This window comes from Etheostoma cragini, chromosome 12, assembly GCF_013103735.1.
Source record: "Etheostoma cragini isolate CJK2018 chromosome 12, CSU_Ecrag_1.0, whole genome shotgun sequence".
Classification (NCBI taxonomy): domain Eukaryota; kingdom Metazoa; phylum Chordata; class Actinopteri; order Perciformes; family Percidae; genus Etheostoma; species Etheostoma cragini.
Genome location: NC_048418.1, coordinates 8,815,998 through 8,957,873, shown reverse-complemented (window position 1 = coordinate 8,957,873; position 141,876 = coordinate 8,815,998). Strand labels below are relative to the sequence as shown.

At 39.8% G+C, this 141,876-nt stretch overlaps 11 protein-coding genes, 1 long non-coding RNA gene, 3 other non-coding genes and 1 pseudogene across 26 annotated transcripts in view; 10 read left to right on the top strand and 6 right to left on the bottom strand.

The window, feature by feature from the left end:
- The window catches only part of LOC117954219 (Y+L amino acid transporter 2), a 7,101-nt gene extending 4,543 nt beyond the window's left edge, over window positions 1–2,558 (top strand). The window contains exons 9-11 of one of the 2 annotated variants that reach the window (XR_004658776.1): window positions 601–784; window positions 1,057–1,204; window positions 1,243–1,317. Coding sequence is in view for 1 of the 2 variants with exons in the window: in XM_034887825.1 (XP_034743716.1) it covers window positions 601–784; window positions 1,057–1,151 (279 nt within the window). In the remaining variant the exon portion in view is untranslated. Of the gene's footprint in view, window positions 1–600; window positions 785–1,056 lie in introns of both variants that reach the window. The other variant, XM_034887825.1, reaches the window with a different exon arrangement.
- Window positions 2,559–3,806: 1,248 nt separating this feature from the next.
- On the bottom strand, window positions 3,807–5,365 carry wu:fc46h12 (uncharacterized protein LOC568958 homolog). Its single transcript, XM_034887826.1, has 3 exons — window positions 5,047–5,365; window positions 4,481–4,589; window positions 3,807–4,026 (listed from the first exon to the last, which is right to left on the bottom strand). Exons 1-3 carry the CDS (start codon window positions 5,142–5,144, stop codon window positions 3,895–3,897), a joined length of 339 nt encoding a protein of 112 aa, XP_034743717.1. The 5' UTR covers window positions 5,145–5,365; the 3' UTR covers window positions 3,807–3,894.
- Window positions 5,366–12,158: 6,793 nt separating this feature from the next.
- Window positions 12,159–21,415, bottom strand: ccdc39 (coiled-coil domain containing 39). The gene is made up of 20 exons (XM_034888786.1): window positions 21,317–21,415; window positions 20,323–20,442; window positions 20,060–20,206; window positions 19,812–19,970; window positions 19,626–19,718; window positions 19,384–19,512; window positions 19,037–19,228; window positions 18,790–18,893; window positions 18,568–18,700; window positions 17,916–18,110; window positions 17,627–17,791; window positions 17,391–17,528; window positions 16,272–16,480; window positions 15,976–16,099; window positions 15,097–15,256; window positions 14,841–14,947; window positions 14,347–14,487; window positions 14,026–14,205; window positions 12,937–13,010; window positions 12,159–12,608 (listed from the first exon to the last, which is right to left on the bottom strand). The coding sequence occupies exons 1-20, from the start codon at window positions 21,413–21,415 to the stop codon at window positions 12,425–12,427; spliced, it is 2,853 nt and encodes a 950-aa protein (XP_034744677.1). The 3' UTR covers window positions 12,159–12,424.
- A 1,402-nt stretch (window positions 21,416–22,817) lies between these two features.
- Window positions 22,818–25,372, bottom strand: dcun1d1 (DCN1, defective in cullin neddylation 1, domain containing 1 (S. cerevisiae)). Its single transcript, XM_034888414.1, has 7 exons — window positions 25,160–25,372; window positions 24,330–24,543; window positions 23,963–24,131; window positions 23,527–23,657; window positions 23,354–23,436; window positions 23,162–23,258; window positions 22,818–22,931 (listed from the first exon to the last, which is right to left on the bottom strand). Exons 1-7 carry the CDS (start codon window positions 25,307–25,309, stop codon window positions 22,855–22,857), a joined length of 921 nt encoding a protein of 306 aa, XP_034744305.1. The 5' UTR covers window positions 25,310–25,372; the 3' UTR covers window positions 22,818–22,854.
- A 99-nt stretch (window positions 25,373–25,471) lies between these two features.
- On the top strand, window positions 25,472–26,524 carry setd9 (SET domain containing 9). The gene has a single exon (XM_034888416.1). It carries the CDS (start codon window positions 25,526–25,528, stop codon window positions 26,366–26,368), a length of 843 nt encoding a protein of 280 aa, XP_034744307.1. The 5' UTR covers window positions 25,472–25,525; the 3' UTR covers window positions 26,369–26,524.
- Window positions 26,525–29,209: 2,685 nt separating this feature from the next.
- eif4a2 (eukaryotic translation initiation factor 4A) lies at window positions 29,210–33,684 on the top strand. The gene is made up of 11 exons (XM_034888333.1): window positions 29,210–29,475; window positions 30,435–30,486; window positions 30,569–30,701; window positions 30,958–31,097; window positions 31,519–31,687; window positions 31,793–31,902; window positions 32,223–32,366; window positions 32,707–32,844; window positions 32,953–33,042; window positions 33,294–33,373; window positions 33,452–33,684. Exons 1-11 carry the CDS (start codon window positions 29,447–29,449, stop codon window positions 33,594–33,596), a joined length of 1,230 nt encoding a protein of 409 aa, XP_034744224.1. The 5' UTR covers window positions 29,210–29,446; the 3' UTR covers window positions 33,597–33,684.
- LOC117954911 lies at window positions 30,748–30,821 on the top strand. Its single transcript, XR_004658924.1, has one exon. It is a non-coding gene; the product is annotated as a small nucleolar RNA SNORD2 (small nucleolar RNA).
- LOC117954910 lies at window positions 31,340–31,414 on the top strand. The gene has a single exon (XR_004658923.1). It is a non-coding gene; the product is annotated as a small nucleolar RNA SNORD2 (small nucleolar RNA).
- Window positions 32,413–32,596, top strand: LOC117954909. The gene has a single exon (XR_004658922.1). It is a non-coding gene; the product is annotated as a small nucleolar RNA SNORA81 (small nucleolar RNA).
- A 7,176-nt stretch (window positions 33,685–40,860) lies between the features above and the next one.
- On the bottom strand, window positions 40,861–58,961 carry b3gnt5b (UDP-GlcNAc:betaGal beta-1,3-N-acetylglucosaminyltransferase 5b). Of its 5 annotated transcripts, none has more exons than XM_034887549.1 (4): window positions 58,713–58,961; window positions 47,975–48,227; window positions 41,371–43,007; window positions 40,861–41,337 (listed from the first exon to the last, which is right to left on the bottom strand). In XM_034887549.1, the coding sequence occupies exon 3, from the start codon at window positions 42,691–42,693 to the stop codon at window positions 41,530–41,532; it is 1,164 nt and encodes a 387-aa protein (XP_034743440.1). In that variant the 5' UTR covers window positions 42,694–43,007; window positions 47,975–48,227; window positions 58,713–58,961; the 3' UTR covers window positions 40,861–41,337; window positions 41,371–41,529. The 5 variants fall into 5 exon arrangements, with proteins under 5 accessions (XP_034743440.1, XP_034743443.1, XP_034743442.1 ...); XM_034887552.1 differs by having other exon boundaries at window positions 41,371–42,999; XM_034887551.1 differs by lacking the exon at window positions 58,713–58,961 and adding an exon at window positions 52,269–52,292.
- On the top strand, window positions 53,382–65,636 carry LOC117954073. Its single transcript, XR_004658730.1, has 3 exons — window positions 53,382–53,396; window positions 64,678–64,683; window positions 65,507–65,636. It is a non-coding gene; the product is annotated as an uncharacterized LOC117954073 (long non-coding RNA).
- Window positions 63,826–85,703, bottom strand: tbl1xr1b (tbl1x receptor 1b). 4 transcript variants are annotated; one of them, XM_034887546.1, is made up of 17 exons: window positions 85,019–85,232; window positions 84,134–84,143; window positions 83,216–83,272; window positions 80,453–80,556; window positions 80,156–80,301; window positions 79,785–79,998; window positions 77,285–77,417; window positions 72,193–72,334; window positions 71,728–71,791; window positions 71,543–71,640; window positions 69,346–69,406; window positions 68,851–68,972; window positions 68,422–68,496; window positions 68,140–68,267; window positions 66,963–67,128; window positions 66,715–66,816; window positions 63,826–64,228 (listed from the first exon to the last, which is right to left on the bottom strand). In XM_034887546.1, the coding sequence occupies exons 4-17, from the start codon at window positions 80,508–80,510 to the stop codon at window positions 64,202–64,204; spliced, it is 1,536 nt and encodes a 511-aa protein (XP_034743437.1). In that variant the 5' UTR covers window positions 80,511–80,556; window positions 83,216–83,272; window positions 84,134–84,143; window positions 85,019–85,232; the 3' UTR covers window positions 63,826–64,201. The 4 variants fall into 4 exon arrangements, with proteins under 4 accessions (XP_034743437.1, XP_034743436.1, XP_034743435.1 ...); XM_034887545.1 differs by lacking the exons at window positions 84,134–84,143; window positions 85,019–85,232 and adding an exon at window positions 85,458–85,703 and having other exon boundaries at window positions 83,216–83,276; XM_034887544.1 differs by lacking the exon at window positions 84,134–84,143 and having other exon boundaries at window positions 83,216–83,276; window positions 85,015–85,239.
- Window positions 85,704–92,299: 6,596 nt separating this feature from the next.
- LOC117954534 lies at window positions 92,300–94,396 on the top strand (annotated as a pseudogene).
- A 1,020-nt stretch (window positions 94,397–95,416) lies between these two features.
- On the top strand, window positions 95,417–112,686 carry LOC117954189 (phosphatidylinositol 4,5-bisphosphate 3-kinase catalytic subunit alpha isoform). 4 transcript variants are annotated; one of them, XM_034887765.1, is made up of 21 exons: window positions 95,417–95,812; window positions 96,890–97,305; window positions 97,571–97,780; window positions 97,889–98,139; window positions 98,502–98,747; window positions 98,978–99,063; window positions 99,168–99,273; window positions 100,192–100,344; window positions 100,828–100,962; window positions 101,190–101,314; window positions 101,483–101,564; window positions 103,120–103,284; window positions 103,440–103,543; window positions 103,805–103,976; window positions 105,009–105,115; window positions 105,856–105,977; window positions 106,585–106,663; window positions 106,844–107,014; window positions 107,821–107,938; window positions 108,014–108,165; window positions 109,741–110,011. In XM_034887765.1, the coding sequence occupies exons 2-21, from the start codon at window positions 96,954–96,956 to the stop codon at window positions 110,009–110,011; spliced, it is 3,207 nt and encodes a 1,068-aa protein (XP_034743656.1). In that variant the 5' UTR covers window positions 95,417–95,812; window positions 96,890–96,953. The 4 variants fall into 4 exon arrangements, with proteins under 4 accessions (XP_034743656.1, XP_034743655.1, XP_034743657.1 ...); XM_034887764.1 differs by having other exon boundaries at window positions 95,417–95,969; XM_034887766.1 differs by having other exon boundaries at window positions 95,418–95,658.
- A 2,256-nt stretch (window positions 112,687–114,942) lies between these two features.
- LOC117953983 (calcium-activated potassium channel subunit beta-3) lies at window positions 114,943–117,790 on the bottom strand. Its single transcript, XM_034887410.1, has 3 exons — window positions 117,576–117,790; window positions 116,418–116,592; window positions 114,943–115,465 (listed from the first exon to the last, which is right to left on the bottom strand). The coding sequence occupies exons 1-3, from the start codon at window positions 117,788–117,790 to the stop codon at window positions 115,097–115,099; spliced, it is 759 nt and encodes a 252-aa protein (XP_034743301.1). The 3' UTR covers window positions 114,943–115,096.
- A 4,580-nt stretch (window positions 117,791–122,370) lies between these two features.
- mfsd8l2 (major facilitator superfamily domain containing 8-like 2) lies at window positions 122,371–132,557 on the top strand. The gene is made up of 11 exons (XM_034887769.1): window positions 122,371–122,636; window positions 122,857–123,042; window positions 123,995–124,057; window positions 124,298–124,417; window positions 124,665–124,744; window positions 125,146–125,419; window positions 127,414–127,487; window positions 127,914–128,127; window positions 129,088–129,210; window positions 129,373–129,503; window positions 132,345–132,557. Exons 1-11 carry the CDS (start codon window positions 122,561–122,563, stop codon window positions 132,423–132,425), a joined length of 1,422 nt encoding a protein of 473 aa, XP_034743660.1. The 5' UTR covers window positions 122,371–122,560; the 3' UTR covers window positions 132,426–132,557.
- The last annotated feature ends 9,319 nt before the right edge of the window (window positions 132,558–141,876 follow it).

Below are 141,876 nucleotides of genomic sequence, written 5' to 3'. Positions count from 1 at the left end.
TGTTACGTGCTTATACACTGAAAAGCAGGGTGGTGTACTTTTAAGGCTACAGGGAATAATAATTAGAATTGGAGTTAAATTAAGAAATAGAAAAGGAAATATATACGTAGTATTAGTAGCCTATTAAGAAGTTAAAATGTATGTAGGTCCATTGTGTGGGTGGGCTTTACAATGTTTCAGTATGTAAAAATGTAAAAAGTAAGTGTAGTTGTATAACTTGACCCAAAACTGTGGCATACGTGCCACAGTTTTGGGTCAAGTTATACATTATACTTTTGTACGAACTTGATACAAATATGCAAACGTGCAGATTAGTGCAGATATACAGAGGAGAGATTTTAGCATGCTGATGGCCTTAAGCAAGGAAGCTTTTTCTTCATCTTCATCAAGTTACTTAGCTTGTTACAGCCCAAACTCAGTCATCTTTTTGTGTAAAATTAACAAAGAAATATGACTACGGCACTGAGGAGAAAGTTTAGTGGGTGTGTCATGTTGTGCCTAGTCTTATGGACAAAACATGAAGCACTGTCAATACAGTTTCCACAAGATTCTCTGATCAGTTTACAAACTAACCCAATTGGTGTCTTTTTCTCTCCACAGTTGAGCTTGTTCTTCCCCTTCATCTACTGTCTGTGTAGCCTGTTCTTAGTCATTGTCCCTCTGTACGGAGACACCATCAATTCTCTCATAGGAATTGGCATTGCACTGTCTGGTGTGCCGGTGTACTACGTAGCCATTTACCTGCCTGATGAGAGGAGGCCCAAATTCATACGCAAATTAAACAGTAAGTTTTAGGCTGAAATGTTCATTTGCTGTCCTGTGTTTGTTCACCCTTGTTAAAACATGTTAAGAGGAGGTGACAAAAGGAAGAGATTTCCTGTACGTGATACATACAATTATTATGTTTAATATTACACAATCATACACCCTTCTCCCAGTTTGTCAACTATCTGCAGCACATAATTGTATGGCACTGTTCTAAATTTGGATTATCAGAGTCAGCTATAACTGACCTCTCCTCCTCTTTTCCTCCTCTCACCTCTTTTTCTCCTCCAGACTTTGTCACCAAATACACCCAGATGCTGTTGTACTGCTGCCTGACTGAATTTGACACTGAGACAGAAGCACAAGCAGACGGTAAAACACAGTGAGCTGAAGACAATCTGTCACTCATCAGCTTTCTGCCTGAGGCCTCAGCCATGTCCATATGTCGACGTTCATTGCTCCCCAAACGCAGAAAAGCAAAGCCTTGCATTGACAGAGTGGCGAGGCGCAGACCCACAACATTTGTGAGGATTACTTTTTCAAGGTCAAGTTCGAAAAGGCCTGACATCCCAAATGACTCACTGCAAAGGAGCCGACACCTGAGAAACTGTTGCTTTCTTCTACAAATGGGGTGACCCTTTCTACAGAGATCAAGGAATATCTTTTATGAGGATTTCATAAAACTATGGAAGAAATATGGAGCTCTTTTAAAATTTTAATTTTTAGAATACAATTTTATTTTTTTAAAGTAGAAGATGTAACTTGCTTTCTGCCTGACATTGTTTGAAATACACATATCAAATTATTGTTATGTGGCTGGGATCCTATCAAGAATCAAATATTTTTAAAAATGTAATAAGGTATACATACGTTCAAATGTAAAACACCCACAACATTTCTTTTGGACAAATGTTCTGGGATTGGTTCCAGTGCAGCACGTTAAGTTAAGTGCCGTGTTTACGGGACATTATTATTTCAATTGAAACTTTCAATATTAGGTTTTATGAATACAACTTTATAGTCACCATTAAAGTATTTTTGGGTTTAGGTAGGAATTTATTCTGACCATTTTAATTAGGCTTTTGACAACACATGCCCAACAGACATGGGGTCAAACAAACTCAGAACTTCCATCCAGGAGCCCAATGTCTGTGTACCGTGTGAAAGCAAAAGTCAACATTGGCTTTTTTTTTTAAAACATTTTACGTATGCTACATAATTAGAGCTAAAGGCCAGAATTTGAAGTAGAGTGAGACTTCCTGCAGCTCTCCCTCTTCCTGCTCTGTCACAAAGGTCACAAAAAATGCATGCGCAAAACAGCCAATTGGAACACTTTCTCTTAAATGACCTGTGATTGGCTAAAGTCTCCCGTCACGGACTAGATTTTCTAAAGTCTCAAAAGTGAGCCAGGAGGAGATGCAGAAGTCATTTTCTCTCAGACCACTTGAATTACAAGATGCTTAAAATTATAATACATAAGTTATGTAACAAACTTATTTCATAATTCTTACTTTTTTAAATTTCAATCGCTTGTGTTGCTTAACGTTTGTGGCATAATGCACAGAAATTGTGCATAACTTTTTGTAAGATATCACACAAACCATTGTAAGAGGATACGTTGCAAATGATGACCAATGTGCATGGTACCATTTATTAGATGTAGCATGGTAGGTGTGGGACTTTATGCCTCACATTCATAAACAATCAGCCAGATAATCTTTAAAGAGAAGATTTTCCAGTTCAGTATAATCAGTTTTAAATCAGTTGGATTAAAACAAATGATTTATGTAGTTTCATTGTCATATGTAAGTGCTGATTGACCAAATTCAGTAATAAATAAACTTTGAACTTGAAACACTTTCAGAATCAAGAAGCTTTATTTTTCTTGCTCTGTTTTCCTTTTCTCTCAAAATCCTCCTTTCTCTCATTAAAACATCTCCCCTAGGTATCACATCACATTAATCATGCATTATTTTTAGAGTTTTGTACAAACAGTTTATTGCACTGCATTCTCTAGTTGTTCTGTTATGAACTGAAGACATAGTTTTAGATGTTTAGTTTGTTTTGAATGTATCTGTTTTAAATACACAGTTTTTTTATCAATTTGTCTTGTAATTAAACTGCATATGTTGTAATGCATCATGTTATTTAATTAATTAGTACCATTTTATAAAAGTCACTGTCCACTTAAAAAAATCCTAATTTCTTTACAGCTTTGCAATGAATACAAATGTATTGCTAGTTGACCAGACTGGAATACAAATGAAAGACGAGTTGTTAATTTTGCCAAAACTCTATATTAACTGGTACACCTCACACCACACACATATTAGTATTACCAGTACTTTTTCTTAAAACATCTCATTCATGCATTATTTTAACACTGTTCAGGGATATCAGCTGTTAAAACATCCTGCAGTTTCATATCATTGCATTCATGTCAAATAAAACAACTGGTTTCAGAGAAAATTGTAGGTTATATTTAAATCCTTTTAACTGCAATTAACTGGTTAAATTTTAGTTGTACAAGCTCTCAAATCCCATTCTACAAGTGATCACATCACATCAGATTTGTTTTACAAGCTCTTAAATCATATTCTACAAGTGCTCACATCGCATCCATGTGCTCTCACATTCGCACCATATTTACCTTCATATCAAAGCGACGCCAAAGTGAATGGCAGTCAATGACATGCTAAATGCAGGTAATGGCTTTGTTGCTTTAAAATGGCGCCGTAATGGCTTCGTAGCTTTAAAATGGCGCCATAAAATCTACGCTCAGAGAGGAGAGGCTTACCCCTTGGTGACAGCCTCCACTTTGTTGAATGTAAACAAAAAGCTGCTTGGTCGCTTCATTATCGTCCTTGTGCGTGTGTGCGCACCAGGTAGATAAGCCAGTTTGTGATGGTTCCCCGCAAATTTCTGAACAGAAGCCAAAGAATTAAACGTGCAGGTTTCCAGACGGAGCTACGAGGCTAAATCGCCGGCAGAGTGGGCGCCGTTTACCCAGTCTATCCTGGGGGGCCTTCTTGTAATGATTTGAAAGGTTTGAGCTGAGGAGGAGGAAGTGGCTTTGAAGTATAGACACAGTTTAGGTTTTGTATGAGCTGAATCAGTCTGTTGGCTCATTCAGAAAAAAAACACACTTACAGTCATTTTGCAAACAGTTGACTGCTCTAGAAGAAACTGGAGGTCGTTGACTTTTTTGGTTGTTGGAGACGTGTGTGTGGCTTTGATCACGTATGGAGCTGTCGACACAAGCTGCAGAGCATTTCAAAATCAGTCAAGTCAAGGATATTTTCTACACCATGCATCAACTGTTGATCATAATGCCTAGTATCCACTTGCCTGCACTAGGGCCAAGCAAATGCTACTTTTTGGCAAATGCATTAATAAACACATATCTTCTAACAACTACATTATACATTTTGTAAAAACTACTTATACAAGCTAAATAGTGGGGTTAACGTGGGGTATCACCCGGAAATGTATCAATATTTTTTGCTGTATCTGTTGCATGTTCACAAGATATAAAAGGATAAGTTTAAATTTGATACATTTTAGCTGTTACAGTTTTTTAATGTTTGCATCCATCTACTGGCTTCCTGCATCCTGTTTGTAAGTTAAATGAATGCTGAACATTTTAATTCCTTTCACAAGAATAACTTGTTTATTTGACTTCAAAAATAAAGGAGTTGACTGAGAAGTTGCTGACCTCGTACGAGCACCTCTCTCCTGCATACAAACACCTTTGCCCGATCTGCCAGGCTTTGATCTGGCTCACCAGCTTTCCAGTAAAAACTTCACATGATATTCCAAACAACCTGCGGAGCAGAGCAGTGAGCATTAGATCTGTTACCGTAACACCCAGGTAAAGGCTACTGTTCAAAAACACCAGAAAATCATCAATAAAAGATTTATTTTAAATGATGTTAGTTGCCACAACTTTGTATTTCTCTGCACAAACATGACTAATGGGAATCTTGTGAGTCCTTTAGCCTCCCCATATGTGTGAGAAATCAGGCTGCACAAAACTTTGAATTCATAAGCACCTTGTCTAACATGCATGTGATCCTTTTACACCAGGGATTTTTATGCTACCCAAATACCATCACAAAGTGTTATGTCTTGCTGGCCACATGATGCAGCATCTGCTCTGTGAACACTTAACAGCTGCAACATTGAAAGAGTCCCCGAAAGGCACCCACAGTACACTCCTACAGTTTAGATTCAACACAGGTTGTTTGATCTACAAATATTAGAAAATAAAATCAACATTACCATTTGACTTTGCACTGGGAGGCGCGGTCCGCCATCGAAATGGTGAGTGTGGCCCCCAGAAGGAGAGCTGAAGCTACACACAGGAATCTCAGGCCCATACTAAAGGTAAGTACTGCAGATGAGGCCTGAATCCAGTGTGTGGTCAAGTGTGTGGATGTCTTCACTGTGTTGCCTCGATCTGTCCAGAGGGCTTAAAAGAGCAGCACACGGGTCATGTGGTAAACTGGAAAAGTGTACAGTACAACATTGATTTAACACGGACCACAGCACAGGAGGGAAAGAAAGTGGAGAATACTGAACATTTCAATAACAGAAGTTACACACATGGAGTTATTTTATAAAGCAGATTTTTCAACTATGGATTGTGTAACCATTTAAAAAATGGGTGAATAAAATGATTTTTGAGGTTGATTTCATACCGCTTGCAGCCAATGCTTCCCAATAAAGTCCGTTTGAACTTACACAGAAGTGGAACTTGAGTAAAACACAGTATCATCACAATGAGTAAGTTACACATCTCACCTGCCTCTAGTGGTGGGTACATCAGGATCAGGGGTGTAGCACAAAATTCTGGGCCCTGTAGAAATTAATTATCTATGGGCCCCACCCCACCCCACCCCACATCCACAGCTATTCATTCTGGCATCTTTTTGGGCCCTTACCACATAAGGGCCTCAGTCCCCTTCACACCCCCAGTCCGACGCCCCTGGTGTACATGCAGACAGTTTTGGAATCATTTGCGCAGGTTTTGAGATATTGGTCTTCTTGTATGTGACTTCGCTAGCTCTTTAGTTGCTAAATGCTTTACCACGTTCACAAGCTCTTCGCTAACTTTTCCTGCTGTTGGGTGCCAGGTTGGTGGTCTGCAATGGTTTTTGAGTCTTTTTTTGTTGTTGCTGAAAACAGCTTCCTGCTGCGGCCAGAAACCACATGAGAGCGGGGAGAGTGAAGCAAACAGTTAAGGTGCAGCCATAACACCAAGACAATGAGCTGAAAGGTGCTAAATCGTTCCATATATGAGGGGAACTAAGTCAAGAGACATCAAGGGACACCTTTCTCACACACAAAAATTCTAGTGACACATATTTAATAACAAGTACGTGTTATGGCAGCTTCAGGTTTGCAGGGTAATAAATGATATTTAATTTTCTTTAAATCCTAAAGAAGCTCTTCGTGGTTGACAATGGCAAAAATAAATACTATAAAACAACTGCTTTGACAGAAGTCGTACCTAAGGCAATGTTTTGTTGTTTTTTCTGGTAGGGCCTCCCTAACAGAAACCTAGATTCATTTCAATTACAAACCTACCGGTAATTCAAGCACAGAAACATAAGTTCTATAATCAGTGACAAGAAACATAGAACTAGAAAGAGTCTTCACGATGTACAGAAGACATGGCCTCTCTCTTGTGGATATGTTCATGCAACTCCATTTCCACACTTTGCATGCATGACCGAGTTCTGATGCCTGGAGGGGGAACTGAAGAAGGTTTTCAACTGTGAGACAGATTTATGTGGCGCAAGAGGACCTTTCTGAGTTTGGAGACCACTTTTACAGTAAGAGAAAACCTGTGTTAAAAACAGAGTTACAAATCTGTTTGCATCATGGGAATCGTAGGATCCAGTGTTTTCTAAACCTGACGTACAGTATAGAGACTAAAAGTCAGGATTTCTACTGGAATGTCCCTTTTAACTCAGCCTTGAACACATTTCACATATTCACATTTATTGAACTCAAGTGTGTAGAACATTCTTATTAATTCATTTTGATGTTAAAATAATCTTTGTTTAACATTGTTTCAAGCGTTTAATGTAATTGGAGGTGTCTTTACCAAATGGTGACAGCAGCACTGACCTTTGGACTGGAGAGATTATTTGTTCTAACACTGACTACAGCCAGTTATTGTTGTTGTTTGAATACCATGACACAGATTCAGATCAACAGAAACTGGATTTGTCACGGAGCATGAAGCGCCACCGTGACTGTGCCCGTAGAAAAGATTCCTTGACCTTCTGAAGTGAACAGACACTGCTGAGTACTGAGAAGTGTAATGTTTACACGAAAGAAGAAGACAAAATTTTATAAACAAAATACTTTGTTTTAGGTATTGGGTTGTAAAAAGGTATAATGTGAGCGGGATGAGTAATTGTGTCAAAGCATTCATCTTCAGCCTGTGTTTCCCTCTACTGGCTGAAAGAGGAATTGCAGCAGGAACATTTCATCAGATATCAGCAAACCATTTAAAGGTTGTGTCGTTCCAAGTGTTTATTGAAACTCATGCTGGAGACGTTAAGTTTAGTTGAACCTTCACTGTAAACACAGATATTGTGGGGGCCATAAACACATACGCTTCCCTAAAACATAGTTGAGCCAATCTCTCTCTCTAAGAAGTATGCCAAGGTGTGGCAGGCACGTTTAGCCTCTTTCCACTGACCTTCAAAAGGAGACAGTCCTGAAACAAAACATTGCATGAAGCTGCTTAGATTCCCAAAATATGTAGAGACTCAAACATATTTATACATGAACAGGTGGGCGAATATTTTTCGTCCCCTGACCTATGGATGACCTGATGTTGTCTAAGCTTTCCCTTACCACAACATGGTGTTTCTGGAAATTTGTCTGTTTGACGACTGTGGTCCCGTCTGTTAAACAACCGTTGTGTAACTGTTGTACGCTTCCTGGTTCTGAATTTAAACTATCTAACTATTCGGATTTGAATGAGTGAAAGTGGCTTTTCAGTACGATGCACAATAAAATGCAATGTGAGTTTACAAGTGTACCTAAAAAAGTACAAGTGAAGCTAAAAAATGAGCACAAGATATCTTCTTTAATACTTAATAATGTTAGCCTGGGTTAACGTCTCTGGAGGGCTGCCCAAATTGTTCAGTGATTTAAGTAGTAGAAGTGAAGTGAAGCAAAATGACAATTTAGTCTGATTATGAGGTTACTGATTTATTCAAGGCACTTACATACTATTGAATTTTACAGCATCTAAGTGACCATGTGTCTTTGGCAATTGATATATATGATTTGATATACAGTATATTACTGGAAATATATTGTGTTTGTCTTTAAATATACACATTTAAATAGAAAAATGGATGCATCAAAACGGATGCATTTACATGGATGCATAACTTTTGTGTGTTTTCCAGCAGCTCCCTCCTGTACATCACAGGCTTAGGGGTTATTTCAATGATCATTAAGGAAATGTGTGAGTCTTGTTAAAAACATCCTAATTCAAATTATGATTGTATACATTTGTGACTTTCTCCCTTTTTACATACCTCTTAGTGATAGATCAAAGCAAATGCAGTAACTGTACTTTTATAATTTTAGTCCTAAAAAGACTTTGTTCAATTTAGTTTAGTCAATTAACCAAGACTCACATATTGTCCTCAGTAGTGGTACACATGTTGCATTTTCAGGGACATCTCCAAAAGTGAAATTAGAAACTGCATTGAAGATAATCCTAGAGGATATTATTATTTTATAATCACACTTTTTCAAGTCTTGCCAAACACAGTCCTTTGTTAGGTGAGGTTTTAGACTCTGGTGATGTTCTTCACTCTTACTTTGAAGTCCGCACCTGGTCGGAGCTGCCCAATAAGGGTGTACAGCTGAAAGACACAAATCTTTTTTAAATAATCATATTCAGGTCTGTCTCAACCACAAGTCACTTACTACCATGTGTTCAGATTGTGTACCGCAAGATTATATCAGATCAACATAATCAATATTAAACTAGTTTCATGAATGTTTTGTAATGAAAGACAGGATTGGATTTGAGATTTGTGAAGACAGGGAAAAAGTTCAGGTAGTTACCTGGAGCAGTGCTGGATCTATTGTTGTTTCATTTATCTCTTGACTGGACTTAACGGCTGCGTCGAGGAATACTACAACTGTGGGAAATTTAAAGGAAATTCATTAAAATCACGTTGGACTTCAAGTTGAAATATACTGTGCGAGCTTAAAATGCATTTACCATCTGCTTTTAAACCAGGTCCCACGCCTGTAGTTGCCTGAACTGACCCCGTAGAGCTAAAGGGACTAGATGGTGACGAGCTGGCTAGGAAAATATAAAAAAGAAAAAGAATTATAAGAACACATTTAAAATCTAGATGGTTGAACTTGTTATCACAACTTTAGCTTAATACATAGCCTATAGCCAACGTCCAGTCTACAAATTATTTTTTGTATTCATTAAAATATCCCAATTATTTCAGCCAGTGTACTTACTTGTCTGTGCGGCACATGTGGCCAAACATCCAACAAAAAGGATCAGCTGCAGCATGTTGAAGATTTATTCCAAAAAAGAGTGAAATTGTCAGTGGAAAAGTGTTCCGTCTGCTTTCACAGAGTCGCTGGTTACCTTTGTTACGTACGCTTTAAGGAAGCGACACCCTTATTATTTCTAGGGTGTGCCAACTTCGAGGAACAACCTTGTCAGCGGCTCAAGCAGACCACTAACGTCAAAACAAACAAGGCGTTTATTGCATCAAAGGACAAAAACTTTTTTCTTAATTGTACATTTTTGGATATACGGCATGTTTTTACATGGCATGTACTCATGTGGCATGTACTCACTGTTGCTCTGAATGTAAAGCTCTTTTTGTCTTTCATAGACATGTTTCCATTCAAAGTTCTGGGGCCTTAATACAAAATCTGTTACGCAAGAAAATGTTGCGTGAAGCAGAGTGAACTTTGCGGTTCCAACATGCCTCACAGAAGTCAGGATTTATAAAAGATTTCCATGCGTAAAAAGTGTGCCCAGTTTTCTGCAACCTTTCGATCCTGCGTGTCGGTGCGTAACGCTCCCAAGGCTTAGACTGCGTTTTAGAGACCTCCGAGGGTAAGACAAAACATCACATTGACAAAGGAGGCTACTCTGGATGCAGAGCGCACAGCCTGCATCCAGAACACCTGCGCCACATTTGTCTGGTGGTCATATTTTTGTTACACAGCCAATGAGATAACATTTATGAACAGATGACCATTTTCGTTTTTTGTGAAAAAATTAAAAAAAGGTGTTGTGTTATTTCTTAGAACTTAATCAGAACAGGTGAAAGTGCTTGAAATACATTAAGGCAGGTGCAGAAAGAACACATTCCCCGCACACAGACAACTACACTCAGACACGCACACATACTGTACAGATGCACAGACACAAAGAGACACACACACAGCAGGCCCAGTTAGGAGGAGGACACGGTTAAGTTTCATAGCACTTACAATTGTTATACTCGGGTCCAGTAGACCCAAACAACTCATATGTAACAGTAACTGTTGCCCCCCATAAGGTGTAGGTAGGGTGTAGCCTTCCATGTGCAGTCATTGAACATAAGTTAGTTTGTACATTCTTCACAGAAAATGAGCCAAGGCCAATGAGTTTGAGTTAGGAGAAATTATTAACAGCATCATTTTTTCTTTTAGCAAACATTAAAAACAGGTCCCACAGACCTGAACACCACACAAGGGTTGGTTAATAACCTAAATTAACCTATTGGGACAATAAATAAATAGCCAGTTTCCAATGGCCTAAACCAATCAACAGCATAACAGTTTTGGCATTGCTGGAAGGGTAACACTTTACAATAAGGTACATGAAAAGGGTAGTTACTGTTTTTGAAAGAGTAAGAAATGATTAGTTACCCTTTTTCAATAGGGTAGTTACTCTTTTTTAGACGGGTCATTAGTCTTTTTCAAAAGAATAGTTACTCTCTGTCAGAAGGATAGTTACTCTTTTTGAGTACCTTATTGTGAAGTGTTGTTAGCAAGAGCACTGCAATCTCACAATCACTGAATCGTGTTTTTCCCCCCACATTTTTCCGTTTAATGATTGGTCATCAAGGGCTTCTTTACAAGGCTGGAATATTCATTGATTGATTGACATGGATCTTATTAGGAAAACTATGGGATGGCCTTGGGAGGAGCGTGAGGCTCGTGCACAACCGCAGAAGGTAACGCACGTCTGTATTCATAACGACAAGCGTCTGTACAGGTGTGCGGCGTGTGGTGTTATAAATCAGAATGTTGTTTTTGCATATGTAAATTCTGACTCTTTGGTGAGCAAAATCTTTTTAAGAGTAGAATGCAGAGTTTTATAAATGAGGCCCCTAGAGTGATAGTAGCTGCTGAGAGGGGTTGAAATGTTTACTGGAAACACCAATGCAATGTTGAAACAGTAAATATTTATTTGGCAAAACATTACTGTTGTCACAGTAGCACAGTGTTGAATCCATAACATACAAGAAAACAAAACCATAAAAATTATGGACACCACCGTAAAGCAACTAAAGTTTGCTTGACTCTCAGTCCAGTTTTCTCTCCTTCCTTCTCTTCTTCGCTTGTCTTCTCTTGTTTCAACTCTTCCTACTAGGACTTGTCCTCGTCGTCCCCTGCCTCTCTCTCTTACTCCCTTCCCTCTCTGTCTATTGTTGGCATCCATTGTTCAAAAAAGGTAATCTGACCTTTGACCTATGAATAGGTGTATACTAAAGCAGTGATTGGTTAGTTATCAGTTGAGTAATTAGTGTTTGCACATGTATGGAGGGGTTGTGTGACCTGGTGAATAAGTGTAGCAGTTTGACTGGTTGTGTTTAGAAAAGGGAAGCAAGTCAATTCCTGTTATATTTTTGTGTCTTGGAGAACTGTCTTGGGTTTTTGCAATTGGAAACCCAGTCAAAGATCGTGAAACATGTAAAGATACTGTGTGAGCAGTCGTAAAATAAAATACCTGTGAGATTTCTTTATTTTGAATTGCAGGTTTACTTTGTTGCATGTTTAGTTAAGAGTGTAGACTATTAAAAAAAACTAATTCAAGTAATTAGCCTGTTAGGAAACTAGTCTCATTAGGTACTAATCTACCTGGCTAGCCCTACTAACTTGCTCATTATTTTATTATTGCTGTGAACACTTCATCCAAAGAGAATGTACCTCATTTACAGTCATTACATTAATGTGATGTGACATCTGACAGATATTCATCCATTTGGACTATTTGTTTTTTATTTCTGAAACTGTAACAACAAACTGTAACGTCACTGTTCCACTGTCCAATCTTCCAATTTGTGCAAAACAAACAACCAAAAATAGGAAACAAAAAATAAGGATCATGTTTTTTATTTTTTTATTAAAAGGACATATTAACTGATCATAGTTGAGCATTAGCTGCTTTGTAATATTTGATATGAGTTACTCATTAACTAATTGGCTCACTAGCAATTTGTCATTCCTCCTTTCCCTGTGACAACTCAAATTTTGGGTACCTTATTTGAAAGTGTTATTGAATAAAATCAAATTCACAATAACAGACTTTAATGCATTAAAATACAGTATGACATTACATCCGTAAATAAGAATAAGAATAAATCCATCATTATGGGTTCTTTAACTTTCTGCGGCTGCTGCTGCTGCTGCTGCTGCTCGCAGAGCTGGAACGTCCGGAGGTGGTGAGAGGAGGGGAGGCCATGGCCAGATCCAAGCCCAGTTGCACAGTCTTCAGCACGGGGGAGTGAAGTGCAGAGGCCCTGGGGCTGCTGCTGGCTGAGGATGCAGAAGACCTACAGTACAGAGAGAAAAAAAAAACATAAATATTCAGAGGAAGAGCAGCATAACAAACTGTCCAATCTTTTGAATGATAGAGGTACACAGGGTGACATGTGTAGTTTATTCATACAGATAAAGAAAAGTGAATATCTTTATTCTGAATATTTCTCCATCAGACTGCGGAGCAGCATACCAAGAGACAAGAGCAGTATTCAACTACTTTTATGATCAGTCCAACAGTTCAAGCTCAAAACCATCTGACAACAAGCCCGTGTTATTTCTGTAACCTCCACTATCACTTCTCTGGAGAAGAGGTTTTATTTAGAATTGATCAAGTCTGACCTGAGAGATGCAGAGCTTATGGCGCTCCGATGACTGGAAGGAGTAGAAGATGGAGATGGAAGAGACAAATGGGCCTGAGAGAGAAAAACACTCAGAGTTAAGGCATATCATATATACTTCTATCTCCTCCTGTGCACTGGCTTATCTCCTCAAAGACAAGGCCGACTGAACTGGGTTTTTAACAACATAGACAGTCACACAACTCATTATCTTACATACACACCATACACTCCCCCCCATCCCGCCCCGTGTCCGTCTGACTACCTCGGTTTTTGTGTTTTCTCTCACCCTTCCAAGCCACCTCAAAAGATTCCTTCATGTGACCACATGAACTGTGTGTTGTCTTGTGCATTATGTTGTTGTGTTGTTGTGTATTGTATATTATGTTGCTGTCTGCATTGTTTCTTTTCGAGAAAGCGTGTGGCGGCACTGTTCCATAGCGGCCGCCCGGAGGCTTGCTCCAACCTAAGTCAAATGCCTCGAATTTGTCATACCTGGCGAATAAAGCTGATTTTGAATCTGATTCTGATATAAGTTTTTGCAACTCCATAGATTGCTATAAACGACTACAACCTGTCATCATTTAAAGGTCCCATCTTGTAAAATGTGAGATTTTTTCTATTATAAAGCAGTTCTAAGTTTTCTATGAAGGTATTAAAACGCTCAATCTACAGAGAAATGCACTGTATTCAAACACGGTGCCTTTACACAAGCCATCACACCGTATGGTTGTGTTCTCACAGCTGGCGGTAGAAAGTACTGTTACAGTGCAGTTACAGTCATTGCCCGGCTGCAATGACAGTGAAGAGACGCAAGAGTGAAGATGTGGAAAACCTGTAAACACTGACCAATCAGAGTGAGCGCTGGGTTATTTTTGGTTGGGGGGCTTAAAACGATAGGCGCATAAACAGAGTGTTTTAGACAGAGGGTGAGTATATTCAGACTGACAGTATGAGAACAATAACGTTTTTGAACATGACTGGATGTAAACATGTTCTAGTAGAAACCCCCAAAACAAGGATGAACCTGAAAATGAGCACGATGGGACCTCCTCTGAAAATAAAAACAAGAGTGTCAACTGTTTTATACCTGCAGGAAGTATTTCTCCAGCACTGATCTGAGGTCAGGGTTTTCCTCCATGGCCACATTCAGCATCTTGTTGATACTCTTATTAAATTCTTTTAACTCCCTCAGCTTAATGTCCTTCTCCTCGAAAGTCTCAGTTTTGGTGTTACTTGCAGAGCGGATCTCTTTGGTAAGCTTAGAGCACTTACAGACAGACAGAGGACAACACACAATTAAAATGTGATTATGGTGAATGTTAATAAATGTTGGTAATCAAAGATACCTGTACTGTACATACACACACAACACTGCACCTTTAGAAAGTGGGACAGGGAGACGTCAAACCTGCTTTGTGGCTCTGACAACCTTCTCCTTCTGGGAAGCTATTTCTTTGTTCAGCTTACTGATGAGGGAATGTTTGTGCTCTATGTTATCTTTCTCCACCTGCTCTTCTTGCACCAGACTCTCCATTGTATTGTTCATGTCCTGGAAATGGAGAGCAACACAGACACACAGACACACACACACACACACACACACACACACACACACACACACAGTAGTTGTTGAGCTAGTTTATTCATGACCCAATCGTCTCACAGGGACGCACCTAAATAGTACAAAAGCTTTTTGCGTAATACTGACAAAAGAAAGGACAGGGAGGAAGAGATAAAGTGTTTATACAAAGAAGATCATCAAAAATGATAACAATGAAAAAATGCAGAAAGAGTATGTTGAAAGAACACAGGAAATGCTAAAGATTATTTCCTCACATATTTAACGTTAGGAAATAATTAGGAATAACATTATTTTATTTAACTGGCTATTTAAGGAATAACCTGCAAGTCCTGTTGAAGCTCTTGGACTTGTCTTTTCTTATACTTCAGCATCTCTTCAGCCACCCTCAACTGCTCTTCCAGCTTCAGTTTTTCCTGGTGCTCTGGACCTAAAAAAAAACAGACTAAATGACTTTGTAATCAGAGATCATTGGTCTGTTGGTTTTAACAGACAAAGGGAAATAAACCACATTAATACCATGACTTCCTACTGATGGTTCCTTGTTTAGTTTAATTCAGTCTACCTGGTCATACGTACTGGATTCATTTACTTTGTTGAGGGATTTGCGAAATGCTGAGTTACTGTTGTTGAACAACTGAATGGTGTTCTCCAGAGCTCTATTTTCCAGCTCCATCTTGCGGATGTTAGCATCCAGACCGTCACCCTTCCGCTTCAGCTCCTCTTTCTCTTGTGCAGCCTAATAAAAAGCACAAAGCCGTGATTCAAAGTGCTTGTGTGCGCTGAAGAAACACATCTAACTAGAGCCCGACTGATAAAGGATTTTTAAGGCCGATACGATACAAATAGTTGGTTATTTAAAAATCCGACATTACGACGTATCGGCAGATATTGGTTTTCTTTTTTAATCCAGAAACGCATAACAAAACGTAACATAGTTATTTGTAGTTGTTTATTAGTTCTCACTAAAATGATATGATAATTTATTTTATAGTCACAACAGAACAGATGAACATCAAAATATATAAAAGTTCTGATACATAAAATGTATAAAAATACAGACTTAGGATATGAAACTTAAATTCCTTTGAACAAAAACAAAAAAATAATCTGTGTTGCCAGCAGGGTGGTGGAAGAGAAGCGTCTGGTGGACAAACTATGCAACATCGACACTCAAAACATGGTAGACATGGTTGATTTTATTATTTAAATATTAATTTAACAGAATAATTTGTCATAATAAATAATTCTGATAAATTAATATTTAAAAAGTATATGTGTATATTTTATACATATATTATATTGGCCAGTATAAATGCCAATACCGATTTGGGAAATGCCTCAAATCGGCCAATAACATCGTCAACGCCAATATATAAGTCGGGCTCTGCATCTAACTCACTCCTCAACAGACTCTGTATGTAACACAGTGTTGTATTTAAAGACCTCCTACTGTACCTTTGTGATGTAGTAAGCCTGTGATTTCTCCTCTTCCCCCTCAGGAACCGCCATTGAAAGCGTCACGACCTCAAAGCGTTTCTTCATCATGTCAATCTTGGACAGTTTCTCATTCAGCTCAGCACTGACACAGAATCAATAGCCAAATAAAGTGATCTTTTTTTGTACAAATGTTCTCAAACTGATGCAATTATGACATGATTCATAACAGAGAGCAGCGTTTTATCTCTGACTGTACGGCTAGATGAGTAAAGGCTGCAGAAAAGTGAGATTTAGGGTCACAACTGGGTTTTTACCTGAGTCTCTGTCTCTCCTGCTCACTGATCTTGAGCTGCTGGCTGAGCATTTCTCTGTAGACCTTGACCTCTTCCTCCCTGTCCTTTATGGCTTTCTGCAGCTCCAGCTTCCTCTTCTCCAGGGACAGCACGCTGCCCGCCTTGTTGTACAGCAGATCCCTCATACGCTTGACCTCTATCTTCATGACGTTGTGCTCCACTATGTTGTCCTGATGAGGAACACATAAAGCCAACATAGTGCTTAGTGGTTGCTCATTTTTTTATAGAAACTGTTGATGATATTTTCAGTGTAAAAACATTGTTTGCTAATTGATAACGTCGGCTATTTACAGCTGATATCGGTTGTTGATTGCTGGTCAGCTTGCATTGATATTCAAATAGTGATAATTACAGCTGTAATTATTCTGATTGTCACATAATCTACTAATTATTTTGTCATTACTCATTTCATCTATAAAATGTCAATAAATAATAATGTGCTGAACTGAATAGCCCATTTATTGATTTGTCATTCAACAGAAGATTTACTGTCAACAAATTGGATAAAAGTATATTGTTTAAAGGATCCAACATTTTGGTTATAACACTTATTTGCTTTCTCATCGAGAGACAGATGAAAAGCTCAATATGACTCTTGTGTCAGTATACAGTATATAAAGTATATAGAATATTTAGCTGAAGCCAGCAGCCTGTTAGCTTAGCCTAGTCATTAGCTTATTCTGTACAATAACCAAAATGAAAAAATGAATATGCATGGGTGCAAATTACATGGATTTCTGTGCTGGACTAGTTCTTATCCGGCAGAAGTTACATCCTTTTCAGGCAACTGGTTAACTAATGGAATAAGTTTTAGTCTTGACCAAACTAGTGGCTGACATTGCAAATTTGTTTACAACTGGGTGGCTGTAACGAATTAATGTTTGGCAATTTTAGTTGATTAATAACTAGGCCTCAACTTTTTTTTCAATCAAATAATTTTGTTATACATAAAGAGAATGGCCTTTCAAAGGGAGTTATAACTTTGAATTCAATTTTGTCTCCTAAACTCAATTTAAACCCAGCAAGTCGACACGTCGGGGACTCAAGTGATTGCATGACACCTGCTGTGACATCAGTTACCTGTTTCCTGAGCCTGAGTCTCTTCAGCTCCTTTTCATTGGTGGTATGGAGTAGCAAAAGCTCCTCCACCTTGTTGGTCAGATCTCTCCTTTGAGCTTCTGACTTCTCCATCTCTTTCTTCAAATAGCGAATATCATTCTGTCAAGGACAAAGACACGTGTGTGATGGAATTATTTCACTGGTTCAGTCTGGAATATGCAGAGTAGTATGGTGAGGTGAAAAACAATCAGACTGACCTCAGACTCCTTGAGTGTGTTGGTAAGCGTGTTGGCCGTCTCCTTCTTTTCCTCTAGGGCTTTAGTAAGCTCAATGATCTTTGTGTCTAGCATTAGTTTATCATCCGAGTGAGCTTCACCTTGCAGCCGTGCCAATTTATTACCCAGGCTCACGATCTTGGAGTCCTATACACAATGCAGCAAAGTGAAAAGAAAATTTGAACACATGCATATTGCAGAGTCTAGCATCAAGCTAGGGATATCTGAGTAGTGGGATTGTAGAAAAGTGTGTGTTTTCTTGTAAGCGTGCCTGTTGACTTGTGATCAACTGCTGTCTTATTAATTCCTTCTCCAATTTTCTGAGCTGGCTGTCCAGGTTGGTGATGGTGGATTTACTCCTCAAAATCTGAGCAATAGAATTCTTCTCGTTGGTCTTGAGGGCCTGCAAACGCTCTTTATGACAAAAAAGCTCCTCCCTGCAGTCACGCAGCTGGACATCCAACTCCTATAGCAAAGAACAGACCAGAACAAGGTTACACAATAGTAGTACAGTCTTATATCATTTTGAGCACAATAAAAATGGCCTTGTTACATCTAGCGCAGATTCCAAGAACACATTTTCATTTCACATTTATTTTTAGTTTGTTTAGGTAATGTATTTGTATCTTCATAGCAGAGAGCATGGTTCTTTACTGTCTCATCTTTGATGGTCAATTCTTGTTTTAATAAGAGAATATTAGCTGTTATTCATAATGTACATTAAACATTTTTCAAGTAATGTATTGAGCTTTCAGTGCAGCTTTAAGTTAAATACATGGCTACGCCAACATAATACAGAAGTTGATATTTTGAAACCTTCAGCAAAAATGAGATGCAAAATGGTCCTGAGATGAAGAACTGAAAAAGTAAAAAGTTGTAACGTGTACAACAACAGTTCTCACAACAACTTTGAGGCTGCTTACTTTGATTGCATGTTCCTCATCCTTGAGAAGGTTGTCCATCTGTGCAGCTCTCTCCTCCTCACTAAGGGCGGTCTGAGTCACAACTTTCCGCTTCTCTTCCAGGGCAACATTGTAGGCTCTGACCTGCTTGAGTCTACAACACAAACATGTACAGACAGAGCTTGTCTACTAAAGCTAGAGTGGTAATTTAGCAACAGACACACGTTGTGAGATTTCACTAACTTGTCATTGTTATCCTGGATGTCTTTTTTCATTTTGGCTATGTGGGACGTCACCGACTCCACATCGGAGGTTGCTCTGTCCAGTGTGCCTTTGCAACTATCCAGCTGCAAAACACATGAAAATCAATTTGCTCACTCTTCTATTGATATTGGAACATGCTTTCAGCTCTGCCCACAACTGAAAATTTGTGTTAACAGGATTCTCTCATGACAAACGTTTGGTAGTTCAAAAGCTTTGAAAAGCGGACCTCGTCCTTCAACCTGCTGCAGTTATTCTCCTGCTCCTTTAAATCCTGCCGCAGCTTTACAGCCTGTCGGTTGGCCATTGTTATCTTCCTCTCCGTTTCCTTGTTGTTATTCCTCTGAGTGTCCAGAAAATGCTTCCTCTCTGTAATGATGCAATTCCTCTCCCTTATGTTCTGGTTGGCTTCGGCAAGTTGCTGGATGGATGAAGGAAAAAAGACAGGAACACAAACACTTGTGTACCGTTCAGTGTGCTTTCACATCCATAAGCTTTCATTGTTCAGAGGTTTATATGCTTTAGTTTGAGTGAGCACATCTTTCATCAGCAGAGGTGCAAGGTCACAGACTTTACCAGAGCACACTGCTGCATATCAGAGTCTCGTTGCTTCATCTGCTTGATGGTGTTTTCCCACTGGTGGATGAGCTGCTGTGTTTCCAGGTGGGCCTGCTGCAAGTTTTCTGTAGTTTTATCCAAAGCAATCTGTTCAGAAAGCAAAAGCAAAGCATATTCTTTTTTACATTTTGACAGTCTGTCAAAGACTTCCCATTTCAGCCATATAATCAGCAAGAATGTACAGTGTTTTCTTACAGTACCTGTGCAGATATAGTCTCAGTCAATTCTTTGTCAAGTGCTTTGCGCTTTTCATTGGCCTCCAGTGTCTTCTTCTCTATAGCCAGAGTGAGTGACTGTATCCAGAGAGGTTATACAGGTGTTAGCTCAGGATCAGTCAGTGTTGTAAACAATTACAGAATTATTTAATACAGACCGTTTCTCCTCACCTTGATCCTCTGCTCATCTTGCTGAGCGTACTTGATGATGGCCATTGTGTCCTCATCTTTGCGTGCTGACTCCTCTAAGAAGCCATCCATGGTCTGCTGATCCCAGTTCATTTGGTTCCTAAACTCCTCGAGCTTCTGTTTGGCCTTGAAGATATGGTTCTGAGGATTTGGACAAAGGTTAATAAGCACATTTTGGCATCAACAGCTATGGGTGAATCTATGTTCAAAGTGTTGTGGATGCTATAAACCTCCAGCATGTTCCTCCTCTCAGCTAAAGATCTTTGGTCGTTCTCCATCTTAATAGTTTCTTGTGCCAGGCGACCCGTCTCTCTTTCTGCGAGGGAGGTGAGGTGTTTCTCCAACTCTTCATCTCTTTCCTTTGCTTTCAAAAGAGCCTATGTGCAGAAAAATCAAAACGAGAAATTAATAACATACCCTAACCCAATCACCAGAAGAGACACACATACACCTGTCTGACACATAAACAATAAACGTGTTTTGATATACCTACCTCAGTATTTTCCAGCTCTTGTTTAGCGTTTTTGAGGAATTTGATCTTTAACTGCTTTTGATCCTTGTTTCTCTCAAGTTTGTTTTCCAGATGCACCAACTCTGTCTCTTTTTTACGAATCTGTTGTTCAGAAGGTCATCAGATTAAAAGCATAACATATAGGACATACAGTCTGCAGTATGTTTGTTCTTGTGAGCTATCTTGCATGACTCACCTTTCACTACAAGCAGTTAGAAACATTTGGATGTGACACAGATTCACCATTTACCTAAAAATACTTTGTCAGTTGCCCATTGCATGTTAACTTAAACTTTACAACCAGGCATTGGAGCCATGCCGTCTAAATGCTTACAATGTAATTGTTACCATATGGTTGCATTGTAGAGCAGTATGCAGGTCTCAATTGAGCCTATGCCTACTTTAGACAAAGTTTCAAACAGGCAATTAATGCTGGCCACAGTTCAGTACCATTGAGAAACATGACTGCATGAAATATAGAGGGAAAAATCCCCTCATAACTAGCTAGCTAAGCAAACATGTAAACATTTAATATGTAGGCTACACTACAAACATGTAACGCTAGCTATCTAAACATGTTGGTAATACAGTAACCGCAGAGCAAATTTTCACGCTTTTTCAGCGTTAATTCCTGTTCTTTTTTTAATAGTGTTGCATGTTGTTAATTTATAACAAGAAAACTTCTAAAACTAAAGAAAAAATATAAAAACTTCGTTACATTGAGTCCTTATTTCACACTAAAATCATTCATTTTGTCAAATAAACCACATTTACAGTAAAACCTCTTATTTTAACGTTAGGTTAGTCATTTTTGACGGTCCCTAAAGAAACCTAGCTTCCGTTAAATGTCCAACATCCAATGACCACATCAGGTTAAAGACAGTAGCTAATTATCAGTTAGTTTGTAACCGTTAATGAAATAAAGTAGCTAACGCTAGTGGTGACTTAAATTATTAAATAACTGTGCCACACTCACCTCTTCTATCAAAGCCTTGTTTTCAGCGTTAGGTTCGGGGATAGCAAACCGCTCATCCCAGCCCATCTCGGATAAAACTGTATTAATAATGCTCGGCATTTTCCTGCAGTTTGACTACTCTACAATTAGCTAGCTAACACAATAATTTAAAGTAACAATTGTTTCCGCTGGATTGTAGCATAAACAACCGCTGCTTTCAGTTGTTTCTTTCTCCAGTTTGCTGTTAACTGTTGCAACCGCTGTCTGTTGTCAGTCGCCCCTAGCAACCGCACGTGCCTTAACACGTTGTCACCACAAAGTGGCAGCACATCGCCTCACTGTGCTGCTAGTCTTGTTTTAAGTCTCAATTTCATTAACATACCAAAGCATTCAACGTTAACGTTTTTGACCTATACAACTCAGACAATACTCTGGGGTAACTCAAAATGTAGCCTGTTATGCAAAGCAACAATATAAAGACCAGGTTACAAAGACTAGGTATGAGGAAAAGCATGAAAAGTCACTGCTCTAACGCTACTTTTGCATATGGCACCTCCATAAAAGCATAATCGCTCTTGGCAGATAATTCTTTTTTTCCATTATTGAGCTTTTCAGAACACATCTAGCTTATTCCCTGTCAACATTACTGCATGATTACCTATTACAGGTTTTGTATGCAAGATTTCATGGTTTTCACCTTAAAAGTCAGTTATACACCCCTCTCCATCTTGAAAGAAAACTGAAAAATTTAACAATCAATTACATGCAAATGATAAACTATAAGCTCTAGGGATTCATTAAGAAAGCAGCTTCGTATTGCAGTGAGAGAAACAAAGACATCTTCCATTTTTTATGTAATTTTACCTAATTTAAATCCGAACATTCATAAAGCAATACAACTCAAACAGGCCCTAGATCATATAAACCAACAATATTCACTGACTGAGAATGACTTCTATCTAATATATATTTATATTTCTTTTTTTTTTTTTACACACAGAAACAAACAGAGACCTGGTAGTTTTAAAGATACCAAATTGAAACATTTATTTTATCTTTATACATTTGTGTTTAAACAAACAGCATTATGCTTAAAAAATTACAATCAATGTTTTATACTGACTTATCGCACAAATGTATCAAAACAAAAACAAAATCAGGAATTCACACAAGTATTAAAATTCAATATTTAAAGAACAACATCCCCCCTCGTGAACCCTCTTGTTTAGATTACCATTCAAAAGTGTGTCTAACATTACCTGCTTTCGAGCGGAGGTGACTCTTCTCTAGTTGGCTTTAGCGCACACAAAAAGCCCAATTCTTTAGATAAAAGATCCAGACCACCACAAGTTGACCAACAAAGAGATATGCCTTTTTTTATATATGTAAATACACACACACACACATATATAAAGTCTCTGCTGTGTAAAATATTTCAGTCCTGAGGGTTGAAAAGGCAACATAGTTCTCAGCTCAGTGCGGTCCCCTTATCCTCTGTTCACTGCGCTCTGTGGTTTGTTGGAAACCTCACATGGATGTTCCTTTTGTGAGAGCAGACTTTAAACTGCCGTACTTTTAGTCCCGATGTGTGGTCGTGCAAACTCCACAAAGTCATCAATAAGGACAGGCCATGCACCTATTGAATGAACAAAACAAAAATAATTAAATCAATTAACTCTCCCATGGTTGAAGATATGATTATGGTCTGATCTGATCATTTTAATACTTAAAAACCGTACTAGGCCTGTGTGAAGCAGGGTAGAGGCCCTTCATCTAATGAGTTGTGGGGGAATAATTACAGGTCATAGGCACTTGCATGCACACAGTGATAAACAGGTTCACTTTCAGCTGGGTGTCTGTACAAACCTTCCTCGTCATAATTCGACATGTCATCTGTGATCATTGTGCTGAAGTCTAGTAAGAGGTTCCAAGTGTCCTTAGGAATTGATCTTTTGTGGTGCTCCTGCAAAAAAGATGTTGGGTAAAGTTGAAGCAAGTCAATGAGACGGTATTATATTTGCATGTGTAGAGTAGTATTGAGTGTGATTATAAACTTACAACTAAAAAACTGTTCCACAAATCCAGGAACTTGAATCTTCCAGCCAGTACTAAATTCCAATATGCAATTGCCATTTCTAAATCTGTAAGAGAACCAAAAACAGGTCAATAAACATTCAACAATGACATAACAAATAGATGGTTAATGCTGATTAGCATTAAAAGGTTCTTACCCAAACCTTTCTGGCCAGGATTCTTTGCAAAATTAAATGTAAACTGGTAAAAGTCCTTAAATTTCCCTTGGTCCTTTAAGTCTTGCTCCATCTTTGGCAGCTGAGCTTTTAACTTCTCTACGCTGTCACACCTGGGGAGACACAAAAGCAGACTTGTGTTTTGCTGGACAAAGAGGAATGTTTTTTTCAGTAGAGTAGATTCATCTTTGTTTGTTGTATAACTAAGCAATCCTAAAGATGCATGCATATGTATAATGGTAACTTATATTTGACATCTTCCAAACAATGCTGAGAACCTATATACAGATCAACTTTTTTTGCAGGAAACTCTATGTGTACATAGCGTATTGTATGTAGTATAATAGCACTGTGAGTTTGATGATAAGTACCACTTTACAGAAAGAGTATACTGTGCCTTCTTAAAATATATCATCACCCCTGTTCTGCCATGCCATCCATGAACTCCTGTTTTGAAAACTCGCACTGTGTTGCAGCCCTGAACTTCCAGGCTATGAGAAGGACACTTATACTGGCTGGGTCCAGAGCCAGGTCATCACAGAACTGCTGGATCCCATCAATTCCGATCTTGTTGTCATCATGAGGATCTACGTATCAGAGTGTGAAGTGTGCTTTTGTCATTTACTTCAGAGCCAGATGGTCAATTTTCAATAAATAACACACAATATTGTCAGTGTTTCACTGTGATATAATCCCTTTATTGTAACAAGCTGAAAATTGCATTGACTATTGACTACATATAACTATGGAGCTTTATTTTTACACATCCAATAGGCTTTCCATACCTCTATATCTGTTGTACAGCTGATCAAGCTTCTTCTTGTCTAAGGCTGCCTTTAGATTTGAAACAAAGAGCTCTGGATTTTGGAAAAACTTGTCAGTGGCAACATCTAGTTTCCAGTCATTCTGTGACAGACAGGTCAGTGCAGTTTTCTCATTGGATTGTGTGAAAATCATGAACTGACGAACTTTATCCTTTTGTGAGGACTTCAGCTTGTTCTGCACAAAAACACACAAAACACTTGTTGCAATAACACACAAATAGACTAATTTAAAGACCAGTAATAGCAAAAATTAAACATCACTTATCTGTCAGAATAACAATTTATATCAGTTGCTAACAACGACAATTCCAACTACAGAACTCCAAAATTACCCAAAATAACCACGAAGTGTAGGCTAGTTGTTAGCTAACGTTACATAAAAACAGAACCATGGTCTAACACATTGAAAAAACTGCAATAACATGCTTTCCTGACAGCATACACCAACTTGCAATGTGTTGACTGACTGGCTAGCTAACTAGTGTATTTACATTTATGATAACACTGAACAATACAGCTAGTCATAAAATCCTGTGGGCAACAATACAAAGCTTACGCTGCTGCAGTGTGCGTGTACGTTGGCCAATTTTGTTTGTCAGTTGGCTTAAAGGCTAGCAAGCTAGCTAACTAGCTAGGCAAGCTAATGCTAACGTCGAGAGCTACGTTTGTTTTCATTATATAAAGAAAATACCAGGTCATTACCGCAGCAGCTTTTATTATTATATGAATCACCCCAAAGTAATAGTTTATGATTACATCACGGCACCAGAATAAAAACAGTAATTTCTTACCATGTTTGTCTTTGCCCGACTCCCTTTCCTTCCATCCAGCTGGCTAATGCATGTAAAGTTTATTCGAGTCACGTAAAAAGTTCTTCCGGTTGAAGCATCATATGTCAAAAATAAAAGCAAAGGTTTGGGAGCTTCTTGATTAAACCACATCTTAAAGTGCTACATTGTTCGATGTTTTTCCCATTGCCTAACACATTATACATATTTGTCGTAAAATGAAAAAAAAACTTTATTAAAGTTTGAGATTTTGTAGACCAATTTGGATACATTAACAACAAGTTGCTTTTTATTTTGGAGCAACTTAACGGAAGAGACTGTAAAACCAAGCTTCTTCCTCCTTGTCCGAGCTCTCAGACGTCGACCTGGATGTTAAGAACTGTTCTAAAAAGATTTCAGAACCAATGGAAATCATACAGACACCGATTTGTCCCATGGGTTGTACTGAACCTGTCTAAAAATGAGAAAACGCTGCGGAAGGTGACGGAGCGCTTGAAGGACAAACAGGTCCCAGATGAGGAGGTTTCCCAGAGCCTGCTGCAGCTCTTCAGAGTCCTGCTCCGTAATGGGGCAAATAAGGGGGGACTCCGTGCAGCTCAAACTCCCTTTCGCAGACAGGTAACAAGTGAAGAAAATAAAGTGTGTGGAGATGATGCCATGTTACAGACTCTTGGATTCTGCATTGACCGGAAACCTAGCACTTTGCCCTTTGCTGGAACTGGAGTGTTTGTTACCAAAGGATTTGTACCCAAAGGAGCTACAGTGGCCATGTACCCTGGTACAGTATATCAAGCCTATGAGCCAATTCTGCTCCAGTCCATCAGAAACCCCTTTCTATTTAGGTGCATTGATGGTGTCTTGGTTGATGGAAATGACAAAGGCATATCCAAAATGGTGTTCAAGTCATGCAGTGGCAGGGACAGGATAGGGCCTTTCATGATGAGTGACACCAGCTGGCTGACAGCCAGTCCACAAAACCCACTTGCTGTTGGTCAGTATGTGAACAACTGCTCTAATGAGTTGCCAGCCAACGTGTGCTACCAGGAGTATGACGTGCCGGACACATTTCCCATCGAGCTCCGCCTGTATCTGCCTAATGTCAACTACAGCCATGACACACAGAGGCCTCTACGCTGTGTTGTCCTTGTATCACTTAGAGACATTACAGTAGGGGAGGAACTTTTCTCAAACTACTACACCATTGTGCATTAGAGTCAAAGTACACTCTACACAGTACGCTGTTCTGCTTTGGTGTCAGAACTGAAGAAAACATTACTTTCATTGTCTTGCTTCCTAAGGGGAAAAACATTTGTCTACACTTAGCATTGCACTGGAATAAAGGCAAACATTTCTTGTATGAATTGCTGTGTGCCGGCCACAAAACTGCTCTTTTTTAACCGTGTTGAAGGGTATTTTAAGAAATTTATAGAAGTAGCCAAGGTTAATTGGGCCAGGGGAACAGACCACAAAGGATCTGCATGTTCCAGACCTGAGCATAGTGGTGTGTCCAGTCTTTTTTTACTGGGCTGGCCCAAGTTGGCCACTGACTTACCCCTGATTTCCACCAATTGCGGAACAGCTTCAGATCTGCTCCGGAACGGAGATCAGCAGCCCTCCGGAGCAGATACGTAGAGCTTCTACTTTTACCGAAAGAAAGAGAGCTCCACAGCGGTCAGCACAGGGCAGATTGTGCGGAAAAGAAGTCGAGCACAGAAACAAAATAAAACCTCCGGTTAATTTTCAAAATAAAATACACCATGCTCACAGTGGATCATATTTCCCTGCACTACACCTTGAAAATGTCATAACGGGTAGAGAGAGGCCCCGAGTCAACAGGTCAGAAGTTTTGTGGTTCAGTTTATAGAAACTCCTGTAATATTGCGTGATCATACATAAAGCTGTCAGTTATGGCCTCCGCTGTTCTGCAACAAATACGGACCTGGTGAGTATTGAAGGATGGCGGAGCATGGACCCGACACGCAGCGGAGACGATTGGCAGCTGTTCCGTAGTTGGTGGAAATCCAGGGTTATCTACTGGTCATAAATCTTAACTTGCTACATAAACCTAATAACAGCAATTCATTAACAAAGAGTTGTGATTATATGTACTTTTTGTGACTTTCACCCACTTAAAGTAAAAAGAAAAAATTAAATGAGATGGCTTGTCCAAAGTGGCTATGCTGGTGTTCTACTGGGAATCAACTAAGAAAAGCAGCACGCACCCAACAGTATCGCTCCTGCCTTATGTAATGGTATAGGGTACTCAATTAGAAATAAAAAATAGAAAATCAATGGGACAAGAATGCTCAGTGGTGTCTCTAGGCTCTGGTAAAATAAACATCAGTCTTCCCCGGTGTCTACCTCTCACATACCTGTTCACCTCTATATGTAGACACCTGGTGGCTAAGGCTGCTTGGTACCTTCAAAACAAAACCACTAACAGAAACTTAAAATTACCCAAATAAAATACTAATCATAAAAAAATGTATGTAGCTGTAAAATTCAAGCAAAACGGAAATTAAAAAAATAAACAAAAAAAACTATTATATATAACAAAATAATGAATAGCTCCAACATTCCGGCCCCTAATTGTGAAAAGTGTAAACTCACAGTTATCTTCAATTATCATTGCAGGCAACCACCAAAAGGAAAAAGAACTTCCTTAAGCTTGAGGAATCAGGCAACTGACGTTTTAAGTTTCCTCCAAGATGAGAAGTAGTTGATGAGGAGTTGTGGGATCTTCTGAGTTCCTGAAGAAAATCCACTGATGCTTCTCTTTTGACCTCCCATACCGTATCCATACCAGAAATGTCCAAACCATTTGGTACGAGAACAATGGGTCAAAAGAAGATTGTGAGCACCACTGCTCACAATCTTCTTTTTACCCATTGTTCTCGATACAATGTTGACTGGTTTGCCTCCCAAGCCCAGTCTCTTTGCCAAACTGACATTACAGAATGTACCTGAATTCACTGGATCCAAGAATGCGTATGTATGCATCACTTTATTACTCTTCTGGCCTTTAACCTGAACTGCAAAAATGAAGAAAACAGCATTATCCTCATCACTGGCCCCTATGTCAAACACACTAAAAGAGACAATCTGCAGAAACAAGGTTAAATGAATTCTGAAACAGATAAGAAGAGGGTGCAGGTCCTCCAAGTAAGCCTGTTATGAGTCATTCAGAATCTGACTCTTTTGTACAAATATTTACCCAATGATTGCCACAGGGGTGAGACACCAGACAAACACACATAAGAAAGAAACTGATCATGTTAATTGGTCACAGGGAACTAAAGTCAACACTTCACGAAGCAGGAAATCACATTAGTAGGCCTATAATACATCATGTTGGTTATTATAGTGTGATATGGGTCAGTGTGAAAACATAAATTACATTACAATTTAAAAATGTTCCCATGTGAAATCCAACCGCAGCACGGCTGTCTTGAAACGCAATAGACAGACAGTGGCAGAATAATTATTCTACTCATTTTTTAAACAATGCAATTACCCGTTTCAGCCAACTCTGAGTATTTGTCATTTATGTTTGAAAAGCTTTTCTCCGACATTACTCTGAAAGAAAGAATGAAGGCCAAGGCTATTAGCTGAGTTGTCCATTATTGTGATAAGCAGCTGTGTTTCAATGTAAGCTCACTCACTGCTATCTCAAAGTTGCATAAGATAGAATACATAACGTAGGAACAAATAATGTAAAACCCTGCATTTACTCCTGCATACCCTCCACTAAACTTCGTGGCAACAAAAAGTGGTTTCATGATGATTACCATGTAAATCTTTCTTTCAATTTCTCATTGTTTTTCTAAAAGCTCCTGTAGGCCTATTACATTATTTGTATTTTAAAAACTCCGTATTTTTTCTTCTTAATTTAAGTGATCTGAAGGGCTCTTGTATCGGCCACATACGGATCCTCTCTCCAAAGATATTGCACAAGTTAAACCCATGGAAAGGTTGTCAGAGCCGTAGTCAGAACACGTTTTGACCTATCAGAGACACTGTAGAAACCGTAGCACTACTTATTACTGCAATAATCTTCCGCTGAGAAATATAGTCTGGAATAATCTTCGCATTTTATCGTTTATTGAAACATACATTTGTATTTAGAATACAATTTATTGTGAGCCAAACATTAAGTCAGTCAACTGAAACTATATTGTCAACGAAACGGAGAATTTTAAGTTAGTGAGTAAAAAAAGTGCGGCTGCATAAAGGCAGTGGGCATCGCCATCAGCGATCTTTCCAGTCGCATGGTGAAGTTAGGAACGGATCATGTCTAGTGATTCTGCTGATTTTAACAGGTAAGAATCGTACATCTGGTCTAATTAATAGTTTTTAAAACAATGCTCGGGGTTTAGCTAGGTGTATTTTAACGTGCCATGGTGGTGGGAAGTATGTTTGATGCGGTATTATTTATTATATAGCTAGCTAGATAGTTAGGCCCCGACCACTTTGAGGGCTATTGGGTTGCTAACATTTAGCTAGCTTTGTGCAGTTAGCTGCTCAGCTACTCCGCATTTCCAAAATGTTACTAGCGATTTTGAAAAAAATGTTCTTTATTTCTTGTGTCGACTATGTGATTAATGGGAACTGGCTTGTATGTTTAAAACGTTTTGCTGTCGTGGTTGTGAGAACTGCGAGGCCAAGCTTATGTTACAGTTCGGCCTAACATTAGCTAGTTCTCAGGCAGCAGGAGCTATCACAGGCCCAACTATCCGACATATTGGCTAACGGTAACTCTTTCGATACTCTAATTGACATAAAGCCAATCTGGGCGTCTAAACCGCTTCGACAACTTTTCCCGATCCCTTTTTAACTTGAATTTTAGGAGCCCAAGGTAACTTTAGTTGAGCTCTACTTGTGAGATTTTACACGTGCGCCCAGCAAAGCCCCGGACTCTGTAATGAGACACTCTGGGCGTAACCCGGTGAGAACCGCTCGCCACACCTCTGACGGAGCTAGTTCTCAACGTAACGTTTTAAGTGATTAAAGTGGCGACCACTCATGTTTCAGTCCTGGTTGATTTTAGAATTTCTAATTAAAAAAAGATAACTATGGAAATGTGCTGAGTTTAGCACTCTGTGGCGTATAAATTATAGCTTCAATATTAAAGCGGAAAGTTAACATTGGGGAAGTATCTTGCTCAATCATGACACGTGGTTGTATCATATTGTTGTAGTTGCCTGTTCTTGGTAGATTTTCCAATTAAATGGTGGTTATGACTCTAAGCTAAGTAAAATTTACTTTTTTTTTTACACAGCTCAAAAGACCATGGGGGGCCAGATGGAATGGAGCCTGATGGTGTTATCGAGGTAAGACAAAATGAGTCATTGCTACGGTTTTAGCATTGAATTTGTGTATTTATTTACACTCACAAGCTATTCTTAATTCCAGAGTAACTGGAATGAGATTACGGACAACTTTGACGATATGAGCCTGAAGGAGACTCTTCTCCGCGGGATATATGCATATGGTTTTGAAAAGCCATCTGCCATTCAACAAAGGGCAATCATACCTTGCATCAAAGGTAAAAAAAACAAACATTTTAACCGATAAGTGGATTGCTTATTTGTGAGTGAAGTGATGCTTTACCATCTTTCGGGACTTACCCATTCATGGGGATACTTTTTTTCACAACTGATCACTCAATACTGTAACTGTCGTGCAATCAAACTTGACATCATGTCAGATTTATTTGTATAGAATATTTAGAATGCACATATCTTGATCTTCAATTATTGAGTTGGAAGAAATATGTTCTTACTGTAAATATTTGTCTGTAGGCTATGATGTCATTGCCCAGGCTCAGTCGGGCACTGGCAAGACGGCCACGTTTGCCATCTCTATCTTGCAGCAACTGGACATAGAGGTGAAGGAGACTCAGGCTCTGGTGTTGGCTCCCACCAGAGAGCTGGCTCAGCAGGTATGCTGTTTCTGAGGTCAGTGACCTCCACAGTATCTCAGACCTAGACAGCATATTGAGGACACTGATTCAGTTTCTAAGGTACCTTTTTTTTCTTCTTCAAACTTTTCAAAATTCAGAAATTGTGAAACGGTATCCGTAAGATTGGTGTAGTCTTTGTCCATGGCTGCATTGGTCTAAATCTGGCTTAATTGAATGATTGTGATTTAAATATATATATATTCTTGTTGCTGTGGAAAACTGGGTGATGTGATGGCATACCATCTTTCGGGACTGACTCTATAATGGAGATTACTTTTTGATTTTACTGATCACTTTGAACAGTTATTCCACACACTGTTAATGTCCTGTCTTGCCATCTGTACCTTACGTCATCCTAAAGCAGTGGTGTTGTTTTTTTGCTCCTGTCTCCCCTCATTAGATCCAAAAGGTCATTCTGGCTCTGGGTGACTACATGGGGGCAGCGTGCCATGCCTGCATTGGAGGGACTGATCTCCGTGCTGAAATAACTAAGCTCCAGGCTGAGGCCCCTCACATTGTGGTGGGCACACCAGGACGTGTGTATGACATGCTTAGCAGGGGACATCTGTGTAAGTATGACAGGTCTGGATCAACCGAAAAGTATTCTCAAATGATTGGGTGATTTTTATTTTACTAATCCAACGCTTGGCTTTTATCGCCACATTTCTGTGCAGCTGCAAAATGTATCAAGATGTTTGTTCTGGATGAAGCCGATGAGATGTTGAGTCGAGGGTTCAAAGATCAAATCTATGAGATCTTCCAGAAGCAGAGCACAAACATTCAAGTAAGAACTTTTTTTGGATACAAGTTGAAAAACTGACAAGAATGAAATATGCAGTGTAGAACCATTCTGCATTATAGGAACTCTGGTAGCATTGTATGAAAAAATCTGCACCACACAACAATTTTGCGTGGAAGGAGATTATTACCCACTGTACTGAAAATGAGTTGTGGTTGAACCTCTTTCTTAATGTTCGTTAGTCACTGTCTCAAGGCGCAGTGCCACGCAGGTCTGAGTTTTAAATGCACTTTTGAAACTGCACAAAGTTGACTTGATGACTCGTCTCTTGTATCTTATGGCGACATGTTGTAAATCTTCTAAAGGTGGTCCTACTCTCTGCCACCATGCCAGCAGAGGTGTTGGAGGTGACCAAGAAGTTTATGCGAGAACCCATTCGCATCTTGGTGAAGAAAGAAGAGCTTACCCTCGAGGGTATCAAGCAATTCTACATAAATGTGGAGCGAGAGGTGGGTTAACTTATCTGCAACACTTTCAGAAAGCTGCTTCTCACTGTCCTTCTCTCTAAAGCACCCTGCTAAAACTGCAGGAGCCAAACCTCACAGGTTTAGCTCATGTGGCCGTGTAAGCATGGGTACACCAGGGAAGGAGATTAAAATGCACAGTATCTGAATGAGGCTTGGGGGGACCTCTTTCTTAATGTCCAGTGTCTTTTGTCTCAAGATCCTGTGTTACACATTAGATGAACCTTATCTTTATAGATGCTTGACAAGCAGGCTTGCGTTTGTCTTGTCATCTTAACTTTGTTCAGTTAATAATTCATAACAGTTTTTTTATTAATATCAACAGGAGTGGAAGCTGGACACCCTGTGTGATCTGTATGAAACACTGACTATCACACAGGCTGTTATTTTCCTCAACACCAGGAGAAAAGTCGACTGGTTGACTGAGAAGATGCATGCTAGAGACTTCACCGTCTCTGCTCTGGTAGGATCTGTTTGGCTCTACAACTGTTAGATCCATACACTGTTTTGATGGTCAAGGCTTCTCAGTGGTAATGCTTCACATTTTCCTTACTAAAATGCTCTTTTACAGCATGGTGATATGGACCAGAAGGAGCGTGATGTGATTATGAGAGAGTTTAGGTCTGGCTCAAGCAGAGTGTTGATTACTACTGATCTTCTGGTTAGTATGAGCTGCAATGTGATTAACATAAATGTCATAATTGGTTGTGAAGTAAACCCCAAATGTTTTAAATCCTGCAACAGTCCTATTGTGGCCAAGCAGTCAAACGTTTGGGAGATTAGGGCTCGTTCTCCACAATGGGTTTTTCTGTAGAAATCTGTTACTTATGTACGAGCGACATTGACGTGCACAAGGATTTAGCCATTCATCTCTGACTGTACTACAATTTAAATTTCTTTTCTTTTTCACAGGCTCGTGGTATCGATGTCCAGCAGGTTTCCTTGGTCATTAATTATGACCTTCCTACAAACCGAGAGAACTACATTCATAGGTAAGTTGCTTCATATATTGCACCTTTATGTGCACCTCAGTTACCTGAAGCTAACGTGTCCTATCTGACTCCCTCCAGAATTGGTCGTGGTGGCCGTTTTGGAAGAAAAGGAGTTGCTATCAACTTTGTCACTGAGGAAGACAAGAGGATTCTTCGGGATATCGAGACATTTTACAATACTACCGTGGAGGAGATGCCCATGAATGTGGCTGACCTGATTTGAGCTTTGAGATTTTTCTTTTCTTTCTTTTTTTTTAAACGCAGTGATAGCGATCGTCCACTTGCATTGTTCTTATAATATTCGAAAGGGGGAAAAACTTCAATGCTAAATCTTGGATCGGAATTTTGGTATGCGTCAAAAGTGAGGTGACTTCTATGGTGGTCCCTCTCGGACAGTTGTAGATTCTAACCTCGACAGGTGGCCGTTTGGAGCTACACAGCTATGGGGTCTGTAAACTTAAAGGTTCTTATCAGGTATTTTTTTCAATGTTCAATTAAGATGTGTGTATTTGATGTTCTCCATCATTTAGTAATTTACTTGTGGACTAAAAGATATAAGTGCTGTATAAAGTCTGCGGATTATGTTATGCTAACATATGTGCAATGTATTGTGGGACTGCTTAATAGATACTTACGTATTACTGTAGGTTGACTTACCCTACTTTATTGTTTGTGAATGTGCTAATTTAATATACCATATTTGTAATCCCACTCCTATCAGATTTCCTGACGTGATACCCTTGCCAGAGTATATTGCGCTTTTCCCCCTCCCATTCAGATTTTCTCTCCCCAGAATTGTAGGAATGTCTTAATAAACTGATATGTCTATTATGGGTGTCAGGATTTTTTTTTTTTTTTACAAACTATCTTCTGTATGTTCTCGGAGATGTTCCCTTTTTTATTTTTTGGGATTGTAGACTATTGACATATTAGGTAACATGGGACTTTTCTTTTCTTTTTTTTTTTTTTCTTTTTTTTTTTTTAGCTCAGATTTTTACCCCTATGAAGATTAAAAATTATGACTAAGAAATTTCCATGTAATCTTTCACAAAATAGTGTCTTTTCTGTTAGTGTTCCGTAATTAACATACTTGTTTGAGAGGAACATGGCAAATAACCTTGTGTAAATTATTCCTTTGGTCATAGCAGGAAAGACAATTTTAGTAGTTCTTCTAAAACTGTAAAGTGGCAGTGGTTACCGGGCACAGAGTCGTAAATGTCCTCGTGTAGATCGTGGCTGATAAAACGTATGTTCATACTACTTTAAAAACGGGTCACGTGGCACGGATCGGCAGCGAACATTCGGATGTCACCAGTGTCATTTACGTTTAGAGAAAGCAGACAGTTAAAGAAATGGACCATCAGATCCCGTTGTTCTGGACCATAGACCGTTAAAATAAACACGAGTGAAGTAAAAACTACAGAAGCACTTTTCCGGTGAGGTCTTGGCGTTACTTTTTTTTCTTCATTTTAGTAACTAAGAATAGTTACATAGCCAGTATATATACATTCAAAGTCAAGACCAGAGGGGCATATACAGAAGAAAGAATGAATAGTGTGTGTGTGTGTATATATATATATATTTTTTTTTTCGAGCTTCTCCTGACTATACGGTTGTCACAGTCCGACGTAAGAAGAGTGCAGATTTGAGTTGCGCATGCGTCACTTTGACGAGTAGCATACACTATGCTAATGAAAGACTTCTGCTGGCTACAAGTTGGCATCAAACAGAACAAAGGCTTCCACTGGGATGGCGTTTGAGCTAACGTTAGCAATCAGTCAGTCATAGATAGCTAAAACGTTTTTGAAATGATTCCCATCTTCTGGTATTGTTTGTAATGAGACAAGTTTATTATTTCATGGATTTCACAAATTTCAGTATGACAGTTATGTGTAAACAGTTTAAATCTGAGTATGCGCAACTAACTCGGCCAGAGCCGGCCTGACTCGACTCTCATGGGGTGTGACGCGATATGCCGTAAACAGTTTAAATCTGAGCATGCGCGACTCAAATCTGCACTCTCCACACATTGGGCATTGACAGACGATTTTGTAAAAATAGGCTAACGATTGTGTCATAACCACGCGACGTACAGTAGAGGAATAACCGTAAAGTACCGGGTAAGCTCGCAGACAGTTAGCAGTTCAGGTTTAATTGGCATAGACAGTTAAAGAGATGGACCAACAGATCCCGTTGCTCTGGACTGAGACCAGTGAAGGATATTAGAAGCATTTTTTTCTTCTCTTTATCGCAAAAATAGGAAACCGAACACAAATTACATACAAAAGCATACAAGATAACATATAAAAAGGCGTGAGGAAAAAAGAATACAAAACAATTTTGCCAGGGGAAGCTGACAGTTTTAACTGCCTTCTTGTTGTTGGAGCCCGAAATCAGATTTATATAAAGTACAACTTTAGGGAGATAAAGTATAAAATGAGTTTTTTTAGTGCTGAATTTACATTTATGAATGTGAAACTCCTTTGAAAGGATTAGTACATTTATGATCAAAGTACACATTTTCTTTACTTTGAATTCTATAAAAGCAAAAAACAACACTCTCCCACAATAAGGCTTTACAGATATGGTCAAGGATGAATCTGCTGAGGTTTTTGCCAAAATCTTCTGGTGTGTGAACAACACCAAAAAAGTAGCAAAACACTTTCCCGGTGATCTTCACAGAAAGAACAGTGTGTTTTGATGTCTCTTTAATATTTTAGCATGCATTGAGTCGCAGGGTAGTGAATTATTCTAAACGATACTTCTGTCACCTTGTTCACTATCAGGTATTTGTGAGGAATCATCCAGACATTTTTCCAGTCAACGTCGTTAACAAATCGGTTCCAATAAAATGTGACATTTGGAATAGAAAAAATGTATTATATATATTATATATATTATATAGCAACCATTCATCCAATGTTCCAAAGGCACATGCTGTTCACTAATCTGATATCGTTTTTTAAAAACGGAGTGAGAAAACACAGGAGAACCTTTTTTGCAATTATGTAAGCACATAGTGTAATCTGGAAACTGCTGCCCTGGTTAAACAAAACAATGCAACTGACCTCAGCTGGGATTCTGTCTATAATGGAGTGCAATGGAAATTTCTAAGTGACCCCAAACTTTTGACCGGGGGTATACATATCAAACAAATTCAAAATAAAGAAAATAATATATTATTTATATATATATACAGTATATATAAATAAATCAAAGAGCCATAAAAGTGATAAAAGTGGGGTTCATTTGTTAAGACTATCTTGCTGAACAATGTGTATTATGAAGTATCCAAAAAAGTATTCGTAATGAGCAACTTTAGTTTTTTGAATTTTATTTTCTGCAACATTTCTTTCGTTTCATTTTTGTCGATAGAACAAGTGCAATCCTAACTGATAGGGTGACCTACAAAAATATGTAACACCTGCAACACTCTCTACAAATATTCCGGTTTGGTGTAAATATGTACAAAGGAATATACAAAGTTGGAATGTAAACATCTGTGCAGTGTTAGACAAGCAAAGGTTGGAATGCAGCTGCACTTGTAAGTTTTGCAGCGCTGACAATCAGTGTAAACAGTGCATGGCGGTCGGTGGTAGGAACTGTTTTTCAGTCCATTTGTCGTTGTGATTTAAAGGATGTGAAGCATCTACCGGAGGGCAGCGGGTCAAACAGATGGCGTAAGAATGCAGTATGGCTCTTTTTGTAAGTTGGCTGCTCTACTGACGCTCTATCTCTTTAAAGTCTTTTTTAATAAGCTATAGTAACAGCTTTCCCATGGGGCTCAGCTGGCGCTTTTACCAGCACAGTTTCCAGTTATATTTAGCATGTCAACTTTTTATCAAAATTATTTTGCTAAGCCACCTCTTGGGAAGTGACTAAAGATGAGCTTCACTGTTCTGATGACTAAAGTTAGAAGATGACTCCTCATGGGCTGGTTCTTAGTAATGGTCACTTCTAGTAAATCTAAAAATAACAAATTAATTTCTATCTCCAAGGGAAATTAGACTAAACATCTACAATGTTACACGGCATATATAACTGCATATTTATTAATTTTGTGTTGATATCTTAATGCCAACCCACTAGGGTTAGGCCTACGGCAGTTCAGTAAACAACCGTAGGCAGCTGTTTGTGTTTTTAGGCCAGTCTAAATCCTTTGTATGAGTTATTCTTCTTTATGCGTTTCCTTGGCAACAGAGCAGCTGTTTGGGAGAACAGCTAATCCAGACGGCACATTTCATGATGCCATAAATAAACAGACGGACGATTCACAGTAAGTTGCGGTGTTGTGAGGGGAGCGCGACATCTTTGTGACTTTAAACTGGAAGACACTGAGACGTTTACTTAGTGATAATAAAACAAAAACTTACTGAGATGAGATTTGTTAATAATCAGAGAGAAAACCTGAACAATGCATATAAACACAAAAAAGCAATTTGGTGATGTGTGAAAATCTTGATTTGATTTTGGCTTAAGCCTGAAATGGTTATTAAAGTTCAGCATTTCCCCCCCCTCGGCCATAGTTAATCAGTCACATAACTGAAACATGACCACCAGTTTTGTTTGTCACGTTAAGTTTTTGACACTTCTCTGGTGTCTGTTGAGCACTGGCACAGGACCAACCCTTAGTTTTTTGTTAGCAGTGTGCCACATGCCTCTCTGAGGACGCTCTGGCCAATGCTAGGGGTATTTTTGGCTCCACATATCACATATCAGATGGAAAACCAAATCCAACTTACAGACAGCTATATTTCTGCTCACACGCTCAGACAAAGTCTATTTCTTCACTATAAATATGTGTTTAGGTATGACGTTGTGGAGAATGCAAGACGTTTGCATTTGCACTCTAATGTGGCTTGTGCAACACTTCCACCGCATTGTTTCCAATGCACGTGTGCACGCTGCATTGGTGTGCAATGCTTCCTGTGTGGACTAAATGTAGTCAAAGTGTGAGAAACGTGAAAGGTTTTGAGTTCGTGGCTGGGTTAGCTCGGTTGGCAGAGTGGGTGCACATATGTAGAGGTTTACTCCTCCAGGCAGCGGCCACGGGATCAACTCTGACCTGCGGCCCTTTGCCACATGTCATCCACCTTCCATGCCTCATCCTGTGGAAATAGAAGGCCTAAAAATGCCCCAAAATTAATCTGTTGACCTTGAACATGTGACGTTCTGGATCAAAAATCTGTGCTGTTAATTTATCTTACGCTTCTCAGCAGGCATTCCATCTGAGTACAGATTCTTTTTTAAATTTTTTTATTAGATATACTGGTTTTGTATTCATTTTATGTCTTAGATAAAATAGTACTTTTAATTATCACTTTAGATAGTTATTTATCTTGACATTTTGGTAATTTAATGACATTTTTGATCAGCACTTTTATGATACACATGAAGTCTGTGTGTGTGTTTCAGTAGAGTCCCATTTCCTGCAGCAAACACAGGTTACTAAAGACTAAAGCATGAACCTTAAAATGTTCCCTTTAACTATTTATACCTTGTTTGAAAAAAATATCCAGATTAAAGCAAAAGTTGACATTTTTGAAAATAAATGTATTGGCTCTTTGTGTAAAGCCACCTGCAGCGCAGGTATTCGTCATCAAGGGTGGCAAGGAAGCTATTACCCGTTGGTAGCTACGACAGCGGCTATCTCAATGGTCGTGCTTTTGGTCAAAGTTGAAATAATTTAACTTTGAGTGCAGCCCAAAACGGCCAATCTGTGCGGTGGGAAATTGTCTGTCCCTACAGGAAACCAATGGAACGGCCAACGGAAAGCCGTTGTGTTGTCACACAAGAATGAAACTGTTGAAAGAGTTGTGCAATCAAACCGCTTTGACCGGTTTGTGTTTCCTTATTGAGGTTATGTTCACTTCATGTTTCCTGGCTAACAAACTGAGGGGATGATGATTACTACTGAGAATAATTAAAAGAAAGACAGACTTTCAGTTAGATTTTATTTATGAAAAACCTTTTTTCACAAATTTTTAAATACAAAAGAAAATAATCTTATAACAAGAAAATATTCAATTTAGAGTCCACACTTTGCGTTTCCAATTTCTTTCAGCACAGGAACCTTTTGTAAAGTCTTAGTGACAAATCTATTCTACTTCACTATGAGGAATTTTGCACTTCCTCACATGGAGACATTTTTAGATTTGACACATCACTGACTTAGTGCATGTTTTTATTACACATCAGGAACACCACTTGTGCATTTTACTCTAGAGACAGAAGGCAACGCATTGTACTCTGAAAACACCAGAGGGAAAAACCATCGGCACCACAATATGCACCCAAGGGCTGAAACGTTAACAAAGTGCCTGTAGCTAGCAAAAAACATTCTTAGGCATGTCAAATGATTGTCCAAGCAACCTATGTCTACCAGAGAGGACACGTTATATTAGTAAGGTAATGTTAGCTATGTGTTAGCAAGGCACCTGCAAACACAACAGAGAGGTGAATCCCAGGTGGACCACCATGGGACCCAATTTCAAGTTTATGATTTTGTTTAAAAAGGGTTGTGAATGGCGAAAGACAAATAATTATTTGATCCCGTTTGAAGTAAACTATGAATTACACTTATGATGTCCATCAATTTAAAAGATGATTCTGCAAGTCAAGAAAGTCTAAATTTCTCTTAAAGCTCTTCGTACCGGGGTGTAACATTACTCAAACAAGCAGCGGATCTGTCTCGTCTCTCACTTCCTGGCCAATAAAAAGACAAGATAACGTTAGACGTGTTGTGTGAACATAGCTAAGCTAGGTGGTGTGCGAGCGAGCCGAGCAGCAAGCAAGGTGACGTACATCACGTGTGTAATTCGTGGCTCAATTCAAACGGGATCAAAAAAAAATCTCTCCCTGTTCATTACTGTAACTATTTTTTTTATGAAATAAGGTCTCATTGGGTCCACCGGAAAGGGAAGGACTACACCTCTGTATACTGCATAGCTTTCTAATTTATCCATATTCAACTATAACTAAAGTTGCATACTGTCAAAATGCTTTAACCTAATTTACAGAAATATAGTTAGCCTAAAACTGACAACTGATGTTGTGATGACAACTGTGATGATAAATGTCATTGCACATGTAACATTAGGGCATACTGAGTGTAAGGATTATAAAATTACGATTCCTAATTTTTGGTTTCCTTAGCCTTAGCCAGACGCTTGTTGTGTTGCAGCCTTGGAGAGCAGTTAGCAGCACTCTAGTGTGGCTTTATGCTATGTTGAAAAATCCCGGTAAAACTGCAAACAAGCATTACATCAAAATAAAACGTTCTTATTTGTGAAATAAGGATGTGACCCGTTTCAACTCCATCTCTCAAAAGGATCGGAATCGAAAGGAAGAATCGCAGTTGGAATCAGAATCGTTTAAATCCAAACGATGCCCAACCCTGACAACGATCCCAGTTTTCCTTTTCTTCCTGCTCATAGCTCTCATGTCTTATTGCATGTCTCCACAGTTTTCATGAAACCTTCTTTTTTGGGGTGAGTTTGGCAGCTCATACAAATTTAGTTCATGGGTTCTTCACCCTGTTGTTAGTGCAACCCACCACAAGGCACGTGTTAGGCATTTTTCTTTGTTAGCAGATAAAATTGACAAGTGACCTTCACATTGTTTTCCCCCTCCGGTGTGGGTGGGTATAAGTGCGCTCTGTCTCTATTAAGATAATAAAATAAGTAAACGCCAGTGAGAGAGGTGGCCTTAAATTAAGAAAATGTAGTACTTCAATGTTTTGGCCACTCTTTTGTGAGGCACAGAACTGGAAATAAAATCCAAGACAAAGAGGAAGTATTCTCTTAACCAAATGGCTAAGAGGGAAAACAACTAATATTCCATTAGTGAGCCCGGTGAGTTTGTGTAGGGATGACATGTAAGCAGCATCTTTTTTAAGGACCTTTTTGGACCACATTCTGTGGTCAATGCAAAGCCATTGTTATTAAATTATTAAACCACCATGACTTGTTGTCATTGATGGGTTGTTGATTTCTCACCAACAGTAACAAACATGAATCCTCTGGTCTCTTTGCCTCTGGAAACAGAACATATACTCCAGTGTTTTGAGGTAATATTTGCATCAATGATCTTCCTTTCACTGTGACCATGACACACTCCCTCTCGCTCGGTCACATGCACGCAAACCCTACATTCTCCTACCAAAAGGCTGCTTTGCATGGGTAGGTGTTAAAATAGTATGGTTTACAAAGGAGAACCATTTTCACAGCTGTGCAGTAAAGCCTCCCTAGGAGTCCAGAGGTCTTCTGCTTCACCTGCGGGTGGGTTGCTGCCTTCCACAGGTCAAAGATATCCTCCACATGACCATGTGAGGTCATCATCTGGTTGTAGATACACTGGTGGTAGGGTGCTTTGCCCTCACCCGAGAAATAGACATGCTCCTGGGGTGACACACCAGCGGCATTGGCACAGATGCCCATGAACACATCGTCAATGTAAAGAGAGGCGTTCAGGGTCAACGTGGCTTGGTATATTTTGTCAGCTACGTCCCTGGAGACAACATACGCAGCCCCAGCAGTGTAGTCAGGGTATGACAACCACTGGTACATCTCATAGGGCACATAGTACTTGCTGTCTTTGCTGCGGATTGGCGGCGCCCCTTTGTGCACGCGACCAACCCAAAAGTCTACGACGCCTCTGCTGCTCATGTCCTGCAGGTAGCTCACCAGGTTGGGCATGTGGACAAAGATGTCATCGTCAGCGGTCATGAGGAAGCGGGCGTGTGCGCAGCGGCTGTGCATCCAGTGGAACTGTTGGATCAGCTTCAGAGTCAGGTTGTGGAAGGAGTCTAGAAAGTCTTGTTGGATCAAATCACCATGGAGATGGTCCTCGTGGATGAGCTGCTGCTGAAAACCAACACCGCTCCTCTTGCTCCATGAAGGCTCCTCCTTCCTGGTCCGAGGCGCTCCTAAGGCAAACACCACCTTGACTGTCACTCCCAGGGTGTTTTGGATGTAGGTCTCATTACCCCAGGTGGATCGAATGGCGTTTCGCCTCTTAATGTTCTCTGGGGATGTTTTGACAAAGAGGAGGAGGAGGACGTCCTTGCCGGCGCACTTATCCGGGTGGTCCAGCAGGTAGCTGAAGTTGCTGAAGCTTCTGGCCTGCTCATGTGAGATAGTAAGGCTCCTGTTAATGTAGGTGAAGCTGTTTACCAGGTAGCGGTAGGAGTAGGACTTGACGTGGCTGATGACACTGTTGTCCAGCTGCTCCCAGCAAACCATCACCACTGACAGCACCAGGCAGGTGGTCATCAGCTGCACACACTGGCATTTTCGTATCCGGCGGAAATTTATAAACATCCTGGAATCTTGTCACCCGGTGACGGTGGCCCCTGTCTGGTCGGGGATGGCGGTGAAGCAGCTGGTTGTGCAAGTGTGTTCCAAGGAGGAGGCGAGATGGTCGAGGTTGTGGAGGTTGAGAGTGTTGTTCCAGTGCCTCAGAGCAGCACTTGGTGGGTCTTCCATCCTAGGCGTTCCACATTTAGCAGGAGGCAAAGGCGGCAGTGGGAATCACTGGGTCTGCTGGGAAAGTCCCTCCATCGCAGCAGACTCCCTCACATCAATCACCCAAGAGCTGAAGATTCCTCTTTCACCCATGAAGTCCTCCTAAAGTACTGAGAAGAGAGAGCACACTTACTATAATGACAGAGTTTGGCTGGCATTTTATTTCCTAATGCCTCTTCCTTGTTTAGAAGCAGAGATGAGAAGTAACAAAGTACAAATATTTTTCAGATTTTTCAGATATTTTTACTTTACTATTTATTTTTATGGCGACTTTTTACTTTTCATTTTAACACGAATATCGATACTTTCTACTTGTTACATTTTACCAAATTAGCTTGTTACTTTAGTTTTGTACAAAAGGTCCTCTATCAGGTGTGATTGTGAGTAGAGATGTTCCAATTCCAGTTTCGGAAATACCTCCGATTCTGCCAAAAATGCTGGCATCGGTATTGGCGAGTACTGGAGTACAGGCACCGATCCGATACCACATAAACTATCAGAAATAGGAATCTATTTACTGGTTAGCTCCGTTAGCTCGGACACAGTTCTTCTTCGCCGCTCTTAAAAAGTGTTGCGCTGCTGTTTTAGCGGGGCGAAGAAGAATTGATCACCTAACGCCGCCTTAAAACAAGCTAACATTAGCGCATCATGTTGGCAGTACTTCACAGGGGATGTTCCCACTGGTAAGACGGCAACATGCAACATATGCAAAGAAGCAATTTCAAGAGGTGGCACGAGTGTTGCAAATTTCAACACCAGCAACTTAATTAAACATTTGAAGACACGTCTTGCTAAAAAGCTCAACGAATTTACAAAAGCTACGGTGGAAAAAAAAAAGGACGAATTGCGGCACCAAACTCTGGAAACTGCCTTCCAGCGACGAGATATATTCCCCAAAGACAGTCAAAATGCAACAACGATGACCAACAAAGTTTTGGAGTTGATTGTACTGGGTTACCAACCCCTTTCTGTTGTCAAAAATGTGGGATTTCGCTGCTTAATGGCGCATTTGAAGCCAAGGTACTGTTTGCCAGGTTGTAAATATATCTCAGAAACTGCGCTGAGTCTGTTGTTTGTGTTCTTCACCTGTTAGCTAGATTGCACCTGGCTGGTGATGTATAATGGTGATTGTTGAACGGTCTTGCTCACGTTTTTATTTTAGGTGCATTATCTACATGCCACAGTTAGACTACACTGCATAAAGATAATGCAATTAATAGTGGGTTTATTATTATTATTTATTAGCATATTTATGATTCCTATGCATTGTGTATGGTAGCCTTTACAATGTTATTTATTTCTTTGGAGAACCACACACAAACACACAGCCATAGCAGAGCCATGCACATGTTTGTCCTGTTGTAATAAAGCATCAACAGAGAGAAGTTGAAGTTGGAAACCAGAATCAGCTTTAAATACATTCCTAATCTAGTCCTCACTAATACATTTCAAATAATTTCAATGTAGTTACTGTATTATTGTTAGTGTCTAATTGTATCTTATAAACCTGGAGTCCCAGTCTCTGTCACAATAATGATGTGCCGTTTTTGGCCTACGGGCAGACCTCCATTAAAATGTAGCCAACGGCATATAAAGAGCCTTTTTCCATGTCCACTGAAGTTTGTCAGCTTGCACTAACATTTGTTTGGTCCTGGTAGCTTTGCATAAAACATCAGTCATTTGCAAGGCTACTTTTACGTTTATACTTTAAGTAAATTTCCAAGCCTGTATTTTGTTACTTTCACTTGAGTAAAAAAGTTAAATCAGTACTTCTAAATTTACCAGAGTATTTAACACAAGTATCTGTACTTCAACTTGAGTATGGGAAGTAGGTACTTCTGCCATCTCTGTTTAGAAGCTTTTTTTCTGGTCTAACATGTTGGGTAATGATTTTGAAAGCATGTGGCGCACCATTTGTAATGACCATAAATATATGATCATTCTGCCAGCAATTTAAGCTATTCATCCCCTCAGGATGTCAATGGAAATAAATCCTATAAAAATGTTGATACAATGAAATCATAAAAACAGTTCTCTCATTCCAAAAAGAGATGTGTGCATGCTCAGATCATTGATGCAGTTTCTAGCAACTGAAACTATGCAAAACGGCGACCTAGTTGTGGTTGGATCTGAATTTTGGCAACACCAGCCTGTTTTCAGTGTGCAAGAGTGCAAGAGTAGTAACGTTAGCGGAAAAGTCAAAAGTTAGGGTGGGGTGAAAGAGAGGGATTGACTGAATACAAAAGCCAACACAGCAAATGTGGCATTGCAAGCTAGTCCATAATGGAGGGATTTAAGGTCCGAGACCCACTGAAATTGCTGAGAGTCATGGAAAGCTTTTGGATACAATGGATAGTGTCAGATATGCTCGGCAGCACAATGCGGGACGAGAATAACCTGCTTCCGGGCGGGCTTGGGCTAAAAGCAAGGGGGGATCATGATGGGCCCGGGGCCTGGGACTCCCACCGCACCCCGAGAGCTTTTTAAACATCATTGGATGGCCTGTGCCTAATGGGGTCACTGGCTTAGAATGGCTCTCTTTTCTCTCTGCCTGATAATGAGAAACTCTGCCTCACCTCTGGTTTTACATCAGCCTCCTGTTTCTACACAGAAAACACTGTAACACAAACGTTATTTAGTTATACACTTAAACTTCAAATCGTTTCCTTTCACTAAGTTCTTTGATCCCTTAACGCTTACTCTTGTCACTGATCTACCGAAAGGTGATGGCTTTAAACTGGCTAATTAGGAGATAAGTCTCCATATCTGCTGGACTGTGGCCTACATATGCACATGAGAGTATAAGGGATGTTTATGAGCATGTCACGGGGCAAAACAACTGGTCATTCCTTTCATTAACCGATGGCACACGCAAGTTGCTAGAATTCTTTTTCACTCTTCTTTGCTCAGAGATGGCCAGCATTCCTATTAAATGTATTATGTATTTAATTCTATTTGAGTATTTTGTAATTTGTATTTTGCCAAACAAACAAAAAAGTAATTTGCAACAAACTACTTTAAGATATTGTGTTTTTCCCAAGGTTTAAACTGAAGGAAAAAAAAAACACGTCCTCATGAATTGCGAGACATGCCCTGTTAGGTCTAGCAACTCACTCACTGTGAACTATCGTATTTCATTTGTTATCCTGGACTACTTTGTTAGGCAGTACACCATGAAGAATACTTCCTTATTTGAGGTTATTTTTGGTCTCTTGGGAAGGAGGCACTTCTCTTTTTCTCTTCTATTATTTTGCCCTGTCATACCGTGGTGTAATGGCACAGTTATGGGGCTTTTGCAATCGTAAAATAGGTTGCTTGTGAAGTTTGAGGTCTTAGAACTGTACTTGAAGGTAAGGTCAGACACATAGAGGCCACTAAATGCCTGAAATGTGATATCAGGTTGTGTAGAATGTATTTAGAGAGAATTTGAATTAGAATTACTTGTTTTACTTCATTTCCCATTCCATTATCATGTATTTTATTTTAACCCATGTATGGTATTCGGGTCAAATTGATCAATTCAAATTTTACAAGAAGAAACATGGTACAAGTTACATTTTGTCTACCTGAAAATCAACTTCCTGTCCTTATTTTCTGTGATAAACATGTATTCCTGACTCAATTCAGAACACTATTCTGGATAGGACCCTTATGTTTTTTCTACAGTGAATTTTAACATGAATTATAACCTTATGGTAAAAAACAAACCCCACTTCCATTTTTTATTGTGTTCTAGTAGAGACTGATGGTATTACCTGAAAATATGGTATATCAATTGTTTGAAAAGGGAGATAAAGACAATATTTATTAATAAATTATGAAGTAAAATTTAAGTAAAACCCCAAATAAGTCACGGGTCAATTTGACCCGAAAGATATGAGAGGGTCCCAAAAGTGAAGACAACACAAGGGTTAAAACATAATAATAATTTAGTGATACATTATTTTGATCATTTGTATCAATTTTGTGTGCTGTAGTATTACTTAACCAAGGAGAGAGTTTGGGGATTTTGTGGGCAGGTTTTGTGATTTCTGCTTTTACCCCATCCACAAAATTAAAAGCGTTTAAAAAGCATTTGATAGCAACACCTTTACCTAGAAACAATGTCCCTGTTACTCCAGATAACCCAAAGAATCCATTTTCTTAAAAGACTATTTCTCTAGAAGGGAGTAGTTTTGTTTTTTATGGTAAAGCAAGTTCTTGAATTTTGAATGCTTTAAGCACAGCAAGTTTTTTTATAAGATAGGTGCAAAGTGTTATAATAAAATAACATTAACTGTGCATAATTAGCCGGGCCTTTTTTCAGCATAAGATGTTATGTGCTAATCTGTTGTACTTTGACATTTTCAGTACTTTAAATATTCCTTTATAGTTTTTGTTAGATAAGTATTTTGTTGTGTCTGGTAATGGTTTCAGTGCACAATGTAGATCATAGGATGATTTAAGATTACTGTTGCGAGTATCATTTCCTGTTAAAAAGGTTGTTCTGCTCTCACTCACTCTAGCCAAGTGCTGTACTACTATGTATAACATCAAGCACATATACAAGTGTTGATCCCCATCCATCTCAACTGCATCTATAACAAGCGTCTAGGCCAGTAACAATTATTACATAATTGCCAAATGTCAATTATTTTTATTTACATAATCACAGTTTCTTTGTTTAACTGCAATTAATTACCTCATCCACGTTGCTAGCAATAATAATGATACAGGGCGTATGGTTACAAAGGTGTAGTTTACCTTATAGGCTGTGTACTGTGTTACTACATTCTCTGGCTCACAAAACAGTTATAAAACCAAAAGATATCCTAGGATTTGTTTAAAACTTTGTATTTAAAAAAGTGATACATAAATAATTGTTTACATTTGACCGAAAGACAATTTTATTGTTAACCGCAATCATTTCTGAGAAAGTTCATTTTACAGTAAAATTTGGAATTGTTACAGCTATACCGGCATTATGAAAGTGAACCACCCCCCAAGCATATTTCCAAAGTCTCCATTTATATGAACAGATTTGAAACACACAAAGGAAGAGGTAACTATACACTTATCACTTGAATTGATCACTCACCGGCAAAAAAGAAAATGTGTGTGAATCCAAGCAACAGTCTCCACCTCTCTGTTTTAAGTTTACTTTTCCGTAAGATGACAGGAAGTGAAAAGCTTGTCAAACGCAGCCACCAATCCTTTTTCCTGATCCCTCCCTTTGCCCTCTGTGTAGACTGTAAGTTACTTATGTGCTGGTTGCCGCGGTTCTTCTCTATCCCCTCCCACCTTCCCTTTCCTGGGGGTGGTCTGCAGTCTCTGTGGGTGGGTGGGTGGTGCTTGTAGAGAGACGGAAAATTATGAAAGGAAGGCTTGCCCTCTATATCTCATCTTTATGCTCTGCATAGGCAACACACAAAAAAAAGGCAGGATGACAGATTTATTTTTAAATTATCCAAAAGAATGTCTTCCTTCTCTTTGCAACAGTGGTTTCGTTTAAACTGCTTTGCTAAACAAAAAAAGCCTTTATGTGCAGGCTTTTAGAAAGTAAAGTTATCAAAATAATCATCAGTTTTGGGGAAATGGAGGGACATGTTCCGTATGTTTTATTGCTGGTAAAGGATTTATTTTCCAGCATAGACTTAAAAGGAAAATTCTATGACCAGTTGAACCATAAATAAAAGAGAAAAGTACTGGTACAAAAAAAGTGAGCCATGGAGCAGAGCCATACCACACGGTGGAAACTGGGCTAAAGTTTTCAGTTATCCAGTAATACCTCAACAGATACTAGATGAATTGGACCAACATTTGGACATTCATGGTTCCCAGATGATGTATCCTGAAGGTTTCTGACTTTGCCACTGGCGCCACTTGTTGTTTTAAAGTGCTCATATTATGCTCATTTTCAGGTTCATAATAAGGGCCCGAGTGCCAACAGCAACAAGGCCCCTAGTGAAACCTTTCCTTTGGCAAATTATTTGCCTTTTTCAGGGGCTTAACATACTCAAATAATCACCAAAATTGGCGGTCGCATCAAGTCCGATGAAAATTTATGTATTTTACAAAAATGGGTCGCTAGCGCCCCCTTAAAAAAATTGAGACCCTGCAATGCGTTTAACCTAGACTCACAAAACTTGGTACACATATGTAGCATGGCAAGACGTACAAAAAAATAAATAAAAAAAACTCACTGGAGCCTTACCCTAAACTCAACAGAAAGAATTCATTGGTGATGGTTTGGCCGGCACCCTTATGCTAAGGTCATCCTCCCTTTCATAAATGGTGACCCGTTTGAGGCAGAGTCTTATGTTAGGTATCAATGAACTCAGCAGAGACTTCCTTTTTTATTAGTAAAGGTTTGCCCGCCCCATATGCTTTGGCCACGAACCATTTTACAGCTAATGAACTGTATGTACGTAGAGTCTTGTGTGAGGTATCACTGAACTCAGCAGAGAGTCCTCTTTTCATTGGTGATTTTTTGCAGTGTCTGAGTGCCGCGCAAATGCAGGGCCGAAAAGAGCGAGGGCCCGCCCAACACTGCTTGCAGCTTTAAAACCTAATTTTACATTCCATTAGGCCAATGCGGAGGTGTCAGGGGAGAACTTGCTTAGACTGGTGTTTTGCCTGCAAATAATCAATGTCCACACGTCCTGTCTGCATTTCGATGCTGTGACCCATTTATTTACCCTTTGACAAATTCAAACCTTAACACGACTGACACGTCAGACATGGTAAAAAGCTGTCTGCCTTTCCCGTTTCTCCACACACCGGTGTACCTGAGGCTATATACCTTTATGCCTATCCAAGCAATGCACCACCCAGTGTTCAAACATAAAATTGAAGATTTTCTATGTGGTATAAAAACAAAACAAAGTGTTGGAATGGCTCCAACACACCAGCCCCTAATTGTTAATGGCAGGAGGGCTTAAACAATTTAATACATTTTTACACAATGGAGCCAACAAACCAGTTGAAATAAATCAACACATTAAAAAATCAGTAGTACCTGTGTACTACAACTTATGTTGCAGCTTCCTGCAGAAGACAACGTTTGGTCACCGGCCTGTCCACTATGCTGGTTTTCGTTTGTACTTGTGCAGCACGCACCAGTCCTTTCCGGTCTGGATATGTCTCTAGGATTTTTCCAAGTAACCAGGAACTGCGTGGGGCTGTAGGATCCGCAATAAGTACGATGTTTCCAGACATAAGACTCTGCCTCTCCTTACTTCACCTTTGCCGCTCCTGTAGCAAAAAGGTAAGTATTCTCTTAGCCAGCGCGTCCAACAAAGGTCAGAGATGTAGTGCACTTGTCTCCACCTCCTTTTGATGTAGAAATCTCCCTTTTCAAACAATCAAGGGGTAACACTGGTTTTCTTTTCAATGTAAGTAGATGTTTGGGCGTAAAAGCCTCCAGATCATTGGGGTCTTCAGATAACTTGGTGATGGGCCGATCATTTAGAATGGCCTCGACTTCACACAGAACTGTATGGAATACTTCATCATTCAGGGTTTGTTGATGTAAAACTGATGTTAGAATCCATCGAACCATCCTTATTATTCATGCCCACGCACCATGATGAGCAGCTGTTGGTGTGTTGAAGCTCCACTTTATCCCTTCTTGTAGAAAGGCCTTTTTATATTTTCTGATCATTTTAAACAACAAGAGCTTCTCTCAGCTTCCTTTCAGCACCAATGAAGTTAGTTTCCTGGTCGGAACGTAGATAAGACACTTGTCCTCTTATACAAGCAAACCTGCGCACAGCATTGATAAATGAGTCAGTATAAAAAGAGTAAGCAACGTCCAAGTGTACTGCTCCACAGAAATCCAGGGCCTTCCATCCATCTTTGGTTTGTCGAAAAACTGTTGTTAACCCGTTGAAGCTTCAGCTGCAGGATTCTGGGTGGTATGAACGTACCTCCACTGAGAGACATCCGTTGCTCTGCGGATGGTAGAGATCCAGTTCCCACAAAAGGTTTGAAATCTATTCTCCTGTCTGATAAGTGATAAGTGATGTAATTGGCTATGAGTGAGTTGTCCAAAACATCAACCCAACTTGAATGCATTCACCTTCTCTAGGACAAACCGCTGTCAGATCATGAACCATTTTCACAGCCTTATCATCCATGTAAAAGTTCCGGTTGACTGTACTATTTACCTCATCGGAGAAACTGTTCTGGTGATCTTCTGCAGTCTTTTGTAGAGCGTAACAAGCACAGCTGGGAGAGGATACTGCCCCGAACAGATGCATCATGTCATCCTGTATTCCACAAGTTCTTGATTTAAATTGCCCTCTGGCCACCACAAGAAATCTTGATTATCTTTGGTTACCTTAACTTGGTGGAACATGGATTTAATGTCAGCCATTATTCTTGTCTGAAAGGTGTAATGACTCCTAACAAAGAACTGGTAGGATGAGGACCCTGTAGACGCTGACTGTTAAGAGAACGTCTCTGTACTCTGCTCCACAGTTAGACACAGCACAATTTATAGGCATCTGCTTGTGGATTTAGTGACGTGACTGTTTCCTTTAACCTTGCTCCTTTTTCAAAATAAGATTCCATTCCATTTGACTGGGTGCTTGAGCGAGCTTGGTGACTCAAAGCGGATAAAACTGCTAATTTAGCATCAGAAGCGGCTATTTCCGTGTCGAGCTCCAGCCTTTCCTTTCTTCTCCGTAGCTCCTCTGTTTGCTCTTCCAGCGCGTGCTTCTCCTTTGAAGCTGGGGCGCGAGCGTCAAGCGCCGCTCTCTCTGCCTCAGCTTGAATGCGTGCTGATGCAGTAGATTAGAAGATGAACTGGCAAGAGTGTTGTACAGAAACATTCCTCAGGTTCATCAGGTTTCACTTCACACACACATCACACTCCTACTTCATATTTTCAGAAAGATTTGGGAATGTTTGCATTTGCCAACCACTTGTTCACGTTTTCCATAAACTCATTAACAGCGTCTTTGCTTTGAACCAGATCTCATGTTTTTCTTTTTCTGCGGGGGGTAAGAGTTTTACCAGAGATGTGTTCGTCTTATTTGCACAGAGTTCTCTATTTGTCAAAAGAACAACGCACATCCGTGTTCTGTTCTGTCCTGAATTAACTCTTGTATTTGGCCTTTCTGTTTGTTTCACAAGCCAGATAGGCAGATAGGGTTACCGTTTCACCGGTGGCTGCGCCCTGCTGTGGTGAACTCATCAGCATCATGACGCTCATTTACCCCTGATACAGAATCTATAACCAAGCCACACAATCAAAAACACTCTTTGAAATAAACATACATTTAACAGATAAACCCACAGTTTATTTAAATACCAGTTCTGTTCGTTAAGTTGTGTGCACACACTTTAAATGTTATGGCCATAGGATAATGGTAGCGCTACCGTTTTACCTTTATCAATTGGTCTTGCAAACTAAACTTAGCTGGTGGTTCCGGTTCGGATCCTTCTCTTTACTGCACGAGTAGAAGCTGTCGTGGTTGTCCAAACAATCCACCTCGAGACAGAGAAATCCCACGGTGGTGTTTCTCATTTGCGAAATCCCACGGAGGCGTCCTCAATCAGCTGTTATATCCCGTGAGAGGCGATCCTGGAGAGTTCCTTAAACAAGCTTTTCACTTTAATATAGAGCTATAGTGTCTTTAATCAGCTTCTACTTTAGGCCAATGCGATGGGACCAGGGAAGAACTTGCTTGGACGCGTCTTCTGCGTGCCAATAATCAATGTCCACACGTCCTGTCAGCATTTCGGTGTTGTGACCCATTTATTTTCCCTTTGTCAAATTCAGACCTTAACACGACTGACACGTCATGGTGAGAAGCGGTCTTCCTCCCCCGTTTCTCCACACACCTGTGCACCTGATGCTGATTGCCTTAATGCCTTTGAAGGCAATGCGCCACCCAGTGTTCAAACTGCAGATTGCAGAACAAATTGCAGATATACGTGGTATATAAACAAAAAAGTGCTGTAATGGCTCCAACAGTTAATTTGAAACATTTTGGTTACCTTCTCCAAAATGATGCTTTTCCCATCTCTGTCAGCCATGTACCTGTTGGTTTAATGGAGAGCCATAAAGTTTTTGCACTTCATCAAAAGTTAATTGGCCCATTTTGGTCACCTTAAAATGACTTGTTCAGCATTTGGTAGCACCTAAGCAAACTAAGCTAGTGCTAGCGTTAATTGGTAAATTAATGGAAAGTTTGCAGATTTAGGGTTTAGATTAGCACAGAGGCATTAAAACCATAGAAGAGACCGGCTTGGCCGCCATTCAACCCAGCACCTTTCATCCAAAATGTGTCACGTACCGAACTTGAGGTTTTAAAAGGTATAGTCCACAACCCAACTGTCACTGTTGCTACGTCATTTATTTTTAATAGTCTGTGGTTCACCCTATGCCTGAGGTACCCTGTTCCTTAAGCTCTGTACCGTCCGTCATTGCAAGGGGGGAACAAGTGTAACAAAATATAGCAACACTTTCCACCAATAAAAGCTTCTACAACAAAAACTACACAATCAAACATGTTCCAACAGGAATGTATGTAACGTAGATTACAGATTTACTTTGACATTACCATTTGGATACATGTAGCAGATGTTAACACTGCAGTGTGTACGGCACAAGTTGACGTAAGCTTGAGAAGAAAAAAGAACTGTATTACTTTTACATTCATTTACAGAATTATTTAAGGCTTTAGCCATGTTTAAGTATTTGGCATTGAATTTTTTTATATATATCTATATATATATATATACATATGTATGTATAAAAAAGCATATAAATGTCCTTTAAAGAAACTGGTTCACTGTGGGATGTTTATGGCTTTAAACAGACTGCCATTTACCCTAGAATGACAATTACCCCTAGACCATTACGTGACTAATTAGTCAACCCAGTTAGGGAATTTGCATGCCTTAATGTGGTAATAGATTTTGTCAGTGTGTATATAAAAAAACTCAAGAAGTTCAAGAGTGTGTGAAAATGTCCATTCAGTGCAGACAGTGACAAACAAGCAGCCTCTAGTCAGTCAAACCTTGGTCAGTGCAGCTGGCCAGAATTTCACCTGAGTTTGGCAACTGACTGGTAAAGTAAATGAATATCTAAAAATATACTGAGTGACCTGATTAGAAGAAATGCTTGTCAGGAGGTAACAGATGTAGGAGACTACAGTACATGACAGTCAGGTCCTGCTGAGCACATGACTAACGCATCATGGGATTTTTCAAGGAAAGTGTAAAAACAGCTATGTTAAGCTTGTGGGCACACTTTCTTACAGATATACACTCATGCTTGCAGAACTTGCTTTCTGTTTATAGCTACTGTTTCTTTCACAAATAGTTTTGTATTTTTTAATTGTCTACGTCAATACAATATTAACATGATGTAGTTGGAGTTATTAAGAGTTATTAGATGCTGATATGATCCCCCCTTTCTCCATACCGGCCTCGAAATGACCCCTTTTTCGGGCCACTTGGAGGTACAGTAAAAGATGGGAGACAAAAAAAAGAAAGATAACAGTCAAATCAACTGGGTACAGTCCAATTTTAGTCTTTTAATTATGAAACTGATTCTTTGTTTTTCCATAGACTGTTTAGTTGAGCTGCAATAGAGTAAGTAAAACAAAGAGGGTTTAAAAGACTAAGATACCTACTTGATTTGGTCAACTTCAGCTGCTGAAGCCTCATATTAGCTTCACTGAGGTCATGAAAGGAATCTTTCAGTTCATAGCCAGTATGGACAGTAGAAAGTATTACAGCAACTGATAACTGTAGCAATGCACATATTTGTGAGTATTTTATTAAGATAAACTAGGAAAAAAATCCCATTTGTCCTTTAATTTTACATTACTAGGCAGACTCTCACAGACCACAGCTGTCGCCGGCACAGAGGCATTCCATTTTTGTCCCATGTTCTTACTCATGTTGGGACACAGCTACCACAAATTGTGTATGCAAGACTGCTTTGACTAGTTTGTCATCGCCTGACCAAATCACAAATTATCTATTTAGTCTGTGACCTTGGTTGACTTTTGACTCCCAAGGGGCGTTTTCAACGGCTGAAGACCAGAATGCTTCTGGACCCAGGTGGATAGACCTACAACCACTCCGAACAACAAAGCACGATGTAGCACTGAGCGATGGACAAATTCGAACAGACCTCAGCGTGCAGAGATTAGCTGTGATGGTGAAGCATCACTTATTTAGCGTAAAGTGCGAAGGCTCCGCAAGTTGTCAGTCCACATCAGAAACCCGCCCCACATAAGAAAAAAACGCTAATGACTGGACCAGGATCTGGCCAGTTGGAAATCAGTTTGAACGTGAGAGAGACCTGAAGTATCTCCCAGAGCAAACTAAGCATGAGCTCACAGATTTGTCTGGTTTCCTGTCTAGCTTTGAACACCAAATACCAACGTGCTTTTTTTTTCTTTTCAGTTTGATCCAAACCAAAATTACAGGTGCAAATCCTCCCCTGGACCACGGTACGTACCAAATGGGCAAAATTTGGTCTGACTAGAAGAGGTAGTCATGTTCCAGATCAAACTGAACTATGGTTCGGTCATCGTGTTCCAAGAGCAGCGAAGCTCCTTTAATAGTTAGCTCAGTGCTGAAGGCCGTTTTATGGATGCCCCTGTGCTTTCTGATCAAGGTCAGACATCTGTAGCAGGAAAACTTAACCCTCACCTTGATTTAATATTGCTAATGGATAAGGAGAACCAGGAAATGAGTTGGGGAAATGCAACGCTACCAAGCCACGGCCGAGCGACGTGTAGTTACATGTTTTGAGAGGAGAACATCCGGCTATGGCGTAGGGTCCGGCGTAGACACAGAGGGGTCTGTGGGGGTACGCCGTTGATTCGCACAACCATTAAGCGACCTCCAGGGTGTAGGCTACATGAGAGTTTGTGATGATCAGAGATTGGGAGTAACAAAGTATTTGTACTTTGTTACTGTACTCAAGTAGATTTTTCAGATATTTTTACTTTACTATTTATTTTTGTGGTGACTTTTTTACTTTTACTCCTTACATTTTAATACAAATATTGGTACTTTCTACTCCTTACATTTAACAAAATTGGCTCATTACTTTTGTATTGTACAAAAGGTCTTCTATCAGGTGTGACTGTGAGTGCATGTTGGAGAAGAGCGCAGATAATAAAGCGAAATAAAGCATCAACAGAGAGAAGTTGTGTCCGTCCGTGTTTTAACAGACAAACCTGGGGCGACGTTGGAAACCAGAATCAGCTTTAAATACAGTCCTAATCTAGTCCTCACTAACAAGTTTAAAATAATTTCACTGGAGTTCCCATTATTATTATTAGCGTCATCAATACCATATTCAATCTAATTGGATGGGAATATACACTCACAGAATCACAATTGAATTCATATCTTGCTACTCAGTCAGAATAAACCTGGAGTCCCAGTCTCTGTCACAATAAATATGTGCTGTTTTTGGCCTATTGGCAGACATCCATTAAAATGTAGCCAACGGCATATAAAGAGCCTTTTTCCATGTTCACTGACGTTTGTCAGCTGGCCTTTAGTAACATTTGTGTGGTCCTGGTAGCTTTGCATAAAAAATGGTTGTCATTTGCAAGGCTACTTTTACTTTTATACTTTAAGTAAATTTCCAAGCCTGTCTTGGTTATTTTTACTTGAGTGAAGAAGTTAAATCATGACTTCTACTTTTACCAGAGTATTTTTAACACAAGTATCTGTACTTCTACTTGAGTACGGGAAGTGAGTACTTTTGCCATCTCTGGTGATGGCGGTAAGTTGAAAAAACTGGGACACAGAGAGAGGATTCCAGAGGAAGAGGAAGTCTGTGTCCCGGCATATCCGTGACTCATGTAAATGTAAATGTAAATGTGCTGTATTTATATAGCGCTTTTCCAGTCTTAACAACTGCTCAAAGCGCTTTTACATCTACAGGGAACATTCACCATTCACACACTGTGGCCGGGGCTGCCGTACAAGGTGCCACCTGCTCATCAGATAAACATTCACACACATTCACACTCCGATGCGCAGCACCGGGGGCAACTCGGGGTTCAGTGTCTTGCCCAAGGACACTTCGACAATGACTGCAGGGGCAACCTTCCGATTGGCAGGCAACCGCTCTACCACTGAGCCACAGCTGCCCCATGTCTTAGTGTTCCCTTTTTTGTGTTATGTGTGTGGGCAGGCTTGGTTTTCTTTATGGCACTTGGCTCTCCAAGCCCCAGCCCAAGGACTCCTGAGATCCAGGCAGCCAGAGCCAGTTTGTTTCAGTCACTTATGTGGTAACATACTCTTGGCCAAAACTCCTAGAGGTTCTAGTGAAACCTTTTGTTGTTGTGGATACCCCTGTGCTAACACCCTTTTCGCTCTGTGCACAGTTGTTTGGAGTCGGTGTCACCTACGCTACCTGCTACATCACCAGCCTTGCACTTCATGCCCGCCTCGCCTACCTCCACTCCTCCGACCATTGGACTACCACCTCCCCTTTTGCAAGATCTTCTGTACAACTGAGCATTCGTTAAAACCCTGTGGCTAACCCAAAACCAAAACCTAGCATACTTAACAGTCCGTCTACACACAAATCAATATAAGTATATGGAGACACAGCTCACGTATGTGATAACGGCAGGGCGTAGTCTTCCATGTTTAAAGGGGGATAATTTGCTTCTTAGAAGAATTAGAATTCCATCTATGGCTGCAACCTGGAGCTTCCCATCTCATGCCCTCGCGCCATGCTGAACATTGTATTTTCAGCAATGTTCCAGTAAAGTGTGAAAACAATAAAGAATATAAAAATAAAAAAGAGTCTAGTGTAAAATGTTTATTTTTGTATTCTTGTTCTTGAGTGTGCATGATCCTTGTTGATCCTCATGAAAAAGCCTGCCGTTATAATAGTCGACAGAAATGGCTGCGTCCATTGATTGGACTGATTTAACATCCATAAATCAGCAAACTATGGCTAAAATAGTTAACTAGGCTACTTCAAGGTTTTTCAATTGATTGCAACAAACGTAGTCACAAACTTAGCCTTGACTCTATCTGGAAAATAATTCACGGTTTCGTATTTTTGACCCTATGAATTTACCGTTGAACACACCTCGGCATGACATGGGACGATACAGGCTGCAGCCATACTCGGCTTAGCTGAAGAGGGTTGCTTCCTCCGAAGTCCATAAATACCTGACAATGCAAACCTCGAAGGGCATTAAGCCGTTTATAACATGGTCACTTGCAAAATAACATATATTTAAAACATAACTTTATATTTTAATTAGTTTACAATCGAAATCTAAAGTTTTTCAAACAATAATTCTTTCATAACCACGTTTCCCTGGTTACGCCTAACGTCTTGACTAATACCTGGAACAATCATTCCCATCCTATGAAGTTCTTACGCAATGCAAACGTTGTTCACTCCTCCAAGTAATAGGATGGACCTTTGATGCAACTTGCCTCCCTTAGCAACGGGAGATATTTACAGTCCGCTTAGCTACAAGCCAGAAAGCTAACGCTATGCTAGTAAGATAAAGAGTCAATAACAATGTGTAGTTTACAGTTGGCAATCTGTAAAACAATTGACAGTATGTTAGACAACAAGACAAGCTAGCTATCCAGCCATGTCATATTCCCCACAACAATATTAGGACTTTTACGAACAATTGTAACCGCAATGTGTAACGTAGCTGACGGCCGCAGCCGACCACTGTTAATATCATTAAATAAATAAATACATGTTAATAATATAACAGGTAGCAACATGAACATTAAAACGGATGTGAGACAACGTTATTCGCTGTGAAACAAAACAAAAGTCAGTCCAGAAGAGTGGGGTAACTTACTTCTTGCAGCTTGGGTGTTGGCGCCATCCTGTGGTGTTTAGAGGACGAGTTGGAAATAACAGATCCACATTTCCTTTTTGTTTTAAAGGTGCTCTAAGCGATGTCATGCGTGTTTTAGGCTGCATTTGTTGTCACATTGAGCAAACATCTCCTCACTGTCCGCAAGCTGTCTGTTCCTAGAAAACTGTTAAAAAAAGACAAAAGTGCCAACCTGCACCATGAAGCATACAGTGTTCCAGCGTTCCAGCCAATAACCGACAGGAACTTGGGGGTTGGGGCATAGACAGTTAAAGAAATGGACCAACAGCTACCGTTGCTCTGGACGGAAACCAGGGAAGGATATTAGAAGTACTTTTCTAGTGCACGAGCCTGTACGATCTGTTCTGCGCATGCGCATATGATAATCCTGATGTACAAGGATTTACGACCCTGCACAATCTGTTCCAGAGTAAGTGGTCTGCCGTTGGCCTCCACCGGCAAGCTAACATTAGTTTAGCTAACAGCTAATTTGGCTAACCGCTAGCTGAGACAGCATGTAAAAGATCAAATATATATATATATATAGCCTTTTATACATTTTTGTGTTTTTTTAGAAATAAACAATGGACACATTCTTTAAACGCTTCAGATGTAAAGTTATTCGCTGTCAAAGTGGTGCCAAAATGAATGGCAGTCAATGGGATGTTGACGGCAAGTGATGGCGGTACGCTTAGAGAGGAGAGGCTTACCCCCTTGGTGGGGGGTTATGGTGCGGAAGCACAGAAGGTAGGGGACGGGATGAGAAGGAGGGAGTGTCAAGCTCGTCTCGTTTTGTTTGAAAATACTTCAAACATCAACAAGAAGTAATGTCACCCAACATCGCTTAGAGGACCTTTAATGTAGCACATTCATTTAGAACAGTCAGTTTCACCAAAGCTCCTTTAATAGGTGTCCTACATCACTTTTTAATTGACACCATGCAACCAATCAGAATCGAATATTCACCCAGACCATGGTATAAAATGTAAAAAAGTAGATGAACAGCTTATATGTGTTTTGCCTAATTATTTTATGTTTGTCTTATTAGAGCATGTATATACAAACACAAAACTCTTTTTTTCATTTTTGTTCTTTTTCTACACTCTTGCCTAAACTCTGAGTTTTTGTCCATTATCCCATCCTCTTTCCGTCACTCCATTTTCTGATTTGTACATCTGGAGACAGTAACTTTTAAATAAATCAATAATTAACTAATTAATAATTTACTTTTAATAATCAATTATTAACCTATCAGAATTGAGCATTTGAATTGCAATTGCTTTGCATCTAAAACCAATTATTTTTCCCACCCCTAATAACAGCAGAGGAGGTGGTTGTTTTCTCTTATACATCATTTCAAAAGGACCTAAGAGCCTTTAGCCATGCCAGCAGCTCTGTGAGGCTAAATTTAGGCACAGTGGTGCTTTTTAAGCTAAATGCTAAGATCTGGATGCTAACAAGCACACACTGAAAATGATAACAGGTATAATGTTCACCATCTTAGTTTAGCCTGTAAGCATGCTAACATTTGCCAATTGACCTGGTGAAGGCGCGAGATGAAAAGTTAAGGATCACCAACACTTTGTACCATCCTGAAGAGAAATTTCAGTACCAAATTTCACTGCTATCAATCATATAATTGGCACAACATTTAACCTGAAACCAAATGTACAACTCATGGTGGTGCTAGATTAACAGTCAGGGGATAACCAAAGTGGATGGGCTTAACCCTCGTGAAAACATTGTCTGTACAAGATTTCATGGCAATCTATCCAAAATGTATTGTGATATTAATCTGGAGCAAAGTGATGGACAGCCAATCCCTACAGCAGTGATAGCCACGTGGTAATACTAAAAATGGTCTGTCCTTCTGTTGACATATCACACACGGTGTATATTGGTGTGTACTTTTAGAAAGACATTTATACAAGTCATTTCCTTCAATAAACAAACCGGTGTTTGTGCAGCTGCATGGAAATTAAGAACAAACACAATATTATCAAAATAGATTTTATTCAAGACCTTGAAATCTGAGTCATATTACAACAGTCAGATCAGAAGGCTGCAACCGTGTGAGTGAGAGAGAAAGAGAGTACAACATAGATGAGGGCAAAGACAACACAACAAAAACAAATCAGCAAATTGGTATTTACACGTTCTGTTATAATACAACGACAATTAAATCCAGATTTTATATTTTTTTTGTTCATTTTGTGTAAGTAGCTACAAATAAATCAGAATTACAAAAATTTTGAGAAGTACAAAACCTTCAAGGGTTCTCAAACATAGCAAAGATAGAATTAACGTTAGTACTTTCGGTAGGAACACAAGATAGCCAACACTCGAATTCAGTGTAAAACGATTATCATCTAAAAACAAAACATTATAAAATACCATTCCACTGTCATAGACATCATTTGAAATAGTGTCTTTGTGGTACAGTCCAATCACTGCTGACTGTATTAAAGCAAACTTCAAAATAGTCTTTAGCTTTAGTACAAAATGCTTTAAAACAAGTAACATTCTGAGCAAAACCTCTGAAATGTGTGTGTGTATGTTTGTGTGTGTGTGTGTGTGTGTGTGTGTGTGTGTGTGTGAGTGTGTGTGTGGATCAAGCCGTTAGCTGCTAGTTATGGATGCAATATGAGATCTGGAATGCCATGAATTTGGCTTTGTTTAGCTTTGATATACCCCGATGAGGCAGATGGGACACTACTGTATGTACTCTTATTTACTCACTGCACACTTTCTGCACCAATACTGGTTAATCTTTAAGAGCATTTTAAAAAGATGTGTGTCTACGATGGCTTAAATGAACACATCTCTGTTTTTCCATTTTTTGTAAAAAGTTCAGAAAACAAAAGCGCTGCTGTTTTTTTTCTATACGACCGTTTAATGGTATTTTATAAAATGGTCATGACTTCTGATGAAGAACATCACATACTGGACTTAAAGCATCTTTAAACAGTAACTTTAAAATCCACCCTTAGTGTACGAGTGGCATTCAGAAGAGTCCCCTGTGACAGCACAGATATATATATATATATATATAAAAGCAACAAGCACAGATTTGTCTCTAAATGTCAACTCTGAACACTTCAATAAAGAACGTGCATAGGCCTGAACGCAGCCTGTCTCTAGAGTGTGTGTGTGTGTGTTTGTTTATGTTATAACTGGACAACAACAAACCAAAGACGCGACTGTAGTGTGTGTACTTGCGGGACATGAAAGCTGCACACAAAACAGAGCAAAAGTTAGGACATTTATAAGCCAACTGAACCCCGCAAACAACAGCTCAAAATGACACAATGTGATTTGAACTCCAGCACGGACGGGACACTCCAGAGGATGTCCTGATGTCTAATGACCAAGCAGGGGAAACAGAAACACAAATAGAATATTAGTCTGATTATCATTCAGCACTGGTGAGCAAAAAGCCATTAACTGAGGAAACGAGCAAAATAAGGATTATCAATTGTTCACATCAGATGGATGCGAGCGGTTGTGGGCCTGTTTTCCTGTATCTCTATTGCTCTCTGTATCTCTCACTCAAATTTAAGAAGCTGCACAACGCCAGAAAGCAAGCTATTTCTGTGCCACGTTACCTCACTACTGACACAAGAGCACAGCCGCTGCTATTCGTAAGCTTGAGACACAGATTGGGGACAAGCTCAGTGACAGAAACTTGGAAGCCGACTGCACAATGTGGTTGATGTCTTTCTGCCCATCCCACTGTTAGAACAAGACATGGTGTTTAACAGCTCCAAAGATTATCTTTCAGCCTAGAGGTTCTGAATTCTTTAGAGCTCTGTATTAACCTGATGTATTGTGAACACCTGAAAACCATTTCTGAGGATAAAAGTTCCAAAAACAAAGGAATGTTCAGCCTCTGATTCACTGCTTTAAGCTTTGTTAAACAAAATGGCAAAAATGCACCAAACCTATTGGATAATAAAAATAGAAGCAACACAATTAAAAAAACATTTTCATTTTCTAAACTATACTTCTGCATTTTTTACCTTAAAGGGATACCTCACCGATTAGCATTAAGCTTTGTATCAGTAGAAATCCGGTAGTATTTTCGAATGACTGTGCTTCCCTCCCTCATGTCCCCTAGATTTCTCTGTATTGTGTCGCTGGAAACAAGCCTCTGATGATCATCTGAGGCAATTTTTGCCCAGAGGCAGTGGACTACAAGCTAGCTAGTTCCGCATGTTTTAAACCTGACCATAGGGGGTTGGACTCTTTACCCACAGCAAGGAGAGTGTCAGCCATCTTGGAGCTTAGCTACAACTCTCTCTTTTCAGCAGCAAACCTTTACAACAATTATGTGCATTCAAACTACTGTACATGTGTACCAACAAGATACATAGGTACAGATCGGAGAATATGCAGGCAACTTCATTAGACAGAATACTCATCACACTATGCAAGCTTTGCCTGTTACAGAGACCTCAGCCAATGGTGTCACCTGATGCCTCTAGCCGGGTAAGGGGACATCGACGGCGGTGTGTGTGAAAGCGGAAACGCCTGATAAAGACAGGAGTTCCAGCTAGGTGGAAAGCTAACGTTAAACGGCCACCTGTCAGATCTTGAAACTTTGTTTTATGTATATGGTTGAAATGACAATCAAACACTTGAGTTGAGTTGAATGCCTCACTGTCTGTCTATGTCTGTAAACGGTAGGAGTGGATTGAGAGTGGACTTGTAGAGCAGCGAAGCAAGTGCAATTTCATCCACATGAGCCAAGAACACATTTTCTGGCTTTTCCTGGCCTAGAAAGCACCAATTTCTAAAAATAAATGTCATTTCTACTACATAAGTAACCCAGTTTAAAGATATAGTCATCTTTTAACAGTGAAATATCCCTTTAAAGACTGCCAAGAAGTGGATTAATGGATCACCCAATAAACAGCTTTTTTTACACCCATTGTAAAAGACAAATTACTCAACCCCCGCCCCTCTTCTCTCCCACCCCACATGTAGTATAAAACTTGCAGATATCAGTAAAATCCAAATTTAAAATAACAATGTCCACAGGACACCAAATGCTGATTTATGCAATATGCACACACCAACAAGAGAACAAAAAATCTTCAGAATTCTGGTAAAAAGGATAAAAAGTGGAAAGCGAGAAGAATCTTGGTGTTTTGGTTTGCATGTGATGGGTCCAACAAGTTTGTACTGTTTGACAACAGAGAAAGGTTTCCTCCTGCAGGTCTGTGAGAGCAGCACAGGGGTCCATACAGACCTGATGTATATCTGACGCATGTGCATAAGAACTGTATGTGGCGAATGTGTAGTCCTTTTGGGTACATACATATGACGAAGGGAGTAAACGCTCCATTTGGCTGTAATTGCGGGCCATGGCATCTGATGGGACTACAGCAGTGTGGCGGACAGGCAGGGACAGTCAATCATTTTGGCTATGTACACATTCGTAGTCGGTCCATGGCTCCCCAAGATGAGTGTCATTTCCTCAGGTCTAATACGCAAACCTAGAAAAACATGAAGGAAGACCAGTCAGCCAGTCAGTCAGAAAGACACAATCCTACTTCCTGCACCGCAAGAGGCTCAGTTTCTGCAACGTCAGGCCTTTTACTGGCACATGCAGGAAAGAAGTTTCCTTACTAGTCAATAACTTTCTTAGTGGCGGTCTGCAATTACTAAATTACGGTCGCCACTTCGTCAGTATTTTATGAAATATCATGAAGTCGTAACTACTAGACTCTGCCTTCTGCTTCACTAAACTCAAGTGAACAGTCATCCACTCTCTCTCCCCTAAGAGGCTGAGCAACTAGAACAGTGACAAGAAGTCTAACCATACTGCGACTGAGTCTAACGTTATTTGTAGCTCAAAACAGAAAGCAATTATGACCACCTTGCCAAAGTCTTTTGGCAAGGTGGTCCAAATTTGAAATCCCTGAATCTTCTAATCAGGCCTCAGACACAAGTGGTTTGTCTGGATCTGTCTGTGGTCTCCATGTGATACTGAGCTGCCCCCTATACTCTAGCCACACCCATGTACGCAGATCACGCCCCTTTCATAAATGGTGAACAATTGAAGGTAAACGCTTTTGTGAGGTATCATTGAACTCAGCAAAGAGTTCCTTTTCAACTGGTGACAGTTAGCCCCGCTACATATGGTTAAGCTATGTCCCATTTACTAACTAATGACCTGTTTTTGTGAGATATCATTGAATTTAGCAGAGAGTTCCCTTTTCATTGGTAACAATTTACAGTGTCTGTAGGAGGAGTATGTTAAAGTACAGTGCCTTTACTTTTAGATGTATTTCCAGTTGCCACTCACGCTATGACTTTTTTAACGCTATTTAAAACACGCAGCGTATTCGTTCAGCTGCATTTCCTTTCCCTGTTCTCACTCTGCTTCTCTGTCACCACGTGTCACCACGTGGCACGCACGCACGCACGCACGCGCACACACACGCGCGCGCGCGCGCACACACACACACACACACACACACACACACACACACACACACACACACACACACACACACACACACACACACACACACACACACACACACACACACACACACACACACACACACACACACACACACACACACACACACACACACACACACACACACACACACAGCCCCCAACTCCGTCCACACGGCATCTCTCTCAATGAAATAGAGAGAGAAAACAGCTTGGAAAAAGTTACATGCTCATGAAAAGTTGGTATCTCGTGACCACCTTTACACAATCACTCTGAATACAATGTTGTCAGTGTGTTAATGTTGGAGTCCCCCCCTGACTCTTAGCAAACAAGTGATTGCGCCTGCTTTAGAAAGGTAACTAGTTGCAAGTTTGCGGTAAAATGCAGTTGGGTTGTTCAAAACACTATGTAGCAGCTGTGAAGCAAATAAATTTACTATATATAATGTTTTTTTGTTTGTTTTTTACTCCAGATGAGTATTGAAAAGTATTTTTCGCGACTGAAAAAGGAACGTTTTGAGGATGAGGACCGGCCTGAAGCGGAGTTATGAGTCTGAAACAGAGCTGAAGAGTTCGACAAGTGTAATTAGTTATGTTATTATATTATGTATTTGTTTACAATATGTTCAGGCTTCAACCAATGCTGCTCAAGCATAAAGACAGGGTCAGGGAGAGAAAGAGATAGATTCGCTTGGCTTCGAGGCTTTGAAGAAAGAGTAGGAGAAAAGGACAGCATCCAACAGCGTGTCCTCCTCAGTTTTTGATACTAATTAATTACATTAATATCGTATAGTTAATGTTATTACTTATTCCTAGAACAAAACTCCAATACATAGGCTGTTCGTTATGTACAACCTATAGAGATTTCATTTAGTGAGTAGTAATTCATTTTTCAGACAATAATGGCTCTTTCTAGTGTTAACTAATGGCACTGCAACAAGTTCCCACAGTGACCACAGATGCGTTCAAATGTTGGTCATTCAATCTAGCCAGAATTGCTGGTCGAATAAAATCAAATACCACAATATTTTTGATCAAATAACTAGATTTTTGTTGACTATTGGTGCTTTCACAAAAAAACTTGAGACACAATGAGATTTATGAAAAATAAACATCAGTAATGTTTAACTAAATCGGTAATGGCAAATAACTCGGTAATGGTAAGTTCAGAACAATCCCTTTAATGTAATGCAGGCTGTAAAACCAGAAAAAGACACTTCAACATATTACCAAAATCTAAGACAACATCTAGTCTCATATCATAATATCAATATAATATTGATATAATGCTTGGTTCTATTTGCCACCCCAAAAACACTATTGCCTGCATTAGTCGACAAGCTCATGGGAACGGATCCACATGCCCTTTAAGCAACAAACTTCCTGGTTCAGTAGTCGAGTGTAGTCTGTTGTGGAAGTTGTTCATAGAGGCCAAAGAGTGTGTGTGTATGTGTGTGTGTGTGCGTGTATAATGATTATTATGTGCGTGATGAAGCACTCCGACAGAACAACTTACCGATCCATCTGATGCGCTAGCTCCTACTTTGTCCCCTGTGGCGTTCCAGCACACCTCAAAGATCCCTCCTGTCCCCCGGTAGCTGTGGACTAAAGCACCCGTCTGAAGAAACATACACACAAACATATTAGCAAGATAGGCAACATCTTCACTCTATGTATTTATGCCACCTATGCACAATTTTAATGGGTGTAGTATAATGTGCATTAGTGTACATGTGATTAGAATTTGAAAGTTTTATTCCAGACCTGAGTGTTCCAGATGTGGACACACTTGTCAAAGGAGCCGCTGGCGAGGTGCCTGCCATCAGGGCTGAAGGCCACGCTGTAGACGGGCTCCTGGTGGCGGGTCAGTGTGTGGATACACACCCCGCGCTCCACGTCCCACAGACGCACCGTGGAGTCAAACGATGCGCTGGACAGAGTGAACAAAAAGAGTGTCCAAGAGTTGCAATAAAACGCACCGCCATGTTTGACACTCATGAGGTACAGGTGGTCAACTAGACAGCGCTCATTAAAAGGAAACATTCTAATTCACCACTGATCTATGCATTAATGTTGTGTTTTTCCACTTTATGTATCAACTGTCTCCCAATCTAAAATATCTATAAGGCCACTTAATTTGAGCGGCCCAGGGGCGGTGGTTTCAGGTGCATCTGAAAAACACTAAAGCTGGCAGCGTGGTGACTCACAGCCCTCTTAAAGCTACAAACGTGCAACTGAGGCACCAGAGTCCAAATCAAACTGTGCATGGCAAGTCAGCCATAGTCTCCTATGAGGAGCAGCCCTGAGTTCAGTGTTAACTATTTTATTGATGAGGGTCTATCTAGCAACAAAAGGGAGTGCTAGCGTAATCCGATCAGAGCAGATGACAGTGATCTTGACAGTAAACTTAATGTTTATTTACATGGCTTCATGTGGCAGGATTCCCCTGCATCGGTCTTTGCTGCTAACGCAGCATATCAGACACGCTCAAAGACAAACATTGGACTTATCATGCCAGGCATCAACTGTAAATTAGGGACGAGTGCTTTTAACTTTTACACTCCTGAAAGATTGAACTAGCTTCAGGATTCTCTCAAACTGCAACTTGTTTCCACTGGGACATTCAAGATGAGGCTTGAAAATGTGTTTTGTAGGGACTGCTCTTGTTTTTAATAGCCCTCTTATTCAATTGCACTGGTGTTTCTCACTTGTTTTTTATTTATTTACATATTGTAATGTGGGTATTGTTTTATGATCAGTAGTTGGAAAAGTGAGCTTGCTCTGAATGACCATTTATAATTAGACAGAAACTGCTCAATAAGAACATAGTATTCCATGCACAGTATTTGTGTCACCTTACCTCTTTGTATGCAAAACTACCCTGTATAATATGATTGTTGCTTATGATTTATGATTTTCAGGTGCTGCTTTGTGGTCTCACCTGGCCAGCATGAGGTTAGCACTAGGGTTGTTGGTCCCAGGGCCTGTGGGGCTCCACTTGATGGTGTAGATTTCTTTACTGTGGGCCTGGAGGTCATGGACACACGAATCTTGCTTCATACTCCAAATCTATGCCAGAGAAGAAGAAACCATTAGTTGAGATGACTTTTATTACTATGTTCATCAACACATTCAATAAGCAACTTTTCTAATTAAGGAGCATTGTGTGCTCATCTAAGCCATAAAGTGACATGCATAACATCTGTATGTCATGTGGACTGACCTTCAGTGTCATGTCATCTGAGCAGGAGGCCAGCAAGCTGCCAGTGGGATCCCACTTGATGGCATTCACCTCATTCTACAGTGAGTAAGATGAGAGTTGAAAAACAAAAGGAAAAAAAAGCATTTTTGACTGAGGTACATGGTAAACAATAGACATAATGCACTTAATATATTGATTTGTTTATACAAATTTATATCAAAGCATCCCAATACACGACATACTAGTTTGTCAAAGGCTGAGGCAGATTTTACAGCAAACGTAGGTTGGGAGTGAATGCATCCTAAGTAAATTAATAACTTTAATCAGAGGCTACAGCAAGTCCGTGCCAGATTTTATAGCTATCCTATAATGCTTTAAGAACAGGAGTGTATTTGGCCAGCAGGAGGGTTTCCATTTCCCTCCCTGTGAGAAACTAGCTCTCTGTCTCACCGTGTGTCCCTGGAAGGTCTTGACAGGTCTGTCCTGACCTAGCTTACACACATGAATGCACATGTCTGTACTGCAGGAGGCAAACGTATTGTTGCTCTGCCAGTCTACGTCCAGAGCAGGTGCTGTTGGGAAGCAGAGACAGATATTAGAGCCGATGGAGCACGAGGAAAAAAAGATGACATGAATATGATGGTGTATATATACTTCTTATTGCCATATTGGACCTGACAATTCTCTATAACAATACTCTAAGGGCAGATAAATGTTTAAAACAAAAACATGCTTTCTGTACATTCACGTAAGGGTCATTGTCACACTCCAATGAACAAACAATGTCAAAATGCAAAGCTGTTGTGCAAATTGTGTGTAAAAGGACTTGTATTATGTATTATCACTATGGTCTCCCTTCAGTTCTGCAGAAGTTAACTTCTGTCTAAAAACAGAAAGACTCTTGCATGGGAAGTCACGTGGAACAATCCGACTCCTGTAACTCACCAGAGTGGAAAGGAAATTGTTGTTTTGCCTCTCCCGTATGGGCGTCCCAAATAATTGTGGTCTGTGTGAAGAATGACATTTTCATTATTCATTCTAAACTAGTATCTTTATATTAGGAAATCGATAAATACATCACACATAATGTAAAAAAAAATGTTCTTCCTATTTAAAAAATGTTGCAAGTCACACTAAGTTGACCTGTATAATGTGAAGGAGCATATACATATACATAAAGAGGGAATATATCTCACACACGCCACCTTTTTTATGCCTCCAAGACATCAGGACTTCAGCATTTAAATGTATGCTGAAGTTGACCCTGTCTGTCATTATACTTTTGTTCACTAGATGGCAATGTAGAACACATTGTCATCATCTAGGAACCGGATGTGGAGGTGCACCTCTGTCACCTATCAGTCCATAACAGTTGGTAAGTGTGAGCAGCACCCTGATGCAGTATACCGAGGACAGCGCACAATATCTGCACAGACTTGTTTGCGGTCTGCATGCACGCAGTGCCTTTCCCTTGGCATAACTAATGGGAACAAATGAAGAATCCCTTAAATCCCCTGTAAATTTGACCACCTACAGGCACAATTCCATTAAAATAAATAACAAAGATGCTAAAACCACCCAAAGAGCCGAGGTGGACAGCAGAGTTGGGTAATACATTTCTGGGTGGGTTTATTATAAGGCGGCATGATTTGGAGAAAAAAAGTTTTACAATTCTGCAATTACAATAAAATGGTATTATGAGTTTACTTGATCATAAAAGGAAATTGCGGAAAATTTGACACTTTGTGAGAAAAAAAAAAAAGATCTATACAATCACCACAAAGTTTTTTTTACAAAACACTTTGTCATAGTGAAGCTGACCTTTGACCTGTTGGATATAAAAAAATATATATATTTTTTTATCTTATTGCATATCTGTGTGAAATGTTGTCATAATTAGCGTAGGAGTTATTGAGTTATGGCCAAAAACATTTTTTTTGAGGTCAGGGTGACCTTGACCTTTGACCACCAACATCTAACCGGTTAATCCTTGAGTTGAAGACATTTCCTCAAGGCAGCTTTAACATCTGTGAAAAGTAATGTATCCTTGAAAACAATTTTACTTTTTTGAGAACAGATGCAGGTACGAATAAAAAAAAACTCCTATCAATAAAACCCTCACATTTCTTAACAATCCCACCCCTAATATCAAACTGATATCACCAGTGGTTAAATTGGGCCCGGCACACAAACGGATGTGTGTGTCCAGAGTGCCTGCATGCAGTTAATTGCCTTATGGAAATAAGTCCGTCACATATAATTTGATGAAAGTGATGCTTTTGACAACATGGTATTTCTGACAATACAGAAAGATTTGAAAATACATGAAAGATTTTTGAAATGTCATGTCTATTTTGTCTTGGCGGAGATGGGATGAAAACAATCGGAACACGTCAACAACCTGCGCAGCCCTGTAGACAATTCACCACTGCGGGTCAACAACATAACGCCTAAGTGTCTACGTCGGCAGGATTCTGAGCTGTGTGTGTGTGTGTGTGTGTGTTGTTCTAGTAGTAGTAGCCTAGTAGTAAAGAGAGAGAATAGGAGGAAGAAGTTTGTGTGAAGTGGACCTGGTCGCCACAGCCCCAAATCTTTTTAGCGGTTACTGGTGTCAGCTGCTGCATTGTCCCCTCATGTTGCACATTTTGTTGGGCACATTGTATGGGTAACTTCTTATATCATAACAAGGTAATACAACGTGTAACCAAGTGATGACTGATTAACAGTAATTTAAATGCTAAATGTCCTCTGTCTGTCAACAACGCAAAGAATAGGATCTTAACCTTGCAGTTTTGCGCGAATCAACAAGACTCAATTTCTCCATTTTTTTGCACAAAACTCTCCAGAAAGTGGCAAATATAATAATATATTTTTCAAAAATCTTTCCCAGGGGGACCTAACCACGGACCCCCCTAGGGAGAGTCCCCCCCCACATAACAAATCCCAATTTAACCCCTGTATATCACATTTAGGGAATCATCTCTCTTCATTGTGGTTCCATGGAAAATTTGTCATAATTTAAGGTCGCTTTAAAGTGTTAGCAATCTGAATAAGCAACAAGCTGCAGTGCTCACAAGGCCACCCAAAAAGCATTTCTCAAACTTCAACTCTAAAATCCAAAGCTTAAATCAATGTGCCTTACCTTGTCTACACCAGCACTAAGGATGAAGTTTCCTTTCTTATTCCACTTAAGTGCAAATATAGGGCCTTTATGCTGACCCAAAGTACTGGCCAGGTTACCTGAAAAATTTAAAAAACCCAAATCAGCTTAGAAAGAGAGCAAAGACATTTCATCATCCATGCATCCTTGCAAAGCTATGGTCTTACCGTCTTTTGTCCATATTCTAGCAAAGCCATCATATGAGCCTGTTGCTAGCAACGTTCCCTCGCTCTGAAAGAAAGACAGCAATGATCCTCATTAGTTTGAGTTTAGTTGCTTTTAACCTTTCTCATTTTCATTTGCATATTCTGATTTGGGCAGAATTAGGCCCGATTTCATATTTGACTCTTAATGAGACTCACATTAAAAAGTAAGTAGTTAGTTATGAAAAAAATATTAGTGCTGATCAGGCATTGTGCACTGACTTATACTACTTATGGAACAAAATGGTTTGCAGCTGAGCAGCATAAAAAGCCTTTTTACCCATGGGAATGACTCGCCCCCATATATCTGGTTGGAAAGAATGCCTTCAGCAAAAGTAGTAGACAACCGCGCACACACACCAAGATTAGAACACTCAAAACTGCACTCAGTGAAACAGACCCGCACAAACATACTGTACACACACTTACATTCCAGTCTAGTGAGGTGACGTCTTTGTTGCTGGGTACGTCCTGGCCCCCTTCCCGTATGCAGTGCCTCAGAACCAGCTGGGTGGACCCGCTGGTGCTGTTCTCACTCAGGTTCCAGATCCGTGCTGTCGAGTCCCCAGACCTGCCCGAGTCAATACACACCAGAGAAACCACACACCCACACCACGCACAGACCGACAATCTAACATTAGGTACGTAATATGGCTTTGACTCTTATAATCAGTACTGAAAATGGTATTAAACTGACCATCGTTGCTCTTGAGTAGGGTTGGGGTTTGAAAGCATTTTATCGAACATGAACCCAGAATCAAACCCGAAATCTTTTTAAATCCCTATCAAACCTTTTCACATCATCTGTTGAGGAAAAGGGAGAAAGAAGTTTTACAAGCACAAAACTTATTGACTTTAATGTCCCTTTTAATTTACAGGACTGTGCCAGATGTTTTTTTTTCTAAATTTTTCTAAATTTTCATTTAATTTTGAGAGGTGTGCTTGTGCTCAGGAGCAGAGTTTTATTATTATTTAGATAGTTGAATGTAAAGTATATCTACTAAGTTCAATACTCACCTCTATTAGGTTGGACGCTTTTATAAATAAGCATTTAATTGTTGATTGAGGCAGGAGACAGTTTAAAGGGATAGCTCTGATTTTTAGGGCTGGTGGCACCCCCCCATTCTGGAGAAGCCGACTAAGCCATGTACTGTACATTGAACGGAGGTCGCAGCAAAACGTATTTTAGCCCACTTAAAAAACCATGCCAGTTTCACACAAGGTTATGTTATATTTAGAATATTTTTATCTATTTACAGTACCTTGCCATCTTCTCAACCGTAGAACTTCCCTATTACTACAAATAAGCACAACAGTGCGCAAATTGTATTACGCTGCAGTTCAGCTGTTTGGGTCTCACGCTCCGTGGTTAATGGAATAAACAAATACAATTAAATAAAAATGAGTGATTAAGAGAGCAATGACGAAATACTGTGAAGACAAGAGGATACCTTTATAAACTAAGAATACATAAGATCTGTTGCAGTTCTACAACTGAGAAAATGTAGTGCCGAAAGAAAGGGCTGTCTGATGGCAAGGTAAAGTGGTGAAATATTCTAATATAGGGTACACACAGTTGCCCTCATCCACAGCAGTGCATTGCTTCCGTGCTGGTACACGCTTGCTTCTCCAAACTGGGGGCTTGTCGACCGCCATTTAATATACACTAACTACAGGTATGTACCTCATACAACCCCTCTTCAAAAGATCATAACCATCCCTTCAATGACATTTTAGGAAGATGATGAATTATTCTTGTCCTTGATTTTGGTTTGTTTGGCAAAGTTAAATCAATTCTTCGTTCTGACAATCACTGCACTATAAAGGAAATTAGTGTTTAACACTTATCTGTTAATGATGGCTTAGGCTAATGGCCATTTTACAGTTGGACAAATCCAATCCTGCGATGGGTGTTGAGGGGGAAACAAACTTATTACAAAAATTCACACCTATTTCTCAAATGTTAATAACTTTTTACAGGATTTCATTATTTTAAGCCCAGACAATCTACTGCTGAAAAGAAACTGTTAACGGCAAAAGAGCTGGTGCATCTTCTCAAATTATATGTATTTGACTTCTTTTGATCTTTCTGTTGAGGAATGTAGGGATCTCCCCTTGACCATGTTGACAACACTAATGGGAACTAAAGATGGAGACCTAAACGGATGACATAATCGAAGCAGATAGTTGTTCCAATTATAAGGATTAGTTTGAATTGGGGATTAACAAAGCTGTGCTTGTTGCCTACTTTGCCCCTTAAAATTAATTGAGAATACAGTCAGATGCAGTATTTGCAGTTTGGCCAATCGGTTTAGAGGCACATAGTGTTACCATAACCTAACCCTACTCATGACGTTTTCTGTCCAGTGTGCTAAAGATTAGGGCTGCACAATTAATCAAATTTTAATCACAATTTCAGCTTCCTACAATCAAATTTGCATAACCGAGCAATATTTAAATGCATCATTCCGTTCATAGAACGCTTTTTTTTTTTTGCAAAGCCAACCTACCGCTTCGTAAACCACTGTCTGAGCATGAGCCACTCAGAGTGGTTCCTTGCACCGTGCAGCTTAGTTTCTAGATGTAGACAGTCACAGAGGACAGAGTAACGTGAGGAAAATTCCACAACAGATAGCAGTCGGTCATATGTCGGTCACAAGGTTTGCTAATTTAGTAGAAAACACAACATTTTGTCCCATCTGTGTTGTTTTTCAGACAACAGCCGTGACCAGTGCTAGTTAGTGTCTGTTAGCTCACAGGGCTCTAGAGTGCGACTAACATTTTTCCTAGGTCGCACCGGTGCACCTAACATCCTCGTATCCGCTGCCTTTCCACAAACGAAGCAATGCTGTTTATATCAATATGGTTTAATTTTGCGTTACATTACCCATTTCTTCTGTAAAGCTGTGGCTGTGTTTGGCTCTCTCCCTTTAGTCTCCGCGGAGCCCCGCCCCCTTACACTCACATGGCTCCCAAGACACAGCGGTGGTCCACACTTCTGACATTTTTCCACAGTTTTAATAATTATTAGAGTTAGGCTGTATATTGTTAAGCATGAGAGGCAAACCTGTATTTGTGCCAGTGTTTCCGCTGATAACGCAGGAGAAGTTATTAAATGCAACTAACTTCAGTTCGTAGAATAGTAGCGTGTGAGACGGAGCCTGCAGGACCTGGGCCAGAGATGTGACACATGGCCAGAATATCATAGTTCATAAAAATGCAGCACAGTCACGATACAACACACCATGCAGTGTGTATACACGTGTATTGCAAACAGACTTAAGTACTACACAGATGAGAACATCTGCCTCTGCACCAAAGTGAACATAAATAACTATAAAATATATAAATGCATATGACACTGTTGTCAAAACCCACGCAATCGACATATAGACACACTTTCAGACGGCATCTTGGAAGTTTGTGATCAATACTGTATGGTGATGTAACCAAGTGGTTAGTATTAGAACGCTGACAATATCAATGACGTCACTGGCATGCTAGGACCTGCAAAGGTATATAGGCAACGGCTGCAGAATATTATATACACACGAAAATTAGTAATTTTAATGGCACGGGTTAAGCATTTGAGCCTGTGACAGACATGCCTGTAGTGTCTGACTACCACCACATGGAGGACAATCAGTTTCAAGCTCCACCTTCAGTAGGATTGTTTGTGCATTTAGAGAAAATAGAAAAACATGGTTAAGGTCCTGTTCGTTTAAGAAAATAGAGGTAGATAAATTGAAAATGTAATTGGACGAATTAATCCAATGGGATCGCTCGTTAGCTACACGTAGGAGTGTTACTCCAGTTTGACCATATATGCACGGAGGATTCACGAGTTTTGCCGTGTACTTTAGGCAGGTGCAGAGTTGGCAGATTTTTACTATGGAACTAGCAGCTGTTTCTGCATCAACAATGTGCCCTGAGACGGTGAACATCAGCTAGCTTCAGGGTGAGTAGAGAGGGACGTTGGATTCTGTGGTTTAGTTAGCGGCTAGTAAACGAATCATTATCAATCTGTGATATTGTCGGAGTCTTGGTTTATTTATACAGTGGTCGGAGTGCTAGCTTGTTGAGTTTGTCATAAGCGTGCTTACCATGCCAGTGACCTAGTAGATTGTGTAATTCCAACATGGCGGCGCCAGTGTAACAACAACAACACTTTTAACTTGCCATTTTATCCCTTTTAACAAATTCACCCATTTTAATAATTGGACCCATGAGAAGAAATAAAATACATCTGTTATATCCCCATTATTGAAATTCCAGATCAGTTCATCTTTAAAACACCACTCTTGCACACTACTGAAGGCACTCCCCTTTTTGGATCCAATTCATTCCCCCGTGGAGCCATCAAGTTGGGATATTACCTTTATCACCATAATTACCTTTTTTTTTTATCATCAAAATTATACCAGTATTATGGTGGACTAGGGCTGCAAGATTTGTAGAAAAGGTCATATTGCAATTAACCATCCTGCGATTACGATTTAATCGCATCATGAGTTTACGTGATTATCAAGGAAAACGCAAAAAATAAGCTACAAAAATTTTGTTTGTGTAATTTTTAAGTTGACCATAAGATAAACAAGCACAAGAAGAAAAACAAACAAAATTATGCAATACTTTTTACATAACTCAAATCTTCTTTGAAAATGAAATTTTCAAATTAATACATTTTGTATGCGCTTAAAAAACAGTGACATTCAAGATGGGTGTAATATATTAACTAGTAATTAAGTTTAAAAAAAACAATTTTACAACCTGTTTGCATGCTCTGAAACCCTCTACACTTTTGATACTCACGGGACCATACCTGACAAACGGGCTACTGCCTAAACAGACTAACTGGTCATAGACATTGTTACGAGGGACACACTTAATACATCAATGGGGTAGCGTCATACAGAGCAGGGCTAATTCAATGTACAGTAGATTCAAAACAGAACAATAAATCAGGCATTAGTGTGAGCGAGAACGGTGGGTGTGTTGAGTACCGTCAGTACCTGAGGGATGAATAGGGTAGTACCGATACGTTGATCTGAATTGATATATCGATTTAACGTTTCACGATCCAAGTATCAATGTAAAGTAAAATTGCATAGCATTGCCTGTAAGTGCCCCTTTATTTTAGATTCCTTCTTCATATTTAGCCTTTTCATTAAAAAGAATAGTTTGTTTTTTTATGCCAGGGAGAGCTCAGTTATAAAACTGATAATATCATATTTTAGTTTGAGTTGATAAAAATGTAAATGTGTTAAATAGGCATTTGCTATTATCTCATGTCAATTGTAGGCTCCTGAATTGAATCAAAATTGTATCGTGAAAGACTTTAAGATATCAGTAAGAATTGTGACCAAAGAATCAATATATTATTGTATCGTGGTAAAACTTGTGTGACACCCCTGGTAGGGAAGCGAGCAGAGCGACCGTGAACAATGTAGGAGTTGCGTAGTGGATGTGTGATAAGTGACAACCATGGGGAAACAAAGGATGATGTAGAGATTGTACTGACCCGGAGGCGAGGAGGTCGTTTACTGGGTTCCAGGCACAGATAAAAACTTCGGATTCGTGGCCCCTCAGGACCATGGCTTTACTCTGAGGGATTTCCACATCCCTGTCCACCTCCATCATCTCTGAGTGGTGATCTATGGGAAGGAGTGAGAAAAAACACCTTAAACTAAAGGTTTACATCCCAGGATTGTCTGTCCCACTGTTCTGAAGGCAAGGAGGATGCATAATTAATAAAGTATAAACAAGATGTGTGATCTTGTCAAATAGCCAAACAATTTTGAAATGAAGAACCAGTGCTTCCCCTTGCAAAGCATATTAAAACACATTGATTTTAACAATGGCAGCACATAAGGAAAGTCTGCCATCATCTAATTGCCTAAGAACCGGACTAGTCCCATGGCAGTGCACATGCATGTCCTTGTCTGATCTTGGTCATTCACACAGAATGGATGTTTCTCAAAAAGGCTCAAGCCAGACCAGCTGACAGCTGTGGAATTAAAGAGCAGCCTGTGCTTGTTGTTGAATGACCAGGAGTGCTTGTACAAAACTTAGGCACCGTGCAAAATACAAGTTATCAACCCATGAGCCCCTGAGAACCCTAATCTACTCCTCAGTACCACTCTAGAATTTGATTCTGTGTTTACTTGGGATTGAAACACACTGAAAAACAAAACTGTTTTTTTAGGGGAAAACAACCAGGCCCCATTTCTCCTTTTTAAGCTAGAACAAACAAAAACATTGTTGTAGGAAAAGGTGAATAAAGACATGGCAACAGTGCTACACAGGGAGGACAAAACCATGAGAAAACACATGCTGGTGTAAGGAAACCAACAGAGAAGCTTTATGTAATATCAAGCAAGTCACAGACCGTTTACACAATACTAAATCCAATTGTTGTACTGCAGCTGCCATGAGAAAGACAATTAGCTCACACATACACAAACAAAGGTGGTAAGCTTTAAAAGGAATACTTCATCGATTAGCATTTAACTTTGTATCAGTAGAAACCCGGTAGTATTTGAGTGCTTCCCACCCATATGTCCCCAAAACAAGATTTCTCTGGATTGTGTGTCTGGAAACAAGCCTCTGATAATCATCTGAGGCAATTTTGCCCAGAGGCAGTGGACTACAAGCCAGCTAGTTCTGCATGTTTTAAACCCGACCATAGGGGGTTTGACTTTCACCCGAAGCAAGCCGTGTGTCAGCCATCTTGGAGCTAGGCTACAGCTCTCTTTTCTCAGCAGAAAACTTTTACAACAATTATGTGTATTCAAACTACCGCACATGTGTACCACTGAGATACATAGGTACTGATCGGAGAATATCAATATGGAGGAAACTTTAATACAGACAGAATACTCAAAATACTACGCAAGCTTCGCCTGCTACGGAGACCAGCATCTCAGCCAGTTGCGTCGCCCGATGCCTCTTGCCAGGTGAGGGGACATAGCGGAAACGCCGAACGAGGGCTGAGGTTGCAGCTAGGTGGAAACGCTAGACAGCCACCTGTCAGATTCATCGTGCTTTTGTCCGATCATTAGACAACAAACTGGACTACATCAAACTTCAACAAAACTCCCAAAGTGAGTTCAGAGACTGCTTTGTTTTGTTTTTGTGGAAAATTGGCTGAACTGTTGTACCAGACTCCGCCATCTAGCTACCAGGTCTGCTAGCAAATGCTGCTCTGTTGGGTAAAACTCGACGAGGTGGGCTGTGACAACACGGACAGGTGCAGAAATGGGGTGCTTTTATCCAACTACTGCTTAGCGCTGGTGGAGTTTGGGATTCTTAAATGAAGGGAGTGGACTCTGAGCAGCAAAGCCTTTGCATTCTGGGATTTGGTGTCTTTCATCCACATTTGCCAAAAACATTCACTTTATTTCAAATTTCTATTACATAAGTGACCCAATTTAAAGATATATTCATCTTTCCAATGGTGAAATATCCCTTTACCCCATGCAATAAGAAGTATCTTACAGTCTAACACAACATTCATCCAAAACCCACCTTCTATGGAAACTGTGAAGGGAAAAATGATATACCATGATATCCATTACTGTTTATTATTCAAAATATACTTCGCTATATAAAAATAGGGCCACACCGCCCAGCCTTTCTTTTTGTAGTCTTTTGTTTTATATAAAGGTATCAACTTTTCCTCTTTCTGCTGTGGTGTCATTTAACATTAGACTTTTTATTTAACTGCAGCATTAAGTAAAATGAACATCCTTGATGCACATTTAAGTGAGCGGGGACAGAAAAACACAGTGACATATTAAGAACCAGATTAAGGGGTGCATGCCAAACAGCTTACTGAGCATCTTATAAACACAAATCTTAATGTCAAAGCATTTAATGTAGGAATAACATCCTCCATAAGGACATGAAAGATTTCTGGAATTTGAATGACCTTACATTCTTTCTTGCCCAAGCACAAAAAGACACATCCGTTTGTTAAGGACCAAATTCAGAGATTGTTGTACAACAAGGAGGTAGCTTACTGGCTAAGGCATGGGATCCGTTTTCCTCCCCGTTGGCAGCGCCCTCTCCATTCTTGGTGCTTCCCTGGGGCCCTGTGCCGCTGCCACTGCCTGCCGCCTGTTGCTGGGCCAGCTTGTCCCTGTAGGCCTGCTGCCTGGTTTGGACTACATCTGGCATCACAGCATCAATCAGAGATAGCGACTCAATGGGCCGCCCATCAAATAACGTCCCGTCCTACAGAGATAGCACAATTTATTCACATAACCCACCAAATCCACTACAATCTAGAAACCAACAGACACACAAAATAAAGCTGACAGTGCACCTATTCTTGCCAGTATGTTGTAAGTTACACTAATTAGTAATTGATGGTTTAAAGGTGGAGCCTGACCTCATTGATGCTGACTTCGGCCTCCACATACTGCAGGCCCTTCTGGATGATGGAGATGAGGGCAGCAGGGGGCACCAGGGCTCCATTGATGTTGGACTGGCTGATGTGGCTCTCTATGCCAAAGGTGAATGCTGAGTGAGAGAAGCCTGAAGGAGGTGTGGATAATTTGGAAAGCAGAGTGGAGTCAAAGTTTAATTGCAGAAAATCAAAAGCCGCTATGTATATTACATTTGAAGTGTTTTGTTCTTTTTCAGAAAGAAAACGAAAAGAAAAAGTGCAATTCACAGCAAGACTTACCCGACTCTTGCAGGTATCTGTAAACCAGAAAATTGACTTCATCACTGCTAATGCTCATGTTTAGTCCTGGTGATTAAACCATTGGGTCAGCACAGGATAGCAGCCTGTAAAAAGCATACCACAGAGCAGGGAGTCTTGCTTAATTAAGAGTTTATTTGTATTAAAGTCCATAGAACCTAGTTGAAGGGAGGTGTTAAAAGAATCTTCAAAGTATGCCCTATCACTCAAGCGCTGATAGCTAACACCAAGATGACATGCAGAGGCACTGAGCCAAGGGTCTCTCTCTCTCCCTCACACACACACACACACACACACACACACACACACACACACACACACACACACACACACACACACACACACACACACACACACACACACACACACACACACACACACACACACACACACAGGGGAAGGTGTGAGCTCACTACCAAACTGGCACAAACAGTGAAAACTGAGAAGAGGAAGAGGTTTGAAACAACACCACCTTTTTTAACCTAGATCTTGCAACTTCCAAACAGAGCGATAAGCAAACCCCGGTTTTGAACTGTTATTTTGATACATATCAATGTTTTGTTCCTCTGTAGCTTTGTTGGCTACAGAAGCCTCCTGGCTCTAGGCAGAGCACCAGTTTCCATTCATTAACCTACAACTGGAAATAATTACCCACCAACTTCAAGAGGCATGCTGGGTATTGTGAACCAAAATGTCTGGAATAGATGGGCTTTAAACCTCAGCAATAACAGATCATACAGTACTTGCGGCCGGGCTCCATTTTTATTCATGCAGAACCCACACTGTTTAAATGGGACAGTGGAAATAAACAAGGGGTCTGGAAAGGGGACAAAACCACTACTATTTCCATCATGCCAGCCACTGAAAAAGTCAACATGTCGCCTGCCCAATCCCAGAGGCTGAGGTCCAAGACCAACTAAACCAAGAGGCCTGGAATTTAGTTGAACCCCTTCAGCTTTCACCAACAAGGTGGTCAAAAAGTATTGATGGCTGATGTTCCTCGCACTGAAGCACTAAAAGGATGAAAACAACAATATTCAAGCAATTTTTCTTAACAAAACACAGCATGATTCGAAGAAAATTTGTTTTTCCAGTTCTCCTTCAATGTGTTTTGTTTTCTATTACATTTCCTGTAAGGGTCCGAGTAGTTATGGATACACTACAAGCATGCTGATATAGCATTCTGCATATCTGACACTAGCCTGTTGAAAGTGTGCCGGCAAATGTCATCATTATGCAAGTGACACAGAAGCATGAATGAGGTCGACCAATTGCTCTGGCTGACATAATGCCCAATATTTGACTTGTTATGATCAGCATTGATTAGGAGTACTGAAAAATTACTGTCTATAAGATAAAGAGCTGCTAAAAAGACACAGGAGTTACGCAAAAGAAAAAAAGTGCTCGGAAAACATTCCAAGTAGTTGCAATACAAGTAGAAGTTGGGCTTAAACAACAAAAAAATTGTAATCACAACTGTTTTGTTGAATTTTAAGTCTATGCTGTAACATTTCAAAGCTTACTAAATAGATTCATCACAATAATTGAATATGTCAGGGAAATTGTTAAGTTGGGAATTTTAACTCACAAAGATTCAGGATTGTCAAGTAGCTGTCTAGAATTGTGAGATTTAATATACAGTACAGTATATTAAACTTTTTAATACTGTGAGATATTAGTCTCATATTACCAGAAACCCGGTCTACATTTGAACTGTGTCAACACAGGCCTCACACTGCATCTCTTATACATATGACTGACAGAGAGGGGTGGTTGCTACAATCTTACAGCTAAGAGAGTATCAAGTGCTCTTCAATATATGATTTAGCATGCAGGAATTTTGAGTTCCTCATGATGCATTAATGTTGCATACTTTATCGTATTCACTTACTTTGGATGTTTTGTGAGCTAAACCGGGTATTACTGTTAGTATGTCACGAGACAAAACATTAAGAGTTTCTTGTGGCAAAAAACGTAATGATAACTTAGATAAATATAGCGCATTTCAGACATGCCTAATGCCGTTTTTCATGGTACAATTCGACTCAACCTCTTTTGGTTCTCCATTAGCAAAAGTTGTGAATACCAGTAGTAGTAGTAATAGTATTAGTAGTAGTAGTAGTAGTATATATGACTAGTAGTAGTTTTTGGTACCACTTCGGTTGAGGTTCCAAGTGAGCTGAGCCAATAGATGTTGGATTTAAAAGCCTGCAGACCGTTGATTGGCCAGAGAGAAAGGACACACGGGTCATCCAGCACAAACCCACAATTCTTAAATAGACAAGCTAGATTCATTAGTGGCTGCAATTTTATTATTCACACAACACAGATTTTCCTCTGTTTGCAGACAAAAGGAAAAGGATTTAGCAATTGTCCCATTGAAAAAATTATTTAAGGCAGATTCACACAGCATTGCTATGGCGATCAGCTGAGAAATCCCGCCTACACTCAAAGGGGGTACTATCCACAGTAGAAAACAGAAAGAGAAAAGTACTAGTACCTAAAGTGAGTCGAGTCAAGCAGAGTTATACCCTACAGTTAGAAACCGGCATGTTGCTTAATGGTTTGAAACAAAGCTAAATCACAGCTACCTTGCTGTCTCTATGACTCCTGACACTTTGTTAAAGCAATGTGAACTTCCAGACAGCAATATAAGTGTACAGTCATAGAAAGAGGCAAAACAAAATCAAAACATGTAAGGGGGAAAACAATAAAGGTGAGATATTAAACAGTAAAATACACTACCCATGTGATCAAGATGTCCTCAGATGCACATCATAGCTCCGTTGTCCTTAGCAAGAAGCCCCTAAAAAGAAAGTAAAGAAATTGAATAGACCTTTTCCTACCCCTGAATTATACTTAAGGAACATCAGTAATGGACATCACATCTGGATCATTTATAGCACTGCTATTAGAGCGTAAAACCTCTTAACGGTCAAAATGTTAAGACATTTTTCAATATGTGTACAACTACATCTTTTATTATGTTATTACTATAGTTTGTCAAAAAAATCCAGAATTCCATTCAATGGTGTCCTTGGAATGCTTTTTACACTTGAGTCCACCTCCCACCTTGTATTGTAGTTTAATTATCTACTAAAATGTTTGCATTTGTTATATGTTTAAATCTTGGTTAAGCAGCATAGACCCCAAGGACCAAATAGGCTCCACCAAAATATGTATAGAAGAAAAGGTTTTTCCATCAACACAGTGACAAAATTACCTTAACTAAAAAGGACATTTTAGAAGCTGCTCTTAGTCAGTGGGTGAAAAGGCAGCCAGAGGAAAGTGTTTTAGTACAAAGGGGAGTGTCACCAAACAATGAAAGAAACTGGGTCAGTAATGTAAAAACAGCCTGTGGACATTTGTGCTATGCATGGTGTAAAATTCAGTGATTAAATGGGAAGTATAGTTATGTATTGAGTAAATGAAAGAGAGAAGTCATTGGTAATTTAATTTGGTACGGACCCATTTTAGATGCTTGCCTCTTACAATATTAAGCAACATCTCAATTCTGCTACTGAATCGCAAACTTATACTGTAGCCCTGAGTTGTCCCTTCTCAGGTCAGATTGATTTCGTGTAAGTTAAATACATGCAAAGTAAGTCACCATGCTATTCTGCCGGTGGCAAAAATATCATGGTAAACTACTTGCGGACATTACCCTCCGCCCACACACAGGGGCGATGAATGGGCTGAACAAACTACAGTGTGCACTGTGTACGTTACCAACATGCTGTTTGAAGCAACGCCACCAGAACTATTTTATTCCGATGAATGTCTCAATATGAATGTTATTAATTCAAGAAGAGATTAAATGAAATGTTACTTCTTCAGTTCGGAAAACTGAACTAGATATTGCAGCACTGTATCTAAAAAGTCTAACAATAATTTAACTCATTGCTGTAATGCTATGCTGACAATTTCCCACATGTCATGGGTCACTTGGTTACGTGGATGTAACGTTAACGTAACCGGGGAAATGAGAACGAGATTTATCGGCACTATAGCATTTTGTTGATTGTCAAGTAAACACGATCTAACGTTATTTGCGTCTTCCTATTTACCTAGTTAACGACTAAAATTAGTAGTTCATCTTTAACCCATTTTAACGCGGTCCTCCATCTGCACTGCCATGAGCTACGGGACGTTAGCAAACTAGCTAGCTAACACGCGAGCTACCATTAGTTTTCATTGGCGGCGGATTTAACGTTACGGGCACAACCATCACAACACATGCCACTCAGGCAAGGCGGTCTAACACTTAATGCAGGTTGCCAACAGTTAACGTAGCTAACACACGAATGCAGTTAAAGCTATACGGATACGCGGTGTGTTATTTAATATAACAAATGACCACAATAACTAAGTTAGCTTCTTTGAAACAGCATTCCTGACGTGTGGACGCAGGTCACCAGCTTGCTATTAACGCTACTCTAAACCTTTCTTTAACTGTCTATGCTCTAGCTAAACCTGCTAACACGCTTGCTAGGTGGCTAACACTAGCATGCTATGCTAATGACACTGTTGCTACAGTCACGTACCTATTTGGATAAAACCTTTCAATTGACGATATCTTCCTCAGCTCTTGTGTTCAAGTCAGACCATGTTATCTCTTTAATCGATTGCAAGATAGTCTATGCACATGTATTAGCTAGCTAACTATTGATATGTTATAATATTTAAACTAGCTAAAGCCAGGCGGTAAGAACCAGCAACGGCTTCAGACATTCGACACAGTGGAGTGACCCGACATGCAAAAATTAGCTGACTGTAACTACTGTTATTTCAAAGCGCCACTCACTAAAGCATCATTAACGAATTAAACCGTAGCGACCGCAGTGTTTAATGTAGTCACCGTCTCCTCGTTAAAGTAGCATGTGTAATTTATGTAAGAATACAAGCTAATAGGTCACATGTAAGAACAGTCGTTAGTTTACATTTCTAACAACAATTACTTGGATATAATGCTATGTCGGTGACTAACCTATTTTTCAAAAGCACCAAACACCTCGTGTTTTGCAAAAGGTGAAAGCCGCCCTCAAGCGTTGATTAATATTAGCTCCCGGTCCGTTTGACAGGTTCACAAGCAAAATGGAGCCACATTTCCTCCTTGAAACCGACCAATGAAATGGATTAGAGAAAAAAATGCCGAGGCCTCTGGAAGTTTGTCCCGCAGCCAAGCACCAGTCATAACAACAGTGTCTTCGCCCTTCCCCCACTATACCTCATTTTTGCTTGTCTGGTCATCACTAGCTATAGATTAATGACACCCCACCCCCTATCATTCAGACTGGAAAGTCAACAACAAGCTTACATCATCATTGCGTCTGTGTTTTACACCGATTTTTTTTTTCTGTACACATAATCCATAATCATATTAATTTCTCCAATGTTCCCAAAGAAGGTGTTAGCCTAAACATATTCAAGCTGTTAAATATTTATGAAATATCGAGGATTCACTTCAGTAAATATGTGTGCTGACCTTCAACATTTTGTAGTCTTTATCTTGTATGACAACGTACTTTGTTTGGCTGTGATTAGTGACTGCTCCCATTTAAGTGGCAGCACTGTCTCAGCCTTTTCCTATGTGAGATGATGGCATAGCATGACATATTGCATTTGCGACCATTCAATTAGTTGTACAGAAGTAGCAAGTGTGCAGTTGTATATTCAGTACATCTTTTGTTGCTTGCTATTCTTTTTCCCACAAATGTCATAATCTTTAATGGGATCACAGATGCAATTAGAACAACCCTTTTTTAGTCTCACACTCTGTTTATCCTCATAAACATTAAACAATTACAACTTCAAAATGTGTGTATTCTTTTTAGATACATCAATGCAAAAATGGCCTGGGAATAGACAAGTTATCATTGGTAATATAGCTGAGGTACAGCATTTGCATGCAATCGGATGGTTAACATCTAAAAGGGTAACCTAATTGATTAACTGTGTTATTGAGTGATGGATTTGGCTGTAGCAGACACCGTGCTACTGCAATCCCCTGCATTTCTGTCTCTGCTTTGGAGATAGGTATTGCAATGCAGCCTCTGAGCTGTTTGATCCTCCCACCCCCACATTATATCAGTGCTCATCTGGCCCTTTGTCAACATCCTTGCAATCCCTCAGCCACAGACCTCTCTCTCTGATATCTTGTACCGCACATTCACCAATAAGCTTGCACGATAGGATGTTACAATGTAGTGTAATTTATTTACATAGAACAAAACTAGGAAGACTCTACTAGCAGTGGTCTAAATGTCAAAAACCCAGTGACTGTGGGTGGACTGCAAAACAGGTTTCAGTTTCAGTCCTGTTTGGCTCTATAACCTCATTTATGGGTGATTTCCCACATTCTGTCTATTGCTTCTTTCTCTTTAAGCCAGGAGAAACAGAAATACGTTCTCCATCACTCCCACTGTGTGAGGGTGTTTTGGCTGCCAGTGAAGAAATGTGAAGCAAATTTCTGCTCTCCAATGCCAAGCTTTACGCAATATATGATTCACTCCATGAACGGATACTGTCAATTGACTGACCTCTTCTCTGTGACTGTAAATCCTACTCATCCTTACATACAGTACAGCCATTACATTGAAATATATGAAAAACACATGTCAACATTCATAAAATGAACACTTCTACATCATAAATTCTATTTAACTACACTACATGTTGCAGTAGTTTTCTATAAAATCATGTTAGCACTGTTTTTCTCCATAATTGTAAGACTAGAAGGAATACAGCAGCATGGTATCTGTGTGGAGGCAGGGAACTATCTGCAGGGCAATAACACAAGGTTGCTATGGATAAGAACACAGTGGTAACACTGATAAATATACGCTGGACCTGTTTGCATTGTGTAACTGCTTGGATACTGCCACACACGTGGCATCAACCTGCTACAGCCACATTGTCTTTTTTTGTGTGTGAAGAAGAAGGAAAATTAGCAGAGATTAGTGACTTCATCTAAGACAACAATGAGTAGTCTCAAAATTTCATATTTAAATATATACTGTACATATTTAAATATATATATATATATATATATATATATACAGTATATATATATATATATATATATATATGTACATCAAGATATGAATAATAACTAGATATCAAAGGCTCCATTTTTTCCCAAACTTCTGGACCACTTCAAGTATGTATACCTCCTTGTGATCCCCTGTTGCAAGTGAACATGCACTGAAAGGGAAATCTTACAAGCTGATTATTTGTGTGTCTTTGTTTGCGTTACAGATGTTTGCTATTTCTGTTGGAAAACAAAAGCATATGTCATAAAGATCCAAAATAAAATGAAACATTTGTACATTGGAGAGCCCCAACCTTTAGACTGAGGATCACTTTTCCATTTCCTTTAGGGTTTTCACAACAACACAAGTGACACTTAATCACCACACAAATAACATGCTTTATGTCAAATAACAGCAATTCGCAAATATAGGACAAGACCAACTAGACCAAGGAGCTATTATACATTTGAGCCCAGACACATGCATCATTAACATAATGTATTATGTCTGCGAGACAGTTAGGGACAGAACATGAGGCAAAGGGAGCAAGAGAGGGGACTGCAGCTCAGCTTCACTGCCTGCTCAGCAAGAGTTATTTTTAGATCCTGAGAAACAAAGAAGCAGAATCGCCTTTCATCTCCCCTGTAACTATGTCGTTTCACCTCTAAATGTGGTAGAAGACAGTCCGCACCTCTTTGTAGCTATGTTTAAGCCTAATCTCAAATAAATAAAAATGCCTTTCCATCTGCACTTTAGACGATAGATGAGTCTTTTTTTTCATCTATATATTTGTGCTATATTTGTGCACTTATTTTCCTGCTGTGTCTTACTCTATTTATGTTATTTGATTAATCTATGGCCAGGGTAAAATTAAAGGTGAAAGCATCTGAGCCAAGAGGCAGGAAAGAGTTCTGTAGTTTTTCAGGATTGTCTTTTATTACTGTACTCTCTCTGGCCAGCACTGGATGGGGCTTGGAGGAGGCAGTGAATGTAAAGAGGTGAGCAGCACACACTTCTTGGAGAATCTAATCTGATGCTGCTATGGGAGAGACTTTCATAATCATGCACACCAAGGGATGAGTAAAGACTGCAGCCAGGGTGGCTCTTCCACTGGGGTCTGTGAGGAAAACTCCTCCAGCTGGTTAGACCAACATTGAGACAAATCACTGCCTTCACAGAGAGTTATTGCATTAAAAAACAACCAAATAGCCTCGTCAACTTAAATTTTCTGAAAAAATTGCCACACAAAATTTAAAATTATTTCCAAAATAAACCCATTTCCCAGAAGTCTGGCATGCAAACAGAATCTGTGATGTATACAAATCTGAAATAAAAAATGAAAGTGTGCTCCTTTTTGGAGGCTTCTCATAACTACCAACATTGTTCATTTTAGCTGGATGATATAAAAATGGGTCTGATTATTTACCCGGAAATCTATACATTTTTGTGGCATCTATACAAAACAATGGTGATACTGTGTTGCTATTCTTTGACTAAACACAGAGTTAATACCATAGCTTACTGTGTATCTATCTTTTAGATAAAACAATAGTGTTTGTAGCACATCTACTTTGAAAGTAAGCTAGGTAAATATTGAGCTTTAAAAAATGTATTTCCAACCACAGACTGTAAAAAATAGGTTACCAACACATTGACTAAACTGGCCTTTAGGAAGGTATTTGTCCAGACCTACTTACATATAATTTCAAACGGAATTTCACACATTTACACTAATCAATTTAACTAAATAAAAGCATAACTCCAAAAAACATTACAAAACTCTCATCCTTACATGTGATTTGTTGCTGGCTATGAATTAAACAGGAACACCCCCATTTATCTTGCTCCAGTTTCTGAGCTTATAGAGACACCTTGTGGCACGACATGGCTGTGTTTTGTTGTCAGTGTTGGAAGCTGTGGCCTCCAAGTTGTCCATACATACTGTAAATTTGTAACATGGAAAGGCAGGATATTTAAAATAACTGCTTCTGAATTCCTCTGGGGATTTGTAGCAGTGCTTGCAACAGACATAGCGACAGTCCCACAGTCGGGCCAGTCAGAGGCAGCTATTTGGAGGCACAGTGGAGATTCATTGTGCTGGACCAACTCATTTTAAGCATGACCCCATTGTATAGGGAACTCATATTACTCACACAGGTATGGCAGGCATTCAGTTCACTTGGAGAAAGAGTTTAAATAAGAGGTAGCCAGCTGCCGTCCCTGGGAGAGACTGTGTTGCAGAGCCACTGCTGACAGTTGTAACCCAAAGTCTGGATTATCATTGCAACAGCGCGACAAGAGGTAGGATCTCACAGACGTACATATGTTGTTTCAACTCAGCATACACCAGTCACACACAAAAGCTTGGGCTTACTATTATTTAGATGTGCAAAGACAAAAGATTGTTACAAGCACCACATGGCAACGCTGAGGCTGAATGTGAACATTCAACAATCTGGCCAGGTTCAACTTGCAGCACAGCACATAGCGGGTTCAACACACAGCACATAGCTGAAAATACAAATTAGTTTTAGTCTCATACATGTGTTGCTATGTGGGCTTTTTAGATTGATATGCTGTGTAAGATAGCTTTGGAAATGTCAGTGCATTCTGCCTATTTATTCATTAAGTGCCATGAATCTATATGATCATGCAGTTTTTCTCTTCTGTGTTTGAGGACCAACAAGGCAGTGAACAACTGCAAAACGCAATACTGGGTTTTGACATTGTGTACACAATACACAATGTCAAATTGTGCAGGTGTCAATATACAATAGTTTACAATGCATGTACAGTATGCTTGAGACATGCAGTTTGTAATGTGGCACTGTGCACACAGCTAAGTGTTTACTGATCTGCTATGTCTCTGTGGGGTGCTGTGCCGTGGAGCATTTGACTTTTTAAAGGCACCAAACACTAAAGGACACCTGACAGGGAGGAAATAATCACTCTAAGATTTATTATCTACATATTACACACACACACACACACCTTAATTTCACCTTTATGACGGGCATGCAATATGAGCTCAATAAAGTTGAGGAAGATACTCGGACTGAATGAGACATGCGTCTTATTTGGTTGCTTGTTGTCATTTTTTGTCCTTTGTTTCTCCTTGTTGTAGTTTAGTGTCTCTCTATGTTTTTGTCTCTCCTTGTAGTTGTTTTGTGTCTTTGTGTCTTTGCAGAATTCTCAGGTGCGGTTGGTTAAAAAACTGCAGCTGAACTTTAATAATTGGTTCACACTGGAGATAAAGAGATGTTGTCTGCCCAGGCGCCTTTTGTAAGCCATTTTAGTGATCCTTGAGAAAATACCTGCTCTATAGTAATTTGTTCTGCCACATGCCATTTTGGGTTATCACTCATTCAGTAATGTTTTCAGTCTCACAACATGGGAAAGAGGCAGCTAGCAGAAATATGAACCAAGATGGACCTATAAAGAATATACAGTGAGGTCAGCTGATCTTGTCTGCCTATGGCTCAGGATATGTAGTTCATTAAACTGATAATAGGAAAATGTGAACAATGAGTTCTTGCTGGGGTACGCAGTTTTTACTATAGTGCATCTCCTCAGACACAAAGACTGTCTCCTTCCAATGCTTTATGTGGTGACACTGCAGATTTTGTATTTTTTTAAATAAGCCAAGATGTGAAGGACGCATACAGGCCTACATACTAAAAAAAATGTCAAGGTGGTGACTGTCATTCAGAACCACATTTCATCCTTAACTTTAATATTATTTCTAATTTTGTTAGCCATTATTATTTTGATAATTTAAGATTACCATTGGTCTCAAAAACTTCACTGGAATTAACGTTTTTTATTGCATCAAAGGGATACAATTTCCACCATTGTCAATTTTGATAATTGAGAAAAAAAATGATTAAAAGACAAAATTGCAGAAAATTAAACAAATATCTTTAGTAAGACCAATCTGGAATGTGAAAAATGTATATTTTATAAATTGTTATCATTTTGTTTGTTTGAAGCTTGGAACCTTCAGAGGCCCTGCAAGGCAATGTTCATATCTGTGAGGCTACCTGTCCCACTTATCAATAAGGACAGCGTCAGTTTCTTGCTTATAAGTGATTAGATAAGAAGTCACCTGCGACTGTAAGTCCAGCCTGCACGAGCCAGACCTAAAAATGTGTTGCTCTCAAAACTCTTTAAAAAGTTGGTAAAAAGAGGAAGTCTCTCTGAAAGTGTGTGTGTGTGTCCCTGTTTAGTTGAAATCAGTTTTCTGGCACTCAAGTGACAATGGTAAGCACAGTTTCGTGGAGAATATAAAATGGAAAGGTGTAACTGAGACAATAAAGTTTATGTAAGTGTCCGTGTGACCCTTTGCTGCATTTGCATGCAAAACGGTGTGGATTGCTTTGAGGAAAGAATAAATGTAGACAACATGTAGACTTTCCTTCAGATTCCTGTTGTTACACTGGGGTTGTCTCACAGCAACATATCCCCTGAGCAGCTGGGAATGTAATACAATGAGGAAATTACTCATCTAAGAGGAACTTGTTGGCTTAATTTCTAACTTTCTGCTTCTTGCACTCCGGCAAGGTTGTTATCCCCCACAAAATAAAAAACAGCCTCCTCATTACTTAACCTGTGAGAAGACTGGATAGTGCCTACAGATGTCCAACAAATACAATCTGTTCCAGTCTGAAGTGATAATATATAATATAATAAACAATGGGGTTTAAGTGATTGGTATTTCTCATTCAATTAGATAGCACTGAATGCTGTGTTTTTTTTGCAAATGGTAGGACTGGCAGAGAGCGGGAGGTGGCGCGCGTAAGGTGTTGTTGTTTTGCTAAGAGAGGACCCGATGACTTTGTGTTGACAGAAGAAGGGCTCAGGATAAAGCAGGTAGGTTTTTCATGAGCGCCTCATCAGCATTTACACCTTTCATCTGTGGCTATATGTCATCTTGTTTCCCTTTGTAGTGTTTCTTTGTGTTCGAAATGATATGTTTACCTGGTGGAGACCACTATATCAGGCAGGCTCCTTGTCCCAACATTGCATAATACTCTACTAATCAGGAACTACTGTATGTTTATCAGGAGAGGCAAAGACTTAGTAATTAGTTTATACAAAACTAAACATATTTACAAAATAGTGAGTTTGACAGCAACTATGCACCAAAGGTACAGTACGATTTGTCCTCTTACATATTTGCTTTGTAACCAATTTGGGATTTATGTTGTGTTGTGATCCTTGTAGCAAAGGTGTTAGTGCTTCTGGACAGCTAAACATGGCAACAAACTGGCTATAATCCACAGATCTCTCCAGCAATCCTTCCGTTCAATCTCAACAAACAAAAGAGAAAGTGGATCATCAAGAAAGATGTTTTTCGTGGCGGGGGCCAAAAATACAGCAGGAGCAGGCAGAGGAAATGAAAGGAGGTAACAGGTTCCTTCCAATTCTAGTTTAAAATGTACTTATATTGCAGAGGGAGAAAGGGGGACATTCATTGGCCACGGAAAAACTCTTACCTATCATGCACTTAGATTTGTATGGCAATATATTTGCACTGCAACCTAAAAAAAAAAAATAATAATTTCCCCTCATATTCCTCATCATTAGGTCAATCTACAAGAAATTTCGTGAGGTAGATATATTGGACAAGAAGAAGACAGTGACAGCTCTCAATACTTTGGGAAAACAAACTTACAACAACAAATTACACCTCAAGAGATCCCAAAAATATTTTCTGTTCTTTTTTTTGCATTAAATTGGATCTTCATTTAAATGTCAACACAGTGTGTGGACAGAGGAGGGTGTGTGTGTTGTGCTCAACTCCACGGTCACAGCAGACATGAACTGTTCCTACAACTGTGGGTCAGACTGCTGGAGAGTCTCCAAATACCCCTGTCTGCGGGTCTACGTGAGCGTCAACAACACGGGCCGGGTCAGCCGTTTATCTCACAATGAGGAGACACAATACATCAGCTCTGAAGTGAGTACAGTGCCAGAGGGAAAATACTGAAAATTACTGAACTGTTTCAAATGTTGACAACGGATGTCAGATGCTGGCCTGATTGTAGACTCGCTCTGCTCCCAATTCAGAAAAATGTTAGTCGATAGGATTTTTGCTGGTCAGGCTGAAAGATGATAAATGAAGTATGGTGATGTATTCAATATTGTGAAATAAAAGAAGCTCATCACCACGACAAAAAATATGACCTACTGATTGCCGTCTATAGCTAACCTCAGTGTCCTTCAATCCTGTCCTTGCAGTGTTTTTATGTGCCTAGGTGCCAGAAGGACAGTGTGGCCATGCACGTCATGATTATGAACATCTCCGAGCATCTGAAGGTAAACCAGAAGGTCCCCTGTTACTACGACCCCAGCGAGCAGCAAGAGATGGTTCTTCTGAAACGACTCTACGACCACAGTGTCGTCTTCCATTCGCTGCTCTGGCCCTCCTGCATGCTAATGGGAGGGGCCCTCATCATTGTGATGGTGAAGCTCACGCAGTACCTCACCAGGCTGTGGGAAGAGATAGGGAAGATCAAGAGGTAAAACATGTGCAGCAAGCCTAAGGTTGCTTGGTGATGGACGTATGACATGAAGGGGATAGTTTGAACCAAATTACCTTGCTCTGACTTTTTACACTTTCTTATTCTGCTGAGACATTTGGAACAGGCAACTTTGCCTCCACATAGAATATGTGAATGTTTGCAAAAGTGAACGTAATTTTCCAGGGTAGAAACTGTCAGACACATAACTGGCTGTTATACAGGGGGAATCAAAGACTGGATTTTGCACAGTGTTTAATCATTGGGAAATGTTCATGGATTGTTGTTTACAATAGTTTGTTAGACTTATAATCTTAAATAAATTCAGTATAAAATGAGCATGAGCTTGCCATGTCATACAATGACACACATATCAAAACCAACCTGTAATCATATCAACAGCAACAACAATCTGTTCAAATGTGTTAAGGGAACAACTTTGAGAACTTTGTCAAACCTTCCTATATTTTGATTATCACAAATGATTGTTTTCTGAAACAATGTTTTCATTTAATATCCACTGTGTCAATGACCAAATAATATGTTAAGGACTTTCATAATGAAATGTCTTTCATTAACATAAGGTGTACATAACCGGCCTTTATTGAACATATACTGGCCCATTATTCAAAACACTTTGCACATTCTTTGAAAAATTCAATTTATTGAGACGTTACAACAAAATGTATATATACTTGCAGATTTATTTGAAAAACTTACCACCGAAGCTTTTTATTTGTGTTCAGAATATCACATACACCTGTTTCATTTTTTCAGATTCTATGACAAACAATATACTTATATTGTTTGTTATAGAATTGTAGAATGATCTTACTCAAGTACAGAAATTAAAACCAAACAAAGCTTAAGGTCAAACTAATGTTCTCAAGTTCAAGGGTCACAAGTTCAACTGCAAGTTATGAAAAAGAAATTGCATGGTGATTTTGCAGTCTCACTATCCCAAGCAATACGTTTTTTTGTTGCCCTACAGGAGAAATAAAATATCATCTACCCAGAGTATTTGCGCTCTAGAAAAGACACAAAGAGTATATAAGTCTGCCAAGGCTGCACAATATTACAGTTGTTTGCTTATTTTAAAGATAGAAAAGTTTTCATCCGCATCAAAACACAAAGGACACATTGGTCTGAAGTTCAGACCATTGGGCATTAAAATATAATGCTAATGAATTGTTCCTCTGCCCGTGGCATATAACGTTCCCATTAAAATGTTATTTGGGTTTAAAGTTACTCAGCAGAAAGAAGAGGGAACATAACGTCCTATGCAGAAGCAATAAAACACTTCATGCAATCAAATCAGTAACACTTTTCCTCATTCCAGCTTTTTTTCTTCTGGGGGCTCCCTCTACGCACATGCCGGTGACAGGATGTGCTCTGGGCGACTGTCTGTACAGTCTATTGTCTGTAGCAACAGACGGCACAGTTTTTTTCTCATGTTCTCTTTCGTGGAATTTCTTAAGAGGCTTTTAGTGTGTTATTAACGAAAGCAGTGGACAAGCGGTTTCCCTTCCCAGTCTCATCTCATGACAGCTTTCTCCAGCAGCTAACTCTCTCTGTGTGGGAGGGCGGTCCATGATGATGAGCCTGCTAGCAGCCTTCGAACAGGGTAGCTAGCTAAGTGTTGGAGCTAGCGTGCTAACAGTTACCCAAGTGTGCAGTTTATTTTCGGGACAGCACGATGAAGAACATCATGAAGTATTTTAGACTTATTCCACTACAGCATATTGACAACACCACTGGAAGCTAGCGGCGTCTCTTCTCCACCTCAGCGGGTTTATTCCGACCCCTCGGTGTCATTGTTTGGATGGACTAACGTTAGAGCCAGCACCGCTGCTTGAGACTTCCCAAGCTAGCCGCTGCTAATGATTGTGCTGCTAGCAGACTACCTTCGCGGCTAACCGGTTGGCGTTAGCTAGCTATCTGACACAGGTAGCTTATATATGTTGTTGTTGTTGTTGTTGTTTTGTGGTCGCTTGTTAATTGGAACAGTTAATCACGCGACAATCTATCGGGTCTCGCCCGTTTAAACGTCAGACTTGGCTTTGCTATATCTCGAGGTTTAGCTAGCTACATATTGTAGATGGCATTGATCTGCTTAGTGAACTTGCTAACAGTTAGCTTACAAACAACACCTAACGTAAACCCACCAGTAGCACAGAACAAACAAGTCGAGGTAGCTGTCAAGTCCTGGCTACAGCTAGCTATAACTTAGCCGTAATAGCCACGATTGACTAACGTGTGGGTAGTGCTGGTTAGCTAACGTTAACATTTAACATAGCTAACTGTTGAAGTTCTTTAATTTAAAAGCACTTGGCATTCATTGGTTCCTTTAAGTTAGCATGAGTTATTGTAACACCAACTCTGAAGTTTTGTCTCTGATGTGATGACACGTTATGATATAGCTAGCTACTTGGGTTACCTGCTAATGTTATAGGTTACGATATACTTGAAAAACGGCTGCACGATACGCGGAAAATATGGGATATTTGATAATCTTGTTGAATATTCGCGATAACGATACTGCTTTTCTGCTGCTTTCAGTATATTGTTAAAATACAACACATTTTGTTAACGATTTCCAACATTATTTTGTTAAATACTATCATTAAATTGAACATAAAATGTGTTGCTACCACTGCCAAACTAAACGAAAGTAAATTTACCCAATTACTAAATACTGGCAACCTATCTTAAACTGGGGCACCTTTTAGGAGTGTGTATTTATCCGTTAGCGTGCTGTCACTATGCAACTCTAGCATCGCGGAAGTCAGATGTTTACCAAAAGCGTTTTGCATGATTTTGCACAGGTCAGTGGTTCTTATATAATTCTGTTTCCTTCTTTTTCATAGTTGGTTGACATCGCTCATCTGGTAATTACCGGGCTCTGAAAATAGCGGATTTGTTGGCACGACCATGCCTCCCAGGCCCTCCTCAGGAGAACTATGGGGGATGCACTTGATGCCCCCCAGCATACTGGTCGACTGCCTTCTGCCAAATGGCATGCTTCTCACGTTGGAATGTCTCCGGGAAGCCACTCTGATCACAGTCAAGCATGAGCTTTTCAAAGAGGCCAGGAAGTACCCTCTGTATAATCTGCTGCAGGAGGAGAGCTCCTACATCTTTGTCAGTGTCACCCAAGAGGCAGAGCGGGAGGAGTTTTACGATGAGACCAGGAGGTTGTGCGATCTTAGGCTCTTCCAGGCCTTCCTTAAAGTCATTGAGCCAGTTGGCAACAGGGAAGAGAAAATTCTCAACAGAGAGATAGGTATGGTATATGAATTATTATGTAGTTAGAAAACAATAACATACTTTAAAAACCAATGGCAGTGAAGAGGAGGAACACAATACTGTTGGCTTTAACTTGTCATATATATTGTCTCATGTGTTACACTGTATATTTTCAAGGCTCAAATTTCACGTCATGAAAAATGCAAAAAAACAACACATGTTTTATTAAAATTCAAAATCCTTTATTAATCTCACAACGGGGAAATTTGGACTGTGAATTAAGCACCTGTTTTTCCTTTCAGGTTTTGCAATTGGAATGCCTATATGTGAGTTTGATTTGGTGAAAGACTCAGAAGTGCAGGACTTCAGAAGGAACATTTTAAATGTTTGCAAAGAGGCTGTGGACCTTAGAGACAGTAACGGACCCCACAGCAGAGCTTTATACGTATATCCTCCCAATGTAGAATCCTGTGCAGAACTTCCCAGGCACATCTATAACAAGCTAGATAAAGGTAAGACATTTTGTTCTGTGCTCAAAATATATTTGGCAATGTTTAAATGCAGTGTCTAAAAATTCTATCATATTGATTCAATTTTATCTTTTATTCTCTTTCCCTTAGGTCAAATCATTGTGGTCATATGGGTTATTGTGTCACCCAGCAATGACAAGCAGAAGTATACCCTGAAGATCAACCATGACTATGTGCCAGAGCAGGTGATTGCTGAAGCCATACGTAAGAAGACGCGTAGCATGCTGCTCTCCCAGGAGCAGTTAAAAATGTGTGTACAGGAGTATCAGGGAAAGTACATTCTCAAAGTCTGTGGCTGTGACGAGTACTTGCTGGAGAAATACCCTCTGAGTCAGTACAAGGTAATTTAATGTAATCTTATGTCTTCTGCATCTGTTGCTATTGTACTAAGAGGCGGAGAGATCCATTTCACATCAAATAATAATCAAACACAAATCTGCTTGGCATTCATTACATGAAATTAAATGTATGAGAAAATATGCTGTCTGTAAAATGTGCTGATTCAGGAATGTACTGTAAACATCACAGGATATAAGGACAAAGTATTGAATGTTTCAGTTACTGCTGAGTTGTACTTGCATAATTTATATGTTGATAAACCTAAAAATTGTATGAATGGCTTCAAAATGTCAATAAGTATGAACAGCTTCAAAATGTCACAATCATGGCTACTTCAGCATGTCACATTGTGTGTCCTTGACAGTATGTGCGCAGCTGTATCATGCTGGGACGGATGCCTAACTTGATGCTAATGGCAAAAGACAGCCTGTATTCCCAGCTGCCCATTGACAACTTCACCATGCCGTCATATGCGAGGCGAATATCCACAGCAACACCCTACATGAATGGGGAAACAGCCACCAAGTCTCTTTGGACTATCAACGGAACGCTGAGGATCAGGATACTGTGCGCTACTTACGTCAATGTCAACATCAGAGACATTGATAAGGTACATCAGTGTCCAGTGCTGTGACAACATCTTGTTTTATTTATAGCTTCTTGCTTTGGTCTGGTTTGACAAAATTGAATTCTGAATGTAATTTCACATCTATGGTACCTTGGAGGTTATTAGAAGATGGTGCACAGTATTCTTCACTTCACACAGTCAGAAGTGCAGAGAAAGATATCTTTATTAATCGATGGATAGTATATAAACTGTTGTTCTTGTGACTGCTCTAGATCTACGTCAGGACCGGAATATACCACGGTGGAGAGCAGTTGTGTGACAATGTCAACACCCAGCGTGTGCCCTGCTCAAACCCCAGGTAGTTCACAGTAAAGAACAATTTTCTACACTCTAGGAATTTCACTCTGCTTTGCAACAGCGATGTGATGATTATGTCAATGGTACCTTCTCTCTTTATTCCAGGTGGAACGAGTGGCTGAATTACGACATGTACATTCCAGACATCCCCTGTGCTGCCCGACTATGCCTCTCCATCTGCTCTGTGAAAGGAAGGAAAGGAGCTAAAGAGGTTAGCAGTGAAATGCTACAATGAAGTTAAAATTGCTTATGATTTCAGCTTTGGTTGATTAGTCAGCAATGGGGTCACTGGTCTGGTGGTAACTACAAATGTGTTTCAAAATTACGACAAACACTCCTTGAGTATCTTCTTCCTAAAACGATATATCGAAAAGCAACTTCTCTGTTTGCAGTGCAGCCAAACAAACTAGCATTGTTTTAATGAAGAATTCAATCAGTAATTCCATCATGTCATGAGCAACTGCAATCTGATTTCATAATGAGCATGGTGCAAGATGTTTTTCCACAACAGTAGGGCGGAGTTAAAGTTTTACCGGCAGGAGTCAGAAATATTGGGTCTGCATTAGCATTAACTCAATACAGCTGAGCTCTGAGACGGGAGAGTGAACAATAAACGACGAGGTTGATATTAATGACATATGCAATGATGGACACTGTCACTTACAATGAAAGCAACTGTAATGCGAGGGAATTACCGAATCCAAATAAATTGAATGTTTTTTGCTTAAAAAAAACAACAACAAAAAAAAACAGGTTTTATTTCATGAAAACCTTAGGGTTAAGTGTTTTGTCCATATTTTGATTTCAATCTATTCTTGTACAGTTTTTTTTTTTTTTTAGAGATTATTTTTTGGCCATTTTAGGCCTTTAATGGACAGGACAGCTGAAGATGTAAAAGGGGAGAGAGAGGGGGAGTGATATGCAGCAAAGGGCCGCAGGCTGGATTCGAACCCGGGCCGGCTGCGTCGAGGCGTAAACCTCTATATATGGGCACCCGCTCTACCCACTGAGCTATCTGGGTGCCCTATTCTTGTACAGTTTTTATTCAAATCAGAGCAGTTAAAGTCGGTTGGCTGTTGGCTCTCTTAATCATTTTCACATGCATCATCTTACTGGTATTTTTCTGCAGGAGCACTGTCCTCTTGCCTGGGGCAACATTAACCTGTTTGACTACACCCACACACTAGTAGCAGGGAAGATGGCTCTCAACCTATGGCCTGTCCCACATGGCCTAGAAGACCTGCTCAACCCTATTGGTGTCACAGGCTCCAACCCAAACAAGGTGAACAGCAAATGTCAACATTCTGAACATAATGCTCACTCACTGTTGTGCTTCCAGTAGTGTCTCGTTTTTTTCTTACAGGGAAAAGAGTGGTTTGATTGAGATATTTTAAATGTAAACAGACATTGGTTTACTTTGGATGTTTTTTTTTGTAGTTGTAGTTTTTTTTGCAAACAAAATACAAAAATGTATATGATTTTAAAGTAGTTGTCAATGAAGATTTCTTTCAGTTACATGGACCAGAATCTTGAAACACCAAGAAGAAAGAATATCATGGCGCAAAACATAATCTAGCCAAAACTTTTCAAACATTATTCTTGTGTCTGTGACTGACTTCTTAAGCCTCATTGAGTTGGTGACAACCTGTAGGGTTCAGAGTTTAAGCCGCGTCAATTGAATCAACCACACCTCTTTTTCCACTTAATTAAATAAGTATTAACATAGTAAACACCTGTCCCCTTCCACCCCTTTCTAAACTTGCAGGAAACCCCTTGTCTGGAGCTGGAGTTTGACCATTTCAGTTGCCCTGTCAAGTACCCTGATATGACCATCATTGAGGACCATGCAAACTGGAATATATCCAGAGAGCTTGGCTTTAATTACTGCCACACCGGTTTGGTAAGATAATAAGCATTTCTTTTTTAATATGTATTCTGTTGCACCCTATCAGACTCATCATAAAATCAGATTTTCATTCCCAAGAAGCTGCTGCATTGTAGTTCACTCACACTTGAACTTAATATCACCCTTTCAATTCAGTTTTATGGGAGATAACTTAGTGCTGACGTTGTTGTTCAGTTTTTTTATTACACTATGTGTTACATGTGTTATATATGGTGTCATAGAGTAACAGACTGGCACGTGACAACCCCCTGACCGACGCCGACAATGAGCAGCTACGCCAGGTGTGTAACAGAGACCCACTGTCTGAAATCACTGAGCAGGAGAAAGACTTTCTATGGAGGCACAGGTAATGTGTGTGCACTTGTATACTCTTATTGGGGGTTTCTGAGTGCTTAAAACCATTACATTGCAAAGTAATTAAAATAAAAAAAAAGTCATTATCTACCGTCATGTGGGGCTAATCTAGATGTCATTAAATTTGTAACAAATGTATTCTCTCCCCTAACTTTTTTAGACAACACTGCGTAAACATGCCAGAGATCCTTCCCAAGATCCTCCTGGCTGTGAAGTGGAACTCCAGAGATGAGATTGCACAGGTAAGCTCAGGTTGTCTACTGCTGACACCTTTTAATTTAAAAGGTGAAATGGATATGTGCCTAACTTAGTTATTATACTAATAAAACTCAGCTGATATTACATAAAGAGTAAGGGCTGGGCGATATGACGATGTATATTGTCAAAACTATATAATAATATCTCTTGATATATTTTCCTATATCGTTTTTATCGCAGCGTTAAACAGTGGCCATCCTTTAGACAGCGTTTTACGTTCATTTAGCACTAAAATTCTTAATAAAATGAGAAAATACTTTTCATTTGTCATGTCAAGAATATTAAAATAGGTGGTTATTTCATAAAGACTATTTATCAAATTATATTCTAGTTCCTTCAAAGTAGCCACCCTTTGCTCTGAATACTGATTTGCACACTCTTAGCATTCTATTGATTAGCTTGACTCCACTGCTGGAGGTGTATTCAGGGTCATTGTTCTGTTCAAAAATAAATGATGGTCCAACTAAACGCAAACCAGATGGGATGGCATGTTGCTGCAGCATGCTGTGGTGGCCATGCTGGGTCAGTAAGCCTTCAATTTTGAATAATTCTCCAACAGTGTCACCAGCAAAGCACCCCCACACTATCACACCTCCTCCTCCAATGGTGGGAACCAGGCATGTAGACTTCATCCGGTCACCTTTTCTGTGCTGCACAAAGACACGGCGGTTGGAACCAAAGATCTCAAACTTGGACTCATCAGAACAAAGCCCAGATTTCCACTGGTCTAATGTCCATTCCTTGTGTTTCTTGGCCAAAACAAATCTCTGCTGCTTGTTGTCTCTCCTTAGCAGTGGTTTCCTAGCTGCTATTTGACCATGAAGGCCTGATTCGCGCAGTCTCCTCTTAACAGTCGTTCTAGAAATGTGTCTGTTGCTAAAACTCTGTGTGGTATTAACCTGGTCTCTAATCTGAGCTGCTGTTAACTTGCAATTTCTGAGGATGGTGACTCAGATAAACTTATCCTCAGCAGCAGAGGTGACTCTTGGTCTTCCTTTCCTGGGGCGGTCCTCATGTGAGCCAGTTTCGTGTTAGCACTTGATGGTTTTTGCGACTGCACTTGGGGACACATTCAATCTTGGCTGTGTATCAACCTGACTTCTACACAACACAACTGATGGTCCCAACCCCATTAATAATGCAAGAAATTCCACTAATTAACCCTGACAAGGCACACCTGTGAAGTGAAAACCATTTCAGGTGACTACCCCATGAAGCTCATTGAGAGAACACCAAGGGTTTGCAGCACTATCAAAAAAGCAAAGGCAGGCAACTAAAAACTAGAATATAAGAAATGTTTCCAGTTATTTGACACTTTTTTGTTAAGTACATAATTCCACGTGTTCATTCATAGTTTTGAAGCCTTCAGTGATAATCTACAATGTAAATAGTCTTGAAAATAAAGGAAACTCATTGAATGAGAAGGTGTGTCCAAACTTTTGGCCTGTACTGTATGTATGTATGTATGTATGTATGTATGTATGTGTATGTGTATATATATATATTTATTTGAAGTAAGTGTTATTTATTTCATTACAGATGTATTGTCTTCTGAAGGACTGGCCTGCTATCAAGCCAGAACAAGCCATGGAGTTGCTAGATTGCAACTTCCCTGATCCAATGATCAGAGAGTTTGCCGTAAAGTGCCTTGAGAAATACCTTACAGACGACAAACTCTCACAGTACCTCATTCAACTGGTTCAGGTGTGTTGTATCCTCATCTCATTTGAAATTCAATTTAATTAAATAATGTAAATGCCATGTTATTCTAACTGGATGTTAAATTTACTGTAGTATAATTCTTTTAGGCAAATTATGTTTTTCATTGTATTTACTATGCTTTTTGTTCCTGTGACCAGGTTCTAAAGTATGAGCAGTACCTTGACAACCCACTTGCACGCTTTCTGCTGAAAAGAGCATTAACCAATCAGAGGATAGGACATTTCTTCTTCTGGCATTTAAAGTGAGTTCATTTAAAAAGGTCTTCTTTCAAGAATTTTGAGCTGTATGTGGCTGGAAAGGTTAAACTGATGTTTGAATGTCACTCAACTGTCTGGTCTCCAATTACGTTGAATTCAAAAAAGTCCTGTTGAAACAGCTGATGTCAGTCGTGTGTGTTTGTGCCTACCCGTGTGTATGTGTGGCTGGACAGATTTTCCATTAGGACACTAAAAACCTCCTAATGTTTTTTTTTTTTTTTTCGTTCCTGCCTACCTGTGTACAGGTCAGAGATGCACAACAAGACAGTGAGTCAGCGGTTTGGCCTGCTGCTAGAGTCGTACTGCCGGGCCTGTGGCATGTATCTGAAGCACCTGAGCAGACAGGTGGAGGCCATGGAGAAACTCATCAATCTCACTGACCTCCTCAAACAGGAAAAAAAAGATGAGGCACAGAAGGTAATCTGACAGCCGGCAGCTGTTAATTGTGATCCACTGAGTCATTGAGTTCAATCTTGACAACATCTGGAACAATCAGGCCACAGATTGTTTTACATATTTTACAAAAATACTGTTAATAATTGTAATTAATTCACTTTGACTGTATTTTGCTGAGCTTTCTTGATGTTCAGCTGCTAATGTTAATGAAGGTTAACACTGGTAGAGGTTTCACTATAAAAGCTAAAGCAACTATAGCAAATTAATACAGTTCTGAGCACAGGGATGCTCATAATTAAAACAGGGTACATTAGATAAAGTTTTATTTACTATGATTGTGCTAAAATAAAGTAAACAAAGGCCTTACCTTAATAGAAATATGGCTTTAATTTGAATAGGCCACTGTTATAATGACAATATTCAAATAATTTGTCATGTGACAAATAGTAAACAGTCTTATTTGTAGTAATCTAAAACTGTTCACTCGCTCACAAATATTGTTAAGTTTAACATTTAAGTGCTTGCTACAAGAAGGAACTAAGAGTTATAGCCAGTAGCACATGTATCAGTCATAGTGTGGATGAGTCTTGGCCAATGCATTGGTTATCTAGCTAACTATCAAACTGACTTAAGATCTAAATACAACATTATGGAATCAGTAATAGCATGAGATTTTGCGAGGTCAAAACGTTTTTCTTGTTGAGGTTAAAAGTTGTCTCGCGTGTTCATGTCCCTGGTTACCGACTGACCTTCTGCTGCTTTACATACAACGTTAAAGAGCAATGATAAGTGGTCATGAAAATAAATGGAAGTCTCTCGTCACACCGCTAGTAATCGCCTTTTCCGAGATGACATAACCAGCACCCAGAAGCACAGCACAAAACCGATGCTATGTGAAACTGCATTCTGCTCATTGTGAAAGGTTAATCCTTTTGCTGAGGAAAAGAAGCACCAAGGAGACTGTACTTACTATATATTTACCAGGCTGAGTGACTTGCCACCTGTCTGAAACTATTTTTTTGTTAACTCATACATTGGTTTCTCTCTTTCAAGGTTCAAATGAAGTTTCTGGTGGAGCAGATGAGAAGGCCTGATTACATGGATGCCCTGCAGAGCTTTACCTCCCCACTGAATCCTGCACATCAGCTGGGAAACCTCCGGTACATCAGCACTCTCTAATATAACTCTCTCCTCTCATATGGCTGGCATTTAATATTTATTTCCACTGCAGGTATTGCATTTGCCTTTTCATCTTCAAGCCTTAACATATTTATGTAATATTGTCTCGCATTGACAGACCTAGTCAGTATGGTCTGGCTACACCACCTGTCTATTCTAGGATAGGGTAAAAAACAACAACACTCTGGCTCCTTGTATTTCTTTAAACCAATTGCAACTATCCTGTACAGAACTAACCCCCAATAGCGGCAATTTCGAGAGGGGAGGGACATCTGGCACGTCAGGCTTCATCCCCAGCTACATACATTCGTTGTGCCAGACTATATGTAATAAAATGTCAGTGTTTTGTGTGTGGCTGAAGTATGTTTAGGAAAATCATAAACTCATTTTACAGTAAACCCAGTCCACGGGAATCAGTTAAGATGAAAACCAAATATATCAGATAAAGTGTGTACACATAAAAAGGAAGTTTACTCTGTTTTTTGTTACTCAATGTACTGTAATTGCACATAAATGGACATAATAGATAAAAAAGGACAATAAAGCTGAAAAAGGTAAACATGAACATTGACTACTATGTACAGATATACATATTTATCACAGGTGTGGAGGTACATATATGAGAAACAACACAAAAATTAAGTAAGACAATGGTGCAAATATTTGGCTAATAATGCACAGTAACATTTCCTCTTTGAACATATCCCTGTCTCTGTTTCAGCCTGGAGGAATGCAGGATGATGTCATCAGCCAAGCGACCTCTATGGCTTAACTGGGAAAACCCAGATATGATGTCAGAGCTGCTCTTTCAGAACAACGAAATCATCTTCAAAAATGGAGATGGTTAGTTGTGTTTTCCATACAGAAATAGATTGAGAGTAGAATGTACATTTAACTCTTTGCTATGATCATTTGACTAGTTAAAAAAAATGACGCTCAGCGCTGTTTTGACCATAGACAGGATGATCGACCAGTTTTTTGCAATGGCGACGGTACACATAAAAATGTCCGCAGCTTTGACCATTCTGCTGTGTTGATTGAATTGGAATGTTTTTTCTATTGTTCTAGTTCTGTGGTTTCCCCTCTTGTATCTCTCTTGCTTCCTCTATCTCTATTTTCCCATCCGTGCCTTTGTGTACTTATACACACATAGGCTTGGAAAAAGCTCTTGCTGAGCATGTAGCATAATTAAGTCTAAACCTGTAGGGCACATCATGGCAAACAAACACAACCTCATTCATGCTCTGTACATGGAATTCAGAAAGAACAAGTCCTATTATTGTAATCACACTTTACCGCAGCTGCTTGACCATTTTGTTGCACCATCTGTGACAAAACTGACATTGAAAGCTCTGCTCCATAATGCATGATGAAGTTGATCAAAGAGCAGCTAAGCAGCTAATTCTCACCTTACTGTCACCTACCGTCTTCTCTCTCTCTGCCTCCACAGATCTGAGGCAGGACATGCTAACACTGCAGATCATTAGGATAATGGAGAACATCTGGCAAAACCAAGGCCTTGATCTCAGGTAGGCTCCTCACTTCACCATAACATTAACAGGCACCGGATACTTTCATGTTCTGCACTCAGTATCAGAATGTGGATTGGTGGCAACCCCTACAAGCCACCAAGTCATTCAGTATGAAGTCATCACCTCCGCCCTAATTATTTCTGCCTCTCTTTATGTTTCTTGTCCTTCCTCTCCCAGGATGTTGCCATATGGTTGTCTGTCAATCGGTGACTGTGTTGGTTTGATTGAGGTGGTGAGGAACTCTCACACCATCATGCAGATTCAATGTAAAGGAGGCCTAAAGGGGGCGTTGCAGTTCAACAGCCACACTCTGCATCAGTGGCTTAAGGATAAAAATAAGGGAGAGATGTAAGTGGTAAAAATAGAGATTTAAACAGCTTTTCTATTCTGTGTGTGTGTGTGTGTGTGTGTGTGTGTGTGTGTGTGTGTGTGTGTGTGTGTGTGTGTGTGTGTGTGTGTGTGTGTGTGTGTGTGTGTGTGTGTGTGTGTGTGTGTGTGTGTGTGTGTGTGTGTGTGTGTGTGTGTGTGTGTGTGTGTGTGTGTGTGTGTGTGTGTGTGTGAGACGATACATCAAACCCACCAGGCATTGTTTTGTCATTAATTATATGCCACTTTGCAACACACAAGGGAGCCCTTATTTATTGATATTAAATAATTTCAATAGTTTTGTACCTTTTTTAAAATTAATGTTTCCAAAATTGTTTCAGAATGTCAACATCAGCAACCATCCACTATCATTACTGCCTCGGTCCGGGGACACATCCACGGTCAGCCCCCAGCCAACTAGCAGCCAGCCCGGTCAGCATTTAACTCCGGTGCTAAGGACGCTAACGGCAGTTTACTGAACAGTCGGGAAACAGCGGCCATTTATAACGTTACACTGTGCGCCCCCCCCCATCTTTACAGTTAGCTAAATTTATTCAGCAAATGTGGTAGCATTGGATCTGGACAGGAAGGATAATTTTGGAAGTTGGATAGGGTGTGTCGCGATTTTGCCTTCTCACAGAGGATCGTGGATCTCAGTGTCGCGATTTCGGTTTCATATTGCATATCGTTACAGACCTAGGTGTTAGTGATAATGTTAAGACGTGGTGTCTACAAACCTCACAATCCACTCTGAGACTGAAGTATTTTCCATTTGTTTGATTCCTTAGGTATGACCAGGCCATCGATCTGTTCACGCGGTCGTGTGCAGGCTACTGTGTAGCCACATTTATCCTGGGCATAGGGGACAGACACAATAGCAACATTATGGTCAAAGATGATGGACAGGTAAATATTAAATTTTGATATACTTTCTGTTTCTCTCTTAAGTAGTTATTTAATTTATTACTTATGTTTTCTCAGCTGTTCCACATAGACTTTGGCCATTTCCTCGACCACAAAAAGAAGAAGTTTGGATACAAGAGAGAACGTGTGCCCTTTGTGCTCACACAGGACTTCTTGATCGTTATTAGCAAAGGAACTCAAGAGTGCACCAAAACAAGGGAGTTTGAAAGGTAACACCAGCAATACCCAGTTTATTCTAGTATCTACCAAAGCCAAATCAAAATGGTAGATTGAGTTAACTTAGATTTTTTTCCTCTGATCCGTGTTAACCAATTATTAACCATCATTTGACAAACGGGCAACTGAGTCCCAGGTCACCCATCCAGGAACTTTGGACACAGGCCTACATTTCGCGTTCAGCACCCACGGACAGCTGCAGACTTGTACTGTTTGCGTAGCCACGATGTTACATGCATTGTCATTAGGGATGGCCATGATTAATCATCGATCGATAATTGATCGTTAAGAATTCATTTCATCACGTTAATTCGTTATTAATTAAACTAATGCAGTTTGCGTTTTGTAGTGTGAGTCTTGAAGCAATGAATTTAATTTTACTGTGTTGCAGCAATTAAACCTTTAACCACACGGGGGCAATATTTGACGCCATTCTCAGTTACCTGCGAGTTTTGGTTTTGATTTCAAAAGTAGGCGAAGTGAAGTGTGGGACCATTTTGATTTAAAAAACGATTTAGTTCACTGCAAACACTGCAATGCCGTGTATAAGTACAACACGGTCACAACTCAAATGATGTACCACTTAAAGTGCATCGACCCTGGTTGATGACGGTGTCGGTGCATCCTGCTCTCAGTCTCAACCCAGCATCAAGTCGGCGTTAGCACGGAGTAGAAGCGGTAGAGACCGGTAGGGCGGCTATCCCACAGCCTGGAGGTGATGAGGCTGTGTTGTCTGACACGAGGACGAGGGGAGCGCAAACATTGGCCAAGTTAGGACGGAGGTACCTGTCCCAATCGCAACGTCAGTCCCCTCAGAATGGGTGTTTTTGGCGGCTGGACTGACAGTCACCACGTTGCGGCGTGTCTGACCCCAGATCATGTCAGCATGCTTATCTTTCTCAACAAAAATTAGTAGACTGGTGCAGAAGTTATGTGTGAGTTACTAGTTTTAATGGTTAAGCTCTCACCGTCTTTCTTGACTCCATGCCTTAGATAGTTTTGAGATACATTTGACAAAACCTAACAGATCTAAGTAATATGTTTTTGGTTAAGTTATTGTTTCAAATGACATGATTCTTTTGTTGTTATTTATTATTTTGGAACAAACGAGGCTCTCCCGTTAAAAACTATGGCTCGCAGCTGCAGCTTCCGCTGCTTTAGAGCACCGCAGCGCATATATCTTCAAGTTTAGCCTAACCAAACGTCCAGTTTAACTGCCCCAAGTTTTTCTTGTAATTAAGATCTCATTGACGATGTATTTTTGTACTTTCATTGCATTTAATTTATAAGAATTTAAATAAATAAGGAATTTTAATGTAAAAATATTAATGATTAATCGGTAGTCAATCGTTAATTCTCCCGACGATCAACTAAAAAAATTTAATTGAATGTCCGTCCCTAATTGGACACATGCAGCCCTTTCCCCAGATTGGAACTGTACGGGCCCCTGGTACAAGTCTGCAAGGTTGTCAGCTGTGTGTCTGCCCGGAAAACTCTGTGTGTAGGACAGTCGATTTAACTCACCAGTCCTCACCAATATAATGGCATGTGTCCTCCTCCCCCCTCAGGTTCCAGGAGATGTGTTACAAGGCGTACCTGGCAATCCGACAGCACGCAAACCTCTTCATCAACCTCTTCTCCATGATGCTGGGCTCAGGGATGCCCGAGCTGCAGTCATTTGACGACATTGCTTACATCAGAAAGACGCTAGCCTTGGACAAGACAGAGCAGGAGGCCCTGGACTACTTCATGAAGCAGATGAACGACGCTCACCACGGTGGCTGGACTACCAAGATGGACTGGATCTTCCACACAATCCGCCAGCATGCTATGAACTGAAGTGATGACTGATACATAAAGAAAGGAGTAAAGGACTGTAGCGGTGGGACAACACACTAAGAATCAAAAGAATGGTGAGAAGCAAGCTAGGTATTTTCCCAAACCCACTAACACCTGGTTAATACGTCTGCCAGCGTGTGACTCTGAAACCTGCCAGCGCACCACAAAATAAATGTGCTCAGAAGGGTCTAATTCAGGGACGCAATGCCTAAATGCCCCTGTTTCTGAATTTCTTATTCCTGCACTATGGACGTCAGAAGACAGGGAGGAGTTATATTTCATCAGTTTTCTTCATAGGAACTAAACAAGTGTTATGGACCTTGACATCTTTGCCCTTCTTTGTTTAAACAAACTGGGCAAATATTTTTTGTATTCCTTTCAAGTACATCTACAACCATCAGCATTAAGAAAGGAACATCACAAAGTTGTGTACCATGAGCACAGTTGGCTTTTTCACATGATGAACTGACAGAGTGTAACTGCTTTATTTCCATTACCTATTTTAAACTGATGAAGACGGGGAAGATATTGGCGCACACAGCCAGACCAGCTGACAGAATGAAAAGGACAATGGCAAGCCTGGTGTGTGCCTATTAAATCATGATTACCCCTTACAATCACAAAAAACAATCACAAACACTCTTACTACAGGACTGACAGAAAACGTGTTGTCGTGTTGTTAAACACTAGCATTTAACACTTTTAAAGCAACTGAAATAACGATTTATTTGTAGCCTACAGATGACATATACTCAGATTAGAATCATGCCAGATAACTGACTTTTTGTACAACAGTATATCCATGGACTTGTATGCATTCGGTTTACATATTCCTTTTTGAGTCTATTTTCTACTGAGCCAAAGTACTAGATGTTTAACCCCACTACTCAGCAGTCTTATTGTTAAAACAAAAACAAAAAAACAAAATAGTCACTACTATTCCAAGTATCTCATGTGTACTCGTAGCACTGATCTCTGCAGTATTTGTTTTTGTTTTGTTTCGTCTATCAGTATTATCCTGTGTCCAATGTTAGGCACAAATGTCCTTCATCTACCCCACACTGTCGGAACACAGACGGACTAGAGAAAACCTTTCTCACGCTCAGCTGTATGAGAGTTTATGAATTGGTCTGTTATTCAGCTGTTTAAGGCCAGAGTTGAAGGGGAAAACGATGTGCGGTGTTCCTTTTGTGTGTTGTGCTGTTACACTATGCAAGTTGTGATTCTGATACCTACTGTATATCACAACAACAACAAGTTGATGTCAGAGTAAGGTAGAGAGAAAAATGCATCTCTGCCGACATGCTCACACAGACAAGTGTGCAGTGAACAGAAAAATGCTGCACTGTTACAGGATCGTCTACTTCTTCCCAACAATAAGAACTGAGAAATGCCTTTGGACCTTACCTTTTTCTTCTCCTTACCAGGTTTATATTTGGAGCTTCTATGTAAGCCATCTTTAAAATGTTTGATCTGTCGAGTTTTACTCCTGTCCTCCTGTCCTCTTATTCTCTAACACTAATACTAAGATAATTTAAGTGATTCTCTCCTTACATATGCCACATGGTCCCAGATCATGACACCCAGGTAAAGAAAAGTAACAGAAGTTAATTGTTTTTCAACCTTTTAAGTGTCTTCTTCCCTCCTCTTTCCTATGATTGTGTCTCTTATGTGTGGGAAAAATAGTCTTTGCAGGTTTGCTCACTGCACTGACAATTACGTAAGATGTCAGTAGATGTTCCAGCTTTACCAAATGATACACAACAGGTCGGTTTCCTAGACACTCAAGTCCGTCTGAAAGTCCAATTTTTGTTTTCTGTACATTGGTATGGACTTAAAAATGCTGAGATGCATGCACTTCTGTACAGGCTACAGAGCAGTGGGCTGGACCCGAACTCAGAAAACTAGACCTCATATACTTTATGGAAGAACTCCCTAAATTATGCTACTTCCCTTTGTACTTATTTTTTTCTGTTTGTCACACTGCATTATGCATGAGGTCCTTGAGTATCTACTTTTTTTGTTTTGTTGACCTGATGTTGTTTACTTGAATTTGATGTATAGAAAGGACCTTGTTACTTGTGTAAGGTACAACAAAGTCACAATGAAGGTAACAGATACAGATAATTGCTACTACATGTGCAAATGCTTTTCTTGAGTACAGAGGTAATATATTTTTGTACTTTTAAATGTAAGCAAACTCATATATGTAACCGCTAACCAAAAAAACTAAAAGGTGAAATCATGCATAACATGCACCATCCTCATACAAAACCCAGGAGACAGCTTCTAGTTGTTGAAACGATATGAATGACAAAGCAGAGGATTGTTGAATGAAGGACAGCAACTTAATGCTGTTGTTAGCCAGTCTTCACATCAAGTGGAGATCTTTAGCCCGCAGTGGAAGTCTGGAAGCACAATGAGAAAGAAGCTACCCTGCATGATTAAAAAAAAAAAAGAAAGAAAATGAAAAGAATTAGACTTTGTTATAACCATCTATGTGTGTGTGTATAATATATATATCTATATATATATATAGATGTATATCTATATATATATATATCACAATTATCAAATCAAATACTTGTTTTAGTCATCCTCATATGACCATGTCTGATAAACTGTATGCATTCATTTATTGTACTGTTAAATAAAAACATTTCTCCCTATCTAAATAGATTACTAGGCATTTTTGTTATTACATTGTCTTGTTGGTCAACATGTTTGTATTATCTACAAGGCACTTTTGCATTGTTGTGCTTTGTAAAGATTGACATTCATGTGGGTTAAGGCTTTGGGAATGTAAAAAAAAATCCTTTTTGGTGCAATCTTCTATTGTCTCAATCTTGCCCTAGAAAACAACACAAAGACGACTGGGTGAACTGTACTGGTAGGTATAAAGCTTCAGGATTGGTCCTTAACTTTGACTTTTAAGTTAAAAAAAAATTAAAGTAAAGAAAGGAAGAAGTTAAAAGTTCAACAAAGTAAGTGTGATTGTTAAGCATTGACTGCAGTGACTCCAGTGTTGTTAACCCAAAATGCCCATCCTCATGCCCCGGATCAGCTAAAAGCTGTGGTGTAGATAGCTGGGATAAGTGCACGTTCATGGCTTTCTTAAATAGACCACGGTATCGATCACAGATTTACTGATGCAGAAACAGAGATGAAGCATGCGCCATATGTTTCACCCAATGAGCAGCAGCTTCTAATATAAAGTAACGAGGAGTTGAAGAATATGATATGCAAAAAGGAAATACGGCTGTTATCAAACGGAGAGAAAACAGCCCAACAGACTATAGCGGACTGACTGAATGTGTGAGGATGTAAAAATATCTACTTAGCCTACTACTCACTCCACATTTTAACAAAGTTGTAGGCTACACTGTGTTTTAACTGCTTTAAATATGTTAAATTCATGTGTTGGTTTTATTGCTGCATCTGTTTTTATGTGATAAATGTGCTGTTTTTTTCCTTAAAGTGTCTTTTGAGTAGCCTAACATGTAAAGCACAATATACCGTAAATAAAATGTATTATTATTTGGCCTACTTGCCTTAAAAGTGAGCAGAGGGAATAACTTTTTCTCGGTAAATGTACCCCAAGGGCTTACAACGCAAGAACATGTTTTACAACCATATGCACAAATCTCTATACGCTATGTCTAATTCTAAATATCTTTGTGCAATTAATGTTCATACAGAACAATCAGAAAGGGACAAAAACTAGAAAAAGAAGTAAGTGACATCAATAAAACGTTGTGAGCATATATGTAAAACAGTATTCATGTTTTTTTATTCTTCTGACAAGTGACAACACCAAAAAGACAAAACATTAAGAAGCATTGTGGTGTTCCCGGTGTGATGAATGTAAACTGCACTATATAGGTACATAGGCCATGTTGTTGGTCCAGTGATGTGAGACTTATTGAGAAGGCTATGAAACAATAACAAACATTAGGCCTACATATTAAGGAGTAACACAAACTGTCCTTTTATTAGAGAAGGACAAGCAACGATAAAATGAAATCCTGAATGTATTGGTCTCTGACCAGTCTGCCCTAAAATGTCATCTGGGTTTATAGTCGCATTGTCCCACTTAATCTCCGGAGCGTCCTGTATAAACCTGAAGCTGCACAGACAGCGGAGGCTGTGCAGCTCGTCTCTACTTTTACAGACAGAGTGGACACTGATGCGAAGCACAGGTCTGCCGGCAGGCAGCGGCCACTGGGCAGCGGCCGCATGCCAGGCAGCCTCAACACACATGCGATTCCGCTTCTGGGTGCCAGTGCGACCATTTCCAACCATCTAAACAACTGCAATAGTAGCCTAGGGTTTAAATCAAACTCATGACAACAATAGCGACAAGTGATGCATGTTAATAAAATAAAGCAGAACACATTCAAAAGACAACAGAATAACTGTTAAACACGTTTATGTCGGATCTGAGCGGTAGCTGATTTTACACATGAGACTCCAGGATTAATCTTAGCCTGGCTGTTAGCCTGCTCTGGACCAGGCTAGCCGCAAAGAATAAATCTCCATGGTTACTCGGCTGGGTTTTATTCAACCTGGTTTCGTGCAACCAAGTCAAAGCTAAGTTCATCCAGGATAACTTGAATATCCCAGCTTAATCCCTTATACTGGTTTCGTGCAACAGGCCCCAGATCCTTTATTGCCGAGGTCTTCAACGTTTATTAAGTCAAGGACCGCCCACTACATATTTTGCATAACATTGAGTTGCAAATTAAACTGAGCTTGCAATACTTGTGCGCTGCCTAAAGTCTTTATACATACCTTTCTAGTGCGTACAATTCTAATTGATAGCATTATTTCATAAATCATGTTTTAATGTTATACATACACGTGCCACATTGAATCCTAAAGGCTGTTTTATGTTTCTGCGTCGAATCGACAGCACACTCCCGCATAGAGAATTGGCTTAAATTTTAACTTTCTTGGATTTTTGAAACACTGAATTTACATTTCCTTTTACTCAGATTTACACATTCCGGCCCTGTTTCACATTGTATACAAGTTACAAATTAATTCACAATTTTTTTGCATGTTGCAGCACAAACACTACAAACATCATGAAGGAGACTGCATGATGGACCTCCGGAAGCATCTGTAAAGTTTGCCCTGCCTTGATGTCACTGTCAGCCTGCCCACTGAAGCCTCACTGCCCATTTCAGGGCAGAGATGGGCTAAGCACTGTGTCAGCTTCACAAGGCCCACCAGCAGAGCTCCACCAACCAGCATCAGACAGGGCCACAGCAATGCAACCAGGGTCTTCTTAAAGGTGTACTTCCTGCCCAAGATGACGTCCCTGGGGTGCCTTGCGCGGTCTGTGAAGCATGATGTGGTGCTCCCCAGCTGAGAGTCCAAGCTGTTTTTTACCTTCAGGACTTCATCCTGAAGTTCTGTTCTTTCCATCTGACATTTGGGTATGTAGAAACACTGGGAGGGTGGGGGGGAGATATATGAGTCAAGTGTCATTTTTTATCACTTGACCTGCTTGTTACAGTTGGCAGCGCTGATTGCAATCAATGAGACGAGCTACAAGGTTCTTTTTTGATTTAGTCTTTTTGTCTGTTTAAAAAAGGAACAGCCCTTCCAGACTCTGGGCCTTATTTTAAACAATCTTAGCGCACTGTGTGAAGCACACGGCGTATAGGGCCTGTCCAAATCCACTTAAGCTAGTTTGATGGCGGAAAAAGGGTCACTGCGCTGGGTTCAAAAGGGTTGTACTTAGTGTCTTCCTTAATTCATAGGTTGGGCGTAACATGCAATAAACCAATCAGAGTGTCATCTCCCATTCCCTTTGAAAGGCCTGGCCTGTTTTTACCTTGGTGCATTGCTATTACGATGGTGGATTTGAACCTTAATATTTTTATTTGTAGTCTTTTACATGCTTGTGTGCTGCTGCGCTTCCCTGTGTGTGTGTAACAGTGTGCGTGCTGTGCAGAAGTCTAGGTGCATTTTACGAATGCGCTGTTAAAACAACAATGAAATGCTGCCCTATTGACTTTAGACCAAGTTTTTGTTGGCCAATCACTTCCCGCTGCTTCAAGATAGCAATATGCCAAGAATTCACCTGAAGACAGCCCAGTGTGAGACACACATTTTCTCTGAATAGAGCAGAAGTGCAGCATGAAAGCATCTCCTAATACAGTAATATCATGAACATGGACGATTACAAAATTAAGTTCTACTACACCAATTGGTCCTACATGTCAGTTTTCGTACATAGATATAAAGTCTTAATGCTCAAATCCACTCCTTAAGGGCCTTGAGTGTCCTGCACATGTTCCTAACTTAAAGTCAACAAGCCATACCTGGTGTGAAGCACAGCCAAACCCGAGGTTAATAAACTATATTTAAGACCTAAAACCTGGAATTTACTGCCTACCTCAGAAGCTAGGAAGACTGACTCCTCGTTAAAGTGGAGCAAAGCACTCTCATTGGAGTCCGTGAGGTTAACCGTCACCCTGAGACAAGGCACAGTGCTCACACCTCTGCAGTCCACCCACTCCTCCATGGTGACGGCCTGCAGCAGCACACAGCTGGCCTCATTCTCCCAGTTGCTGGAATACAAAGAACATTTTGTTGTACCCAAGCCAGGGCTTCCAACCCTTCTACCTCAACCGCTAACACACTCACACCAGAAAGGCAAGAATTGTTACTTCTTAGATCTCTGATGTGAATGGAAGCTATGCGATACTGGCCATGCTTGTAATTTAAAAAAAAGCTGTTATCTCAAAAATAATGAAATAATTAACTTGTTATCGCAAGAAAACAAAATCTTTTTTCCTTTTACTAATTCATGATGTTTAACAGAGATTAGGAGTGCTCTGCTGTCCTTAGTCTTGCTATGCCATACCTTCCTCCACAGCGCTGTGTGGGTGGCGCTAATCGCCGGACAGAGCCGCGGTGCCGCTGCAAAATAGCCTCGGGAAGGAATTTGTTTTGGTGGAACGTATATGTTCAAAAGTTGTTTTAGTTGTACTTTTTTTAGTACTAACTCAGTTGATGTTCCAAGAAAGCTGAGACTGTACCAAAAGGTGATGTGAAAACCTGCAGACTACTGATTCGTCGGAGAGAATCGTCACTATTCATTGTGTCATAATTGCTTCCGACAGACGGGGGCGTCCTGAATAAACCCGCTGTGTTTAAATAGTTAAGCCAGCGGGTTTTTGTTGCTGCTTCGGAACTTCTTTTGAAACTAAATATGTCTTCTGTGTGTGTGTGGCGTTAGGTCATGGCAGTTTCCTATGGATATTTCGACCAGCCATGCTTGCCTCATGCATGAGGCTTTACTAATCTGCAATGGAAAAAGCAGGACGATATTACATTTTTCCCAAAAATGTAATATATTTTGGATTTGGACTGTTGGTAAGCTATTTTTAACCAAACAATTACTCAATTAATCAAAAATATATAATCATGAGTTAAATTAATGAAGAAAACAATTGTTATGTTGCAGATCAAATTGTGTTGTTAAAAATTAAATGATAAGCCATAGTACTGTCATATGACATCCCTTCCAGCGTCAGCAGACAAACCACACCTATTAACATAAGGTTTGATCACAGTAATGCCGACCACAAAGAACATGAGCACAGAGAAGGCCATCATGGTGAAGCCCAGCAGGATGGCTCTGTCTTCCCCAACACTCGACACCGGTAACTTGGTCCGAGCTCGCTGCTCTCCGCGTCCATCCAGTCCTCTACTCCACTCCTGCTCCTGTGCTGTGTGAAGGAGCTCTCTGTGGCACGCACCCATGCACACACACACACACACACACACACACACAAACCAGAGATGTATTCCAACAGTGATACAAATAAGATATTTAAGTCAATGCATCAACAAATTTCATGTTTGACCTGTGAAATGATTTCGTTAATTAAATTAATTTTAATCTTTCCAACTACATTTTAATTAGATTTGTTTTATTGTACTACGTTTTTTTCCAGTTTAAATGTTGGGCTCAAATGGAAAACGATTGCCTTGACTACATTTCTTAGTTGAGCTATTTAGTCAGAAGTTAGTTGGTAATGTTGACAATGACAATTTACACTTGAAAGGGGGACACTGGCAATTTAGTATTGTTTTTAACATAGTACTTTGATGTTAGTGAGAGACACAAACAGCCCTGCTAATGGCTCTGTGAGACTGTGCTTGCGCACAATGGTGCTTTGAGCTAAATGCTTACATCAGCAGGTATAATGTTTACTGTGTTCACAATCTTAATTCAGCATGTAAGCAAGCCAACATTAGAACTTAACACAAAGTACAGCTGCTTATGGGAATGTCTTAGCAAACCAAAGTATCAAAGTTAGGGGACAAAATGTATTACAGTTTATTACAGTGAACATTACAAGAAAAAAGACTTAAACCTACATTTCCCATAATTCTATATAGCGGAGATGCAAGTACACACATAGGCATCAAACAGGGCTTGAGCACCTGCCCTTTTTCTTACTTAATAAAAGGGCCCTTTTTTTCTCTGGTGCTTTTAAAAAATGTAAGTCATGAATATGTATTCCTAAAAAAATATCAGATTGGTAGATGAACCTTGTTGAGTTCAGACGCCCTTCCTCTCGCTTCATCTCTCCACCTTCATCTCTCTTTCTCTATCTCAGCATGCCCTCACATATGGAAGTAAATGTGTTTCATCGGAATTTGAAATTTAAAAGTCATTGAATTTTTTTATCACTGAATATTTATGCATTGAAATTATATATCTGAATTTTTGCCACTGAATGTTACTCTTAAAAATTTCGATCCGGGTCGCCACTAGCAGGCTGTCACTGGAGACTGGAGCTTCTCAAGTCCGACAACATCGGAGTGATTGTTCAATTTGTCGTAAAGGTTTGTACAAATCCCCATACTCAAACTCTGCACGGTTGATTTCGCCCTGTCTAGATTATAGAATAAATTGCTTTTCCTTGGTTTCATGGATGTCAACACTGAATTTTAAACATTACATTTTGCAGCTGAATTTGGCCTGTTGAATTTGAGGAATTTGGAAATATGTTAGTTGAATTTTAAACATTGGATTTGCAGTGCCTCAAGTTTACAACTTATTATTTAATAGTCAAAAACTAATGTTTTTAACTTGTGTCTTGCTAACATGCATGAGCTACTAATGCAATAAGTTAGCTAAGTTAAGCTAAGGCAACATGGCCATGCAGGCTAATGCACTGTACTTAAAGGAGACACTACAGTATAATTTGTGTTTCTAATAACGTTGTCACAATCTCCACACTGATATACAAATGAGGCCTTCACTAATTCAAATGCACTAATTTGCATACATTGGACAAGACACTGGAGGTGAATAGGATAAAAAAAATAACTAAAACATGTCAGCCCAGCACTTTCCCAGTTAATAACTTACATCAAGAGTATTTTCCCCTGAAATGTTGTGTTTAAATATGCAGAGAGAAAGAATCTACATATGCAAACAGACAGATGCAAACAACAGAGGGTAGTAGGCCTAAAACAAACAACATCTAAATGTGTATTTTAAGTTTTCTTTCTGTTAGAGTAAAATAAGACATCGAAGTAAAATAGACACATCATTTTAAAATTGACCACTGCATGAAGAAAGTAACTTCATCATATTGATTGTGGGCTCCTCATCTAATAATTAAAGTGCTTTTTTTCTCTGTAAAATTTACAAAGATGGCAACAATGCACTTTTTCAGTTCAGTGTGAAGATTTTTTGGAATTTGACAGGTTATCTATTTCAATAACACCAAAAAAAATAAAATAATACATTGCCATGTGCCAAATAAGCAAATGACTAATTAAATACAGTGTGTCCCTTTCCTTGGTGCAGTCAGTTATTCTAAATACATTCTTAAACTGTAGCATAGAAAACATGCACGTTGTGGCTGCTGCTGCTCTTGTGATAAACCTGGTGAATCCTAAAAAAGGCCACATGGCCTCTGTGTGAACTGATTATTTAGTAGAAATACGTTAAGTTTGAAACACTTGCGTGAGTGTAAGGAAATTCAAATAAACTAGTAAGGAAGTCTGAGTGAATATATTTAACATTTTGTATATTTTATTTTGAAATAAAATGTAATTAAAAATTAAATTATTTGCTCTTTTTCACTTGAGCCCCTACCCCCCAAACTGTCATTGCACATCCCTGATAGCCGTAGACTAGCTAGTACATTTGACATGTAAACAGAACTGAACAGCGGTGGAAGAAGAATTCAGATCCTTTACTTAAGTAAAAGTACTAATACCACTCTGTAAAAATACTCTGTTACAAGTAAAAGTCCTGCATTAAATGTTTAATGTATGTTTTACTTAAGTAAAATTATGTATCGGTTCTCAATGCAAAAGAATTCCTGACATTTTAAAAACTGGAAATGATCAAAACATTGAAAAGTGTTTCATTGGCTAATCTTTTCTGCTGTACTTGTAGGCCTGTATATTGTTGGGTAGTTTAATTTATAATTTAACATCATATTTTATAAACTACATGTGTGTTGTGAGAAAAAATAAAGTAAACTCAATGTAGTAAAGTGATTATTTATAGTGGAGTAAATGACAATATTTCTCTCTAAAATGCAGTGGAGTAGAAGTATAAAATATCATGGAAAGAAAAGACTCAAGTAAAGTTCAAGCACCTCAAATTTGTGTTGAAGTACAGTGCTTAATTAAACTTAGATACAGTTACTAACTGGAACTTAGTATGCTAAATCCGCGGAGTGTCCCGTCAGTGAAAATATTAATCTATTTTAGTCACTTCAAATCAGTTTCAGATTGATGCATCTGGCTTTTCAGACACATCAGTGTGTTTAATCATTCTTGGTTGTATATACCCAAGAGTTAGACATCTGTATGTGAAGCTTTGTTTAAACTTAATGAACTCCCAACAGTGTTTTCAAAGCCTTGCTGTCCGACCCAGTAGATTGTCCTCTCTTACCGTGTGTGCCGCCTACGAGCACCGTGCAGGTTGATCTTAATCGGGATGGTGAATGACCTCCGGGGAGAAGCTGTGTTCAAGAACATGCCCACTCCCGGTTCTGTCCCAGCCACCGCCCAGCCCCAAGTATGTTTATCCACTTAACAAGCTCCTCTCTATCTGAAAGCCAAATGTCCTTCTGTCAACAGCTGATCATGTCTCCAACAGGCTCCAATGAAGTGCTCTGACTGACTGTGTGGACCAGATTGCAGTTTATTCACCAGGGGACTTCCTGTTGTTTATCAAGGCTCAAAGGTGAGTACAACAACACCTTCTACCTTCATGTGTGTTTCTATAGAAACCACCACAGGTACAGGGAGGCAGGTAGGATGCTAATGGCCTCACAGTAGACCTGTGAGGCTCAGCTGCAGGCAGCAGTTTGTCAAAAGCTGAATTAATCCCTTCTCGTTTGTTAACATTTCACACAGAATGAAACAGCACGATGTTAGTCAGAAGTAAAAGACATAAAGTTGGGACACTATGCCAAATCATCCATCTTTATTTACACACACACACACACACACACACACACACACACACACACACACACACACACACACACACACACAATAGATACTGACCCAAACACAACATTTCATTATCCTGTCGGCCTGTTGAGCTCGAAGCCCAACACTGTGTGACACGAGTGCAATATGCTGAGCCAGTTTATGTGTTATTCAAACAATCTTAACTTCTTGTATTATTCATGGATTGCTGGAAAAACATATGGAGGTATTAACTTGGTGACAGTTCTGTTTAATAAAACAAGCCCAAGGCTAGGAACACTACAGCAGCTTGAGAATAGAGCCAACCATTAAATATAACAATATGACAGCAATGTCATACCTAATTTATTCAGTATTTAATACAATAGAGCATTTTTGGGGGGAATATTTCCTTCACCTTTTATTACACGTCCTGGTGTAAGGCTTATTTTGGCAAATATAATCGCAGTTTATCTGATTTTGTGTGTGAAAAGTTGTAATTGTGAACTGCCAGGTGGAGTCTGTTTTGTAAAACAGCAGTTATTTATGTCTGTAGCCTGCAAGAAGGCAGAAAGGTTTGGTACATTTCTTCACTGGTCTATGGGAGAATCCAGTGCCATGATGAAACCAGAGAAAACAACATAAAAAATGTATATAGTTCAGTGTACTTTACCTCACCTGGTAACCCGAGACAATGCCTTGACCATAGGGCTCAAAGCGTGCTGCTGTGGACGTGACTCAAACTGAATTTCTTCTTTAACATAAATGCCTAATTGGAACGGACTACTGCAATCATTTCGACCTGTCTGTGTTGTTTTCATTGCTGATTTGATGTTTATTCCACCTTGTGTTTTCAGGTCTCACGCCTGCTGAGCTCTTTTTTATGAGAGAAGCCTCGTATGATGTCAGTTTTCTATCTTTAAGAAACTCTAAAATGAACTTGCGCAATGGTGCAACAAATTCTTTGGAGCAATTGTAATTGGACGCACAGTGTTTCCTGTTATCTGAAGCCACTGAACAACATTTTTAAATGCGTGTAGTCGGAGGTTGACTTGTAAAAGGAAGCAAGTCATTGAGCAAATGGATAATCACCAAAAGAGGAATCTAACTTTTTACACCATTGGACTGATATTTATGCTGAGCGGCATTGAGTATGGTAAGTTCATTATGACAGCTTCATGGATTTGAAGACATGAGATAATTGTTTTATTAGAGCAGAATCTGCCCGGCGTTTTTGGCTGTAAGCACACATCACGGGAGGATGTTTAATTTAATTTAGATACATTTTGCTGTGGGTTTACAAGGCTTGTTATTTACACATCTTTCCCCCTTTTCCTCCACACTCATCCTCCTTCATCCTTTTCTGGTTGTTGCAGCTGTCATTTTGCCCACGATATGGAGGTATCTACAGATTTTGGAAGCCCCCCCTTACTTTTTGGGTCTGGGTCTGTCTGCCTTCAGTCTGAGCGGACTGCTCACAGGACCCCTTTTTGGGCTCTGGTCAGATCGAAGCAGAACTACAAAGTCCATCATCCTTTTCTCCAATCTTTTTGAGATTGCTGGTGAGTAACCAAACCACAAGACAAATCACATGAGTCAGGTTTTTAGAAGCCGCTGGCTCATCTCTCATTCATTATTCATTACACACTGCATAGGGAATTGTAGGTCCATGGGTGACCAGATGAAACATAACACACAAGACCCAGAGTTAACTGGAAACAGAGACTGTTATACAAATTGATTTTATTAACAAAAAACATCAACAAAGGAAAAGACTTGTCTCCTTTCTTCAATAAAGGGCCTTAATGAAGGCCATAAGCAAGGTGGGATGATACAAATTGAACAGTTAATACATTCAAAATTATGAATAACCTCTACACTCAAATCCAAACTGTCCTACTGAGCCTACTGTTCTCAAAGCACAGAAGTAGGATGAGTGCCCTACCACCTCCCCCTCCCCCTTTAACACAGAAGAAAAAATCGAACAAGTCGGGGTAAAACAGAGGTTTTCTTTGTTTGAAACCTTGCTAGATTGCAAAACATTCCTTTCATCTAAATTTGCTTTTTGCCCTGTATGTGAATTGCATTTTGGTTAGCTTGCAGTTTGTGACCATGAATCTGGTTTTTACAACAAATTGTTGTGGTAATTTGAGTGAGCCTAGCCACTACTACATATTAATTAGTACTTATTATTATTTTTAATACTTAAACTTTTTTAAATCTTTTTTTCTTTATGCTAGAACCAAATGCTCACAATGTCAATGCTAACATGCTAATGGTAAGTTAGGATAGTGTTTAACCTTAGTCACCATCTTAGTTAGCCTTAGTTAAACACAGAGTACAGCTGAGGCTGATGAGAATGACATTAGGGTTTCCTGGATATTTGATCATGAACCAAAAGGTTTTACACATTTAATTACTTACAATTTATCCAATATTAGTTGAGATATTTAATATTTTAGCCTTGGTGCCAGCATTTCACTCAGCATGGTTTTCATGGTTATTGTGTTTCAGGTAACTTCATGTATTTTATTGGATATTCCAAGTGGCTGTTGTTGTTCAGTCGGCTTGTTGCAGGTGAAACACACACACACATACACACACACACACACACACACACACACGCACACACACGCACACACGCACGCACCCACGCACGCACGCACACACACACACACACACCACACACACACACACACACACACACACACACACACACACACACACACACACACACACACACACACACACACACACACACACACACACACCAGCATGTGGTGAAGGTGCAACAGAAGGATGCTGTTTTCCTCTCAGGTGTCGGTGCAGGAGCGGGCTCCTCCATCTTTGGTTTCCTGACTCAGAGCACTCGGCCGGAGGATCGCGCTGGTGTCTTTGCAGCCATCATGGCATGTCGACAAGCTGGCCTCCTTGTGGGTCAGTTTCTCGCCCTTCATCTAATCAAAGAAAGACGCTTTATTTCACTTTTCTCCAGCTCCTCTGTCTTCTAAAAAGTTTCTGACACCAGGCAGGATGTGATGTCTTCTTTGATGTTCAGTTTCTGGGAGAAGGACATGTTCTGTTAAATCACTTAGGGGGAGGCTTAGGGGGAGGATATTGTCTCTCCACACATGCTCTGTTTTATCACATCTCCTCTTTATAGATCTTCTTCCTGTCTCTCCAGGGCCGGCGTTCAACCTGTTCCTGCGGCTGTGTGATTTCAAACTGGGACCCTTTGTTGTGAACAAATATACATCTCCTGGGGTAACAGCATCCACAAAATCAGTAATCTAAGGTTCTCTGAAAAATTCATGAATTCAGAAACAACCTTAGAAATAGTGGTTCTACATTCTGCATTCCTCCCGACTCACTTTTTTTGTCTCTCTTCTTTGTTCTTCTCTGAGTAAGAAGAATATAAACGCCTGCAGCGATACTCAGGCCCGTAACAACCAGAATCGATTCCATCTCACGAGTCTCTGAATAAAACACCTGTAGAACAGATGTAGCTTAGATGAGATTTAACAAAGCTCCTCCACCGACTCCAATTTTCCCACATAATTGAATGCTGCACATGTCTTTATTTCACCATGCCAGGTTACGGTATGTCTATAACACCCTCTTCCATCATTTCTAAAATATTTAAGCACATTTTCTTTTACTCTCAGATTTTCATGTGCTTGTTGTGGGTGCTGCTCCAGTTTGTGGTCCTGGCTCTGTACTGGGATGTACCACCCATCAGTTCAGAGGGGGGCGTAGTGATGGTTGAGATGAAACAAGCGCAGGATGATGAGGAGGAGGTACTGCTGATGGGGTCCAACGAGGACCCCGTGCACACTTACAGAGCTGTCAACTCTGACCAATTGGAGACCTCGGCATCGTCTGAGCTGCAGCTTGTCGATGTCGCCTCATCAGTCTCAGATCCCTACAAAACCAGCAGAGGTGAGTGAGCAGGTTTGACTGCCTGTCCCAAGCAATGATTGTCAGATTTCCTCTGCCTCATTTGTGGGGTTCAGGTAGGAAGAGATGTCACGGCCAATGCACATGCTTTGTATCAGCTCTTTTGAGTTCTTTCATGTACACACACACGCACACACACGCACACACACACACACACACACACACACACACACGCACACACACACACACACACACAAACTCATACTTACACACACTTTACATTCCCCAGGTCTTTCTGGGGAATGCTGTGTGGCATGTCAGATCAGATTCCCAATACATTGATTGGACTTGTGTGTATGTGTCTGGTTTATGTCAGTGTGTGCATGTACTGTATATGTATGATGTCAGGTCTCCTATTGGATTAGTGTCATAGTAAGTTTGTGTGGGATGCAGGCAGTGATTGTGTGCCGTTATTGATTAACTTTTTCTGCACTTTGTTAGTCTGTGTGTGTGCGTGTGCGTGTGCGTGTGCGTGTGTGTGTGTGTGTGTGTGTGTGTGTGTGTGTGTGTGTGTGCGCGTGAGTGTGTGTCAGCCCTTTAAATCGATTCTCTCTCTCCTTGAAGATGTGTCAAAGGGATAGCAGACTTCCTTTTTTATTGACTGGCTTGCTGTGGTTGACTTGTGGATGAAATGGAGACAGACTTGGTAATGTGGCCAACATTCTTCATATTGATTCCCTTTGGATTTGAAGAATATCTACAACACCAGAAACCTAGGAGCTATACTGGAGGATGTCTGCAGCACTTGCAAATACTGTAGGATATGAACACAATACAAACAGTTAAAAATGGTTTAGAGGAAGGGTTAAATATTTGGTGAAATAAGCTTTGTGAATAATGAGATGTCTTCAAATTCTACTGGGGAATCATTTGTAAATGTTGATACATGATACATGATATGTTAATACATGCTTTGTGCTTTAGTTTTTTAAGTTATATGGGTCACTTAAGGGTCACATTGACAATTTTACAAGTGCAGATTAGTTTAGTAGTTTCATGAGAAGTACTACTCTGCTCTGCTGGAGCTTTGTCAAGTCTGAGGAAAATAACCCTGATGATGTCATCAAAGTAATCTTGGCTTGAACTTGAAGACTTACAAATTCATAACAGTAGTTTTGTGTCACAAAATGGGGACTTGAAGTTGGAGCTGTTTATCGGCAGGGAGGGTCTAAGAAAGATGTTATCAAGTTGCATCATGGAAATTGTAGGATCCAGTGTTTTCCGAGCTCAAATCCCACCAGAAAGTTAAAAAAAACTGCATAACTCTGCCTCTGCTGTATTGATTTATCAACGTCTCTTTCTCTTCCAAGCACCCCAACATTATAGACCTGCAATAATAAATCCCTTGAGAGCCCACTTAAACCCATATAAGATATGTCCACCCAATATTAACCTACCTTCATAGAACTTGTAAATACACACACAGACACACACACAAACACACACACACACACACACACACACACATTAAATACACACAAATTTTATATGTGTACACTACACATTCAGTATAGCACTAGTATACAAAATATATATATATGAAAAATAAAATACTAAATAAAAGTTCACACACTGTAATTTCAAGCCATTCTTCCAGCCATCTGGCATGCACTTCTAAATTTAGCAGCAAGCCCAGCTCATTTTTCCTCCTCTCCAAGTCCATAAGGGAGTTTTTGTTCCAGGAAAAGCAAAATTTTGAATTTATTAAAATATTTTTTTTCTTGTGTTATCATTTGAGCATAAGAAAAAAAGCAAAACTCTTACTTATTACTTAAAAAAGACAATTTATTGGCTGGAGGATCAACATGACCAAGCAGCCAGGATTCATTACGCCTGACTCTTTGAGACTTGATTTCTTTCAGATGATAAATGACGTACAACTAGTTCATCTCAATCTAACTTGCGAGTTCAAACTTTCAATTTAATGGCACCACTTGTCTATGTTTCAGGATTTCTCTCTATCTCTCACACTGCAGAGTTACTGAGAGAAGAGGTGGTTGTTCTCCTCACGGCACAGTTCATCACTCTCTTCAATCAGACAGCGCTGGAGGTGAGAGCAGCTTGCGTTGAGATCCGTCACCCAGGGTTTCCAAGCATTTCACACAATGTCAGACTCTTTTACCCTGAGTTTCATCCAAACTGCATCAATCTATCACTTTACGTTCAAAGTAAAACTGATGTAAGGAGGGCACATAATCAGTCTCCATGTCCAAGACATGAAATATGAAGAGGCCTTTATTCTCTTTTAATTAAACTGTGGCGCTGGAATAGTCACACAGCGCTGCCCTGGATTATACAATCATTTCAATATCAAAACAAAACAATTCTTTTGGTCTGGACTGAATGAAGCCTTTGAAGGACTTAAAAGTTGCTTGTTTTAGCTTTTATAAGAATATCCTCCTCCACTTCTACCTCTGGTTGAATCACTTTGTCTAACTGGCTGACCTCGTGAACATCTTTCTTAAAATCCCCCCAGACCATGGTGACTCCTCTGACGCAGCGCCACTTCAGCTTTGGCGAGCTGGGCAACAGTCTGATGTACAGCCTGTGCGGGGTGGAGGTCATCCTGGGCTTCTTTTTCGTGCGCTGGCTTAGCAGGAAGGTGGCAGACCGCGCTGTCCTGGCTGTGGGCCTTGTCATCTGCTCCACCGCTTGTATCTGGTGCCTCATCTTCCTCTGCAACCCCCGAGGTGCTAACCTGTCCGGGTAATCACACAAACACAAATGCAAAAGGCCCACACAGCCTTAAACAATGCTGGCTGCTCTGTGTCGAATCCTTGTTGATGGTGTGTAGAGCGCAGCGGAGCAATGTTGGTTCACACACTGGCTGAGTTGAATATGCCCTGTAAATGATGTCATTCAGACTCTGGCAGGCCAGCAGGAGGTCATCCAGGCAAACTGGACCCTGTATGTTCATGTTGGCCTGTGTCTGTTGCAGCTCGTCACGTTTATCGCTCTGATTACAAGTGACAGGTGCTGGAGCTGGGGAGTGCCTGTGTACGTATAAAAGGATTACAGTAATCTAATTAGACAAAAATGCTATCTGTTAAAGCATGTCCTACATTTATTTTCCATTTGTTACAGCCACAGTTAAAACAACCAAAAGAAATTAAACCTTGTAGGCAGATACCTGAAGAAAAATGCATTTTGACTTGACCACTGAGAAACATGTTTGACTGCATTTTGATTATTCGTTTGTAGACTTTGAGCTTATGCAGGAACATCGAACAGTTTGAGTGGGCACACATTCACACAAACATGTGCATGGTGCAAAGCAGCAAAGAACAAACATCTAGTGGCTGCCAGTTTGGCAGTGGTTTAGTTTTCAGATAGAGCTAGCTCTGGTGCTGCCAACACGTTTTGTGGAAGGAACTTAAAAACCGAGAGAAGAATTGGATAACGGGTAGATAACTGAAATATGATCTGACACACACTTTGAATCCTTATCATCACATACTATCAGAAATAAAAAGAAACAAAATATTATAATTTAATAGCTTAGAAATGCACTAATGTATTTAATGTATTTATTGTGTTAGATTACAGTCTTTAAATGTAACTGTTAAATGATATGTTCCTTATAATATGGGGGCAAACTAGAAGGTCTATAATTCAGTAATACCAGGGTATTATCTTTCCATCCCTGCCAGGTGGATATGGATGGGAGCTGTCGGCCTTCATCATCGGAGTCTTTCTGCAGCTGCTGGGGCTTCCCTTTGTGGCCGTGTCTCAGGTGTCTCTCTTCTCCAAAATCACTGCAGAGAAAACACAAGGTTGGCTTTTTTTTACCGCTGTTTGCACGATTCAACATATTGAAACAACAGATTGCAGCTCAGCATATGCGATGCACAGAACAGTTAGACATGCTTTTCTTTCAAGACATGTTTCAATGTTTATACTTAACCTTTAATTCTTTTGTGACGCCTCACCAAAAGGATTCAGCCAAGGTGTGAGACGCTCAGTTGGGGGCCTGGCCACCATCTTGGGTCCTTTATGGGCCGGAGGACTGACCGAAAACTTATACGTAATGCTGGGCATGATGTTAGCCCTTCTCATAATGATCACTGTAAGTAGAACACAGCTCATTTGAGTGTCTGATAGCATCAAAAAACGTTGTAACATGATGAATTAAAAGAGGAGTATTTTTGGATAAACACTGAGTGTCATGAGAGGATACCCCTCCCAACTCATGTCAATAGTTACAGGGTTTAGTTTTGTCAAACTTGTTTTGTGGTGTTTTCAGATCAAACTTTACAGCTCTATTTTTCATTGGTTGTGTGTGTTCAGATGGAACAGGAACAGGTTTATTTTCCAACCCACGTCATCACACGCAGTGCGCTCTCTAAAATTGCTCTTATGGACCAGCACATACCCATCTGCTGATGCAGCAGCCTCAGCAGCAGAGATGTCTTTTCATTAATTCAGAGATGTCTTTTCATTAATGTACGTGGATATGTAACTGTGATGCAAATATTTAAACTGCTCCAAAACAGCCAACTCACAGAGTTTATAAAAAGTAGTAATCCCATTCAACGAGCGTACAATGTAAAAGGGTTAGGTTTCGTGCGAATCCAACGTATTTTTGACCATTTCCTTTCAACCAAGCTCTAAAACATTGACAATATACTTCTGGCACAAGTTCATATGCCTTAAGAACAACGGTTTTATTTTATTTTGTAGCTGGAGATGTCTTCTGAGCTCAGAGATGAATAATCCTGCGCTTTCCCTGTCAGGACACACTGTAAATAAAAATGTTAAAGCACAATCAGCATCTGGCCAATCTCTAGTCATTGCAGCACGCTCAAACAAAACAAAAAAGATATCTGGGTCTCTTTCGTTAAACTGTGGCAGTAAACACAAATTGCTCGTGTCTAGTTATTCACTTTATCAGTCTGCTGGCAGATTAACTTTATTTCAATTTGTTTTTTAACCTACAACTCCTGTTTCTTAACCTTCACCTCTTGCTTTTTTCTTCTCCTGGTCAATCTGTAACATAATAAGCTCTTTCTGTTGCTTGGAAATTATCTCCTGTGTCTGGACAGACATTGCTGTGTTAACTGGGAGGAGCTCTTCCTGCTCTTCCTGATGTTCTTGATGTTCCCGATGTTTAGTCATAATCCCTTTTTTGACATATTCTGATTTCAAAGTTAATTTAACGTTGCCTTTTAGACGTTCGTTCCCCACAGCTACAGAACAGCGCTCACAGTTAATTAAATGTTCTTTGGTACACTTCTCAAACACCTCTTCAGACCGAGCAGGAACAAAAGCTTCAATTTCCAACATTTCCTTAGTCGGTTTAGATTTTTCTGCTCACTTAATACACAAAGACCCACTAACTAAGCTCCCACCTGGTCTTCATGCAGCTACTTGCAGAGGGTAATAATGCACTAATGCCTGATGAATTAGCTGAGCGACTAGCAAGCCAGCAACCCACCTGGAATCCACTGATCTACCTCAATAGGGCTATGTACAATTCTTAATTGTGGGTGCATGTATGAATGTGTCTGCCATGTGTTTTTAGTATTAATATAATATATATGCGTTAGTAACATTTTTATTGATGTATTTATTTAGGTATGTATTCATATATTCATTCCTAGATATTTGGCTCTGACAAGGACTGCACTTAATTTCATTGACTCTGTTGCAATTAGCAAAAACAATGTTTTTTTCTATTCCAAGCAAATGCTTCAACCGCTTCGGCCAAAGCACAATCTTCCCTTGACGAATCCAAACACTGCTACAGCCTACCAGGGAAAATCCTTACCACTTTCTTCGAGTTATGCACACAAAAACAACGGACTTCTTGCTTGCCTGTTCCCCGGAAACACATACAGTTTTTGACCACACGCACAAACACACACACAAACACCGCAACACCACTACACCACACAGGCATACATACATCAGTGAGTTGTCTGGAAACCCAACTAAGATCTCATGGAAATAAATAGAACCAAAGGTTTTAACTGCAAAAATGACTTGGTCTTTCAAAAATCTGACAATTTACTGGGTGGAAATGTTCCACCAAAACAAGTTGCTTCCCTGTACTATTTTGCAGATTGTTTTGTTTTGAAAATTGTGATTGGTTTAAAGAAATGCAAACAACCCAGAGAGTTGTTTTCTTCCTAACCCAGAATGTAGGCTATCTGTGGTGTAGCCAAACCTTACTCCATAGTGCTGGGGAGATGTCTGGCAATGTGATAGAGCATCTTTGGTCACGCTATCTGTTTTTCTCTATTTCTATTATTTAAAGCAACTCTAAAGAACTTTTCCCGCTTTGGTCGTCCAACAGGTTGAAAGTGGAATTGACCATTACATTACATTATGCAAGTATGCCAGATCGGAAAGCAGATCTTGGGTTTGAATAAGACATCACGACAGCGGTAAGGGACAGTTCTGCTTCCAACCTATAGGGGACGAAAGCGGGAAAAGTGCTTTAGTGTTGCTTTAAGCTAAGTGTGCGTCTCGTTGGCTGGCTGTAGCTTCTTATTTAAAATCCATCTACCAGCACCTCTAATACTCACTTATTACCATGCTATATTTCATCCATATGAATACCAAAGTATAAGAAATTCTGATTTGTGTTTCTACAGGATGTTTCTTGGCCGGGCGCAGTCACTTTACATAAAAAAGTGGTATCAATCTCCACATCTGCTGTAATTCTGCAAGATGGCTCTTTAATTTTCATACTCTCAATGAGCTGGGATTGATATAGGAGCCCAGCGCTTCACCCTGTATGTGCCTTCTCTACTAGAATCTATTAAAAGCCTTATCACGTACCCAAACTGAGAAACAGTAGCTGCTTACCAGTAAAATCATTACCTCAACATGTCTTTTATAGCCTCTACTTATTACTCAGTGCTCTCTATTCTCTAAAGCCATATTAAAATGTACATTTTTGCAGATTATGACAGTGCTGTCCTACGATCGGCTGACTGAGCCCAGGGCAGTGCAGTGCGCCCAGAGCTCTGACAGCGGAGGATAGAGCCGCAGTCTGTCTGAAGAGCCAGAGAGGTTGAAGACGGACAGAGGAGAGTGCCCTTCACTTCTGAGAGAATCAATAAAAGTTTACTGCAGAGGAAACTGTATGACTGTGGAATAAAAATGTTCAAACACATACTGTACCTCAGAACCACCTCAGCCATAGACGTGATCACACAGGTAAAAAGACTATGTTTTTAAGCTTTGAACAATCTCTCCGTTATCAGATTTTATTAGAATATACCTTGCCTGCATATCACTAACAGACTAGTAATTATACTTTACACAAGGGGGCACCATTGCACTCACATTGAATATTCAGAGATGCGAATGAAGATGAAAGACATTATTTTTAAACTGAAGTATTTATATTCCCAGGTGGTGATGAAAAGATAAGAGAGCAGTTTTTTTGTTCCATGTGACCCATGTACCAAATATTTCATTTCTTGTCCCGAGTCTTTTTTCTTCAAAAAAAAAACCTGGCTGAAAATGAAACAGTTGACATAATGGGTGCAGAAGTTGAGTTGTCAACATCTTAGGAGCTCCATTTCAGTGGAAGAATAGGGTCAAATAAAGGGAAGCTTCAGAGATTTCTTGATATTTATTTGTGGTGTTGGAGTAAAACGGAGGTTTTCTTCAGTGTTAATACAGAGATGTGACTAAAGCAGACATATGTTGTCTGAAACTATTTCTCTACATCTATTGTGCAAATGAGAAGCTCCTGAATTAAAACCAAATTTAAGAAGTACTTGTTAATTAACCATCTCTATCATTTTACTATGGGGGGATTTAAAGTTTAATTGGCTGTATTTATAATTCAAAACATGACAAGGTGTGACTTTTGTACAGTCAGCTGTTCTTTCCTATATTTTCCTCTAGGATGTGCTGTATGCTACACATCTGACTCTGAGAGGAGAACATCATGGCATCGTAGATTCCCTTTGTACCAATGAACATGGGTTTGGCCAATCTTTGTGTTTTCGCATAATTGCAGATAAGGCTCAGTAACCTTTTCCAGTTTTCTACACTCAGCATGTGATTTTTGGCTTTCCAGAGGCTTTTCGTCTGAAAGGGAAATTTTAATCTTTTCGACTCAAAGACATGATACATATAAGCACTTTCAAGCCCTGATCAGCGTATTCAGGTACTTGACATTTTGAGGGAGATAAAAGGGCGCAAGAAATTAGGTCAAGCCTGATTGTACTCTTTGAGAAAGCTTTTTCAGCATGATTCCTGGTGTCTTTGTGTTCTTAAAGAAACTCCTATACAACAACGTAATAAGCCACAATCATTTTAAAGCCCCTTAAAAACTAGAATTTAAATCTTCTGCTCTCTTTTATAACATTAGATGTTTGTGTTTAAGTTTCAAAGAAGCGTTTTCAAGGTTTTATAGTTATTATTCACAAAACCAATAAAAATAACGCATTCCTCCTGAATGAAAAGTTCAGTTCACAAACATATGCACCCTTTCTCAGTTAAAGTTGCCTAATGGTGTTTTATTTTTGCCTTTGTTTTATTTGTGCCATTTGACAAACAGTAAAGAGCAAAGGCGATGCACCAAAGGTCCCTGAATGGACTTGAACCGGTGACATTGCAGTAACATGGATATTGTCATCATTGATACAATAAAATACAGAAATCTCTGATTTGAAATAAACAAAACTGTTCAAACGCTGGCAGAAAATGTGTTCACGTAGGACCCCATCGCTCACAATAAAATACTGATTGAGAAAAAATGTTTTTGTACCCTAAATGAGATTGCATTAACTTCATCATTACATAATCCATGAAAAATGTTATTCCACGTGGTACCAGACATCCACTTAACCTTGCTTGATCAGCGTGATTATCCTGCTTTAAAACACAAGATTGTCTGTATCGGTGCAGTCAACTATGCGACTCTGACTTCTATAACTATGAAGGCTGCACACAACCCCCCAAGGACATAAATAGAAAAGTCAGAGGACTTGGGCTTTTATGTTATATATACCAAAGGTAGGCTCAGACGCACAAGTTATGAAATTTTAAAGAGACACAGAACAACCATTTGATGCAGGAGCCAACAATTATTTCTGTGAAGTAAAGATGATGGTTTGCTTCTATGGAGATAGAGTTTTTGTTAAGGAGGGGGGGGGGGGGGGGAGACAAGACAAATACAAAAACTGTAATTGTAAAAGTAATTAAAAGAGTGGAAATCCTGGTTGCCCTGGAGGGGCTGCTTGTGGAATAGATAAAGGTGTAAGTAGAACTTCAATGGAAGAATCTGCCTTTTGTGGATCAGTCATCTATCTATATACTATAAAACTAGATAATTGTATAACTATAACTGTTCTATGCCTTGTTGAGGAAAAGCAACTCAGCTATTAGCAGTTATTTTAGCTATTCACTGGAGTGTAAACACGTTTAACTGTTCAGTGTTGAGTGCTTTTTTGTGTTTGCTGCTGTACACTAAACTGAACTGTGAACACTGAACTTAAATGTTTTATCCAAGTCTTTTTCTTAATTGTTCTCAGGTACAGATTACACCGAGCCAGAGTGGTTTATTGCAGGCAACAACACCACAAATATTTGTCCCGAACACCTTCCCATTACTTTCAATTTTAGAAATGGTTGACGGAGGTACATTTGACTATTTGATGCCTTTAAATCAAGATAGCTTCTTAGAAAAAATGCAAGCATGTGCACAAATCTCTCAAGAATCTTAGTTCACGATTTAGAGACAATTTTTTTTTTCAAAGAGAATATTTTTGCGATTTTGGTCCTTTATTTATATTACAGGTGAAGACATGGAAGGGGTGAGAGAGAGGGATTGACATGCAGCAAAGGACCACAGGTTGGAGTCGAACCTTCGGCCGCTGCATCAAGGAGCAAACCTCTGTTTCATAAATACATACATTTCTAAACCCAGGTTTCTTACTTTGTTGATCTTAGGCCCCTTGTTAGGAAAATACCATGCTCAATAGTCAATGCTATTTCTATTTTCTGATGCATACCATCAATAAAGGACACAAGGTATATTGTATAATGTAAAGGAGCGAGAGGAACCCAACCTAGTCGGCTAGAGTTATGTGGGTTTCACCAAGCTTGAAAAAACGCAAACTACATATTCTTGTTTCTTTTGGAGTTACATATTCATCAAACCAAGAATGATCCATATTTACCATTTGTGATAATAAAAACAGCACGTTTGCAAAGTGGTTGAATGACATGTAACCATACTAATATACGGTATTTCTTATGCAGAGTGCAGACAACATGATCCCAATCTCTGTGCCATTAATGAAAGCTAATTCAAAGGTAATAAAGAGGAGGTATCATGCATAAAATGCACAACTTTTACACAGAAATAAAAAAAAAATTGTTTTATACCCACGTGATACACTGTTGACTTCAGGAATAAATCTATCTGGGTGGGGGATGGGAGTGATACACCTATTGACTGACACATTGTCACACAACCTGAATCTTAAAAATCGAAGGCTTGTTTTCACTTTTTTTGCATTTATCCGCTAGTAAAACTAATTGCCGCCATCGATTAAAGTAATTGGTCACATAAAGGAAAACTGAATTTGACTGGAGCACGTGTGTAACAATTATGTTAGTGTCAGGAGAGGGGCAGAGAGTGGCTCTCCTCTTCCTGATGGCATTACTGAAGCCAGACTGAGGATTGTTGTCAATGGGTCGTAGATAATAGAGGACTTATCATAAGGTGGCCAGCCAATTTTATTCCATGATTCCCTTTTTCTTCCTACTGCCATCCATTTTTTTTAAAGAAAGATGTATTCCCACAAATTGTTTATTAAAAATATTTCATTTACAGGAACATATTTATTAAGAATGTAATTTTGTTTCTGTGGTGAAGGCAATTCATTAAAAAAATCCTTTAAATAGATGTCAGCAGTTGATCTCCTGCCAGATTTGCAGATTTACTGTTCCACCATTGTTGTTGCTGACTTAAGAACTTGACTTCTGGATGTCATTGCCAGGGTGTGGCTCAAGTCCAATCCTGTGTGTGTGTGTGTGTGTGTGTGTGTGCACTTGCGTGCGTGTGTGTGCAAAAACAAAGGGAGGACATTTGCTACCAATCATGTGAACGTTATTCTTCATTTCATTTGCAGTATTATGAGTGGACCTAGCACAACGCTGTGTTTGAATCTACTCTAAGCAATATTGCAATATTGAGATGGCCGACTAATGAGCTGACAGGGGAGTGGGAAAAGAGAAAAAGAGGACAGTTTGCTTGTGGCTTGGCATCTGAATCACAGTTCTTCATGTCCGCTTTCACATAAGCAGCTTTAGATTCAAAACGTACGACTAGTTGGCTGGAAGGCAAATTGTTTGATTTATTACATGTGGCAGCTTTGCTCGGGGGTATGCATACGTGTACAATCACTCAGGTAGCCCCCTCTGCATTTCTTACAGCTCCAAACACTGTGTGTTTATATTCTGCAAACCTGGCATCGCCTCAGATACATTGAATCAATTGCCTCCACCCACACCAATCATCCACCCACATACTCATATGTGAGCCTTAGTGAAATTAATGCCGTTGGGACATACACGAGCACTGAGTTTAAAGAAGCCACGCTCATTGATTGCAGCCCATTGTAATAGCTATGGAAATATATTCAGATAATCATCAGGCTCATTTAGGTATGTGGCTTGCTTATGAACCTGACGTTGCTTTGCGAAGGGAGAGAGAGTTTTTTTCTTTATTTTTTTCCCTTTGCAGCAGCACCAGAGAGCCTCGGAGCAGACAGTAAATTTGCTCATCAACCGGTTTCGTTCCAGTGTGAGGTAAAATTATCCAATATTTCACAGTCTGGCCCTTTGAAGGTGGCGTTACTCAGCAAAGCTCAATGTGCCATGGAGCCAAAAATGTAATGGTGTTCAATCTGACGCTTTATTTTTATTGGTGGATGCAGGCCTGTCTAACCTGCTGCATGAAAGAATAATGACAAATAAGACACTATTCGTAATGTCTGTTGTCTACTACACAACTGACTGCTGTAAACAAATCAGTAAACAGCCAATCCTCACGTTTTTTCTCACCCTCCTTTATCCTCCTGTGGTGGTAAAAAAAAGCCCGGTCATGCATGTTGTTTGACAGTGATAAGGTCAAGGTTTATCTCCCCATGGACATGTGGGAGCCCATTGATCCCAATAATGACATGTGTGAAGAATATTATAAAAAGATGAGAACGTCATAGGAGGTCAGGCGAGGATCAATATTAAATCCTATCTCATTTATAATCCTGCTGAGCAGAGAGGCTCTGCGGAGCTTAGCTGCTTAAAGCAGGCAGCTCTGACAATTTACTTTAAGGCTCCTATGAATAAATGTAATGACAAACAAATGCTTTGAGATGAAATGTTGTTATTGTCTGTTTGCAGGCACTTTAGTGCTGTTTCGTTGTCAACAATTGGGCTATAAATATACTGATGGATGATGGAGAGGCTTGACCAAAAAAAGCGCTCGCACACACATGATCAAGGAAAGTAATGACATTAAAATCAATTTATCAAATGTTTGTTGCATCTCCTGGCAGACTGCTGTTGTGTCCTCTGCTATTTTTAAGGAGATTTGGCTGCTCTTATCTGCTATCTCCACCCTCTTCAACACAGCGTCTTCAGAGTAAGGATTAAGTTTCTCATTATACATATCACTCAGAGGATTAACCCGTTCGCACACTCTCATCTCCCTAAGTTATGAATCTGACCGCTGATCGATGTAAAACGGGAAGAGGGGGTTTCATGAAATTGATTTTGAAAGAAATTCCAGCTGCAGAGAAACTTAAAAAAAAAACTTTTTCTCCCATAATGTAGGAATCTAACCTCAGATTTTTTATGTTTCTAAGCCAATAAAGCTGTGAGATTTGTTTGAAGTCGTAGATTGAAAGGAGAGCTTACGGGTTTCGGGCCCAAACAGTAAAGAGAGACCGCAGGGGTCCAGGTTCCCAGAGCCTGCATGTGTAATCCAGTCTAACATGCATGCAAATCTCATCTGTGCCCGCACACAAAGGCCTGTCTGTGTGAAGGAGGGAGGAAGGGACAGAGGAGGCAGAATGAAAGAGAGGAGAAGCTGGAAGAGTGTGTCCACTGTGCCAAAGCATATGCCATGATAGGTCTTAGGAGACAGAGCATAGACACACTGAGGTTCACTGGCTAGTAGGCGTCTTTTATCAGGGTTGATGTTCAAACATCTGCATAATTAATCCAATAACTGTTGAGCTCTATGATGAGAAAAAAAAAACCACAGCATCGCCTGTGGAAAAGAGAATATTGTTTATTCCTGGCATTGCTCCGAGTGCAGTTCTTCTTCTCTGCGGTGCAAAAGCAAAAGTTAGCAACCCAGATCTCAGGGGAAATTAAAAATCTTTGTCTTATCCAGCCAATTAAATGATATACACCTTTTTGTACATGGCTGGAGTGGGCCCCCGGAATCTATTTATGAGCGTGTTTTACCACTTCTACTACTCACCGCAGAGAGTTTCACTTCACTCCTCTTTGAGGCTAGAAATCAGGGGTCTGGCGTGGGGGTGATTTTTTTTTTTCCCAGACTCTGAGACACAGAGAACTTACTTTCCATCTGTCTCTATCATATAGATTTATAGGATTAAGACAAATGCTGTTTTAGTCCTCAGTAGAAACTCTTTCATGTGAAACATTGGATTAGATAGTCCGGGAGCCTTTGTGTGTGTCGTCTCCAGTCTCCCAATGCCTCCTTTCTCTGGCATCGTGTTATTGTGTATGTGAAGTAAACGTGTTTCTGTATGCACGCCACGCCTTGAATTTTATTACATCTCAATAACTTTATACATGTGTGTGCGTCTTTTATTCTCCCGAGCTAGCACCTCTGGTCTGTTGGGACACCAGTGGGCAGACCATAGCACAGCAGGGGGCCTTCACTCCAATTTGCCATCGTTTGTCACCATTTGTTCATCCTGACAAACAAAATGTTGGCCCTCTGTCCCCTCCCATTTGGCCCCAGTCACACATGGCATCAGCTGCTTCTCTCTTCTCATGACTCTATTTTTCAATTTCTTTTTAACTGAATAACTTGGCCCCACATGCTAGCCGGGTTGGACATGTGCTTAAAATAGTCCCCCCTTCTAAGTGCCTCATTTCATCTGACATAAATATTGGAGCATGTTACTGTTGCATCATTGATGGTGTGTTTGTCTTGGTGTATGAGATGTTAATTAAAAGATAAACTGGAGCTGCGGCTGTGTGACAGTTTCTTTATCCGGGAGTCACTTGGCTTCTAGAGATTTCTTTTCTTTGACCCTGTCATCTTGTCTATTGCTGATGCAGTTAGATGTCTCTACCAGCCTCCAACTTCATTGTGTACTGAAATATCTCTATAACATACCATTAGTTTTTAAGGTAATTGCATAATGGGCTTTAAAACCAGTTTATGGTAAAACTCTAGCTGGACAGAGACATCCATGAGGCCAGCTGTGTTGTGCGCTGACGAATGGGGTCGAGATGTTTCAGGCAGATATGGCAGGCATGGCAACCTTCTCCGTGATCAGATAGCTGATGCTGATTTCCTGCCTCGTATCACTTTCTTGCATCTTAGCTGGTGTAGCAGAGCAACTAAAACATGTTAAACTGCTCCCCGGCTCCATAAAAACACAGAAAGGTCAGGCAGTTAAAAAGCTTTCTGAGGCCTCCTGAGATAGTAAAGCCTCTCTTTGGATTGCTTGCAAATGGACGAGCAATAAACTTTAGGTGACTTTACGGTGTTAACAGCGAGAAGTGAATCCAGGCAGGGATTTGGTTTCACTCCCCTCTTTCTTGCTCCTCCAATTCTCTCTGATGTTCTGTGTGATAAAGTTTTTGCTGCAAATTGTGAGATAAACCAATGACTGTACTATTAGGCTGAGTGGCTGGCTGTTTTTCTGGTCAATAGGGCCACAGTGACAAATAAGTTGGCAGAGATTTAGACAAGAGGCTCCTTGGCACCGAGGCCCAGGCTTCTTCCTTTCAGCCCCAACAAGGGACAAAGAACAGATGTCTGGTTTGAAGCCACAGAGTTTCTCTTGAGCTGTAATTTTTGTCTTGTTTGGAGTGAGCCCCCAGGCATATCTCATTTTCAGCCCATGTACCAAATCATATGCATACCTTTATTCACATCTTGAAGACTCTCATTACGTGAAATGAAGAGTGTCAGATATGGGGGAAGCTATTAAGGAAGAGCAGCGAACCCAGTGGTCTGTTGTAATTGGAGACACTAGTGCTGAGATGAGCTTTATATTACCAACACCAGAGTAAGTACTGACCTTGCTGTTTTCCTGTTTTGTTGCCCTGAGGGTGTTTTTAGTCTCTGGTTGTGATTCATAGAAATGTAATGGCAAAACATAAATTCAGAAAAGTTTGCAAATGTGTTGGCTTTTGCACACAAAGAAGATACTTTAATCATTAAAAGAATTTATACATGCAAAATTCAACAAGCTTTATGGATATGTTAAAGGTGATATTATATATTTCTGTTATTGTCAACAAATCCCACGAAAAGACCAAAACCAACAGGGAATTCATCCCACTAACAACTTAAGCCTATTCCGCTGTGCCATAAACCTCCATTCTTATTTAAAAATGATTCAGCTATTAAATTATGATGAACATGAGCATTGTAGTTTGTTTTAAATCCATCCAACATATTGTCTTGCTGCTGTAAATACAAACTGGAGCATCAAATGTTTGTTAATCCATTGTTGAAACTAATCCTTCACATGTGCACTATTTACTCCTGCTTAAATACAGTGCCCAGCTGTTTAAAGAGATTTCTGAAAGTTTTGTAACCAGACTAAAGGGGCCAGTATGCTTCTTCCGAACTGCTTGTTGGATGATCAATACCTTAGGTAACCTTCTCCCCCCATATCTCTCTGAGGTCTAATTAGTTGGGGTTGTGTATGATCATATCTGTTCATTCCCGAAACCAATGATCCAAAATTCACACCCACATTTATGTTGTTGCAATCTGTACACAGAAAAGGTAACAGAAATTGTTGTGTCGGGAATGAAAAAAAGAGTTATTCTTCTTTATCACTGGTCATAACCCATTTATAACGACAACAAATATCTGACTTTTGTACACAGTGGGGGTACAATCTGCATTCAGCCTTGTATCAAATGACCCTGCAGTAGTCACAGGTATGTATTGGCTCCATTTCCGATTGGCAGTGATGGAAACATGACATCCGGACGGACATGCTAATCGCCGCCTCTTTTCCTGGCGCAATGCTATGAAGCGTGTCGCCTCTGTTGCTAACTTCTCACAGCAGCTTCAAAACAAACATAACACTGCACATTTACTCATACATATTCATACCAATAAGTTAAAATATAATGTCATTAATGGGGATGGGGATGTCATTAATTTTATGTTAGTATGTATGTAAGTATGTAAGTATTTTGTTTTAAATATTTAGTCATAAATTAAAATATTGGAC

Bases quoted from the DNA above. Each gene is read 5' to 3' on its own strand.
- wu:fc46h12 (XM_034887826.1), bottom strand. From the start codon at position 5,144: ATGGGCCTGAGATTCCTGTGTGTAGCTTCAGCTCTCCTTCTGGGGGCC. The intron at 4,590-5,046 runs GTAATGTTGATT...TCTGCTCCGCAG, and splicing joins TCCCAGTGCAAAGTCAAATG to GTTGTTTGGAATATCATGTG. The intron at 4,027-4,480 runs GTCAGCAACTTC...AATGCTCTGCAG, and splicing joins GAGAGAGGTGCTCGTACGAG to CTTGTGTCGACAGCTCCATA.
- ccdc39 (XM_034888786.1), bottom strand. From the start codon at position 21,415: ATGCCGAGCATTATTAATACAGTTTTATCCGAGATGGGCTGGGATGAG. The intron at 19,971-20,059 runs GTTTATAGCATC...CCAAATCCTCAG, and splicing joins AGAGGAGGAACATGCTGGAG to AACCATATCTTCAAGGCCAA. The intron at 14,206-14,346 runs GTTTGACGTCTC...TCTGTCTGTAAG, and splicing joins TTGTCAGAGCCACAAAGCAG to TGCTCTAAGCTTACCAAAGA.
- dcun1d1 (XM_034888414.1), bottom strand. From the start codon at position 25,309: ATGTGGTTTAATCAAGAAGCTCCCAAACCTTTGCTTTTATTTTTGACA. The intron at 24,132-24,329 runs GTATGGAAAGCC...TCTGATACGTAG, and splicing joins GCTGTACAACAGATATAGAG to ATCCTCATGATGACAACAAG. The intron at 22,932-23,161 runs GTTTGTACAGAC...TTCATTCAATAG, and splicing joins GTCGAATTATGACGAGGAAG to GTGCATGGCCTGTCCTTATT.
- setd9 (XM_034888416.1), top strand. From the start codon at position 25,526: ATGTTAAGAACTGTTCTAAAAAGATTTCAGAACCAATGGAAATCATAC.
- eif4a2 (XM_034888333.1), top strand. From the start codon at position 29,447: ATGTCTAGTGATTCTGCTGATTTTAACAG. The intron at 32,845-32,952 runs GTAGGATCTGTT...GCTCTTTTACAG, and splicing joins ACTTCACCGTCTCTGCTCTG to CATGGTGATATGGACCAGAA. The intron at 33,374-33,451 runs GTAAGTTGCTTC...GACTCCCTCCAG, and splicing joins CGAGAGAACTACATTCATAG to AATTGGTCGTGGTGGCCGTT.
- b3gnt5b (XM_034887549.1), bottom strand. From the start codon at position 42,693: ATGTTTATAAATTTCCGCCGGATACGAAAATGCCAGTGTGTGCAGCTG.
- tbl1xr1b (XM_034887545.1), bottom strand. From the start codon at position 80,510: ATGAGCATTAGCAGTGATGAAGTCAATTTTCTGGTTTACAGATACCTG. The intron at 68,973-69,345 runs GTGAGTTACAGG...GCTTCCCAACAG, and splicing joins ACAATTTCCTTTCCACTCTG to CACCTGCTCTGGACGTAGAC. The intron at 66,817-66,962 runs GTCTGGAATAAA...ATGTTTCTTCAG, and splicing joins TCCACATCTGGAACACTCAG to ACGGGTGCTTTAGTCCACAG.
- LOC117954189 (XM_034887767.1), top strand. From the start codon at position 96,954: ATGCCTCCCAGGCCCTCCTCAGGAGAACTATGGGGGATGCACTTGATG. The intron at 97,781-97,888 runs GTAAGACATTTT...TCTTTCCCTTAG, and splicing joins CTATAACAAGCTAGATAAAG to GTCAAATCATTGTGGTCATA. The intron at 100,963-101,189 runs GTAAGATAATAA...ATGGTGTCATAG, and splicing joins ATTACTGCCACACCGGTTTG to AGTAACAGACTGGCACGTGA.
- LOC117953983 (XM_034887410.1), bottom strand. From the start codon at position 117,790: ATGGGTGCGTGCCACAGAGAGCTCCTTCACACAGCACAGGAGCAGGAG. The intron at 116,593-117,575 runs GTGTGGTTTGTC...TTTGTATTCCAG, and splicing joins ATCAAACCTTATGTTAATAG to CAACTGGGAGAATGAGGCCA. The intron at 115,466-116,417 runs GTAGGCAGTAAA...CCACCCTCCCAG, and splicing joins CAGTCTTCCTAGCTTCTGAG to TGTTTCTACATACCCAAATG.
- mfsd8l2 (XM_034887769.1), top strand. From the start codon at position 122,561: ATGGATAATCACCAAAAGAGGAATCTAACTTTTTACACCATTGGACTG. The intron at 122,637-122,856 runs GTAAGTTCATTA...TGGTTGTTGCAG, and splicing joins GCTGAGCGGCATTGAGTATG to CTGTCATTTTGCCCACGATA. The intron at 129,211-129,372 runs GTTGGCTTTTTT...CCTCACCAAAAG, and splicing joins CACTGCAGAGAAAACACAAG to GATTCAGCCAAGGTGTGAGA.